Source organism: Rhinolophus sinicus, chromosome 5 (assembly GCF_057876585.1).
Source record: "Rhinolophus sinicus isolate RSI-liver-muscle chromosome 5, RSI-T2T, whole genome shotgun sequence".
In the NCBI taxonomy this organism is placed as follows: domain Eukaryota; kingdom Metazoa; phylum Chordata; class Mammalia; order Chiroptera; family Rhinolophidae; genus Rhinolophus; species Rhinolophus sinicus.
Window position 1 is genome coordinate 96,765,767 of NC_142505.1, and position 121,157 is coordinate 96,886,923.

At 42.3% G+C, this 121,157-nt stretch overlaps 2 protein-coding genes and 1 long non-coding RNA gene across 7 annotated transcripts; 1 reads left to right on the plus strand and 2 right to left on the minus strand.

The window, feature by feature from the left end:
* The first annotated feature begins 420 nt into the window (after nucleotides 1-420).
* TTC1 (tetratricopeptide repeat domain 1) lies at nucleotides 421-34,237 on the plus strand. The gene is made up of 8 exons (XM_019740594.3): nucleotides 421-576; nucleotides 1,620-1,979; nucleotides 16,854-16,914; nucleotides 18,063-18,175; nucleotides 21,320-21,356; nucleotides 24,434-24,582; nucleotides 27,499-27,553; nucleotides 33,626-34,237. The coding sequence occupies exons 2-8, from the start codon at nucleotides 1,650-1,652 to the stop codon at nucleotides 33,757-33,759; spliced, it is 879 nt and encodes a 292-aa protein (XP_019596153.2). The 5' UTR covers nucleotides 421-576; nucleotides 1,620-1,649; the 3' UTR covers nucleotides 33,760-34,237.
* Nucleotides 30,025-33,626, minus strand: LOC141567300 (uncharacterized). Its single transcript, XR_012489861.2, has 2 exons — nucleotides 33,090-33,626; nucleotides 30,025-32,851 (listed from the first exon to the last, which is right to left on the minus strand). It is a non-coding gene; the product is annotated as an uncharacterized LOC141567300 (long non-coding RNA).
* Nucleotides 34,238-36,831: 2,594 nt separating the features above from the next.
* On the minus strand, nucleotides 36,832-75,487 carry PWWP2A (PWWP domain containing 2A). Of its 5 annotated transcripts, none has more exons than XR_012489856.2 (4): nucleotides 74,776-75,487; nucleotides 56,205-57,896; nucleotides 44,504-44,699; nucleotides 36,832-41,351 (listed from the first exon to the last, which is right to left on the minus strand). XR_012489856.2 is itself a non-coding variant. In XM_074313862.2 (4 exons), exon 3 carries the CDS (start codon nucleotides 57,827-57,829, stop codon nucleotides 56,219-56,221), a length of 1,611 nt encoding a protein of 536 aa, XP_074169963.1. In that variant the 5' UTR covers nucleotides 57,830-57,896; nucleotides 69,728-69,797; nucleotides 73,430-73,810; the 3' UTR covers nucleotides 42,470-44,699; nucleotides 56,205-56,218. The 5 variants fall into 5 exon arrangements, 4 of the variants coding, with proteins under 4 accessions (XP_074169963.1, XP_074169961.1, XP_088654887.1 ...); XM_074313862.2 differs by lacking the exons at nucleotides 36,832-41,351; nucleotides 74,776-75,487 and adding exons at nucleotides 69,728-69,797; nucleotides 73,430-73,810 and having other exon boundaries at nucleotides 42,470-44,699; XM_074313860.2 differs by lacking the exon at nucleotides 36,832-41,351 and having other exon boundaries at nucleotides 42,470-44,699.
* Nucleotides 75,488-121,157: the final 45,670 nt, after the last annotated feature.

Below are 121,157 nucleotides of genomic sequence, written 5' to 3' on the forward strand. Positions count from 1 at the left end.
TGCATATCTCTTGCTTAATAGAAGACAGCTGAATTCTCATAGCACCTTCTGCATTCAATCTATTACGTTATCACATTGATACATAGCCTCTGGAAAACTCCACTGTACATTCATGAGAAAAGGAGTATGGAAAAGGCAAATAACTGAGTATTATAAAAACTGTTTTGATCTAGTGGTGGATCCTTGAAAGTCACACTTTGAGAACCATTAGAGGGAAAACTTGATTTTTGGACAAGGTTTATGCTTCAAGATTCGTCTATACCAGCATGAGAGAGGGCAGAGAGAAGGAGTAAAAGGAATACCACAGAGACAGCGTTTCTGTTTTCCCTTTTTCTCCTATATGTTAACGTGGAGTCTTGCCGTAACCCAAGATGGCAACCGTCAATCTTATTTCAGGCCGTACGATGACGTCACACAGCGCCAGCTCCGCCCTCTCTCCGAGGCTTCAACTACATTTCCCAAGATGCCTTGCCAACCGTGATGCCATTGGTCGGCGCCGACGGAAGTGCATTTGACGGAGCGGAAGTAGAGGATCTCAGAGGCTAGGAAGGTGAAGAAGCGAGGAGCGGCGAAACCGTGAGTAACTCTCTGCGTTTGTCTAGTTGGCGGTGAGCGTCGAGGCCAAGGGACGAACTGTTGGGAAGCGAGGCGTAGCCCCTTCTTAATCCTGGGGCCTTCAATTCTTGCCGTTTCCCAGTAGACTTGGGAGCGGGGCGAAAGAAAACATTGCTGTGGAGGTGAAGTCTCCGTATTAAGATCTTGCTGTGTTAAGTTTTCTTGGGAAGAGCTGGGTGAATTCGGGCTCTTGTCTTGACACAAGGGTCCTTGGCTTGATTTTGCTGCGACCAGAAGAGTGGGGCTGCTGACGGTCTGACTCAGCCTCTACCGCAGTGGCTCTCAGTTAGCTACACATTAGAGTCACCTGGGGGTCTCTTTAAAAATATAGATACCTTAGCCCTACGCCAGACCAAGCAATGAGAATCTGTGAGGGATAAGATCTGAACAGCAATACTTGCTAACGCATCCCAAGTGTTCTGTTGTGCAGCCAGGGTTGAGAACCACTCTTTTCGTGCCTGATCCTGACGCCCACAGGGAGCCTGGTTAGGGGCGTCCGCACCGGGCTCGCCTTCAACCTGCGTGCGATCTGGCATAGGATTTGGGTGGATTTGGGTGAAGTTGATGGTCGCTGTTTGGGCAGGGATTGCATTTTGAGCTCCACCAGAAACTTATTCTTGACTTTTCGTGTGGTGCTTCTGGAAAGACAGGCCATAGTTGCTTGTTTACGACTTGGCTGTTCATGCTGAATAAAGATTAGGGCCGCTTCATTTATCTTGCCATCCTTTTAGCTTCTGCCTGTTTTTTTTTTGCTATCCCAATAAAATTCGAGAAATGGAAAGTGGAAGAGTCATATTACAATCGATCTCTTTTGTTGCTTATAAGAAGTCTGTAAGGGGTATCAAGTTAAAATGATGTTTGGCGTTGTTTATGATGGCATATATGTTATTAATGAAAGGAAGTGAGGGTGTGTTTTGGGCTTTGGTGCAGAAATCTGTTTACACGTGATGGGTAGGATTGTTTTCTAGTATAAGCACCACTACCTGACATGTCTCTTTTCCCAGAGCCAGCTTCGCCTCCCTCACTGAGTTAGCATGGGGGAGAAGTCAGAAAACGGGAGGGTTCCAGAGGATCTGTTCAGTGGTTCCCAAGTGACGGATGCGCGGGAAGCAGAGTGTGCTCGCCCTCCAGTTTCTAGTTCCAAAGATCACCAGTCCCAGAGCGAGCTGCTCAGGGATGCTGCGGCGCATGGCCAGGAGGACCAGGGAGAAGACGAGCGCTTTCACGACTGCAGCGCCTCGTTTGAGGAGGAATCAGGAGTGGACAGGGTGGAGAACAAGCCTGCTGATGATGTGAATTCCTCTGAACTAGATGAAGACTACCTAATAGAACTGGAGAAAGACATGCCAGATGAAGAGAAACAGGTAAACGTTTTATTTATTGTGCACGATCTGCCACAGGAACTGCTTTTTAAAGTGAATGCATGTGGCTGACACTGTTATAGACCGCTTCATTTGTGGTAAAGAGTAACTTGCCTTTCTGTGTCCGTGTTGCTTTAGTAGTGATGGATCTGAGATAAATCGGTAGCATGACAGGGAAGCATTGAGTGTCTCTGCTTAGCAAAGAAATTTGTTTTTTTCTGAGTTCGTATGTGCATCTTGTAATTATTTTCTAATGTGTGTATACATTATAGCTTCTTTTATGACTTTACCTATGGTTGGCTGATGAAATTCTCGTAATGGACATTTTTTAGTCAGACTTTAGAGTCATGGAATGCTGCCTGTTTATGTTAATCCTTTGTTAACAAAGAATGCCTGACTATCCTGGTGGTGGTTTGGTTACAGAAGTCAATAACTAGCGCCTGTAGAGCATTCTCAAGGAACAGAATTGGATATGATAGTAGCTGTAATTTGTTGAGTATCTATAATATGCCAGCCACTGAGCTTAAAATGTTACTTGTGTTTTCATTGAATCTTTACAACATGCCTTATAAGACATGCACTGTTAGCATTTACCATAAGAGAACAGATCTCTAGTAAAGTAACTTGCCCAGTATCACACATCTGAAAAATAGCAGAACTGATTCTCAAACCCAGATCTGTTTGATTCCAAAACCAAAGAAAGTATAATGTAGAATTTAAGAACAAAAACAGCTGTCTTCCTACAAAGCACATAACACAATGTATACCTTCCTGCTTCTTGGCCTCTGGGCCACCACCTTACCTGGGCAAGTCTTCATTTTTGGACACGAGTCTTGGTGTCCTCCACATATCCTTCCTTCTGATCTCATAAGCAAGGTCGACTGAAGTTACCGTAATAACTGAGCTTGTCGGCAAAGAACTTGAATGAGATTTGTAGCTTAGCCTCTGAAGAGCTCACTCGCCGAACAGGTTGTGATAGATTGGTAATGGCCTGAGATAATAAATGTGCAGTGACAGAGGAGTGGGGAGGTAGCATGAGATGGCGAGGACAAACACCTTTGTCTCTCCCCTTCGGCACTTTTCATTATTCAATCTGTTGCTTTTAACATGCCTGGGTTAGCTTCTGTGCTAGTGCGTGCTGCCTGGAGAGGAGGATGAAGGGCAGAAATGAACCCAGTTCATCAACTACTTCAGCAGAAATGGCTCAGAAAATTAAATCAGGTGCTGTTCGATAACGTTAGGGAAATGATTTTCCAGAAAGTGAGTTTATACGTATTTAAAATTATTTTTATTGCCTATAAATGTAATATTCTAAGCAGCATTATACTTTTTAAACTTTTTCCTGCCTTTTAAAAATTGAGATATAATTTACATATAGTGAAACTCTTTAAGTTCTATTGTGTACAAGTCAGTGAGATTTGACAGCTGTATGTACCTGTGTAACTCACACCTGTATCAAGAAAACATTTCCATCATGCCAGAACCTCCTTTCATGCGCGTCACCATTCATTCCTTCTTCCCAGGGAACCAGTCTTCTGATTCCTATCCCACAGGTTGGTTTTTCCTGTTCCAGACTTCCATATAAATATAATCACTTTTAAAATACAAGTATTTTCTATATCAAACCATATGTTTTCATAGCTTAATTTGAAAACTTAGGGGGGCAGCTGGTTAGCTCAGTTGGTTAGAGCGCGGTGCTCTTTACAAGGTTGCAGGGTCAATCCCCACATGAGCACTGTGAGCTGCGCCTTCCACAGTTATATTGAAACAACTGCTTGACTTGGAGCTGATGGGTCCTGGAAAAACACACTTAAATAAAGTTTAAAAAGAAAATTTATAACAATATCTCAGAAATAGCATGCTACAGTGGTAGCCTTTGTTAGATTAGAAATGTAAACCATTAACTCCACTGTGAGGAAACAGCCTATGAGTGTGTAGACTGCCTTTAGCTAACTGTGGTACTATTCTGTTAGCCATTTGTTTGCTGTTTTGGTAAATATCTGTGTCAAATTATTAGGAAACCAGCAAAACAGATGAAGAAATGTCTCTTTGTTGCACATAGGGTTTGGTTTTATAAGGTCTTTGGGAACAGAATATCTTTAAACTTGATTCTTTTAAAATAGACAAAGTTCAGATAATTCAACAACAAAAAAAAGCCCCACAAATAGCCAAAAAAAAAATATGAAAAGACTTCCAGCCTCCCTAATAATTTAAATGCAAATTAAAACATTGTCTCATTTATCTGATCAGAAAATTGATCTAATGTTGACAAGAACACATATCGGAACTCATGTTGGGAGTTTGCATTGCTGCATCATTTCTATAGGATACAGGTATCAAGTTTTTACATGAATTTTTCTTTAGACCAGGGCTATCAATAGAACCTGCAATGATAGGAATGTTCTATGTCTACACTGTTCGATACGGTAGCCACTGGCCATTGGCTACCACACGTAACAGTCATCTGGCTGTTGAGCACTTGGAATGTGGCTAGTATAGCTGAGGAACAGAATTTTTAAATTTCAAGTTTTAGTTAATTTAAATAGTCACATGAGGCTAGTGAGTACCATATTGAAAGGTATGGCTTTAAACCTCTGACTCTCTTCTACAATGTTTCCCCAAAAATAAGACCTAGCTGGACAATCAGCTCTAATGCATCTTTTGAAGCAAAAATTAACATAAGAAGACCCGTTCTTATTTTACTATAAGACCCGGTCTTATATAATATAACATAACATAATATAATACCAGGGATAATATAACATAATACCAGGTCTTATATTAATTTTTGCTCCAAAAGACATTAGAGCTGATTGTCCAGCTAGGTCTTATTTTCGGGGAAACACAGTAGTCATTTATATTAAGAAAGTTATGAGATGTGCATAGATATATATATAGATAAATATATATGTGTGTATATAAATATATAAATATTTTTGTATATTTATAAAAATATATAAAATATATGAAATATTTTATATATATAAAATAAAAAATATATAAAAATATATGTGTATGTATATGTACACATATATACATGTACATACATGAAGATGTCTTGCAGCATCATTCATAATTTTGGAAATGATATTGAACATTTCTGGCATATTTTTGCAATAATGTACAATGCAGTCATTAAAAACAGATAAATCTTAGCATTGATATGGAAAAATGCCTGTAATGTAACAGTTAAGCAAATTTGATAATATGATTTGTAATAAGAAATATATATTTGTTGTTCGTCCAGTTCCTGGCAAAGAGTTCCTGAAATCTTAGAATTTCCTACGTAGTAAGAGGTAAAGCTGTATTTTGTTACTCTTAACAAGTCCCTTTCAATGACACCTGAGTTAATGAGGTGACTTTTGGAAAGCTCCTAAGATGAGGTCTGGTTGTCAGTGTTTGGAGCTTTCGGTCTCACCCCACCGTCCCACCTCTAGGAAGGGGAAAAGGCTGGAGGTTGAGTTAATCACTAAAGGCCAGTGATTTAATCAATCATGCTTACATGATGAAGCCTCCATAAAAACCCAAAAGGATGTGGTTCAGAGAGCTTCCGAGTTGGTGAACAAGTGAAGGTGTTAGGAAGGTGACACATCCAGAGGCATGGAAGCGCTGTGTCCCTTCCCAAATACCTTGCCCTATGCTTCTCTTCCATCTGGCTGTTCCTGAGTTATATCCTTTATAATAAACTGGTAATCTAGTAAGTAAACTGTTTTCCTGAGTTCTGTGAGCCGCTCCAGCAAATTAAGTGAACCTGACAAGGAGGTCATGGGGACTTCCAATTTATAGCCAGTGAGTCAAAAGCAGAGGTGACAGCCAGAGCTGGACTTAGAGTTGGCATCTGAAGTAGAGGTAGGGTGCGGCCGGTCATGTGGGACTGACCCCTGACCCTATGGGATCTGATGCCATCTCCAGGCTGATAGTGGCAGAACTGAGGTACGTTGTAGGACACCAGCCGGTGTCTTCTGTGGGGCTGGAGGTACTTGGTATGGAGAAACTCCTACATCCGGGCACAGAAGTGATCAGGGTGAGTGTTGAGAGTAGAGGAGACACACATGAGGTGTTAGATTATAGAACAAGTCAGTGATGATTCATTTTACATTGAAAACTTAAAACGTGAAAATATGTTTATGCATAGAAGTTTTGAAGGTGATACACCAAATTATGAAAGTGAGCAGTTTTGAGGAGTGTGATTAGTGGGGAATTTTCATTTATATTTAGTACAATTTTGTAATAGTTGCTATTTTTGTAGCAAGCATGTGTTACATTTATAATCAACAAAAAAGCTATTCCATTTTGAGAATATAAATAAATAAAAACTTCGTTCTTTACAACCAGGGTGGACTTTTCACCAAAAAAAAAAAAAACGCAGGAGGATTTGGGAAAGAAGTGCTATCATAGGACCTCTGTATTACGCAATGTTTCTCTTCTGGCAGAATCGAGTATCAACAGCTGAAGGCTGTTATTAGGGCTGACTTGACTTGCGCTGAGGCTGAGAAGGTAATCCAGGCTCAAGTGGAGTGCCAGTTCTCAGCAGAATTCAGAAATCAAGAATAATGGGGGAAGAGGGTAGTTAAGATTTGGTAAAAAACAGGCAAAACTTCTTAAGGAAAGCAGTGTGTGTGGGGCTGGGTCTATTTCTGCAGCAAATCTTAACTATTTGTGAAAACTTACGTGGACGTGACTCACCAGATGAATGGGAGTTTAGCTGACATTGGAGGTAACTAGATCTGCAGAGCAAACGTGTTGTTCTCAAAGGCGTGGCTGAGGTGAAGGACAGAGCTGGTAGGAGACGAGAATGCCTGCTCTGATGATATGATGCAAAGATGCTTAGTATTGGGACTATGGAATGTACTGCATTGTAGTGGTTTCGATCTTGTATAATAAGAATCACCTTACAAGCATGGGGTACTTGTCACAAGGGAGTTCCTAGGCCTCATGTATAAGTACCCCGGGGAATTCTTTTGCGCACACTGAAGTTTGAAGACCCCTGTCATGCGTCCTTGTACATGGTCTTCATTAAATAGTTTACAGATACAGAGATTTTATCTCATTCATTTATTCAAGGAATATTTGCAATTCTTCTACATGTCAGGCATTGTTTGGGGCCCTTAGGGATACCATGGTGAACAAAACAGAGGGTTTCTTTTCTCTCGTAGGTATATTCTAGTTGGGAGGTATAAAAATAATAAGATGAAATGATGAAGGGGTGGCGGTTGGAAAGATGGGGAGGAATACTCTAGATTGGCCGGTTAGGAAAGGCCTCTCTGGAGAGGTGGCATTTTCAGCAAATGGTTGGAAGGGAAAAGGAGTCAAATGTGTGATGCTCTGAGAGGGAAATGGGCAGTTCTTGTAAAGCCTCGAAGGTAGCTACAGGCTTGGTGGATTCCTGGCGTGCAGGGGATGGGAGGGCCAGAGTGGAGCGCAGTGATTCAGGAAAAGTGTGGGTGATGGAGAGAGAGCCTGACTGTGGGACACGTGGGGAGCCATGGGAAGGAATTAGACGTTTATTCCAAGTGCAATAGGAACTAGGTGGGTACTTTTAAGCCAGAGCAGAGACGGACGTTACTTATGTTTTATTAAGAGTCTTCTGGTGGTTGTGCAGAGAATAAAGGATGTGGGGAGGGGAAAGGGCACAAGTAGAACATGGAGACCGTTTAGGGCCTGATGCAGGAGCCTGGGCAAGATGACAGTAGCGTGAACTGTGGATCAAGTGAAGGAAGTGAAAGATTTAGGGTACATTTTGAGGCAGAGTTGACAAGACTGGTGGATTCATTTGGGAGGGCTGGAGTGCGAAGTTAGCGTGACTCCTTGGCTTCAGCTCCTGAGTGGCTGGTGACGCCCTTTCAGATAACAGAGGAGAGAGAGGGGCTTGGAGCTCCTCGGGGCTCTGGGACTGAATTCTTGCCTGCGAATGAAAAAGATGGGTTTTTTGTTTAATCTATGAACCAAAATGCGTATTTCGTGTTTTAATGGGTTTGCTCCCTGATGCCCGTTATTTACACACGGTATTTATTTACACATGGTCGATACACACATAGAACCATTTGAGTAAGGGATACAAGTCTGCTTGGTGAACATGGACTCAGCCATGGTTTCTGGGATGTTAAAACATCTTCCTTACGCTCTGAAAAAGGGAAGGATTGTTCTTGAAGGCTGTTTTATCTTTAACCATAACCAGGAAGCATTACTGAAGTGCTGGTTTAGAACAGAAGTTTCTATCAGTCCTTTTACTCTTATTTTTCCTAAATCCCACGTTACTTAATCCTTTCAATTTCCATGTTTCTGCTACCTCATTGCATTATTTTTATAATCTTATCAATGTTGTAAGAGTGGGCATGTTTCTAGGAAACATTCTCTTGATTGCTTCTAGAAAGTTTTCATTCACTTTTCTATAGTGGCCCACATGTTTTGTTAGCCTCGTAAGGAGATCCTTTCTGATTTGTTGTTTCCCTTGTATTTCATTTCTAATGGGCATCGTTTTGAACTAAGGTTGTCATATTTATTAATTTCTTAGAGTTCACCAGTATTGGGTTCAATGAATGCTATTGACAAGTAATTAAATGAAATCCTAGAATTTAAGAATTGGAAGGGACCTTGTATTTCTGATCCTGAGTTTAAACAAGGGAAATTAAGGGTTATTTACTCCAAAACATTTGGAAGTCAGTAGGCTACCGTTAGATGATCTGCTTTAACAAGCACCCCCAGGTCGATTTGATATTGGTAGAACTGTGGCCACACTTGGAAGACGAAAGCCAGATTGACACAGATAACTAAGCGTCCGGATGATGTATCGACCTACCCGTGTATTGACTACAACCAGTATCCGAAGAAGAGTTTACTAATAGGATGGTTTCCTCTGCGCTTACGGTCTAAAAAAGACTAATAAGGATATTTGTTTCTATTAAATTGAATTTTAAGAAAAAGAATTTTCTGAGTGAAGAAATGAGGAAATACTTCCAAGAATAATTCCTCATAGATCCCGTTATCTTTCCTCAGAAGGATAAGACTTAATGAGAATCAGATTCCAACTACAGCTTAAATCCAGGGATCCTCCCTCTGGACTCCCTAGGAGGCTTCTAAAAGTGACTTGTGGAAAGAACAGACGTGTCTGTATGTGTAAAGCAAATTACATCTGATTTCAAAGAAAGCAAAACAAGCTTTGTTTATTTTGTAATGGTAAGGGATTCCCTTCCGACTGGTGTCCCTCACCCGTTCAGTGTGTAGTTTTCACATCCCACCTACATAGCACTTAAGCAGAAAGTTTTGTAGAATGCCTCCATTTTCCAGCAAGTATGTACCTTTTTTTTTTACCCTCCTTTTTACCCAAATGTGATTGATCTCTGGGTACTATGCTTGACTTAAGTTTATGCTGTTTTATTTTGTAGCAATTACTTTATAAAGCTGCAGGGGGAGGCAGAGAGCTGCAGATAGATTTACAGTATGGAAATTAACTTGCTGATGTGAACCTCTGGCTTTCTCCCTGTCTATTACACACAGGCTCACTGCAGGATGATTTAATAGAATATTTTTAAATGTATTTAATGCAAGTTTTTATCATCTAATAATGGTTGAAGGAATATACATTTGTAAGTTCAAGTGTGTCTTTATTGTATCACTCATCTATAATATAGGGACTGTTCCTAGCCAGCCACTGCATTGAGAGGGTCTCTAGTAAAAAGTGGTGGTTTGGCGTGGCCGGTTAGCTCAGTTGGTTGGAGCGTGGTGCTGGTAGCACCAAGGTTGCCGGTTCGATTCCCTCATGGGCCACTGTGAGCTGCGCCCTCGTTTAAAAAAAAAAAAGAGTGGTGGTTTTATGATTGATTAGGTTATGCCAAGATTTAAAGTTTTTAGTTGAAGTTCGCTAAGATTTTTGAGTCACAGTTAGAAAGCCATTCCCGACACTGAGATTTCAGAGGAATTCACCTATTTATTTTTTCTAGTATTTGTATGGTTTCTCTTTTTATACTCTGAGCTCCAATCCACCTGGAATTTATTCTTGTATATGATGTGACATATAGATCTAATTTTCTTTTTCCAAATAACCAAGTTGTCACAGCACCATTTTTAAAAGTCATCTTTGCCTCAGTGCTCTAGCTAAATTTTAGTATCAACTAAGACCAAGTGTGTATCCTTTTCCAAATGCTCACCTCTACCTAGTCATCAGAATATCACTGAAAACCTAGCTTAGTTTATAGTGGCATCATTTATCAAAACAAGGAACCCCATTTAGACTCAGATTGGCTCACCATTCAGAGATTCGAGTGGTGACAAAATTTAACTGGAGAATTGGTTAGTTTAAAAAATAGAGAAACGTGCTATTGAATGGTTTTCTGCAGTATATTTCAAAGTTGTTTCGTCTTTAAGAAAAAGCAGTTCTCCATGTTATATGAAATTCTTTTACCTTGTGATCCAAGAAAATCATTCCCTGGAAAATAAATGACCTTTTCTTTAGGACTGTGGAAGCATGTAACTCTGTGCTTACCTTTTTACAGCAATTTTTATGCCTTATGCAGTTATTTCTTCCTGCAAACAATTTTATTTCTACACCTGGGGAAGACAATATAGTCTTGTAGTTAAGAACATGAAAGATTGCACCGATCTGTCCTCGCTCCATCATTTAACTTGTGTGAGTGGGATAATAATAGTACCTATCTCGAAAGCTCTTATAAGGATTAAGTGACTAGCACATAAAAGCAACCAGAAGGGGTTAGTTATAGCTATTAAGTCAAAATTCAACATGAGTGTAGACTGCAAAATACTTCGGGGTTTGGTACCTCTAAGTTTTCTTAACAGTCATTTTCCCCAAAGAGGCAAGCATAAGTGGATTTTGCAGTTTTTTAGTAGTATGCTAACCCCAGTCAATTATCCATAAATTATCCTCCAAGTTCATTTATGAAGAACGAATTGAGTGTTCAGCTGGGGCTGTGGGGTTGTGGGTGAGAGAGGGGGCTTATGAATTTGGATGGGCATGTGGGAAGCTTCTGGCAACTTGTTCTTTTCTGAATAATTATGTGGGTGTATAATATTACAACTGTATGTTAAGCTGTGCGTTGCTTTTGTGTCTATTTCTCCATGTGTATTTCTAATTCTATCAATTTCTGCTAGTGGGGTATTGAAATCTCTTACAATGTTGAATTATCTTTTTCTCTTAAATTCAGTCATTTTTTCTCTTTACGTACTTTATAACTGCTGTAAGATACATATACATTTATAACTATTAGATTTTCCTTTTTTATTGACCCCTTCATCATCATGAAATATTCCTTTTTGCCTCTAGTAATATTTATTGTTATAAAGCCTGTTTTGTCTGATATTACCATAGGCACTGCTATAGACTGAATGCTTTTATTCCCGCCACCCCCTAAAAAAAATGTATATGTTGAAAACTGACTCCCGATGTGATGGTATCAGGAGATGGAGCCTTTGGGAAGTGAGTGGGTCAGGAGGGTGGAGCCCACATGATTGGGGTTAGTGCCCTAATAACAGACTGAAAAGCGCTCTCTTGACTATTCTGCCCTGTGAGGTTATAGCGAGAACACCCTTGTGGACCAGGAAGCAGGCCCTCACCAGACACCAAATCTTCCAGCATCTTGATCTGGGACTTCCCAGGCTCCAGAACTGTGAGAAATAAATGTCTGTTGGTTATAAGCCACCTAGTGTGTGGTAATTATGAGATAGCAGCCGGAACTGACTAAGACACAGCTTGCCCCTCTTGTGGTTACTATTTGCATGTTATGTTTTTCCCATCCTTTCACTTTCAGTCTATTTGTGTCTTTGAATCTAAAGTGTGTCATTTAGACAGCATATGACTGGATCTTCTTAAATGCAACCAGGCAGTCTCTGCCATTTGGGTGTTTAGTCCATTGATATTTAATACATTTATTAATATGGTTGAATTTACATCAGCCATTTTTGTCTTCTGCATGTCTCATGTCTTTTTTATTCCTGTTTCTAACTTTCACTGCCTTCTTTTGTGTTAGATAATTAACTGTTTCTTAGCTAAATTTTCTTACTGGGTGCTATATGGATTACATTATGAATTTTACTATAGTCTAGTTTAATACTATGTAATTCCAGTAAAATATAGAAACTTTGCTTCAGTATAACTGCATTTCCTACCCCTTCCTTTGTGCTACCATTATCATATACATTATATCAATATATGTTGTAAACCCAACTATATAGTGTCATAATTACTATCTCATATAATCTTTTTATCATTTAGTGACATTAAAAGAAAAAATAATACATTTATAGAGCCTTTTACGTATTTAGCGTTTCTCATGCTCTTCATTTCTTCATGTAGATTTGTGTTACCATCTGGTATCATTTCCTTTCAGTCCAAAGGACTTCCTTAGCACGTCTTTTTAGGCAGGTTTGGTAGCAACAAATTCTGTCTTTATCTATGAACGCCTTTATTTGTGCTTTCATTTTGTGGCATGGTTTTGCTAAATATCTAATTCTTGGTTGACAGTTTTGTTTTTTCTTTCACCATTTTCAATATGTCATCACACTGCCTCTGGCTTCCATTGTTTCTGGTGAGAAATCAGAAAATAATAGTTTTGTTGTTTCCTATACCTGGTAAGTTTTTTTTTCTTAATGCCTTCAGATTTTCTCTTTGTCTTTCAAGAGTTTGACTCTGGTGTCTCTATATATAGAGACTTAGGTTCACTGAGCTTCTTGGACCTTTAGAGTAACATTTTTAATCAAATTTTAAGTTTTCAGTCATTATTTCTTCAAATATTCTGTCCCTTTCTCTCTCCTCTTCCTCTGGGACTCCCATCACATATATTGTAAGGGCTTTGTTCGTTTTCCCATCTTTTTTCTGCTCTCAGTTCTTTAGATTGGATGTCTATTGCCCTAACTTGACTTATTTCTCATGCCAGTTCAAATCTGCAGTTGAACCCGTCTGTGAGTTTTTCATTCTAGTTATTGAACTTTTTAGCTTTGTTTTTTGTTGCTGTTCTTTTTAAACAATCCTTAACCCTTTATCATGGGTCTTTTTTTTTTTAATCATTGTCATCATGCTCTCAAGTAAATCTTTGAACACAAGTTCCTTTAGTTCTTTGAACATATTTGTAGGTGCTTTCAAGTCTTTGCTAGATCTAATGTCTGTGGCTGCTCAAATGTTTCTATTGACTGCTTTTTCCCCCGGATTATGGGTCAAACTTCCATGTCTTTTGGCATATGTTACAATTTTTTGTTGAAACTGGATATTTTAAGTAATATTGTAGCAACTCTGGATTACGAGGACCACCACCACCACCACCCCACTCCCACCCACCCCCACCCCCCAGCCAGTTAATTTTGTTGTTGCTCTTTTGTCTACTTGTTTGTTTAGTAATTTACCCGGATTTAAGGTGGACAATCCCATATCCCCTGAGGTATGTGGCCACTGATGGCTCTGCTCAGTTGGGTTTTGTCAAGTGTGAGGTCGCTCCTGTTTCTGCACAGCTTAGTGGTCAGCCGTAACTGGTCAGAGATTATGATCAAACACCTCAAACCAGTAAGGCCCCCACCTACTGTCAGGAGATCTGTGTGTACATTTGGAAGTCCATTCCAAGGTCGGGGAGTTTTCAGGTCTGCCTCAGCTGGGCCCTCCTGTGCCTCCGCCGCATGCGCACAGGCCCCCTGACCACGCAGAGTCAAGTCAGTATTTCCTTGGCGTTTTCTGTGATGGGGAGGAGTACAAAGTAAACAGTCTTGTGAAGTGTCTTTGGTTCCCATTGTTATGGAACCAGAATTCTGGAACAGACGTTTCCCTGTGAGGCCTCTCCGGAACGTGTTAAAAGCACTGTAGAGGCCTAGGAAAGGGCTCCTAACCGCCTTAGGCCAGAATCGGGACAGACTTGCACCTGATAATACTGCAGAGTCTCAGCGCTCATTTATGTGTGAGGCCCCGGGCACTGAGCGCGCTGAGTGAGAATTACACCGCGGCAAGTCCGTCCTGGGATTCCAGCAACGCTACCGCAGTGCCTGCCACACACTGGAGAGAGGAGATGTTCCAGCCGCGGACGAAACCCTCGTCTTTGTGCTAGGATCAAGTTATCTCTTGGCACAGTGTGGGGGGATAATGCAGCTTTTTTCCCCTCAAAGTGCTATTTTTGCTGTTTCCAAGGAGATGTTCAGCATGGTATTGATAATTGCATTAATCCTCAATTTACACAATCTGGAAGCAGCAGCTCCTTTCAGTGTTTACAGCCCCATGGATCACAAAGTAATGACTGACCGGCTGAAAAACTAAAATGCCTTCCTTAGAATAATTGGCCTTAGAAATATGTTCTGGAGCCCTTCTCTTTGCCACAGGCTGGCTGCTCAGGTTGGCCCTTAATCATTAATCCTTCTTGGGCGGACCTTGGATCTAGGCTTTGCCTATGGGGATCTTAATGTTCTAAATTTACTAAAGAATGATTAGAGCACTTGCGCATGTGCGCACACCCACACGCACGCACTCTTACTTCTCAAGAGCCTGATCTGGCCGTCTGAGGGATTCATCTGTGTTCATAGAGCATTCCTGATGACACTGGAGGAGACGTAGAATAAAAAGTGGCTTGAAATTAGAGTTAAAGCAGAGGAGACTGAAATTTCTTAAGGAATGAACAGTAAATAAACTCTGGTAACTTGGTGAGTCGCCCTTCTCTAAAGAATTTTTGTCTTTTTAATACATTAAAGACCTTTAAGACCTGTGATGCATTTATTCATTAGATCATATAATTTAACTTATTAACATGTTACTTTGCATTAATATTTTCTAATGTGAAACCAACTTTTCCTTTCACTGTGTATGTGTTAGAACATCAGACAATGATGCAGTGTGTGTTTGTGTGTGTGAATTTAAAATTGAATTCATTCACTGATATTTATAGGGTTTTATTTTTACCTCAATTGAAATTGTTTTATAATTTTTAAACTAAATTTATTGGGGTAACAATGGTTAATAACATTATATAAATTTCAGGTGTACAACATTATAATTCAGCAACTGTATACCCTATTACGTGCTTACCACTCGAAGTCTGGTTTCCTTCCGTTACCATATTTGACCCCCTTTACCCACTTTGCTCTCTCCTCATAACCCCCTTCCCCTCTGGTAACCATCATTCTGTTGTCTGTATTCAACCCTCCCCCTTTCCTATTTGGAGGAATTTTCCTGTGTTGTAATCTTGTTGAGTTGGCAGTACCCCACATCCCTCACTCCATTCTCTGACAGCCAAGGTACGTGACCCTCACTTGGCTCATTGGATGTTTTTGATCAAAACTTTCAATCTTGATGGGGCAAAGGGAATGGTTAGGATTCATTTGCTACTGTTACAGCCCTGTCTTGGACTGACTCTTCCACTGAAAGACACTTAATGCTTTCTTGCTTCTTGGCTTAACAGAGCTGCCTTGAGTCCTGCCTGTTTTCTAAGCCTATATTTTAGGCCCCCTATTGATTCTGTTAGCCCCCAGTATCTTTCCAGTAAATCTAACTCTTTAAATTTTTTTGCCTGAGATAGTCTTCTTGCTTGCATCCCAAAATCCTAGCCAGTGTAGTAGAGAACATTACAATCCAGGCACCTCCCTCCTGGGTCGCACTAGGGAAATGTTACCACATTCTTGCATTTGAGTCCCATCACCACCACCCATTTTATTTTTTCTGTTCTCTCTTAGAATAGCCCTTCTTCAGATACGTTACATCTTAAAATGAATTACGGTCTCAGCTGTACATCTGGTACATAGTAAATACCATAAAAATTGGATTCAGTTTATACTTACCTTTTAGTTTCTTTATTGAGACCCATCAAGTCTCAATAATAATAAGGCATTTGGGAAGCATCCTGGTCTCAACAACATATTTACAAATCTCTGGGGACATAATGTTTTTACTTTGGGTCCTAATCTTAGGAGTACAGTTGTTTAGTCTCCAGGCTTCTCCTGTGCATGAAGTACTCCGCTAACTGTATTTCCTCCCTTTGACATTTCTATTTAGTCAAAAGCTTCAAAATAAAGGAAGAGATTTTTGGAGGTTCTGTTAAAACAAAACACAGCAGCACTGTCCCAGGGCGGCAGGCAGGCAGCCACTTCCTCAGTTCTGCTTGTGCTGCCCGACCACATTGCTGAGACGTCCAGGGCTGACAACATGTGGCTCGTGTCATCTGTGTTCCGCAGAAGAACATTCCCTTTGCCTTCGATTTTGACGGGTGCTTTGCCATCTGTGTGCATTTCTGAGTTGTTAGAAGAAGCTAAGAAAAGAGATTTATTTATCCGGGTTTCTTCAGTATGCTGACGGCAGAGGCTCGTCCCCCATGAAGCGCTCTGCCCGCATACCAGTGTCTCCTTCATGACACAAACCACGTCGTAGCCAAATAAGTATTACTTACTTTACAGAAAACCCCCAGCTCATATGTATTGAGTCTTTATATGCTAGTCACTGTATTGGGAGCTTTACATACATTATCACAGTAATCCATAAGACTATTAGAGCCTCATTTTTTAGCTGAAGAAATTAAGGTTCAGAAAGATCTAGAACTTGTCCCAGATCATACAATTAATAAGTAGCAGACCCAGAATTTGATTTTACAGTGTTATGCATACCAGTGGGAATGTTTCGGTTTGAGTGAATAGAAATTAAATAATGCCTGAATTAATCATTCCATGTAAAACATAGAAACATAGAAAACTTAGGTTTTGTGTTTTAAACATCAAGAATGTGATTGATGATTAGCCAGATTGTTATGTATTTTTCTCTAAATCTGTTGGAGATTTGGGTAAAAGTGATCCATTTCTCAAAAGTCAAGTCTCTGCCTATTGAATAGCCTAATGTGTCAAGAAAGCTGACCATCTTGTTCACTGATAGTAATACTATGACAACATATGTAATTATCTGGTCTCTTTTAGAAAAGAAGAGAGGAGAGCACTAGACTGAAGGAGGAGGGAAATGAACAGTTTAAGAAGGGAGGTAAGAACTATTTCAGTGCTGATGTCTGGTCGTCGTGACTCCTCATTCCTTTGTAGAGCCTGTGGAGAAACCCCAGAGAACATTTGGAAACAACTAGCAAGCCTGAACTGCTAACAGTGCAGCCTTGTCACCTGGCACCTTGGGATTTTGTTTCTTAACCATGTCCAAATCATTCTCAGCTGACAGTGACCAGTTACCATGTGTCTCTTGGCACAGGCATAATTTTTCTTTTCTGTAACCCACTATCGGTAAATCCAGAAATTAGAAGGAAAAACTCCTCAGCTGTTGCTTTGGAAAACTCTAGCCTGGAATGTTAAAAGGCTCTTTGCTGCATTGCTGTAAAAACAGGGCCCCATTCCTCTCTTTGCAGTAAGGCTATAAAAATTGACCCGATGGTCCCAGCAGAGCCTGCAGAAGAATTTTGCTTATACTTTGGGGGTTTTCGTGGGCCTTCTTCTTTGGATGCCTTAAATAGAGAGATGTTCTTCGTGTCTTTCTGGATTTCCTACATATGCTTAGGAATAAGTCAGGTTCATTCTGATAATTTGAGGGAACTATTTGATCCTATAATAGCCTTCGTCACATATCAGTGTATATGCTTTAGAAATCTAGGAGTAGTAACATTTTCCCCTAGTTACTTTTAGGTTTAAAATTTTTTTTCTTATATCCTAGTTAAGCAATCATCACTTCTTTTTTCCCTAAGAAAACCAGTGGTTCTAATTTTGACAACATATCTCTTTGTACTTTAGTAGTAAACATTTCAATCCTAAAAAAGGTGTAAATAGGCAATTTTTCTTTATACCCTGACTATAATTTTGTGTGTGGCAATGCATGTGTACATTTATCACTGTTTTCTCTTTTAAGGTCTTTAGTCAGCTACTGATCTTTACATTGTTGAGTTTAGCTCCGTAAAATGTCTCTCCAAACATTTCATGGAAGCAGTTTTAGCCAGGAAATATGTACACAGAATTTTTTTCTTCATCCCAGGCCATTAACCCCGGACTTCAGTCTCTTTCATCTGTCCACTTTCCAAATCCCCTTTCAAACTCCTTTCTAAATTGGAAAGCCATGCATTCTGAGAACCTGAGAAATACCGTAATGTCAGGAATAAAATCGTGATAACCTTTGCCCTTTTACCTCATCTTCAGATTATATAGAAGCCGAAAGTTCTTATAGTCAAGCCCTTCAGATGTGCCCATCCTGCTTCCAGAAAGACAGATCTATTCTGTTTTCAAATAGAGCTGCTGCAAGGATGAAACAGGTATGTATCTGTTAGCTTTTTTTAAAAGAAGCGCACGGACTTGCAGTGTTCTCGTAGGGCAGCTTCTTGGCACAAACTAGCAGAGGGGCTTCAAGTTGCCGCCTCCCTTTTCCTGCCCATGTATTTCCCTGATATAAAGGGCACAGGGAAGAGATAAAAATATTTTGGAAAACTTGAGTCAGGTTACCGTTAGCCTCCCTCATTCAAGTGGCTGAGTGACCACTTTCATGGAAGGAGGGCTGGCAAAGTTTCCACCAAACTAGGGCCAGTTAATGAAGCAAAGACCCAAGGAGTGTGTGTCCTGGAGTAGCTGTGGTGGCTTATTTTAGGCCTGGAATCCCAAAGGCTCAAAGGGAAACACTGAGGAAAACTCTGGACTTCAAGAAGCTTATCCCTAAGATTCTGATTTTTCTGTTGAAAGTATGGGCATGGGGAGAAATGTCCAAAAGCTGGGATGAGAGGAGCCCTCAAGTGCAAATTAGGTGTTGGGGAAAGTTCAGAAACATGTTGTGTCTCCGAAGGACTGAGAACCTGGCACAGCAAGGTGAGTGTAGAGTAGGGAAGAGTCAGTTGTATTTGTTTTGTACTGTGTTGGTGTTAAAAGTTAGATTTGTTGATTTGTCTGATTCCTATATAGTAACTTAGTAAATTTTGCTGGATTAAAATGATGAGTTTTGAAAAAACAATACAACCGTTTAACTGTGGCTACTTATATCCAAGGCGCAAAGGGTTGGTTGTTTAACATACCTTTATGCAGCCGCGCAGCAGGCTCCGGTTGGGTGAGTCGGGTTCTTGTTGTTAAGTTTAGATCAGGTATTGACATCACTTTCTCTCTGATGTTGCCTGAAATTCCCTAGTGCCTCTATCAAAGTCACTTTAGATGACCAGGTTTGGGGGAGTGGGGGTGAGGTTGGTGCTTGAATGGTTGGACATGCAGAAAGGTTTCGGGTTTTCTTGTTTTGTTTTTTAAAAACCCTGAACTTGTATGTTTTATTGGATTCAGTCTCCAAAGTGAAGTATTTTTTTTAGTGATTTATGTGATATGGAAGAAGAAATAATTCTAGCGTATACAAACACATTTTGTATTAGGGGAAAGAAAGCAATTAAGTTTATCTAAATCGATGTTCATTGATATATGCATATTCTACCAGCAATCAGAATTCACACCTAACAGTTTTTGCACTTAGCTTGGAAAATTCTGATCTTTCACTTTTGCTTCTCGGAGACATCTCGCCACATTCTCATACTGGAAACTGTCATTGTGAAATAGAGTCAAGGGCACCTTCAGTGTCAGAGACGATGCAGCATACTCGTCTGGCTCCTGGGATTTGGGATTCTTCGTTTCCATAGTTATTGATGCTGCTAGGGTTGGGCTAGCGTCATCCACTGGTTCTTGAGTTAGGGTGATGTAGGGTCTTGTCTGTCTGTCACGCCTGAGGAGAATGCAGAGGAGAGTTGCTCTGTGACTGTTTCCTTTCCAAAGGATAGGTTTGTTAGTGGGGTGGGTCATTTGTTTTGTTCTTTTAAGTTGTACCCTTAATATTTTAAGAAGATTCTAAAAGAAGAGACTCGAAAACTTCCAGGATTAATGCACTGAAACAATTTAAGGACCGTATTCCGAATTTTTCAAGGAGGTGATGGGTTAACCGCTTTCAGAAGAATTTCTGAAAGCCACGTTTGCAGGCTCCGTGTCCCTGACTGCGAGTCCCTGGCCCAGCTTCACATTTCATACGTAGAAAGAGAAAAGGCAAACTAGGGTCAGACTTCAATAAGTTATGAAAAGATGGTAAATAAGTTCTGATACTCCCCCCACACACCCCACCCTTTTGGAGACTACCACTCTAAGCCGCAAGCAACACCGGGGTCCCCTGGGGTGTTAGTGGATGATGAGCCTCGGACAAACGATTCTGCAGTAAAATGCCGTAATTCCTTGATCTGTAAGGGCCAGTTATTGCTGAGATGCACTGCAACTTAATAGTAGTTTCTTAGGGGCACAAAGAATACCACCACAGCACATATACACATAAGTTGTAAAGTTTCCTATTTCAGAAACTTTAGAACATGACATTGTCTTATAGACATGAGTTGGGGAAATACTTAATCTGAAGTCACACAGGTTTCCTCTCTGCAGGACTTCTTGTGTTTATTGTGGGCAAAATACACATGACATGAAATTGACCGTTTTAACCATTTTAAAGCCTACAGTTCAGTGCCACTAAATACATTCATCAGTGATGTGCGGCCCTCACCACCTGGTTCTGGAACTTTTTCACGACCCCAGAAGGACACCCTGTCTCCATTCAGCATTCACTCCCCATCCTGGAACTGTTTTTGACTGAATCCTAAAATTCATTTTGGTAGACATTGCTCTAAAGTATTCTGCAAAATATTTAGTATTTGCTACAGTAGCCATTAATGGAAGTGTGGAATATTTATTTGAACTAACACTTCTGTAATGTTGTAGAAAACTTGTAATTTGGGGAAAATACACATTTTAGACCTTGAAGAGTTAAATAGCAGGTTAGTGTTGGAGCTGGAACTAGAATCTAGTTCTTTTGTCACCTAGTGTTCTTTCCACTGTGCCATGCTTCTAGATTCAGCAAATTAGTTAGATCTCTTATTTGATGAATTGTTTTGTATTTTGGTTTCATCAGTGGATAAGTTAAGGCTTATAACTGAGACTGTATGACAAGCAACATGGTGTATCTATAGATGGACCATCTGTATACTTTCTGGAAGGTACCACATTGGATATGATAGTGTAACACCCAGTCAAAGAAGAGGGCTGTTAATTCAGTTACTTAAATATCAGTCATTTGCCCTGTTTATTGATCACAAAGTTTTCTCAGTGTCAGCATTCTAACGTAACGTGCCTTGCAAATGTAATAGGTCAATGACAACAGTCTTTAAAGATACTTTAGGAAAGAGCTACTTGACTAATTTGTTGGCAGAATACTTTCAAGTCAGAGCTGTCAACTACATTTTGAATTTTAGCTTGGAAGTAACTTGCATGACTGTGTGATTTCTTTGAAGAACATTACATATCTCCATAAGCAGTTATTCATGATCAGCTTATGTCATTGAGCCTTTGGGCCATTAAGCTAGAACTAGGGTGACACATATTAATGTTATATTTCCTTTTAGGACAAGAAAGAGATGGCCATCAGTGACTGCAGCAAAGGTACAACTTTTTGGTCTTGTTACATGTTAACATACAAGAGCATTACCTCAGCTAGACAGAGCCAGGCTCTCAGCCAAGTGTGTACTTGTACATGTGTGCCCTTCCTGAGGCCTTCAGAGAAGAAGCCTTCTGCTTCCCCCTCCTTAGAGGTATTGTATCGTGCTCATCTTAGTGTAAGCATGCTTTTGAATGGGTGGTTCAGTCACCTTATCTATCCTGTGTTAGTATTTATCTTCCTGTGAAGAAAAATTCAAAGCTACCGTGGCGGCAGAATCTTGTGGAGTAGAATTTACTTCCGGTAGTGTCCAAATCACTTTCCTTTGGGTTTCAAATTGAAGATCTTAGCTGCTATTAGTGTATCTGGACCTATCTGTTTGGGCGAGGGGGTGGTGAGGGGCAGTTTCTGTTAGGGAATTGGTATCCCCTTCAGATGTAATAATTCTTCCAAACCGTCTTGCCATCGTTTTAATTACTTTTTCAGGTTCCACATACTGAATCGAGCCTTTGCTATTATCTGAGATCCATTAGGGTCTTTTCATCCCACCAACTTATAGAGATACCGCCCAAACTTAAGATCACTATTGTTTCGTTTCTTTTGTGTGTTGGGTTTTTTTCCAAAAACTCCTTGATAGTCGTCTTGCCTTTTTAACCATCTTGGTGTGGAGAACGTGTATAATCACTTTTATTTGCATCTTACAACTCCCATGAGTTTTTCTGTTAACTTTTTTGTAATTTCTCTGAGAAAATCATACGGTTACAAAGAACCTCGTATGTTATCTAGTTCAACTCTCATACTAAGCATGAATTCCCTTTTCTACTTTTTTCTTTACATTAATTTGTCACCCTCTCTACTGGGGCATTCTTTCCTTTATACTTGGTATTTTTTTTTATAGTATCTGAATGAAAAACTTACTACATTAGAAATCAAACTATGTCTGATCTATTACTGTCTTAGGCTGGAATTAATTCTGAATGTACTGTTTCGTTTCGAAGAAGATGTTAAACCTTAATCTGTGTGGGATGTGTGGGTTTGAAGAGTTTAAGTTAGGAATAAGCTGCTGATTTTCAGAGCTCCTTTATCAACAACTAAATGATGAAAAAGTGCCTTGCAAGCTTGTTTAGCAGGGTTTACACTAGGAAACCGAGTTTTCATACCCAGGTATAGCCCTAAGTAGAGGAGCCTTGTCAGAGAATGAGAGGAAGGGAAGAAAGTGTTTTCCAGATGGTGTTTGGCTTTTGTGAAACCAATATTTGTATGCTTATCCATAGCTGTTATGGGCCACGTGCATTGTACCCATAGGGAGACATTGCACTACAATGTAGTGTCTACATTGACACTAGAATGGTGTTTTTGTGGTAAGGACAACACACACACACTCCCGCTCAGTTCATAAACCTTGACAAAGGATTTAACAGCTTATTTCTGGGGTCATATTGGAGCTCATTATTGCTAGTCATGTGGAATAATATCTGATTCTTCTGACCTTAGGATTTTCAGCCTGGGCATAAATAAAGGTTAAGTTAGTTTTCTTTATATGGATTTAGGAAAGAAAATCACATGTTAGAGTAATATGTTGATTTTAGAGATTTTTCTAAAGTAATTGTGGGGAAAGTTCCTTCTCTTCAATACATACTTGCATTAGAAACTATTCACCAGTTGAGAAGGGGGCAGTATCTGGGTTAAAATGTAAATGAGGGGGTTCTGTTTTTTCAAAAGCTATAGTAGAGGTCATTGGAGTGTTTTCCTGTGGATGATACTATGAAATTGTAATTGGGAGTATTCTAAAAGCATATGATGTCCTGGGCTCAGGGGAGGTTGACAGCATATCAAGTTGAAATGTTACGGAAGATGGGTTTCTCAGAAAACTTCTCCCGAACCAGTGCCCTTCCAACCACTGTGCCATTTCTCTGACCCTCTTCATTGAAAGGATTGTCTGTACTTGCTCTCTACTTTGCCTTCTCCTCTTCTCTTCTCACCCCACACCCGTTGGGCTTCTGTGTCCTCCGTGCCACTGAAACCCATCTTGTGAAGATCACCAACTTCGTCTTGCTCAATTCAATAGCTGCTTCTCTGTCATCACCCTACTTGACCTCAAAGGTGTTTAATACAGTGGCTCATCCCTCCTTTCTTCCCTGCTTCATTGGCTGGTCCTTATTCTCTTCTGCTGGCTTCTCTGTCAACCTCAGCATTTTGGAAGTCCCTAGATCTCAGCCCTGCGTAGGGCCTGCCCCCTTCTTTATTTTCTCTCTTTGTGATGTCATCCAGTCCAGAAATTTTAAATACCATCTATATGCTACACTTCATATTCTCAGCTCTCCCCTGTGGTCTGGAGCCCATTGCAAAGCTGACATCTCTTCTTAGACGTCTGGTAGGCATTGTGGATTTCAGGTGTCCAGAACAGGCTCTGTTGCCCCTCCATGTACGCACACGCACATACACGCACACGCATAGAAAAAGTGAATAATAACAGAGCCTGCCACTAAACTGTTTAACCTCAACTCTTTGTGCCTTCTGGTTTTCTCTTTTACACTGTGCATTTGAGCTCTGTGTTCTGGGCTGTTCTGAACTGGGCGAAGGGCAAGTGGGTAAAAACCAGGGCTCGGGGTGTAGACCAGAGTTTGAGAAACTACAGCTACAAACCGAATCCAGCCTACCCGCTGCTTTTGGACAGCCTGTGAGCTTAAGAACGGTTTCATTTTTCAATGGTTGGAAATAAAATCAAAAGAGAAATAATATTTTGTGACACATGAAAATTATGTGAAATTCCGATTTCAGCATCCATAAATAAAGGTTTATTGGAGCACATTCACGTTTGTTTGGGCATTGTCTGTGGGTGCTTTCGTGCTACAATAGCAGAGTTGAGTAGTTGTGACAGATGGTCTGTCCTGCAAAGGCTAAAATCTTTACAGTCTTGCCCTTTACCGAAAACGTTTGTCAACCTCTGGTATAGGCTTTTTGACAAATAACTCTTCCTTTTAGACCCTGGAGGATGATAGTTAATAAAGAAACTTGATACAGTTGAGGATGTATAGGCCCTTTTTCTTCATGGCAACAATTATTTCTTCTCTTTTTACAGCCATTCAGTTAAACCCCACCTATATCAGGGCCATATTGAGGAGAGCAGAGTTGTACGAGAAAACTGACAAGCTCGATGAAGCCCTGGAAGACTATAAATCCATATTAGAAAAAGATCCATCAGTACACCAAGCAAGAGAAGCTTGTATGGTAAACTAATTGTTTTCCGTCTTTTCCTTGTGTTGCTACTCAATGCATCTTAAATAATCCTTTGGTACACAACTGCATTCCGTTTCTATGCTTTTGAGGAGCTTACCAAAATGCGAGTATACAGGCGGGAGAACTTTGCATAGTGGCCACACCCACTGCGACCATGTACTATTTTATCTCCATTCTCAGTGTTGTCTGTGCAAACCTTTAGTCCGTAGGGTTGATAAGAACTTTATTTCATTGTTGGACAGGAAAATCTTGTCCATGTAGTTGTACAGTTCAGACCAGAGTCCCAGAGTCTTACTGTTACAGGTAATAAACTTCTGGCTTTCTCTCCATCCTTTTTCTTACTCAGTCACCAAATTTCTGTTTGTGTCATATGCCCAACACATTTCCCATTGACTATATCCTAAACTAATCTTTTCTTTCTGAAAATGACGTTTATTCTTGTCCCTGACTACAAATCCTTTTGCTTCTAAACGTCATAATGTGTTTATGTCCATTGTAAATTGGCCAAATGTTATTGGTTTTCTTTCCCCCATTTAGAAATCACTCCAGCTGTGTACGTTGACCTTTAGCACATCTCTTGATTGTCCCTCGTGCACAGAACAACATATGCTCTAAAGCAGCGGTGTCCAAACTTTTTTCAACGTTTTTTACCAAGGGCCATATGCGGTAAAATACACAAACAGCCGGGCCACTCACTCGAGGTGAAGTACGTATTGCCTCACCTGGTTTATTTAAGTAAACTAAATATATTTTTGAAATTTGCTGCGAGCCAATTAAAAATGGATTGCAGGCTGCAGTTGGCCCGTGGGCCGCAGTTTTGACACCCCTTGCTCTAAAGGATCTACTACCAAATTGGATGTTCATGCGTTACTGCCCCTAAATGATGGATATTCAGATAAGTGTAAGAAACACTGGCTTTGGGGCCAGCCTGGTGGCTCAGGCGGTTAGAGCTCCTAGCTCCGAAGGCTGCCGGTTCGATTCCCACATGGACCAGTGGGCTCTCAACCACAAGGTTGCCAGTTCAATTCCTCGAGTCCCGCAAGGGATGGTGGGCTCTGCCCCCTGCAACTAAGATTGAACATGGCACCTTGAGCTGAGCTGCCGCTGAGCTCCCGGATGGCTCAGTTGGTTGGAGCCTGTCCTCTCAACCACAAGGTTGCCGGTTCGACTCCCGCAAGGGATGGTGGGCTGCGCCCCCTGCAACTAGAAAACGGCAACTGGATCTGGAGCTGAGCTGCGCCCTCCACAACTAAGACTGAAAGAACAACAACTTGAAGCTGAACGGCACCCTCCACAACTAAGATTGAAAGAACAACAACTTGACTTGGAGAAAAAGTCCTGAAAGTACACACTGTTCCCCAATAAAGTCCTGTTCTCCTTAAAAAAAAAAAAAAAAAAAGAAACAGTGGCTTTAACTACACAGGTGTCTTCCCTGCCAGACTTCTCAGAGAGCCGTTATCCGGGAGAGGCCTGTTTTTGAACCCCTTTATGCAGCAGAGAGATTACAGGCTGGCAGACAGGAGCCAACTTTTTGTTTTTATGTTGAGGCCACTTGCCAACATTTAAAAATGGGAAGATTCTACTAGATAAAAATCTAAGTCAGACTCCTCATGAAAATTGGAAGATGTGGACATAACGGGTTCTTGCACTCCTGCACGGCGGCGTTCGGCTGCAGCTCTGCGGTTTCCCTCCTGGCCACACCACGCACCATCACCTCCCGCCCACTTCTTTCATTGTTGCTACTTCCTGTCTGGCCTCTGCTCTACAGGGTTTCCCACTTGTTTAATGGGACCGTCATTCTACCGAGCAGACCCCAGAAATGTTGCTAATCTTTCTGCATTAATATCCTAGGTGTTTTGGATTTTGTTTTGCTTTGTTTTCACACGTACTTGAGGTGAATTCCTTCCATAATAACAGAGCTTTTATTTATCTAGAAATGGAGTAATGGGAGGCAGGCTGGTTAGGATAATTAAAATACATAAGCAATTTGAAACCAGTTTTAACCATTTAGCTGACTTTTAACACATCTCGGAGTGGTGGTGAGATTGACTAAATTTGACAGGAGGAAAGGGAATACTTAAAAATCTTAGCTAAATTTTTGGTAGCGTCCATCTCTGTCAAGTTAGTTTTAAGGCTTCTATGAAAGGAAGCCTTTTATGCTAGTTGCTATATGCATAATTTATTTATTTTGAATTATTATAATGCAGTTATTACTGGAATTCTGGAGTACTTGGGGGCAATTACAGAGCTAAAAGTGGCCATAGGAGACTAATCTAGATCAGTGGTTCTCAGCTGGGGATGGTTAGGTTCCCTGGGACATTTGGCAGTGTCTGGTGACACTATCATGACCAGGAGGGTACTATTGACATCTAGCGGGTAGAGGCTGGGGATGCTCTAAACATCTTACATTGTACAAGGCAGCCCCCAACAGAATTCCGTGGTCCAAAATATCAGCAGTGCCAAGGCTGCAAAACACTGAGCTAGATTAGGAACATCCAGTATTGATCTGACCCTTTCTCAATACATTAAGTTACATAAAGAAGCTCAGAAATACAAGTGAGCAAAAAGATTAAAAATATGAATACCACCCATAATCCTACCACCTAAATATATCACTGTAAACATCTGATCGATATCGTTTCAGACTTTTTTGTGTATATATTTATTTACCAAATTTTTATTGAGGTCCTCCTTGGGCCTCTGTTGCCAAGAACTGGGAATAAGCAGTAAACCAGACAAAATTTTTATCTCCGTGTAGCTTACCCACAAACAAACGTTTTTTTCCTTTAATATCACATATCTGTACTTAACCGATCCCACTTTCACATTAGGTTTTTAATGTTTCTCAAATTCAAAATAAAGCTGAGGGGTTTTTACAAACCATTGGTTTTCCTCTTTCTCCCTCAGAGATTGCCGAAGCAAATTGAAGAACGTAATGAGAGACTAAAGGAAGAGATGTTAGGTAAGTTTGCTTCCCTTACTTTCTGTTGACCCCCGGCTGGCGTGGGCGCATCAGTATTTTTATTCACTAGAAGAAAACACAACAGTTGGCAACAGCTTCTGGTCCCTTCATTTGTTGTGGCAGCAATACCGTGGGGCTCCTGAGTCCTCAGCTGTTTTTACTCCAGAAGGAGCAGTGTTATTTACAGAGGGTATCAGCTTTTCAAAAACCAAACTTGCATTTTATTTTTCTTGGACACTTCCCTGCCTTCGAGAATGCAAACACAGTTCACCTCCCAGCCGGGGATACCACCAACCTCTTAGGTCATGAATTTCATAAAAACAGTTGTTTCTTCATTGAATAAACAGCTTAAGGTTTTCAGTTCATTAGGATGCAGTCACTACAAGCCGACACCGTGCCAGAAGCAAGGAAATTGTTGTTTAATAAAGGCTTTAGTGTTTGAGAAGATGTGAGAGGGCAGGAATTAGGAGTAAATAACAAGGGGGGGAAAGACTATAGGTGGAGGGGAAGGCAAATGGATCAATTTGATCCGTGTTTTAGTTACTTATTTGCAAAAGCATTTATAATTGGAATCAGAGAACCCCTCTCGTGAACAGTCTGCTCGACGAAGGGGCGGAAAGATTCCTGGACAGAGACCTGTCCAGTGTATTCTGCTGAGAATTTGTTTGCTAATTGCCTGCTCTAGATCTGCTATATGTTCTTCCTTATGATTATTTTCTGTCATGTGAATTGCATTTAATATATTGCAATCACATGGATCTAAGGTAAAAATCATTTACAGTAAATTAAGCCTGGCCATTTATGACCTTTAGGCATCGGTATGCAGAGAATGAGAACCAATTTCCCAGAGTCTCACCTTGGTGGCAGAGTTGATTAAGGAGAGGCCATTACCCTGGACATCCATAAGCCCTGCAGGGTGGGCTCCAACTCCAAGGAGAGCTGCTTCAGACTTCCGGAGCCTTCCCCCACTTTTTCCCAAAAAGGCTCTTTCCCTGATTTAATTAAACTTGATGCCATGTTTGAGCAGAAAAATTATTTTAAAGGTACTCTTTCTTCAAAGAGGGAAAAGAGCATTTTCTCACCTATTCTAATAATGGTGCTTGCTTTTAGCCAAAAAAAAATAATGATATTTGCATTTAGCTGAGCTGGGTTTCCTGCTTAAAGAGATGCCTTTGAGGGGCCATAGTGGACATGGAAAGACGCTTCGGCACTGGTCTCCAGTCCATATTTGTGAGCCCATACAAAACCATAGAGCGCTGGGTGCAAACCGAATCTTACTGTGTTGTCAGTTTCAGACGGAATCAAAACTGTCATGTGTCCTTGTCTCTAAATTCTCCTGAGGCAGTTTCCTGTCTCCATGGCGTTCGGATTTATTTACGTTGTTCCCTCACGTGAAATATTCAAGTTGAACTCATTCCTTCAGTTGCTTCTGTATGAAATCTCCTCCCATCAGACTTAACTTAAGTTGTTGGTCAATAACACGTCCGTTTGTTGTTACACGTTGATAGTTTAAATGTTTTCTTAATGAATCTAAGGATCATGAATAAAATATCGCTTCTGGGTGTTACCGACCAAAGGAGAGCCTAGAGGAGAGCAATCTCTATGTGGAACCTCAGCCCCACGGGAGCTTTCTGGTGTTCTTCCCTCCTTGGTGCAGATGATGTGACTGTGGTTCACGTACTGTATGAGATCTAAGCAGGGTAGTCACTCTGAGTGTAAAATAATGTCTCCTCTTTAGACGGTGAACAAGCTTTTTGTAGCACACTGCACGATTTTTAGTGCTAGTTTCCCTGGGGATGATGGTTTCTGCTGGAGAACTGGCAGTTACAGATTTGAAATGCTGCTCAATACTCTTTGTTATTGGCATTTACGAAATTATGTGATTACTCAACAAAATTAGCTTTGATTTAGATTTGTTCATTAATCTTTGACTTGCTTTTTCCTTTCTCTCTCTAACTTCCTTTTTGTTAAGACAGAAGAGCTATGTACCCCCTCCATGGGAGAAAAAATCCTGATTGGAATTAGGAGTGGGTAAAACATACTTGCTTCTCTCTTCCTAGCCTGTCATTTATAAATGTCATCAGAACAGGAGTGGAGACCAGGGGACATCAGTCCTAGTGCCATAGTCCTTGCTGATCACAGGACACTCAGAGTGGCTTCAGGTTTGAGGAAAGGGGTCAGCAACCAGCGTGTTTGTTTCCTTTTGTCCTTTTCTCTAGGAACATTAGCCTCATGGCCACGAAAGCCAGGGCATGTAAGGTTTGAAAGGACCTAAGGGATATGGTCGATGGTGTGATGAGGTGGGAACACATGCCCTGCACAGAGCACCCCAAAACACTCAGAGCCTTTTTTGAGCCCTGTTACTGGCTTTGCCCTAATCTAGTAATTTTCATGGTTTTTAAAATAGTAGAACCTGTTTTTTAAAATAGTAGAACCTCTTTTTTTAAAACACAATTTATGTGAAACGACAATTAGAAAAAAAGTGTTTTATTTGTATAAATTGAAATGTATATCAATTATAATTTGAATAATCAGGCAAGTTTGAGGAACAAAAAGTTGAAATCGGGTTTAGATGGCAGGCACAGCCTTATGAGTACCTATATATCTCATTTATTTCTTTGTTTTGATTGCATAATATTAAATATTTTTGCTCACATAGATAGGTAAATAGTTAAAAAAATGTTCAAAGAAAAACCAATGAGATATTTTCAGAATCCCTGAAGCTCCTGCTCAGCTATGAGATGCTGAGCACAAGTCCTTCGTGTATTGGTCTGCATTCAGGAGTGTCTCAAGAGGTGCGGCTGTTGAACCTGGTGTGGGGGAAAGGAGTGCCCTCCTGGGGTGAGGCTCCGTGATAGAGGTGGTGAAATGAGCCATCCATCTGGGCAGCTCCGCTGGGAGGGCAAGAGGGATGCACTTGGCGGCCAGGTGATGATGCTAACATAGGTCTCTGAACAAGCTTTGATTACAAATAGAAAATTTGTAATGTCTTCCTTGAAAAGGTGTCTAGTCACGTGAAATATTCAAGTTGCCCAGTTTTTAATCAGGTTGTTTTTTGTTGTTGAGTTGTATGAGTTCTTTATGTATTTTGGGTGTTATTCCCTTATTGGAAGTATCATTTGCAAATAATCTTTCCCATTTGGTTGGTTGCCTTTTTGTTTTCTTGATGGTTTCTTTTGCTGTGCAGAAGGTTTTTAGTTTGATGTAGTCCCATTCATTTATTTTTATTTCCCTTGCCTTTGGAATCAAGTTCACAAAAACTTCAATGAAACCAAGGTTCTTAAGTTTAGTGTCTATGCTTTCTTCTACGCAATTTATTGTTACAGGTATTATTTTTAGGTCTTTGATTCATTCTGAGTTAATTTTGGTATATGGTGATAGACAGCGTCTAGTTTCCTCCTCTTGCACATGGCTTTCTTGCTTTCCCAGAACCATTTATTGAAGAGCTTTCCTTTCTCCGTTGTATGTTTTTGGCTCCTTCATCAAAAATTAGTTGACCATATATGTGTGGGTTTATTTCTGGCTTCTTAATTCTGGTTCCTTAGTCTATGTGTTTTTCTGCCACTACCATACTGTTTTGATTATTGTTGCTTTGTAATATAGTTTGAAGTCAAGGAGTGTGATGCCTCTAGCTTTGTTCTTTTTTTCTCAAAATTGCTTTGGCTGTTTGGGGTCTTTTGTGGTTTTGAGGATTTTTTGTTGTTGTTCTACTTCTGTGAAAAATGCCATTGGAATTTTGATGAGGATTGCATTAAATCTGTATATTGCTTTAGGTGATAAGACCATTTAACAACGTTAATTCTTCCCATCCATGAACATGGAGTATCTTTCCATTGCTGTGTCTTCTTCAGTTTCTTTCAACAATATCTTATAATTTTCATTGTACAGGTCCTTCACTTTCTTTGTTAAGTTTACTCCTAAGTATTTTATCCTTTTTGCTGCAATTGTAAACGGGTTTGTTTTCTTCTTTTTTTCCCCAATATTTCATGTTAGTATATAGGAACACAGTGGATTTTTGTATGTTGATTTGTATCCTGCAAATTTACTGTATTTATTTATTGTTTCTAATAGTCTTTTGGTGGGGTCTCTAGGGTTTTCTATATATATAGAATCATGTCATCTGCAAATAGTGACAGTTTTACTTTTTCATTACCATTTGGATGCCTTTTCTTTCTTTCTCTTTCTTACCCCATTGTTCTGGCGAGGACCTCCAGTTCTATGTTAAATAACAGTGGCCAGAGTGGACATCCTTGTCTTGTTCCGAGCTCCCTGTGACGGGCAGGTCCTTCAGGCACTTAGGCAAAGGCCCCAGTTCTCCCTCTCCATCTGCAGATGGAACACTCGTACCCTCACTTTGCCACCATCTCTAGGACACAGTGGCATGCCGTCAGCCTGTGACTGCTCACCGTCCTTCAGAGCACTGTCTCCTGAAACGCCACCTTCTTCACACCCCTGCGCGTCCTGAGAGCTGCACCTCTGCACACCTCAGTCAGTCTGTCTCCCCACTAGACTGTGAGCATCTCAGACGCTGAGAACTTTTATTCTTTAGATCCCAGTTCCTCACATCATAGATGCTGAATACGATGTACAGTGGCCCTTTCAGTTGTTCTGGCAACGGAGACGGGCTGGGAGAGATCCCTCCACCCAGCTACTGGCCCTGGAGCAGAGGCTTCTGGGAGTGCGACGGGAGCCACTCGAGAGTCCTGCTCACTCAGTCTGTGTCAGAAGGGCCAAGGACTATGCCAGCAGTGACATTTGCTCAGGCTTCTTAATGTTCGTTTCCTCCCTGTCCTTCTTCCTCAACCCCGAGACATACTGCCACAGTGGTGGGTAACACCCTTCCTGGGGTTGCCCTCTCATTTCTCCGCCTGTTGCGGTCCCCTCCCCACGCATCCCTCTCCCTGAGGCCGTGCTCTGGGCCCCTGTGCTGCCAGGTCTGTGCTGTCAGGTCTGTGTCAGTGATTCTCCGTAAACAGCATCACTGAGCATGTGTTCCAGGTGTATTTTGGGAAGCCTGCCTGGAGCATGGTCACCCCGAGTTGCAGGAGCTTTTCTCAGAATATGGTGAGCTCGGGGGCCTAAATCTCAGAGTGAGACCAAACGTTCTGCTTGAGTTACTAGAACAGGCCTGGGCGTTTAAAGGCTGTGCGTCTTCAAGTTCTTTACGTGGGCTTTACTTCCAGGTGGGAGGCCTCAGAGGAAGAAAGCTGCTCACAAGGGTAAGGTGGGAGGGCCTGTACCTCTGATGATTGGGGGGTTCTTGCCCTTTACCCCCATTTTCCTCCATTGGAAGCAGAGCTGCAAGGAAAATTAGAACAGTTTAGAAAAAGTCGAAACTGTATTCACCCATCCTTGCCAGTATTTTCCAGAATGCCTAGTTTCAAGTATTCCATCCTATTGTCCCATAAATCGGTATAAATCTCTCCAATAGCCTAGAAACTCCAACTTTTGACATACAAATTCCCTAACCCTCTCGTATGTAGGGCCTTGGTTATATACCATGTGTCTCAGTTCTGGTTTTAGGACATGATCTCACCTGGTGATTGATGAGGGAAGTCTGAAAAGTGGGGAATAGAAGATTTAACTTTTAAGGTTGATGGTGTTGATGAGCAAGAAATGATGGGCTTGGTGTGGAAGCTGAGGCTTTACTTAGAAAAGGAGGCTGTTGAGTTTGAATCCAGGTTCAATAGAAACAAGTGGAATTAGATTCAGCGGCGTGGCGGGATGTCTTCATTCCCCTGGGAGCAGCAGGTGATTTGGCCACCACTCTTCCCGGAGCCTGTGTCCTCTGGTGGCTCTGGCCAGCTTGGACAGGAAGCTTTGTTCTCTCAGGAGCCAGCCGGGCTCTGTCATGTCATTTCCACAAGCTCGGGCTCAGGCGGATGGCACTGAAGTGACTGCACTCCTGAGGAAGACATGGGAACTGAGGCTTCATCATTGTAAAAGCAGAGTTTCTTCAACTGCCAAGAGACACGAAATTTTGTAATCAGATAGTAAGGCAAGCTCAGTTTGGGGTCTTCCTGCTTCTGTTCATTCCTCGCATTTATTTGAGTTTTTGCTTTTACATTGCAGGTAAACTAAAAGATCTTGGGAACTTGGTTCTCCGACCTTTTGGACTCTCCACAGAAAATTTCCAGATCAAACAGGATTCCTCTACTGGCTCCTACTCCATCAATTTTGTTCAAAACCCGAATAATAACAGATAACAAAGATAACAGTAGCCTTTAAAGCTGGCTAGTAAATTGTGTGCTGCTTGCTGTTAGCAAGGGGCAAGGCCCTGCCAACGTTTAACTTTAACAGCATCTTATCTCCAAGCCAGGCTGTTCAGCAGAGCCCAGCATTCCCTTTTCCCTCGTGTTTTACGATCAGGGTGAAATGCGCTTCCGGATGTAATGAGCCTAATTTAATTTCCATTTTAAGGTGGTGTCTGTGCAGTTGCTGCCTCTGGCTCTGGCTGTCCTTTATTTTGTCCAGGAGGAAGCCTGCTTGCTAAGGCTGACCTCCCTGAGCCTCACAAGCACACAAGCCCAGAGTCTCTCCTGGACCCAGCCAACCTGCCGGTCGGAGACTGCCCAGACACGATTGATGGGGTTCCCGCCTGTTGTCCCCTCTCCCTGATCACACTGCTGTGCGTGGGCTCCAGCGTCTCGATTTCCTCTGTGGTAATAAATGCTTTCTGTGACATGTCTGAGCTGGGTTGTGAATTTTGTCCCCATTACGACAGCTAAAGCAGGCCTCTCTGGCTCTGGGAGCAGTGTTGGTTTCAAGCAGTGTTACTGAGTGTTAGTGGATTCTACAACTATGTCCAAAGTCTTAGTTGCACCTTGAAGATGATCTTCAAGCGATGCCCACTCTCCCATCTACTAGAATTCAGGAACCAGCTCACAAGCTGTGGGCCGCTCCATGTTTGCGCAGATCACTATGAAATCAATGTTTCTGACCAAGCATCTATCTTAATAATTTCAACTTAACACTTTGTAAGCGGGCATTTTCCCGCCAAATCGCGTCATAACGCGGGGCTTTTTTGACATTTTCTCGCCAAAATTAGACTTTCTGTAAAATATTCATATCTTTCGATCTATTTGATATTTTTCTATGAAACTTTCAGTGTTTTAGTTTAAAAAGAGGTCTCTATTTACTTTGCAAAATATGTGTTATTCTATTTTTTATGTACACAAAATTACTACATTCTAGGTAAACTTAGAAAAAAACACTCTTTCACAATCAAAATAATTTTATGTATACAAAATTACAATATTTTTTCGAAATTTTCAACGGATCTTATAAAAAAAAACTATAACCTAATAGTGCTTCACTGTGTGGTAGCGTTCGAAACACTTTCCTTTGTGCAGGGGTACATTACAAAACTTGCACATGTACCGCGTTTCACTGCGGTACCCTTTCACTTTGGCAGGAATAATTAGATAAATTGTCAGCAAACAATTCATCGTCACTCTCGTATGTATCTTGATTCATGTCCAGGGATAATAAAATTATCACTTTCAAAAATAATATTTATCAGAAAAGAAACTAGAGGCAGTTCAAAAAAAACTATGATTTTGCACCAATCACAACAGTAGTTAGGTATTTTGTACGAAATTTCAGTAATTTAAAACAAAAAATGTTTTATAAAAGCAGAATGACAAAGAAACACGAAAGGAAGACGTCCGAACGAAAGCAGTATAATGGAGTCACTGGAGACACGAACAAAAATGCAAAAACTAAATCCTTTGTTGGAATCATTGTGTCTTTTTTTTGTAAATATTACCGCTATTTATTTTTATGGCTATTGTTTTTGTTCGGTCCCAAATTTATTGTATCGGCAGGTAGACGCATAGGGCACCGCTGACAATAGATAATGCGTAGTCCGTCACCCGTTTGGCGCCCTTGTTTACAGGTTTCCTGCGCCCCACCGCTTAGCGGAACAAAACGAGTTAACTCCTCTCCCGTGCTTTGGTATAAAAAGCGATATGACGAGTTTACTCGTTTCCCGCAAAAAATGTGTTAAAATAGCTTCATTCAGGCGTGGTGGTATGTGAATCGCAGAACAAAACCATGTTCCTTTCGACTTTGAACCGAGATTTCAAAGGTAGTTGGGTTTTTTTTGTTTTCTCTAGTCATTAATTGATGCTGGTGAAAGCTTTCAATAGTTCGGGTGAGTGTCAAAGGCAGTGACATGCAAGTTTCATCGCAGAAATGAAGCGCACACATAACTGAGTGATGTGCAGTCCTGCTCGTGTGAAGGATTGTTCTGGGTCTGTGATCTGCTCGGAGCCGCTCAGTGTGTTGGTTTGGTAGATAGTGGAATGACGCGCAGTATTAACTCTTATCGGCCGAGCTTGTCTCCCAGATTGAAGTGAAAGTGTTTGTGGAATTTACTAGAGGGCGAGGGAGAAAGAGTGGGGTTAGTTTTGCTTTACTATCTTTATGGTAAATCTGGCCTCTTAATTTTCCCAGAAAGGTGTGGATGAGAAATCCTACAAGTTATACAGAAGCCTTGGCTGGCAGCTGTGAGGTCCACGCGTCTGTGCAGCCAGTGTTGTGCTGGAGTCCTCAAACCTTGTGATCTCAGGACCCCTTCACTCAAAAAAAAGAGCATTTTAGTTTATGTGGATTATATCTATTGCTATTTACCATATTATAAATTAAAACAGAAATTTCTTAAATATTTAGTTAGTTCCTTTAAGAATAAATGTATTTCATGTTAATATAAAAATATTTTTAGAAAAATATCTTCCAAAACAAGCACGTTTTAATAAGAGTGACATCATTTTAGATTTTTGCAAGTCTCTTTATTTAATGTGTCCCTTGATAGAAGATAGCAAGATTCTCATATCTGCTTCTGTACTGTTTGTCACAATATCACGTGTAGTCTGGAAAATTCTGCATACTCATGACAGAATGACAGTGAAAAAAACAAATAACCCCTTAGCGTTACTGTGAAAATAGTATTACTATGAAATGGTGGGGTGTTAGGAGCACCTGGAAACCACTTTGGCAGATTATGACTTGACCTCAGTTGCTGAGACTAAGCAAAGGACCGGGGCTGCGATTCCTGAAGGACTAGCTGAGCTCCAAGGAGGAAACAGACGTGTTTGCCTAGAAACAGCCTTCCTGAAGACACCACCATTGCTGCAGGTGTAAAGGTTTTGCTTCTTAGGCCTCCCCCTTCCTTTCCTGCTTTCCTTTCCCCCACCCCTCCTCCACCAACACCACCCTGAAATCTTACAGGATGCCAAGTAAGGCCCACATTAAATGTGTCTAGTGAGTGGGCCAAGTAATGCATCTGGAAAGGAAAGGAAGGGAATCTAAGTAGGTGTGAGTTTGTTGCTTAAGCCAAGGTGTTTTTATCTACTGCTGTTATTTCTCTGCTTCCAAAATCTTCGAGAAAAGAAAGATTCAAACCTTTTGAAAACGTTTGACAATAGAAAAATCTTGAAAGGGTTGAAAAGTAGGAGGTGTGTTAAGTGCAAGGGACGAAGGTGGCATGTATTTGCCTACTGTTGCTAAGATGTATGATTTAAAGTTCTGTGATGCCTTCCTCCTCCCAAAACAATGTATGCCAGAATTTACTGTTAAGGTAATCACACTGTGACATTGTATATATTCCTAGTCCAATGATACTGCAATGGGTCAAAATAATTTTGAATCTCCTTCTAGAATATTTTTGAAGACTCACAGACATGTATTTTTTTTTTAATGCTATGATCTGTTCCCCATCTGCCTCCATGAGAGACCATGATCTTCGAGAAAGTAAGGGCCACATTCATATCTGTAGTATCACCAGCCCTGCTGCAGTACTAGAAACAGTAAATTGGCATTCAGGGACACTCCTCAGGGGTGGTCTCAATGTGAACAACCATCACTACCCAAGTCTTCAGATTCGGTGCTCTTTATTTAGTCCTGTTTTAAAATGTCTCCTTTGCTACCACCCATTATCTGCTTTCTCAGGATAAGTACAAACTAGTCACCTTCCTCAAATTGTAAGATGTAACAAGTGATTCAAATATCAAATAGTTTGGAAGGTTTATGTGCTGTTCTTTCACCTTCCCAAGAATGTTCTTTCACCTTCCCACAGCTTGGTGTCACCTAGTCAGGGCGGGTAGACTGATCGGGGACTTCTCTGGGCACTGCCCGAGCGGCCTCGACACCTGCAGTTAACGTTCTGCAGTAGTGTTTCTATTCCAGTAGGTGTGCGCTCTGGCCACTTGGGAGGGCACAGCTAGGATTTCTGAACCATGGAGCCTATAAATAGCACCCGTGAAACACAAAGACATTTTGTAAAGAGTCACTTAAAGCCAAGCGAGCCCATCTTGTGTGGCCATGTAGAATGTCCTCAGATATTGACATTCAACCTGGCCTGAATGTCAAGCATATCTTCTGGTTTTCAAATTTTCATTTTTGCATCTTGGATATTTGTAAGGATTTGTCTTGAGACTCTCAAAAATCCCTAACTTGTCTTCTAGTTTCACCTTCTCCCAGATCACATTTCCATTGAGTCTTGTGTTCTCTGTATTTATTTCCACACTGTCTTAACCACCTTTCCAACTTTCACATGAGCAGCTTTTCCATTCACTGGCGCCTCTGCAGGCTTACCCAGAAATTGGGACTCTTACTACAAATGCATACCCGGCTGGTGGTTCTTCTCTGCAGTGTACTGTGGATTTGTTCATTTTGCTCACATCATGGATCCAAGCTATGGTTAAATGTTCTTAAAATCCAACCTCTTTTGCTAAGAACTCTGACTTTCCACATCTTCCCCATCTATCACAAGCACTGCAGCTGGGTTTTCTCCTATCCTCTCGCTCTGCGTCCCACCCCCCAAAATGCCACCTCTTATCACTTGACAAGTTATTGTGCCTATAGGAATAGAGACTATTACACTCTGCCAAGATGTGGAGGCTGGGAGTGCTGAGCCTGCTGGGCCTACACTTGAGCTTCAGTAAAATGACAAGACCTCACACACTGGACCTTCAGAGTTGCTCAGGTACAGTCAAAGCACAAATGTTTGTTTAGTCTATAAGTGACAAGTCCTATTTCCGACAGTATTTTGTGTAGTTGAAGGAACTGCTTTCTGCTGTCCCAGGTCTGAGCTGGCCTCTGGGACCATTGCTGAGTTACAGTTCACACAGCTTTCAAGCTGGAATCCAGACTGATTAAGGAAGAGCAGACGACTTTCTGGAGGCATTTTACTGTCTGAATAGACGCATGAGCTGGCAGGTATTAGATGTGTTCCTGATTGGAAGGTGTATTTGCAAGGATTGTCTGTTCCCCAGAGCTAAGCAGCCTTGCAAGCCTGTCTTTTACAACTGCTTTAGCAAAACTTGGAGTCCAAGGGAAGCCTATGATAGGAGACCAAGGAGGGTGGGAACGGCTGTGTAAGTTAATGGCTGCTTTAATCTTGAGAAAGATCTTTACAGGGAAGGGTCCAAAAACCCTCCAAGACAAGAGTGCAAATTTAAGATACACAGGACTGGAAACACGTGACTTTTCCTCTTATCTGTGCTTTCCCTGAAGCTTGGCCTTGGCATTAAGGGAAGGCGTAGAGCTGCTGGAGCTCGGGCCGCTGGTGAAGCCTGTGAGCCTGCAGCCTGGCTGTGGTGCGCGTTGCTTTCTGTGATCACTTCCCCCTTTGATCCTACCTTTCACTGCCCTAGCTCATCCCTCCATTATCTCGTAAGACATTGAACTCTTTCTCTAATCTTCCTATTGGTGTGTGTTGTGTACGGTAACACCCTCACACACCCTAGTAAAATCTCCTGGCAGCCATTTCAGTGAGGTCTTTATGTCCTTTTCAGCCTGCCCCCTGCACTGCAATAGTAACCAGCTTAGTCCTCCCATCACCTAGAGTTCCTTTAAAAAGGCAATGTGGGCATATTCTACCAGAAGTGGCTGGAGAATCAATTCCTTCAGGGAACTGCACGATCAAAAGCTCTACAGAGAAAGGAGGTGATCATTTCCAGTCACCTCCTACTCTTGTGTGGAAAGCTACTGAGCCCACACGAAACCAAGTCCTTTCATGCTCTTGGGAATGACAAATGCATTCTTTGCTACCAGCCACAAGAGGTAGGGCTAAAATAACCAGAGGGTGACTGCTTAAAACCCTTCAAGGGCAATCAAAGAAAGTAATGATAAAATTCGTTTACGAAAACTAGTGAGGATGCCCTCAAATTTCAAAGCATCAAAAATGTCAGTCTTCCTGGCTGTAAGTTGGTAATTATTGAAGCTAGGGATGGGTACTTAGGGTTTGTAATACTAGTCTGCCTTTACAAATGTTTGAAATGTTCTACAAATACTCAATTTTCTCCTAACTTTCCAACAGCCCTCTGAGGTCGCCAGGTAGGAATAAGTAACTCAGCTAACTCCGTCATACAGGAGTTGTTCCGTCAGCTGGAACCAGAAATAGGACTCCATGCCTTCTTTTTCCTTTCACTCAAGGGGAAACTTTGGAAGCTCACATTCCCACCTTAGCTAAAACAGGGCTTGCTGCCCCACTACCAAGGAGGCCCACAGCTAGCAACTCATGGCTATGACTCAGCCCCAGCTGTTAGTTTCTGGCTTGCTGAAAAATATGTCCTAGATGGGAACTACCAGGAACTGGGGCTCCTAAGCCATCAGGCATCATGACAGCTATGAAGGAACCAACCCAAAGGCTCTCCAGATGTGAGGCACTAGATATGGGGATACTGTAACCTCATTGTCTCTCTGTGGGGTTCTATGCCATCCTGATTCTACATCAGACGCCCCACTTGGGCTCCCCAGGCAGCCGCCACATGCTGCCTGAGCAAGTCTTTGAGCAAACTGAAGACAAATGTCCTCAGCGAGGCCAGGGCAGGGAGCAGGGGGATGGAATGGAGTGGGGCGGGGAGAACGGTGTGCATCTGAAAGGATGTAGGCTGTGGTGGGCTCTCGGTGGTACTCGGTCTCAAGTACACAAGACTGTTTTGTTGGGATGGTTTGACAGCCCCAGAATAGCATATACTGTTTGCAACTTTGTCTCATGAAGTTAGTTAACTGGGAGGAAAGGTCTGATAATTTCCTAGGGCTGTGCCACACTTTGGTTGGATTCTGCCATTGGTGGAGTTCGCATCAGAGGCCAGGGGTTGTAGCTTCCTCTTGTGCTGCAAAAGCTTTTCCAGTCTGCCTCATTTTTTCTGCAGAAGTTCAGGCAGCTGCATTTAAGCCTGTGACGGATCGCCCCCATCACTGTCTTCTGTACGGTTGCTTTGTCTTTCTGACACCCCAGCTGTGCTTTTCTGGGGCCAGGACACAACAGGCTCCCGCTCTGTACCGCTTCACATCGCTGACATAGTTTACCTTCTGTAATCACAGGCTTGAGCTTTCTACTCAGGATCTGCAGGAGGTAGGCCCTGAGCTTAGCAGAATTCAGAAGCAGAAGAGTACAGAATATTTCACTTAAGGAAGATTCTCTGATGTCTCCCATGTTCTGGGCCTTGGCTGAGTAGGACTTTAAGAGCTGGTTGGGTGAGACTCCTTTTCCACACCATTTTGGCCAGTGCAGCCACTGCACGGTTTTCTATCAGGAAGGTCACTGACAACTAAGATCAGAATCCATGTCTCTTAGGCTAGTGCAGTTATTTGCAGAGAAGCATCTTCCTCTAATATCAGCAACTCATGTTCCTTTACTCAGTGGGCCTCATGAGGGAATGATGAAAGGGGCTAAGTAAAGTATCCGTAATTCTTAAGGACAGTGACACAGCCGCTGTGTGGCCAGCTCTTCTTCCTCTGACACAGTATTCTTCAGTTGTATTCTCTTTCATCCCAGGTTCATTACCTCCTGATATCAAAGCAAAGGAGTTGTTAGGCCATGAAATTTCATTGTAAGCAAAAATTTGGCAGGACACTCATCACTAGGGAGAAGTATGCTTAAGAAACACAATATGCTCTATTCAAAGCACTGATGGCAGCATCATTACTTGAAAAGAGGACAAGTGAGCTACCGGTATACAAGCAGGCAGACAGCTTACTTTGATCTACAGTGTGAATGTGGTGACACAGCCAGTACTAGTACATAGTCCGTGCATGATTCCAGGGCATGAATCTGAACTTGTTATGTTTCCTCACATCCGTGGGTTTCATCTCTCATTCCCTGTATCTTGTAGGAGGAATTGTTTATAAACATACTGATAGGTGTACACAACACGATCTGAAATGGTACTGGGGGGAGGGGATCTCGTGTAAGCCTTCCAGAGAATGAGCATGGGACTTGTATACTTTCCCTGGTTCTCTCTAGTTCCCTTATCATTAGTAGGAAACGAGGGAAAAAAGATATTAACAGAGCCAGATTCCAGTGGCCTGCATTTTACACTCATTTAGATAAACTGATATGGCAGAATGTTTGTGATTAAAGACTTCACATATATTCTGGAATAAGAGGCAGCCTCATAAAGGACTGGTTTACAAAAAAATGGAAAGAAAAAAAAATACAGTGACCTAAGTTTCTGGGTCAGTCCTAAAAAATCTCAACTGTGGCAGGTTTTAAGAGGTTAATTTTTTCCTGACAACTGAGTGTTTCTGGTCAAACACTTGACCTCACCTTCACATTGGATAGGCTGGGCTTTTAAGGAAGCAGCCATTTATCCTAAGGGCAGGACTCTTTAAAACTAAAACAAATATAAAACCCACCTGTAGACATTTAATTACATCCAACTCTGAAGGATGGGTTTGTTTTCCATCAGAAAACAGTAATGTTTGTGCACAGAGTCCTAATGATTCATCCATCCTTGGTCATTAAAAAATCCCTTAAAATCTCCCAGTGATTAAAACCTACAGGTTGTTCTCCTAAGGAAGCAATGCTACTTTAAACAGCTTTGACAACTCGTGGTTGAATTTTAATAGTTAAAAAAAATAACCTTTAAAACTTAACTCCTAAAAAGTAAACAGTTTTTAAATAACTAAATTTTTAAAAATATCGAGACTTTATTGGATAATGTTACACAACATTCTTTAACATTTGTCTCAGCATACTTTAAATGAGAAACAATTTTTGTCATTCAAGTCTACAAAATGAAATAGGCTTCTGAAAATCTGAAATACAAAGGTAGCATGAAGCAAAGCTTAAATATTAAGCAACTAAAGCAATGAAAGTGAAATAACATGGTATGTGTCTAGATTTTAACTTACTACCGAGTTCCTTTTTTTTTTTTTTTTTTAAAGAAAATCAGGTTTACAACAAAACACTTTTGAGAATTTGTCATGAGAAAAAAATAGACACTTAAAACCTGATCTCTCTCAATTCTCTTGCCTCTGTATTACTTCTTGATCATTTCCATCATTCTGTACCAACAGGAATTCTAAAGCTTCATTAGAAACCTTGCTTATACATTCCACCATGGTTTGGGAGTTACCTGGTTCTTGAAGTGAGCCTGAAAGGTAATGCTGGTGTGATACATCGAAAGAACAGGCTGGACCCAAGCCTAAGCCCTAGAGCTCCAAAAATCAGGGTGCCGCAGGAGGACCTGAAATCTTTAGAACTCCCTGCTGGAACTGTTCTGAGTGGACTTTTTCAGATTTGATCACATGTATGACTTCATGGTAAATACTTTTCCAAAACGACAATTTTAGAATGCAGTCAAAATTTTAATTACAGTATAATTAGGATTTGCATTAAACTCACAGAAGCAAGACCTTTTCTTCTAGAGTTGTAAAACAAATTCTAGTCAGGTATATTAAATGTTCTAAAACTCTCAACCAGAACCTTTTGTTAATCCTGAGTATGGGGTCAATTAAGTAATTCCATACCTATACAATTAAGATTATGAGTTTGAACACTTGAGCCAAATGCTCAGTTATCTGTTATGTTGCTTCAAATGAAATTTTTCTGGCATTTTTTTTCCTTTTTTTGTATTAAATAATCAATGTGGATTATCTTGTTTAAAAAAATCAGTATTGCCACTAAAAAACTTCAGTTTTATTATTAAAAGTACGGCACCATCAAATATAAAATGCCTTAAAAATGTACTAACAAGTCAATCTGGTTTTCTCATTAATGTTTTCTCTACTCATTTAAAAAAAAAAAAAAAAAGTTGTTTTTTAATATGTATATTCCAAAGACAAAAAAAACATTACGGTCTCCATTAATAAGAATTCATGCTCCATGTATGAAAAGTTCGACACCATATTTATGGGTCTGTTCCTGCTGCTCATTCCCTAGGGTCAAGTACACCTGACACCTGTGAGACTTTCTTGCACTTAAACAGGAGGGAGGGGCTCTCCGTGGAGAGAAGTCCACATCAAAATTCAGATACTGTCACCTTTTCTGAACTAGATAAAATCAGTAAGGATAGGAATAATAAGCCTCTCCAGCTCAGTAGAATGAAGAACTAGCTCTTAGAGTATACATTTTCACTCCAAGACCAACACTAACCTATCCACGGAGTTAGAATTTGAAAGATAAGAATGTTATGAAAATGTGCACAAAATATTAAATACTGGTGGCAAATAAATACATCTTAGTATGTTCTAACAAGCAAATGTATAGTCAAGATAATACAGCCCTGCTTTATTTTTTTTTTAAATCAAATTTTCAGGGTGGGGTGGGGTACCTTGCCATCCTTTTAGTACAATGTTAAATCTTTTCTGCCGTTTCCACTGGCACCCTGAAGATGAAATGCTGGCCTCAAAATTTGTGATGACTGCAGTTTCATAGGAGAGCCATTTTAGAAATACCTTTGCTCATATCTGAACTGAGTAACATAAACCTCGGAGAAAGCACAAAGTTTTCATATGAAAAATAAGTCAACATTTCTGCCATCATCATCCCATGCCTTCTAGGCCTGTCCAAACTGTACTGCTAAGAACTTCACGGTCGAAAGAAGTTACAGTGATTCTTCATACATAAAATTCAAGAGTTCTTTGTATGCGAATAGTATTTGACATCACTTTTCTCCTCATCTCATGCATAATTTATTGCAATAGTTTATGTTTTACCTTTTCTTCGGTTTACTACAGCACAGTTTGCAAGTGCCCCTGTATAAACTTGGTTTTAACCACTGCCCTTAACATTCACTTCTTAGCGCAGCTTTAAAAATCTGAGTCTCCAATTTCATTCAGTCCTGATGCTCTGCTGTTCTCTGTCACTGTGGTTACAGGTCCATGGAACCAGCAGCCTGCTAATGTCTTTGTGCTGAAATATAGTAAAGAAAAGAAAATGCAGTTAAACACAAGTTATTATATGAGAAAAGTGATGTCCATGTTGTTTAAATTAAGCCCTATATAGACTGTGGGATCACAACTGATTTTTTTCTTTTAAAATTAAACTTGACCAATATTTTTGGAGAACACAACTTACTGCCACTGTAAACCAGCAGAAGCACTCACGTCATTTCTGAAGTATATCTGGACAAATTCGAACACAAATAAAATGGTTGTCATCTTTACATAATCTGCACTTGAGTATATTTTTAAAAATGCTTATTTATGAATATTTGCCTAATGAAGGGAGTTTCAGTTTTGTCCTTTGTCCTGCCATTCCACAGGTAACAATACTAAACGTTGCGAGTCAGCTTAGCTGCAGTGGACTTCTATGAAGTACCAGCAGCCTTCCTCTAGCACAGGCTATCTACAAGCTTAAGCAAACTTATATACGAAACCTGGCTACGAAAAATCAGCTGCAGATCCTACTGTCTACATATACGCAAAGAGAAAGAAAAAAAAAAGAGGGTGGCGGGTGGCTCCCCAGAGGCAGACATAGCACACGAGAAGGCGTCAGGAGCACCATTTTGCTGCTTGAAGACAGTTTCTGAACACTGGTTAGACTGGCCAGTGTCTCCCTTGTTACGTCAGCAAACCAGGCACTCTGCGCCAGCAAAAGCAGGACTCTGAGCAGAATATTTATATGGGACAAGGCTTTTCAAATTACTGTCAAGTAGCATGACCAAAATGCCTAACAATACTGACCTCCCTTTCATACCAAGAAGTGGTAAGAACCCCATTGAAACCCTCTACAATCCTAGGTTTTGCCTCTCAAACCTGGGAACCTAAGTAACAGTAGGAGTCTGAATTCCAAAAGAGGTGATCAGTGGAGAAAAACAATGATTTTTTAGGTCTAGTGTATTTTTCAACCAAAGATACGGTATTTTCAGTGGAATAACAGACAAAACAAATATAGAATACAAAACAATAAAGAAAACCCCCATTCTTCCCAATGTTTAGCTTCCAAACATTTCAAAGTAAGGCATCTTTCCCATTCTTTGATACAACTCTATCTTATGGTAACTTCCAGCTGTCGCCATGCTTCACTTACTGGATCAAGGCCTATAAAATAAATTTCACAGGGCATTCTATCATGTTTCTTCTCAAGCAATGAGATTACTTATAGCCATAAATACTGCACACATCAGAGTGGAAGGTGAATGTAGCCTTTGCTTCAGAAGAACCAGAATGATTAACACCATTTTAAAATTCGACATTCAGCTAAGAAAAGTTTTTCTTTTCTAAAACCGAGATATAGCATTAATACGAATAAATTTAGACTCAGAACTCTTCATTTTATAAACTGTTGGAGAAAAAAAGTAAATAGCCAATCCCATGTACATTTCCATTCCTTTTATTTATGACTCTCAAATGTAGCCTGAGCCTTAGTGAGGCCTATTCAAGTTGGCAGGAAAGTTAACAATTGAAGCAGATCTTACTTTTCCTATGAGGTGCCGAAAACTAAAAACGCCGTTCCCGGAAGAATTCATGATACGGATAGCTACCACTCCCATACAGGTTAAGAGTCTAAAATATCCCAGCCTCAACCTCTGATCCAAAATGCCATTCTGACCCAGCTTGCAGATTACAGCTCATATACAATGATACAACCCAATTACAGCTCTTCACTAGCTGCAAACACCAGAGGGTTCAACCGCCTTAATTCAAGGGAGCAGAGATCACATATTCAAAAGCAGCACAATAGAAATCCCTAAACGTTTCCTACTGTATAGGAGCCCAATATAAGCCTTTCAGGCATTATCCAAGGAGGTTTTAATAAGTGTACTTAAATAATTACAACTACATTTCAGCATTCTCTTATGCTACCCTCGGTTTTGACTTGCCTTATGTAAATGACAAATGGTTCTGAGGTTAATTCACTAAGAATATATGTTCATTATGAATATATATTCTTATGTATACATTAATAACTAAGAAGTTAAAGTATGGATATAAAAGTGTCAAAGACTGAGATAGTAAAAAGATAAAGAAATCCACTATTTGACTGTCCAGGGAGGCTCAGGTACTATTTGACATAATTCTGCAATCCCAACTTCTACCACCATAGGAGAAATTCCTCTCAACTCATGGAAGCTCAAAGGACGCTGGCTCTACCTTTTTAGCACAGCAGGTAACATCAAATGAAAAGTCCGTTTCACTCATTAAAACTATCACTCACACAAGGTATATATGCAGCTACCAAGGTCAATGAAAACTAAGGAAAAAGAACTGGTGGATTATTGTACATCTAGCCTAATCTATTTTGGGAATGATCAAGTGATGACATGATGCCCTCTTCACTTTGTGGCAGGGCTTAACACAGACAGACCTGCCCGTTTCACTGTTAACTTCAATGCTCCCAGTCTGAATCCACAGTGGTCTGTCAGACACTGTAAGGGAGCAGCAGGATTCGTCACTGTCTGATGTAATAGCTGCCATTTGTTGAGACCTATGGTAGAAAAAACCAAGTTAACAAAAATAGAGCAGTCATTTGAGTTTTTTTAATCCATTTTACCAAAAAAAAAATTTAAAAATAAGACCAAAATTCAATTGAATTTTCCTAATGAATTTATTTAGTCTGGATAATTTGCTGGCTTCACAGAATATGAAGCTTTAGTACTAAACTGAAGGAAAAGACTTGAGGTGTGTACACACCAGCCATGGCCAGGAGAGGGCACTCTCTGGCCCAAGTCAATTCAGCAGCAAAATGCCTTCAGGCACATGCCAAGGTGCTGCCCCTCCAATGCTTAACTCACTCACAAGTAATGTTCCTGACAAAAGATGGCTAGACTAACACTCGCCTATCGTTGAAGTAATCCTGATCTCAGTATTCAACAAGGGCTGAAGTCATCATCCCTATCTGTATTACATTAACGAGACCCTGTTTTGCAGAATGACCAAACATGCCTGAATCCCTTTCTCCTCTAAGGCCAGTGAGCACCTGTGCATACTATTCAGGACCTATTCAGTTAATGCATGAGTTAGTACCTGCTTGAAATAAGTCTGACAAGATAAGCTTTCTCAGTGAGGCTTTCAGAACAGACTACAAATACTAAGCATAATTCAAAAAAAGCCTGCTATTTTAAGCCTTAATTTTAAACGTGTTTGCTTGTGTGCTTAATTCCCTGCTTTAAGTACAAATAAACAATTTATCCCATCAGTGTAGTTAACTCTGGGGTCACTGATTTAGATGATATTCAGTCCTTACAATAGTTCTTTTTAAAATGCTAAAAGCAATAGCATATAATCAAAACAACAAAAAAAAGGTTTTCCTGACATTGAAAAGGAGCAAGTTTATACACCTGATCTATAAACATACTTTTTGTTTTGGTTTTTTTTTCCACCCGCTCCCCGCCTTTTAATTTTAACTCAAAGAATAATTTTCTTAAATGAGGTTATATACCCTTTTGTTCATGGGAAAACTTAAATATACTATTATACCCCAACAGCAATCACCAAGAAGAAAAGGAATTTGCAGGAGAAAATTTCTTTTGAACCTCTCCCTCTGTTAAGTAAAACCTGTTAGGTTTCAACAATCATTCTAAAGAATCTCCTTCCCCATTCTAGGCAAGAATCAAGAAGCTGCATTGAAGAATGATCTTTCCCTGTGCGTTCCCCTCCAGCCCCTGAAATACCATGTAAAATATTAACTAACATACCAGTCCCTGGGCCACAGAGCTTGGCTCATGAGTCTTTTGTGTTAATGTTTAAGATGAGCTTCCCCTCCCTCAATGCTTTTAGGGCCTCAAGATCTTTCTTTGAAATTGACCACACATACAGGATCCATTGAGAAAAGCTGGAAGGCGATGGTGATGCCATAAATGTAGGGACATGCTCGTGAAAGGCAGTGATTTCATTGGAAATTACTTATTTTGCCCATTAAGAGAAAGCTTATGTGCAACAATGGCAACTATTCCTGAGAGGCAGCAGACACATGAGGGCAAATCAGAACAAGGTAAGTTAACACTCAATCTCCCTTTCGGAGTACATGAAAAAGCAGAGGAGGTCACACTCTTAAAGCAAAGCCCAGAATTAAAAACTAAAGAATTAAGATTATACTGGGCGGCCAGATGGTTCAGTTTGTTAGAGCGCAGCGCTCATAACACCAAGGTTGCCAGTTCGATTCCCACATGGGCCAGTGAGCTGCGCCCTCCACAACTAGATTGAAGACGAGCTGCCGCTGAGCTTCCAGAGGGGCGGCCTGAGCTTCCAGAGGGGTGGCCGGATGGCTCAGTTGGTTACAGCACGAGCTCTCAACAAGGTTGCCGGTTCAATTCCCGCGTGGGATGGTGGGCTGTGCCCCCTGCAACTAAAGATTGAAAACGGTAACTGGACTTGGAGCTGAGCTGCGCCCTCCGTAACTAGATTGAAGGACAACTACTTAGATCTGATGGGCCCTAGAGAAGCACACTGTTCCCCAATATTCCCCAATTTAAAAAAAAATGTTCGAAAAAAAAATGTTCGTACCAGTTTAAAAAAAATGAAGATTATATACATGTACCTATTATCTTGCTGAATACTCAATATAACTTTTTTCTTTATACAATGTAGTATGATGCAACCTGAACAAGCAGGAAAAAGCATAGACAGTACCTTGTTTTACAACAGACATTCTGGTTTCTAGCCTCAGTACTATTTTTCTAACCAGTTATTTTTCTAGGGTTTTAGGCCGACACACCAAGCTGTGACACTCCCAGCCAACGCCCTGCTAAGAGCCAAACTGGAGGGAAATCACAGCTTTATAATCAGCATCTCAAAAGTGAGCCATGGGTAAAAATGACGCCCCTCTGGGAAATACGGCCACAACGCACACACATCAAGACCTTGGAATATGAGGTATTTCCTTCCTAGAAAGGAGAAACAGTCTCCTACTTAATCATACCAACAGCAATAAAAAAAATGTTCAAATTAAAGTCCACTTTCTCACCATTTGGCAAAGTATTGAAATAAAATGCCAGGGTCCCAGGCAAACACAGCATCTGTGCAAGTCAGCTCCTTTCCACTACTTAAAAGCTAACACGTGTAGCTGTGTGGTTCTAATACTTGGAAAACTCTCCTAAGAGGACCTCGACTCCACTGCGCCCCACCAGCTCAGACACTTCTCATGCCTGTCTGAAAGGGTCTGGGATGTCGGAATTGTGAACTGGTGACTGACTGGTCATTAGTACATCATGTCTGGACCAGAATCACTCTTCCTCATTCATTCACAAGTAAACTATCATTTCTGCCATGTCAGGCCCTGTACTTGGCATAAGAGCAGAAATCAGTGAGTAATAGACTCCTAGAATTTAAGTGATACCTAAATGAATGGGGCACGAGTTGAAATGTTAATGCAGTTCAACCTTCACCTCCAAACCAGCTGCCCTCCACAAATGCCTCGCTCATACCTACTTCTAGGTATTTATGGACCATCATCTTGTGATTATTGTAATTTTCAGGCAAGAATAACATTGCTATAACATTTTTTTCATTTATACTGAATGTATATTGCAAAGATATCAAAAGCTACCAGAATGAAATTTCTATGCCATACATGGAAAGTGGTGGCTATGATAATGATATTTATAAGTCTTGTGCCAGGCACTTTATTGCTTTAAATATTTAAATGAGAAATTACCTTATGAGTAAGTGCTATTATTTTCCTCACTTCACAGATGATGACATTGAGTAACCTGCCTAAGATCACACAGCTTGTCAGGACAGATCCAAGTCAGCCTCTGAATCTAGGAAATCTGGCTCAAGAGCCTGTACTTTCAACCATGCACCTGAAAAGTGGAAGAGAATGATTCTTTGCTCAATAGAAGCTTGAGATGGAGCGCTACTGGTGCCAAAAGGTTAATGAATGCCCCTACTCACCGGCCTCACTGGCAGGTTATAGACCCACAACTATCCAATTCATATCTTTTACACTGAACAGGACGATCCTCACATCTCTACAAAACACTCTCCCCAAGCCAAAAACAAATTGTTACATTTTATGGGGATGGGGGGATTATATTCCTTCTAAGCTTTTTCTACAGCTTCGAAGTGAATCTTTGTGTTGGACAGAACTGAAGACACTGAGAATTACAAAATTACCTTAATTTTTACCTTTTTTAAAAAGTTCTTGATAAAACTTGATCTGCATTATAATTACAAGTTTTTTAGTGTGAGAAAGCTTAATTCTTTAGTTATAGAGTACCTGATTTTCCTTCTAGATACTGACACTAAGAAAAAAAATAGAAGTTTTAAATCATAATTTCTGGTTAACTTTCAGATTTCTAAGGCAATAAAAGGTGTACTGTCACATTCTATGACACAAGGAAGGCTGAAAAAATAATTCGTTTTTAAACTAAGTGTTAAAGACATGGTATTTTAAATTGGCCTGTTTTCAACATCAAAGTTTTAAAAAATTATTTTACAAACTAAAGTGTCCAACAGAAGAAAGCCCGTAAGCTAGACAACGTCTACTACAAACATCTAATTTATTCAGTTGGAAAATGAGAATTTGACTCACAAATTCACTATTTTGATAAATCTTGATAATTTTTGAGTCTACAGTTTCTTCTTTTCCTTTTACACCTCCCCGCCACCAATCTTTAATTTGTGCCAGAATAACAGGAATCTATAAGAAAAAATTCAAGTTTGGCAATTAGTTTTTTCAGAGATTAATTAGATGCATTAAAATTTTATTCAGTTCATCACAAGATGGATTTAAAGACATAATATAAAGACTCAGTATTTCCTACCAAAGGGTGGTACACAAGACGATCTCAGAATTATATTTTAATAGTTACCTAGGTGTGTGAAGGCACATTTGTTTACATTAATTGTAGTGACATAAAAAGCGTAAAAACAGTACACAAATTTGAAAATATAGCAAAAGTGTGTGACAGTATATAAATAATTTAAGTTTTGAAAACTAATTCTATGACTAACATAATTTTAATGGTTTCCATATTCATAAAATTGTCCAAAACAATTGTTTTTGTCAATGAGAGGGGAGTTTTAACCTAAAACCTACTCTTAAGAGTATTTAATGGGTAAATGCAGTTACACTAATTCACCTAAAAATTTTACCAAGAGGCAGGCAGTTATAGTTCTTAAAAATGAGGGCACCATTAGCATTGTGCAGGACTGTAGGTAGATTAGGAAGGAATTCTGGAAGCCAATGCCTGACCAAGAAAAATACTCCTGTGACTTAATTTCTAAACACCTTGTAGAACAATAATGGTATCCCCAACTTAAAAGATTTCTATCAAAAGCCAAATTACAGATGGATGGTGGTAATGAATACACAATGTGAATGTAGAACTGTGCACTCTAAAAAATGGTTAAAATGGTAAATTTGATATTAGGCATATTTAATGACAATTATTTTTAAAATACAAAAAAAAAAAAAAAAAGACCCAACAAATTACAGCGTTCTATTAATATGACAAGGAGAAAATTATTTCCACCTAAAATCACAAGGGGGGAAAAATTCCTTGAATCTATAAATGTTGTCTCGAGTAAAGATTTAAAAAAAAAAAGTTGAATTGTTTCTCTTCTGATCAGTGTCAACTATCTGTGGTAAAGACACCGAAACATCCTGGAAAACTAAAAATATATAGACTATATCACTATGACTTTAAACTTCCTATCCCTTTATTCAAAATATACCGTGTTTCCCCGAAAATAAGACCTAGCTGGACCATCAGCTCTAATGCGCCTTTTGGAGCAAAAATATAATACCCGGTATTATATATATTATATTATACCGGGTCTTATATTAATTTTTGCTCCAAAAGGCGCATTAGAGCTGATGGTCCAGCTAGGTCTTATTTTCGGGGAAGCACGGTAATAGCATAACATTGCTAAAGCTTTCATGTTTTAATTCTATTCACTCTCTGTTGAATGAATACAGTAAGTGTATACAAACTGTAAATACAGAATATGAAGAGCCTATTAACTAGGTCAGAACCAGGTAAAAGTAATTAATGCAGCTTGTTTTATTTTCTCCTGGCAATAGGCATGGCACTAGCCTCTTGTTCTATTTCTGAATTGCTCATACCAGGCATTTCAATGAGATTGTTTCAACAACAACCATCTTAATACAATCCTAAAGCAAACCCTAAATTTGCCGCAACTTAGAAATAAGGTCTTCATTCTCCCTGCAAATTCCCTATGGAGGGCATCACTGGGCCCAAATCAAAACAATATCCTGAATCAAAACATTACCAACTTTTCTAGACATTTGCCACTCTCTTCTCTGCTATAAGTACTTAACAAAAGTGAACAAAGCCGCACAAACCATAGAAAAATTTACAATTTAAAAGGGGAAAGCTAATTTTAAATTCAAATTATAGATTTCCTAAGGTATTTCCAAATCCCAATTGTTATTCTATTTGACGTGTATCTTTCTTCAATATAAACAATATTAAGTACAACTTGCTCAAAAAGGGGTCAACTCAGTATGTTGTAAAATTAGAAACTCAGACCCACTAATGCAGGTTGATTTTAGCAATAGTTCCAAATTCTTTGCCTGCAGTCCTTCATATCTATATTCCTGTCTATTCTACTTAGAACTAATCTAAAATTACTATTTATAGATTTTCCCATCAAATCACGTATATGTTAGCTGTATTTTAAAAACTTTACAAACCCATACAAACACACCATCAAGTCAGGCAACTGGACTTCAGAGTAGGATTCTTTTACCTCATCTGTTAGGTCTCCGGTTCCCTAACTGTGAGTTGCACAGATATTCCTTCCAAATGAACAGTCAGCTTTCTGTCCTATATATTCTAGGAAACTAAAAGGGCGAAGTACTCTACCACTTCTAACTCCTGAGAATTCTAGGAATAAGGACATCTTTGGCTTTTACAACTCCACTTGGTTTCTCCCCTTGCTAATCCTTTGCTTTAGCCACTTTTCTTAGACCACTGGAGATTTGGCCCAAGCCTAGTTTTCTCTCTGCATGGGGAAAAACATGACCCATTTGATTATCTCCATAAAACAAGAAAATGCCTCATTTCACCTTTTTAAAGAGAAATGTAAAGAAAAGGATACAATTACCCAGTTCTCTATCTCCATCCACAAATGTATCTAGCTGCTTAAGAAATTTCTTTTTGAATAGAACACTAATACGCAGCTATTGGATTTGTGTTTAGTTCTTTAAAACTTGTTTCCCTATTGAAACTGCAGATGGAATATGCCAGACTGCCAGCTTAAAATGGAGGGAATTTTTGGCTTAAGTGGAGATCACGCACATTTGTGATTGTTTCAAACCCTTTCCTCAAAGGAATGGACTACATAAAATCATGACTATTTTCTTTTTCTTTCCAATGGCTTCTGAAACAGATTTGGTTTATGCCACAAGAGCACATTTGCCAAAGCACTTAACTATATTAGCAAAACCACTGTTAAAACTCACCTGATCATTACACGGAGCCTTGAAATTACGTATTTTAGACCTGTTGCTCTGCCTTGTTTAAATCTTTCTGAACCTTATATATCAAACTTTCAAAAATATCTGAACAAGTTCATTAATCTGAAACAAATACTTGGAAAATCTTTTAAGCTACTTCCTTAAAACCCCTCAATCACGATGTGAACTTCTTCCAACCTGTTATAATCAGAGAATTTTAAAAATAGTATAGTTGTTTCTGTTTGCAGGAAAGAATATGTTCCATTCAAGTGAAATATCTTGGTTTTTTTTTCAATTGTGTGTTTATTATAATCAAAAAGCATTGACTGAGTTCACCAGAAGATATTCTATTTTCTTTTGCAGAAATCGGTACATAAATCATAGAAGTTCATAACCTTATGGAAGCTGACAGAAGTCTATTGATTTTCAATCTCCATTAATCTTTTCATCATTATTAATCTCATAGCAACTAAGATATTTCAAATTGGATTACTTAGAAATCCACAAAAAGTTGCTCTTTAAAAGTTTCAAGTTTCCAAAAGTGTCAAATGACATTATTATCAAATTTAAGTTAGATACAAAAAGCATGAAAGCAACTTAAAAAATCTTGGGATAAACTTGCCTCCATGGGAAATCTGATATATTTTTCACTAATACAAAGCTAAAAATGAAAAGAAATCAATTCTTAGGGACACATGGACCATGTAGAAAAATGAGCTAAGTTACTAGTCCCAAAAGCAGTGATACCTGAGGCAGAAGACCAAAGAGAAAAGAGACTGGTTGTAATTACCCAAATATAAAAAATGAAGCATGTGATGAAATATTAAAGCTAAAAGTAAAAAAATTAAAACCCACACATTTATGAGAAACTGGCGGGAGAAGGGTCTCAAATCTAGAAGCAGCATCAGACCTCTATACTACAAAACCTCATTAATATACTGATCAATCACTATTTGAATTTTATCTATATTCAGATATATTGATAGGGCAAATAAGTTTTTCACCTCCTCTATACACTGATAAAAGAATAACTTTCTACCACCTTGAAATTTTTCAAAGCTTTTTGAGAAACACACACAAATAATTTGGATTTAGTCGATTTTATTTACAGCTTGTTTTTTTACATTTCAGAGCATTACACAATTACATTTTCTCATTTTCTGACCTGCAAACAGATACCTTAAACGGAAATTTTTTTTTTTAATTATCAAATTAGGTACATCCAAAATGCAACAATTACACATATGACAATTAATTCACAAAGTGTAATTTACCAGGACGTATCCTAAGAATTTAGGAACCACCAGTCAGGAGAAATCTGACCAAATTTAGTAATCAACTATTTACATATCCAAAGACAAACCTATCTAAACTCCCAAACCAGAAGTTTGAAAGTTTTTGTTAAATCCCCATTGGATGAAGGAGAGAGACAGATGACCTAGCCAGCCTTGACAGTCTTAATCCCAAATACTGGGCTATTTCCCCAGTCTGCAACTGAATAGCAAGCATCTCACTTTGTCAAACACTTAAGTATCATATCAAGCTCGTGCGCCATTCTGCACATGGAAAGGCTATGTGTTCATTAATTAAAATACAAGTAATCATTAAATATCCATACTATTCCCCCCAGCTCACCAGCCCTTACTGCAATCCAATATGCAACCTTTGTCACATAGTGACAGGCTGTGTTAGATATATAGTATGTACGTATATACACACACATATGTACATGTGTGTATATACACACACACAGTACTAGGTACAAATGGCAATTAACAGTCCCTGCAAAAATTCATTTTCAGTGGAGGCTATGGTACCTATGCCTTGGGATGGTTTTAGACTTCAAAACTGAAAAATACTGCTAAAATCTCACTTTTTAAAACAAAACTTGATTGCTTGTTCAGTTTAGCTTCAGTCTAAAAATGGTTATAAGTATTAAAAAGCAGCCAACAGAGTACAATTTTTCTCTCTAATTTGGCCAAGCTATTCGGTAGAAGTTACTCCTAACTAGACTAGACAATCTGGCGCCTTCCAATGGCTCTTGCCTACCTTGCTGTCCATGTTCACGTTTCAAACTGTGTCAACAGAGCCCGTACTTCTGGGGTCAGCTGCTTGGCAGCCTTAGCTGCCTCTGTGATAGCCTTTCGATACAGGCCCTTTCTCTTCTTATTAAAGCGTGACTGGAAGTTTTCTAAAAAGGGGGACAGTTGTGAAAGAGCAAGGAAAGATGTTGTTGGAGACCCGAACCATGAAATACGGGCCTCCTGTCGAACTAGAAGGCCGTTATCTTTCCGGCTCACAGTTATAGTAAGAATACGGGCTGGCCACCAAGGGAAGCCATATATCTTGGCCCAAACAATGTCCCCTACACATATGGTCCTGCCATCTGGTGTGACGCATTTAGAGACGTTTTTGGAAAAGACTTTCATTTTCAAGGAATTAGTGAGCTTTTTCTCTTCCTTTGAAGAGGGTGTGGAGGAGGTGGAAGGTGCGTGCATACTGCCTGGAGGAAAATCAAAGCTTTCAGAACTACACTCGGAGATAGAGGACTTCAGATCATCCATGCTATCAAGGCTACACACTGAAGCACTGGATGAGTCAGATTTCTTTTGATTTAGGGTCATGTAAACAGAGATATTGTTTTTGCTGCCCTTTTTGCCCAATGTCTGTGGTTCATCCTGCTCACCAGTCACAAGCACTTCATTTGTGTCCTGAACCTCACTGCTGGCCTCTTCAGGGCCTTCTGAGGGACCCTGATTTTCTGAAGGGGCCTCACCTGCTGCGCGGGTAGAGGTGCAACGAGACTGGGGCTTGGGAGCCATCTTGCCACTCCGAATTTTCTCAAGTCCTGTCTTCAGAGAAGAGTCATTTTCTTCATTTCTGTACCTTTGTGGTTTTAAACGAACCCGGGGTGGAAGGGAACCTGAGCTAGGATTTTGATATCGACGTGTAAAATGGACTTTTGAATGTGCATTTTTGGACGTAGAGGTTTCACTTTGCTTCTTTTGTGCCTTTTCTTTGGCAATTTTCAACACTTCCCGAGCTTTTGCATGATCCATGTTCTTACTCTGGAGCACTTTTTTAGTACTTAACTGAGCTTTTGATGTATTTGCCTGAGCAGAAACTTTGACTACTCTGCCTCTGCTGTGAGCAATATTTGAAACCTTAACCACAGCATTTCTTTTCTGGCTTTCATTTTGGTTTTTCCCATCTACTTTATGGTCAGTTTTCAGTTTTTTGTTCACAGTAGTTACACTTTCATTTCTCCGTTTTTTATCTTCATATTTAGAAGAGTCACTTGCACTACTACCTTTCCTAATTTCCTTTTTTTCAGCAACAACACTGTTTTTACATTTGTCACACAGGACTTGCCTGGGTCGTAGTTTAATAGCATTCATTATTGAAGTAGGTTCTTCCCTGTACATTTTTCGTTTGGGTCGCTTAATTTTCCGAGGAGGTGGCTGAGGTATTGATTGGTTATATGTGTCCCTGATAAACAAAGGGGGAGGATAAGGTGCTCCTTCATGGAAGAGAGGTGGTGGTTTGGAAGTCCACAGGCTTTCAGCCAAGCTCAGCTCAGGAGGCGGGACTGGAGAAGGGTCATTGGGAACAGCACCATTCACTTCACACTTGACTTCTGTCCCTTCTTGGAATGTAGTACTTTGGAGCTGCATGGCTTCAGGTTTATCCTTATATTCCCTTTTGGGAAATACTGTCACAGGGATCCCATGGGGCCCAAACCTTAGAAAGAAATGAAAAAAAAAAATAGAAGTCATTAAGTTAATGTCTATAATTCACTTCCTTAAACAATACCTAATGTTTATTTATTTGCATGACTTTTCCTGAACACTACTTCATATTAAAGAGCAAAAACAAAAAATTATTTCATATTAAAGAGCAACACCTGCTGACCACCTCCCCCCCAAAATCCCAAAGCCCTCCATATCTTATTGGTCCCACATTTTAGTTTAAAACAGTAATACTCAAATGGCTGCTCTAAGCAATGTTAGAATAGCTGAACTTATTTAAAGTAGACCTTTCCAGTCTTGAATCAGAAAGGATACCAGATACCTTAATATTAAACAACATTTGATATTATGTTTGCTGAACTATACACAACACGTCCAATAAATGTAATTATAAATTTGTAACATATGTAATCTTCCTCTGGTTGTAAGTTTTTCAAAAGCTTCACAAAATAAATTCAGCCTTAACTACCCAAAAATATTGGGTAGTTAATATTGGGTAATATTAATTAATTGCTAAAGTTTCAAAGATTTTTGCTCCTTCACTCTTGCATCCTAACTCTTAACCCATTCATCCACACCACCTCCCCCACACACATATATGTATATATTTATATATATATAACTAGAAATTCAGATATTCAAATTACCTCAAAAGCAGACAGATAGACTTGTGGCTTTCTAACTTTTTAAAATCACATCACACGTTAAGAAATACTTTCACATTGCAATGCAATAAAAATGCTTATATACATGCATGCATCTACACATATATTAAATACACACACTTAACCAAGTTTCACTAAATACTTAAACCTTATAGTATGTGTACATAATGATAATTTTTTTCTATTCTGGTCGATTTGTTTTAATCCTATACACATAAAATGGATTTCAAAAACACTAGGTCTAGACCCAGTTTGCAAAGTACTGATATAGAACACAAATCTTTATAGAACACAAAACTTCCTCAAAGGACCAATTCTCAGTCTCTAAAACAGGGGTCAATAGCTTTGTTTCTTACGTAGACTCAGAAGTAACTGTGGCTTAATCTGCCTGCGTTAAACATTAAGAATCCTTACACCAAACTCACTAAACTCAGATTCCTACACATAAAAATAAAATCACACTAGCACATAATTTCATCATATACATGTTAATTTTAAATACTGAGTCAAACAGCATCAAACACAATATAATTATAATGCCAGTCCTTTAAGGCAGAGGTGCTTAGAACCCAGGATCAGCATCAGGTAGTCAGGCAGAACCCCTGACATCAGGTGCAAATGTTTTGCATGTCTGTTTCCCTGGAGAACTTGGTTCTCAGATTCTCTAAAATGTCCTTATGCCCCCAAAAGGTTCAGGATACTTTTCTTGAGAAGAAATCTTGAGATTAGGTAATTTATGGCGGTAGGTGCATCTAAAATCAGGCAAGGATAGAGGAAGAGCCAACACCACCAGGATATCTGGATCTAACACCTAAATAGTTTTCTCCCTAAAGCCTTGTTAGCTTGGCTACTACAAACCAACAACTTATAACAAATACTTAGAAATCACAAAGGAAGAGGAAAGTCTTTTTTTTTTTTTTTTTTAACCTAGGGTGGCATAAGTTTGGGTCTGGGAAAGACACCCTCCCATTAGACTTTACAAAACGTGGCTTTTTATTCTAGCATAGCATTAACTACTCAATTGCAAGGCACTTTGACATTTAGCCTTTTCTTATATATAGGTGCTCAATAAATACTTTTTCAAGATGACAGGACAAAGAAGAGGTGTATTCTGTGTTTTAATCTAGAGCTATATAAAACAATACAACTTATTTGAGGTAAGACTATTTGTATTAACAATAAAATTTCCTGATTCATAAGAAGCCATCATTTTGTCCCCATTACACTTTCACATTTCCATATCTGAACAAACAACAAATTTCCTTCCCTTTTTTAGAAATAACTAAAACATAATCATCTTAACATTTGAGATAAAGTTTCACAGCTGTTTCTTATCAACCTTGTATCCTTGGGCATTACTAATACTCTCTGAATTCCCTTTCACACACATAAAATGGATTAACACTATCTTAAAGGATCCAGGTCAATACATGCTAGCCATTTTATTTCATTTAATATACTTCATTCAAGTAATTTGATCTTATTTTCAACTAATAATTAACTAGAGTTGGGGATCTTTTCTCTATCTTTAACATATAATCTCAATGTGAGGATGACCCAGCCAATTATTAAAGTTGTTTATATCAAATAAGCTGCGGAATCTAATGTTTATCCTCATGGAATTTCGCTAACATTAATTTCACATTTGGTTTTTTATTCCTTGCCTTTCCCTCTTAAGCAGATAAAATACAAGTATTAAATGTTTTTAGTAAAACAGGGAGGCGCTTAATTGTGTAATGATCAATGGAAAATGCAGGCATCAAAAGAAATAGGGGAAAAACGTACAAACTGGTAATTCTGGGTGGGGGATGATTGGCAAAAGCAGAAAAAGTTTTAAATAATAAAGCTTCCTCAAAGGACCAAAAGATACATCACTTTAAGAAGAAAAGGGAATCAATGTCCTACTCCATCTCAGTAATCATGCTGTCACTCTCATGGACAACACTTAATACCATGGGAGTGTTTCACACTGAGGGTGGAGATGTTGGTTGTAAAATCAGTTTCGAGGGTTGCAACTCTGATTAAAATTTTAAAAGAAATCAGTGTAAATACAGGTAACTAAAATGAATGTTTCATATATATATATATATATATATATATATATATATATATATGGATTCACATGCAAAATATATTTGTAACCATGCTCAAATTTGTGAAAGCTACTTAACCTATGAAGCTGTAACCTTAAGAATATACAGTAGGGCAGCCAGATGGCTCAGTTGGTTAGACCGCAAGCTCTGAACAACAGGGTTGCCAGTTTGATTCCCAGATGGGCCGGTGAGCTGTGCCCTCCACAAGTAGACTGAAGACAATGAGCTGTCATGGCCGGATGGCTCAGTTGGTTAGAGTGAGGGCTCTCAAAAAGGTTGCCGGTTCACTTGGAGCTGAGCTGCACACTCCACAACTACAGTGGTACCTCGGTTTTCTAATGTAATCCATTCTGGAAGACCGTTCGAGTTCTGAAACATTCGAAAACCGAGGCACGGTTTCCCCATAGAAAGTAATGCAAAATGGATTCATCCGTTCCAGACCTTTAAAATCAACCCCTAAAACTGCAAACTTAACATGAATTTTACTATCTAATGGTACCATAGATCCGTAAAATTTACAGCATTCGTAAACTGAAATGTTCGTCAACGGAGACATTCGAAAACCGAGGTACTACTGTAGATTGAAGGACAACAACTTGGAGCTGATGGGCCCTGGAGAAACACAGTTTCCCAATATTACCCAATAAAAATCAAAAAACAAAAGAATATAAAGTAGCCACAAAACTATAGCGTCTTAAAAATCCTCAAATCTGATTTCTCAAGTGGTCTGTGGAAATCTTCAGCACAATACTGGTGTTTGAAAATGGAGATTCCTAAGCCCTGCCCCAAGGCTGACTGACAAGACAACCCCCTCCCCCCCCTTCTCCCCTATGATAAAACCCAGGATCTGAATTTTTGGCCAGCACTTTTGCTTTAGCTTTTTCTAAGATGAAGGTATTTTTATGTTCCATGTGAATGCTCACTAAAGGATGACCTCAGCAGAGGAAGATTTTAATGATTGGTGGGGAAGTAGAAGGCTAATTAGAACCGTTGAGAGCTTTTTCTAAAAGAACTTTTTACAAATACTCCAGGAATTGAGTAATAAGACACAAAGTATGTCTCCTCTTTTCCCCACCCCTTCTTTGTACAGCATGAAGATATTTACTAACATATTAGTGACTCATTCTAACCCTTACCCATTTCAGTCATTTCAGTCTTCTTTAACCACTACCCCAAAATTCTAAAGGAAAAATATTCAGGAATTATGGTTTAAATAAAAACAGCTTCTGGGGAAAACCATACGAATTGTACACAAGACCTTTCTGTACAATCTATGCAACTTCCTGGGAACCTGTAAAGTTTTTAAGGAGAGCAATCTTCTTAACAATTTAGGAGTACTGAGTGCAAAAATTTTGAGGGAGAATACTTGGGCTTAATAGTTATTTTGTGTAAAGGCAAGAGAAAATCATTATAAAAAGAATCCTCAGCTAATATAAAGATAAAACAAATGTAGAGTATTTAAAGCCAAATTCAAAATGTGACTATTATAGGAAGTAGGAGAACATTTTCTATTATTTGGGTTCCACTTTAGCTATCTGAATTTTATTGATGATTCTAGCTGATTAAATGAAGCCTTTATTTGCCCACTAATAAGCTTTACAAAACTAAGGTATTCGCTCAAGATTTCTAGCATTATCAATCCTATACCTAAATATGCACCACTTCTTGGAATGAAGCTCATAACCATCACCCAAATTCCTTTTCCAAAGGAATACCTCAAACAAAACTAAAAATGTTTACCAACAACTATTCAACTTTTTAAAATGTCAGATATATTGGTAATTCTTACCTCTTATTCTTATAGTGTTTCCTAAATGCTGATATAGTGTTCATCAGCATTAATTTCACAGCAACCTCAATCAACTCATCTCTGACCTAGGAGTATATTCTTTTCCTTCCTTTTTACAACCATTTAATAGTGCACAACTGATTCTCAATTCTGGTTGTTGCCAAGCTGCAACTGCAGGAGATTCTTTTTAAAATATTATACACTAAAAATAAAGAAACTAACAGCTAAGGCATTACAAACCTTAGGCATGCCAACAGAGGTCCTGAGGAATTCAACACTCAGGAAAAAAAGTTCAGGAAGGTTAACTGAGACAGGCCCCTGGCTGGACCAAACCTCCTCCAATAAATGGATCAACAGAGACAAAAAGAACACATTCCCTCCCAGAATTCTTTTCCCATAAAGAATCTACAATAGGAAAAATTTATGTTCAATTAGCCACTTAAAAATAATACTCAGATTAATTTGATTTCAAGGAAAGGTTTTCAGAAAATACCTCTCCTTAAATTAGCAAGAGATTAAATCATAAAGGAGGGAAAACTGTGAAGCAAGCTTATTTTGGTTTACATTTCATCTGTGAGATAGGTTATGTCAAAGTTTAAGCACAAATGAAATTAGTTCAACACTCAGCTATATGAAATAGAAAATTTACAAAACAAAAACGTACACTATGCTTCAAAAAACTAAAAATACAAGCCACTTCTGGGTATATATCCAAAGTAATTGAAAACACCATCTCAGAGGGATATTTGCAACCCCATTTTCACAGCAGCATTCCTTACAATAGCCAAAAAGGTAGAAACAACCCAAGTGCCCATCAAGGGACAAATGGGTAAATCAAGTGTGTTATATACATACAATGCAATATCATTCAACTTTAAAAAGGAAATCCTGTCACATGTTACAACACGGATGAACCTTGAGAACATTATGCTAAGTGAAATAAGTCTGTCACACACAAAAAAAAGATACTATGATTCCACTTATATAAAATATCTAACATAGTCAAATTCATAGACTGAAGGGAGGGAAAAAGGGGGAATTGTTTAATGGGTATAGCTTTAGTAATGCAAGATGAAAAAGTTCTGGAGATCTATTTCACAATGTGAATGTACTGAACTATACACTTAAAAATAATTAAGATAAGTTGGCCCATTTTACGTGCTACCTATGTAGAGTGGAAAGTTTGATGAGAAGTAGTATATTTTCATGGTGCTAAAGGAATTATTAATGCAAGAGAAATAACATTAACTACACAGGGGAATAACAGGAAAACACCCTGACCTGAGGGAGAATCCAAGTGAACATCACCAATGATGAGGGCAAATGACGATCATGAGCCTACAGATGAGCACCGAGAACACGCTGCCCGTATAACCTGAACCTCTCATGAGCAAATGTCAGACAACCCCAAATTGAGGAATAGTCTCTATTACATATGTTGTATTTTATATTGCAACGAAATGCAATATATGATCATTTACTGGAGGAGGGAGAAAGTTTTAAAGGACACTATTGGAAAAATTGACAAAATAATGAAATATGGGCTGCAAATTAGATAAAAGTACTCTGTCAACGTTTCCTGAATTTGAAAACTATATTGTGGTTATGTACAAGAATATTTTTGATCTTAGGAAATGCTCAAGTATTAAGGAGTAAAGGAACCTACTCTCAAATAATTCAAGGAAAAAAATGTTTACATAAAGAATGACAATCAATAATGTTGTAAAGATTTTGTAGGATATCCGATGGACACTTATCTCGTTAGGGAGACCACCTCAGGGATGATGTGGATGCCTGATCACTGCACTGTACACCTGAAGCTGAAGCTGAACAATAATGAATGTCAACTACAAGTTTATATATATATATATATACACATATATATAGTTATACATATAACTATATATAACTATATACATATAGTTATATATATATAACTATATATATCTGTATATCTATATAGTTACAAGAAGTGGAGTACAGCATTAGGAATAGAGACAGTGGAAATGTAATGGCTGTGCAATGTCAGAGGGGTAGTAGACTGGGGGAGAGGGATTGTCACTGTGTGAGGGATATAAATGATAAATGTCTATTACATTGTTTTGTGCACCTGAAAGTAATAAAAAAAAAAAGAACGACAAAGCAAATGTAGCAAAATGTTAAAAATTAGTGAATCCAGATAGAGTGCATGAGTTCTCTGCTATGTCTGAAATTATTTCAAAATAAAAAACTAAACTAGTTTTTAAAAGTATGGTCTTAAATTTAGTTTACCTCAGTTCCACCAAAAATTTTAAGGTATATAAAAAAAGAAAATGTCCTATTTAAGCATAAATGCCAGCAAACTCACCGCAAGTACCAGTAAGCACAAAAATCTATATTCAAATACAAGTATGCTCATTATAGTCAAATAGTATAAAATTAGGTCCTAGGCCTAGGACCCAACTTCAGTATGTGAGACTAGAATGCAAGAGTCATTGGCAAGAGACTACAGACTGGAGAGAAAGAAATCACTATGGATTAGTGATCAGGCAATGGGCTTCGCATAAAATGGGACAACACTTAGAAGGGCCCGAGCTGATTAAATGAAGACTGAAATGAGGAGTGGTGAAGTAAGAGTGATTACCCATTTTTGAAAGGTGGTAACCAAGAGGTTGCTTTTAAACAAGTAAAACGCTGAGCAGGTGTGATAGAAGTCAACAGATAACCAGATGCAGCATAGGAGTCACCAGTCAGCAACATGAGTCCCTCCTTCACAGGAGACAGGTCAGGATTCAGAGGCTTAAACAAGCAATAAAAGTAATCCATCTGGCAGAAAGAGGACGCTGTTGTTATGAGGGTTAGGTAAGTGTGGTGGACAGAGAACACTAGTTTCTTAACAAGACAGCCAATGAAGGCTTGATTACAGTGATGAAATTGAAAGTGGCTAAATCATTTTGTTAAAAACTTAAGCTCAGCTATAGTCCGGTCCCACCATTTAATAAGAGGTGAGCACACAAAAAAATCGCCCTTTCCCTAACTTTGAAATGGGCCACTCAAATGTGAGCCCTTTTCTATTAGGTTTTAAAAGCATATAGGAAGCAGAAAGGACCATAAGGACTAAATTCACTAATGAGACATAACTTTCTCTTCATGACAAAGCCAATCATTTCCTTACAAAGCCATCTGCCGCAGGGTAGATGAGATCTACCCTCCATTTGTGAACAACTCCTAGTTATCTCATTCCCTAGTAAAATATAAATGTCATCCTTCCTTATTAATTAAAAGGGCAAAGTTATACTCCACCAGCATTACCTGAAGCTTCTACAAATTCTTTCAAGGTATTTTAAAGATGTAGAGTATACTGTAGGCCACAATACAACAGGATTTAGGTTGACTGGCTATTCAAGTAAACCCATATTAAGTGACTATACTAGTTGTTGTCACATTCATCCTAGTTCTGCCACTTAGAAGCTACTTCATAAAATAAGTTACTACTTCCATAGCACTTACTGTGTGGCATGCATTTACATTAATTGATATAATCACCACAACAACCCTATTAAAGTGCTATACTATCGCTGTTTTGTAGCTGAGGAAACTAAAGAGCAGAGGGTAAATGGTCTTCCCATGATTCCACAGCTACGTAGAAGCAGGAGAGCCAGGATTCGGATCCAAGCAGTCAGCCCAAAGTCAGGCTCTTACCTACTGCCTCCCTCACCCCACGTTCCTGAACCCCTCTCCTCCCCGACTTCCCACTACAGGAGCGGAGCCCTTAACAGGTCCACATGCTCGTTTCTGAATCCCATGGACATGGACAGGCTTCAGAATTCGTAATTTTTCTGGTTTGCAAAAGATAATAAGCACCCTATTATCAAGCATATTAATATTTCAGAAGTGAAATGAAAAAACATTCACACTAAGTAGGATAAATAGATCTAATAGCCTCACACAATTTAAGGTCATTGGTTTTGCCATCAAAAAAGTAACAAAGTTGTTTTCAGTTTCTAGATTTTGAAATTGCAGTTAAGTAACTTGATAGAATTGTCAAGATTAAATAAGAATATACTTAATTGCTTACCATTGGGCCTAGTACACAATACTAAGTAGGCATAATACATAGTAACTATTACATTAAAATTAAAATGTATTAGGTTTTATTAATTGTAAGTGAATGAATGATGTTTCTAATTAAAAGCTCCAAGTATTACAAGGGCAATCTGCAGGGACCATAGGTACCCAAATAGGTGACATGGGAGGATGATCTTAGCACCATAAAAATAGAACACCAATTATGAACAACACTACTACGAAATAACTAGGAAATATCCTTTTAAATTAACGGATGGTGAAGGGGGCTACATAAGTCTTAAAAGAATGTCTCTCTAATCATAAGAATTTACTCAATCTTCTAAAGTCTATTCAATCCTCTTAGAAAATCAGATAGCTTTTACAAGTAGGAAAAAAAGAGGTTAAACACTAATACTTTAGATTTCAAGCTCCCAAACATGTACCGTCAAACAATCCTCTAAAAAACTTACCTGGATAACTAGGTTTGAATATACGGTAAAAACAACTATAGAGAAAACACTTATCCTTAGTAATAACATCTGTATTCAAATTATTTAACTCCCTAATAGTAAATTGTTCTTATAAAATAACTATCCAAAAAAAAATGGTAATGGCCACAAAGTGGCAAACTACTTTTAAGAACAGACACATCTTGACTTCACTTTGTCACTTAGGGCAACATACGTGACATCTCCCCAAGAAAATGAACACTGCTATAAAAGGATCTTTTAATTATTAATGTAAATACTCATCACATTTTCAAACACTTGAACAGAATTCCCTTAGTCCTGGCTCTAAGATACCAGTAAGCAGTTTTAAGTATACTATGTTTTCATTGATTTCTATGTACTTTTAATATTTCTTTTGTATTATGTCTAGTAGAGTTCATCAGAAGTCTAAGTATGTCTTAACGGATGGACTTTTTTAAAAAGGCAATGTGGGGGCGGCTGGATAGCACCCCCTGTTAAGAGCGCGGTGCTCATAACACCAAGGTTGCCGATTCGCTCCCTAAATGGGCCACTGTGAGCTGCGCCCTCCACAACTACCTGACTTGGAGCTGATGGGTCCTGGAAAAACACACTTAAACAAATAAAAGTTTAAAAAAAAAAAGAAAGGCAATGGGGAGACAAAAATTAATTAACTAATTAAAAAAGCAATATATTCAATTTATTTCACTATTTTTGTTTTACCATAAACAGTTTGTCCAATTTACTGCATTTTAGTCTTTAAACCCTTTTCTAAAAAAAATTTAAAAAGAGGAAAAATTTTAATAAATAAATAAATAAATAAATCCTTTTCCAGTCCAATCATCCAGCACTTAATAAATGCTAAGTTCGTGCTCAAGGAGCTCCTCTCATGAACAAGTAGACTCCACTATTGCGAGAGCCAGGCCAGCCAAGGCAAAACAAATGATACCTAATTTAAGACCCAGGACCATACATGAAAAAAAGAAATCCTATTTCCAAAATGCCCAGAGTTCACTACATTGAACTGGAGAGCAATTCATATTTTAAAAGCAGCAGCTATTGACTGGTTGAGTGAGGAACTGAGAGCTTCTCTACCTACCAGAGTAACTCCCCACCAAAATCACAAACTAAATGGTAATGATGAAATATAGTTAAGTGTATTAAAACAGAGTTGTTTCCAAATCTTAGAGAATTGTCTATCATTCAGAAAGGCATTTTCAATATACCTATTAACAACTGCCACTTATAATTTTAGGCAATTTACTTAATCTTTCTGAGCCTCAGTGTCTTTTATCTGTGAAACAGGGATTAGTAGAATTTACTTCATTGGACTTTCCAGAGTAAAATGAAACACTGTATACAAAGTGCTTACCACAGTCTGCATAAGCGTGGGAAATACATAGTAGCTATTATTAATCAAGAAAGTAAAGTTTGGCAACATTCTTAGATGTTGGGAATATGCAGAAAAGTTCAATGAAATTAAGTGTTATTGGAGGTGTGAGTTTTAAAAGGCTAAAAACCACTATTCTGTAGTAAAGTGACTAATATAAAATTGGCCCAAAAGGAGATAAAAATTATGGTCTAAACGTCTAGTGGGCAACCAGATTTAAGAAACTATTTGCAAGTTTAATTTCTGGTTCTATAATGAGGATTTATATCTGCCATCCAAGTCGCCCATCCCCTTATGTATTGCTTACTTTGTAATTACATCCATTTGAAATTAACCAGTAACTTTTAAAACAGGCTTAACAAATTTATCATTCTATTTTGGCAAAACTACCCCTCATCCCCTAAAAATCAATTATCTCTAAATATGATCAGAGAATAATTTCCTTCAGAATCACCTTGTTAAAAACACAAAGTGGTGGAAAGGAGCTCAGAAATCTTAAGCAAATTTGTTTTGAGGACCATTGTCCAAAGTGTTTCACAAAAACATTCTGTATTAAATCCACTTAACCTCCACTTACTTTCATACAAGATTTGCCACTAGACTAGCAAGCTGTATTCTTCTGTTAATGTGTGTCTAAATTAATTCGGGAATTTAGGAAGAACAGCACCAATAAATATCAAGAAATAAGGATGCACTTCATAGGCACAAATAACCACTAAGAACATCTTTCATTTTTTAATCAGTGTCAAATTAATAGCCATAACAGAGATAAGCAAATAATATACAACCTCTTTAATAGCCCCCCCACCAAAAAAAAAATGATCTCAGGAAGATTAAACCTATAGTTGCATCAAGACCTTTGCTTTAAAACAGTACATAGTGATGACGTATGGTCTTATTTACACAAAAGGCTGAAAATTAACCTCATTAGAAATCTAAGTCCAATAAAACATGCCTTGTGTATATCTAGTTATCTAGTTTATAAAATTTAGTTATAAAATTTACTTTTAATACCATGATGTTACAGGTTCTTTACTCAGATTCAAACTAGGTTTTTAATGTCCAACTAATCACTTCCAAAGAAAAATCATTGAAGTCCAACATGCACTGGAAGAACTCACTCTCCATACTGTACATATACTGGTCCGGTAGTGAGTGTCCTACAGCTGTCTGGATCAGAAAGTGATTGGCACTTCCCTGTCATTTTACTGTGGGAACCCTTTAGCAACACCGTAGGCTCTAAGAATCACCACCAAAAAATATTTAAGTGTTTTAAATATGTACAACTCAATGCAATCATTCAAACATACAACTTGAGGACCTAAATTCTCCACCTGGATGCTTAGTATAAGCTACTGATACCACTACTCACTGCTTCACCAGAATGGCTGTATATTTTTCCCACCAAAAGTAGGGCTATTGCACCATACGTTTCATGGTCTCTGTAAAGAAAAAAAATCATTGTCTTGGTTTATATTTCCTTAAAAGAAACAAGTAAATTTTCTACAAATTTCTTTAAGAACTTAGTGAAATCTGAGGTTTTCTAAAGAAATCACCTCAATTCTTTTTAATGCAACAGTATCCCACATACATACACAAAAAGTCAACAGTTATAAAAGATCAATTCTGAAATACAACTAACTACAACCTTTAATAAGCATGTACCACAAAATTAAAATGCACAAGGGTTTAAGCATAAGCATGTACTTCATGATTCCTTAATTCATATCAAGTCCAAAAAAACAGAATTCAGAAAGACTTTTCAACATTTCAAAGTAGCTTTATAACTATTTTTTTAAGATATGGAGAATAGTACTAAACAGTTTAAACCCTTTCTGTGTAGAAAAGAAACCATAGGTCCCAGTACTTTCCCTTCAGGTACGGATTGAAAAGGCTGAGAAACTGTTTGCCTTTACAGATGTTCTTGACTGGTTAAATTTTTCTGTTTGAAATTATTCAAGTTGGAGGTGTATTCAAGAGATAGGTCTAAAAGTTTGCAGGCAGGCAGGCGATATCCCTATCATTTCTACTAACCCGAAACAAGGCTTTCAAAAGAGGCCCTCACAGGACTGCAGTTGCTGTCCCTTCGGTTTGTTCCTGAGGGAAAAGAACTATTTTTAAAAAGTTAAGGAAATGCATCCAAGTGGATGCAATGGGAAAAAACTCCAGAATGTGGAAAATTCTACCAAACAAAGACTGTGGGTTTAACAAATAAACTGCAAGGGAATAAAAGTAATGGCAGAACGACAGATGAAAAACTTATGAAACTTACCAACCATTTACAATGTAAACTTTACTTAGATTTTAATTTGAACAAAATAGATTTTAATTGCAATGTTAATTTAGAGCCGATCTGTGAAATTTTAACACTGACTGGATATATGATAATAACATAAAGGAGTTGCCATTATTTTAGGTGCGGTAATAGCAGTACGGTTACGGTTTTTAAAGTCCTTATCTTTTTCAGAGATCTATACTGAAATATTTATGGTAAGGTGATTATGTTTAGGATGTGCTTCAAAATAATCCAGTGGAGATGGGCAAACCATGAAACAAGTTTGGCTAATGGTTGATAAATGTTGAAGCAAGGGCAATAAATACATAGAAGTTCACTTCCCATAATAAAAAATAAATTATGGTACAATCACTGATTTATTATTCTGTCTAAAGTAATCATTAAGGCAGTTTAGCAACTTGAAGGAATACTTATTATATAATGCTATATGAAGAAACAAATGTACCTATGTCAAAATTACAAAAGCATTAATGGAAAAAAGGGAATAAGAAAACAAAACTGAATTTGTGGGTTAGTTGATTATTTTTATCTGCTAGTATTACACTATTATCATTAGACATTGATGATGAATTCAGGAATAGGGAGGTAATTTAAACTACCTAAGAAGGTTGGGTATAAAATAGTGGAGTTGCTGAGAATAAACCAGACAATGTATGACTCACTTTAAAGGTATTTAGTTTCAAATACTATGTGCAAGTATGCTACATAAAATGTTTTTAACCAGATATTCAAATATCTTCATTTTTAGGATGCCTATGTCATTGATAGGCTAAAGCAACCTACTTTGAAGAAAGGAGGAAGTAACAGTCAAACCAGGATGACACAGGAAAACCAGACCACCTGGTCACCCTGTTCACTTTACACATATAAACTGAGGCTTGGAGTTGTTTACTTGTTTGTGCTTAAGTGAACTATCTAAAGTCAAAATGAATTAGCCTCATAAGAACCTCCCAGAGAGACTGCAGCCCAGAGAGGCACAGAGTCAGTGCTAACTGGAGAGGCCAGTACTACAAGTCAGAATCCAAGTACCCTGACACTGTCCAGGTCAATCTATTTAGTACCACATTCAGGTTTTTTTTTAATTACAGGTGTCCTGCTCCTTTTTTCCACAAAAAGATTCTCCTCAGCAATGAGTTCTTCAATCAAATAACTCTAAAAATAAGGCAAAAAAAAAAAAAATACAATGATAGGAAGGGGGGGAGAATGTCAAGTGCTTATAAAAAAAGCAGCAGACTCTTGGTCAATCCACATATATATGAAATCCTGTACTCTAGGGTCAAACACTGTTTCTACACAGTGAAAAACTCTTCCACTTTAAAAGACATTTTTGAACCATGCATAATGTCAGAATAAAATAATTAATAAAAGCAATTACTGGCCCTTTTGAAGAAAAGCACTCAGTAGTTTCCCAAATGTTAATTCTTTCCTGACTATCTCACCAAACAGGCAAGAACCAAGACTTCAGAGTCTACTGCGTGTTCCCCAATATACAGCTCAGGAAATGGGTAATCTCCAGAGCAGGTGCCGTGGTTATGAGCTGACTAAGGAATCTGCTTGGCTCTAGCACCCATAGCATTTGTATCAGCCCATACTGCTACTGAAATCAAGATAAACACTAAATTTCAAAAATCTGCCAATTCTTTAGTTAGTGCTTAAAAGAAAACTTGCCAGCCCAATTAACTTTTTAATATGAAAGTCCAAGAAGCACAGGCTTTTTAGATTCAGATCAACCTATATCTGAATTCTCACCTTGCCATTTATAAGCTAAATGACTGGCCAAATTAAATGAACCTCAGTTTCCTCCTATATAAATGAAAATACCACCAGTTATAAAGACTAAAGCATGTGGTATAATGCCTGGTGCATAACAGGCACTCAATAGGAAGCTATTTTTACTGAAAGGTTTAAGTCAAATAGGATACAAACTATTCTTAAAGCAACTGAGGACTACACTCATGGTCCTGATTAGTCTATAAAGGGTATCTCCTGGAGCATCAGTTAACCCCAAATAGTACGTAATCAAGATGTAATAGTATGTAATCAAGATATACACAGATTTTGTAATATACTGGCAGATCCATTTTTCGAAATTATATTATGAAAAAGGAATACCCAACTGGTCAAGCATTGGTCCAATAATTCCTTGAAGTGCTAAATTTTAAAAACCACGTGTTTTATTTCTTTACCACTTCTACAATGGATGCCTCCCACGTAAGTTAATAATAGAAGGCAGGAACTGTGTCTCATACATATACGTGCATGCCTCAGATACTGCGGGTTCGGTTCCAGACCATCATAATAAAGCAAGTGTCACAATAAAATGAGTTGTACTTTTTACTGGTGGAGGGTCTTGCCTCCAGTTTATTTAAAAAAAAAAAAAAAAAAAAAGTAACACCTGTGAAGCACAATAAAGCCAAGTGCAATCAATAAATGAGGTATGCCTCATTTTGGAATCCCTAGGAGGGGCCCTTACACTCAGATATGCTCAATAAATATTAGTTGAATGAAAGTTGATAGTTCCCTTAATGACTTTTTAAAAAACACTTTAATGACAGGATCCTTTCACTTCAAAACATTAAAATGTAGAAGGTTAATAATAGCTTCCCCAACAAAAGAAATTGCTGTTGATAAGCACTGTTAGAAAAATAGACCAAAACTCTAAAAATTAACTGCAATCCTCTAACAATTAAAAAAAGAAAAAGAAAAAAAAAACCAAAAACAAAATGAGCACCTCAAAACAGGAAAGAACTATCCATTCCATTTCCAGACACAACTTACCTTTTTGCACCTTCCTTTTGCAGATTTGAAATCCAGATACTCACACAATCACCAGCCTTCACTTCTGTTTGATTCAATAGCATACACACTACTGGTTCTCTTTTGCTACAAATACATCAGTAGAAAGCACACTGGTCTTATTCTGCTTTCTAACTATGAAAACAAAAGTGCCAAAGTCCTAACTCAAAATTCTTTTTAAAAAGACTTTCAAAAAATGAGATTAAATAACATGCAGAAATGATTGTAAAGGCTCCCATCTTCTCCCTCCCCCCACAAACATCATACTTTGAAACATTAATTTTAAATGGCTTTTTTTTCCCCCAAATGGGAAAGGATTCTTGTACCTTGCTGGGAGGGCAAGGAGGTAAAACATACTAAAATAAGCCATTTCCAAACAGGTGAAATACCATCAGAGTGTGTGCTGTTGCAGGAAACAGAATGGAGAGCCGTGAATGGGAGTCTGCACTTCATATCTGCAAAAGAAGAGTAAAAAGGTTAACTTAACTGTAGGCTTAGATTCTCTTCTTTACCTGTTTAAAGCGATGCCCAAAAACATTTTAAATCGAAAGATGAAAATGTGCTGGCTGAGACAGGTTTGTAGGTGAACTCAACCTTCTTGTTCTCAATACATAAATTTAAACTAGATCTACAGTAGTAGAAGTCAGTATTTGAACACTTTTAAATACCACACCATCTTGATACTCAAAGTTAAAAAGAAAATCCGATCTCTTCTTCAGACTTTGCTTAAAACTGTCTTAGTAATTAGATAAATGTGTTTCCTGTTGAACAATTGTCTAAGGAGAATTGGTTCTAACAGTCAGAATACCCGTCCAAAGGCTCGTTTTAAATACATGCTCTTCCCCCTATAAGGAGTGACAGTTAACCTTTTGGGAACCCCCGTGCGCACACCCCCTTCTCCAACCTCATTAAAATTAAAGGTTAATTGGAGAATAGAACTGCCTCACAAGCAGCCTCCCCAGACCAAGACCCTGTCCTCAGAGAAAATCCTCCGCATGTTGCATTAACCCTCCCGCCCCAGTGTGAGCGCGCCAGGGCCGGGTCTCTCAGAGGCCGGGGGGTGGGGGTGACATCCGCGAGCCCGTCGCGCACCCGCGCCCTCTACCCGGTGGCACACCTGCCCTTGCAGACGCTCACCTGGAGCAGGGACCGCCCTCTCTCGGCCTCGCGCGCCTGCCCTACTCGGAGAAGCGCCACGCGGGACCCGAGGGCGGCGCGGGCGCCGGGGAGGCGGGAGCCGGGGGTGAAAGGGCGGCCCTGGTTCCCTCCCTCCCCGGGGACCGAGCGGAGCGGGGCGGCCAGGGGCGCACTGGGGGTGGGCGCGGTACCTTTTGGACAGATCCATGAGCACCCCGGAGAAGAGCTTCTCCCCAAGGCGGAACGACACGACGAGCGCGTCCTCAATGATGTGGTCCAGCGTGACCCGCACCTCCGAGCCGGGGATGAGTTGCGACACCGCAGAGTCCCCGCCCGCCGGCGGCACGAGCGCCGGGGCTGCGGGCTGGGGCAGCTGCGGCTCCTGGCGCTCCTCGGGAGTCGGGGGCTGCTCCGGCGGCGGTGCAGGGGAAGGTGGGAGGTCGGGCCCTTCCCGAAGCGCGGCTGCCGCCGGCTCCACCACCCGGGCGGGCAGCTTCTCCTCAGCCTCTAGCTCCAGCCCCGCCGCCTCTGGGCTGCGAGCGAGCTCCCCCGGCGGCGGCGGTGGAGGCGGGAGCGGCGGCTCGTCGGCCTGAGGAGAGGACTGCTGCCCGTCGGCCTCGCCGTCCGGCACAGATGCTTCGGTGGCGGTGACCGGGAGCGGGTCAGTGCCGGCCTCGCTGCCGGGGATGGGCTCCATCTCCGGCTCGGCCTCGCCGGCGCCCCCCTCCCCGGGGGACGCTGCAGTCGCTGCCGCCTCTGCAGCTACGGCCGCCATTTTCTTCCTGGCTTCACCCTCCTCCAACTCCCGCTGCAGCGGCGCTAGCGGCAGCGCTGCTTGGTTCCCTGGGCCTTGCCCTCCCTCCCGCGAACAGTTTTGTCCCGCCCTTTCCCTGAAGCTTATTATTGGCACCGCGCCATTGGTTCCGTCCTACACCCCTCCCGCACTTCTGATGTAGCATTGGCAATATGTGGACGTCTATCATCCAGTCATTCCACCCTCCCATGCAGAGTAGGAACTTCTCATTGGCCGGATGAGTTGTCAAATGTCGAATCTTGAGGAGGGGGCGGGCTCAAAGTAGGCGGGGGAAGTCAAAAGCGGAGCCATAGACTTACCGACTCTTGCTATTGGCTGGAAGAGGAAACAAAATTTTATGGTTGGCCTATGTTCCTGCCCATTATCAGGCAGTCTTTCAGAGGCGGCAGAAAGGAGGGAATCACGTGGCGTGCCAGTTCTTTCAAAGGAGACCGAGGGGAGGAGTAACAGGAGAATGTGAGAGGGGAACTGCTTCCCAAGAATCCCTGCGCGGAGGTCCTTAGAATAAATGTTATTTCTAGGCGTGCGGCCGCTTGTGGGCACGACAAGTTTCTTTCGGAAGGTCAACTAAAGTTTGAAAATAATTCTACAAGTTCTTGGAGTTCCTCCTATGCTAGACACTGTGCTAGGTACAGGGGATAAAATGTTATGCGAGACGTTCTCCATAACCTCATGGCAGCCTCTCTAGCCTCCACACAATGTGTGTGTTCCTTGACTTCTCTCCATTTGCTAGGAACAACGCACCTATTTATTTCAAAGTAGGACAACGCTAGTGAAAAGAGAAGGGACACTAATGCACACTGGATTCAGCTGATGAAAGTTCCAAGGAGCAGTCGTGAGGCATCGCTGGGCTCCTATGTAAACACTGCTTGTTCCCTCCACATTCACTGGAAAATGAGCACACCTGTTTCCTTGCTTAAGCTTTTCTTTTCCTGGCCTCTCCTATGCCACAGGTTCAAAAACTTCCTCTTTTTAGTGTCCTAATGCCCCTACTTCTCTATCCTACTGTAAGTCTCTTGGTTTGTATGTTTGGAAGACTCTACTAAATCCATTTCTCTCAAATTGTGCCTCAGAGTCAGCCTTCTCTCCAGAAGAGATTATAGGCTCTGAGAATACCTACAGGAGGGAGGGGAGAGAAGTTGCCAGCATTAAAGGGAGTAAAAAAATAAAATTCTGAAGAATAATTACAGTTAAGATTTACTGAATACCCACTGTGTACAGGCACTCATACAAACACTTAAGATACCATTTCATTTAATTATTACAATATCCATATGAGGCAGATACTATTATTACTATTATTATACCCATTTTATAGATAAAGAAACTGAAGCACAAAAAGGGTGCCCAGGGTCACTCAGCTAGTAAGTTGCAGAGTCAGAATTCCAACTTTACATTGGAAGAACTGAAAATGGCAAAAAGTAAATATCGCTATTTGCTCAAGCCACAGGGCTCTTGAGAAAAGGCCAATAGAAAATCCCTGTCAGGCAGGTTCAGCATCTCCAAAGTAACAGAAGGAAATGAATTTACTGACTGTCCACTCTGTGCCAGAGATTTCCCCTTAAGCTCTCATTTAAAATCCTGTGAGTTAAGTCTCCTTCTTTTACAGATGAGGAAACTGACCTTAGCCATATTCAAAATCTTCAAGGTCACACAGATGGCTAGCAGCAGATCCTTCCAAGGTCTTTCCAAGTGCATGCCCATTTCACTCACTCATTTATCGAACAAATAATTTATCTCCTGCAGAACAAATAATTTATCTCCTGCATGCCTACAATAAACAGACATGGATCCCACCTTACAGAGTTTTCACCATGATCACTTTGTCTGTATAGTTCACCATAATCAATTAATTAAACTAACATAGAGTTCTATGAAACCCCTAGACCTACACTGAGCTCCCACATTGTATAATCTCCCACAGGGAAAAAAATACAGTTCAGGTTCTGGGACCTGATTACTTCTTGCAGTAATTCATTGCAAGACACTGCAGTGAATTACTTAAACTAAGGATTTATAGCAGATTGTGGCATCCCAAGTCACCCTTCTAAATCATTTTTCATCCTGCAACTCAAGAGCTTCTACTAGCTCCTATGTTTACATCAAGTGTACACTCTTCTGCTTGTCTTTCTTGTGTGCCCTCTCTGTTCCTATTCTATCTCTCAAGGTCGTTTTCTACTACTCTTCAAACTTCCTATACTGGAAAGATCTGGTCATGACGTTTTCATCCATTTATTCAACAAATAAATGTTGAAGGCCTACTATGTGTCAGTTACTGGGCTAGGGAGGCAGAAGTCGTGCAGAAAACACATGAAAGACTTAGTACCTGGTCTCCTGGGGTTTATTTTTCTGGTTAGGAAGCTAGAAAATAAGTAATGAATACACAAGATGATTATAGATTGTGAGCAATGCCTTAAAAGAAATAAGCAAGGTGAGGTGATAGGGAGTAGCTGGGGGAGGGGCAGAGAGTGTCTCTGTTAGATAAGGTGATCAGAAAAGGCCTTTCTAAGGACAAGATGTTTTAGCTAAGATGAAAAGATAAGGAGCCAGCTATTGACATTATTGGATGGACATGTGGCTCAAAAGGAACAGCAATTGCTAACATCCTAAGGTAAAAGAGCTCTCAGCTTATTCCAGAAACAGAAAGACCAGTGTAATTCAAAAGGAACAGCAAGATAAGTGGGTGAGGTAAAATTGGAAAGGAAGACGGGAGCCAAATCATACTCGTATTTTATGCACTACAGATACGAAAACAAAAGATTCTGCCCTCAGGGAGTTCTTACTCCAGTGGGAAGCCAGCTATTACTCTCAGCCGTGTCCTGGTCACTTCTGTATTCAGCCTCCTCCTGGCATAGAATCAGCATAGAGAAGGTACTTGTGGAGTGGATAGCCACATGGTATTTGTGTCTGGATGGATGATTGGCTAAATGGATGGAGGGTGGCATCGATGGTTGGAAGGTTGGGTGGTGCCTTAGTCCATTCAGGCTGCTAGAACTAAATACCACAGACTTGGTGGCAAATAAACAACAGAAATGCATCTCTTATAGTTCTGGGTGCTGGAAGTACAAGATCAAGGTGCCAGTATGGTCAGATGAGGCCCCTCTTCCAGGTTGCAGACTTCTCGCTGTATACTCACATGGTGGAAAGGGGCAAGGGAACTTTCTTGGGTCTCTTTTATAAGGGCATTCATGAGGACCCCTCCCTCATGAACTAATCACCTCCCAAAGGTCCCATGTCCTAATACCATCACCGTGGGAGTTAGGATTTCAACATATAAATTTTGGAGGGGCACAAACATTCCGACCATAATAGATGGATAATTGGTTGATTGGACAGATCACTGAAGGGATGGATGGGTGGATGGGTAGGTGGGTGGATGGGTGGGTAGATGAATGGCAGGGATAAGGAATCCAGCTGACTACTCAAGTGTATCTTCACTGTCACAAGCAGACTTTGATCAAAAGCTCTGTGGATGGTACCATAGTTTGGTGGCTAAAAACTCAGAGAGTAGAAATGAATGAACCTGTATATGACTCCCAATTGAACTCTGATTTGCTGTACAGTATGGCACAACTTAGGCAAATTACTTAACCTCTGTTTCCTCACTTATAAATTACCTTAATAATAACTGATGTTCTATAGGGTTGATTTATTCGTTTTTAAATCATCAAACATATCTAAAGTGCTTAACATAGACCCTAAGCCATAGTAAGCATAGCTCAATAATTATTAGCAACTAGATGAAGAAATTCAGTCTTATCGTTGCATCCGGGGTTGATCATACTGCAGAACTCTGACTCTCAATAATCAAACTTGTGAAAGACTAAGTAAAAACCTCAACACTGGGGTGTTGTTTCATAGCGAGGGATAAATATACCTAATTATGGCTTCGTGGTAGTTTTTTTCCTGGGCATGTTCTTTCAGGAAATCAAATTATAGACAGATGATAACATAGGGAACAGAGACTCAAGACAGAAAGAACTGACTCACAGCACATGGCTGCGAAGACATGGTATCTGAACGAATTGCTTGTCCTAGTCTAGGCCTATTTCTGTCCAGGTAACCAATATTTCTCTTCTAAAATCAGATTGTCTCTTCCCAGACCCAGACTGTGATGGATAGCCACTGATAAACATGTCAATCACATGTGTCTCAGCGGTTCTCAATGTATCAAGGGATCTCTCTGAGAATCTGCTGAAAAGCTATTTTTTACATAGTGTGTGACTCCATTTATATACAGTACAAAAACAGGCAAAACAAACTTATGCTGTTGGAAGTCAGGCTAGCGGTTATTCTTAGCAGCAGAGAGGAGACAGTATAGCTAGTGACTAAAAGGGAATATAAATGGATTTACTGGGATTCTCATAATTTTCTATTTCTTCATCTACATACTGATTGCTCAGGTATGTTCAGCTTATAAAAATGCATCAAACTGTGCACTTACATGTGCTTTTCTGTATATATATTTGTGTTAGCTGTCTGTTACTGGTAGTGTTTTATCACAGTGTCTGTGGGCAGACACTGGTTTAAAGGAGTCCTCTGTTTAGGGTCTCTCCCAAGGCTATAATCAAGATGTCAACAGGGGCTGCATTCTCATGTGAAAGCTTGACTACAGAAGGACCTACTTCTAAACTCACTCACATGATTCTTCGCAGGATTTAGTCCCTCACTGGCTGTTGGCCAGAGGCTGCCCTAAGCTCCTTGCTACATGGACCTCTACCTAGAGCAGTTCATTACTTACAGCTTGCTTCATCAGAGCAAGAGGAGAAGAGCCAGAGAGAAATGCTTCAAGCAAGAGAGAAGCCACAGTCTTTTATAGCCTAATTTCGGAAGAGGCATCCCTTGTGCTATATTCTGTTCAGAAGAGTCACTAGATCCAGCCCAAACACAAGGGGAGAAGATTATGTAATGGCATGAGTACCAAGAGGTGGGGATCATTCGGAGCTGATCATCACACAATCGAAAGATTAAAAAACATAGTTCAGATGTTTCCCCACACTTCCCCTCACCCTCACATCCTCATCCACAGACTCTTGTTCTGTGTGGATGCCTTTATACCCCATCCCACCTGCCCACTGGTAACAGATCCTCACCTCAGACCAACAAGTAGAAAAGGCCATCATATTTCAAAGGTAAATCCCAATATTGAAGACAATCCCTATAAGGAGAGCTATCATTGATCCAACCATTTAGTGAGCCCCTACTATGTGCCAGGCAGAGACAGCAGCCAGATGAGCTTGGAGAGATCAAGCACATCAGACGTGGGCACTGTCCTGAGACACCTTCCTTTATAGTCTCAGGTATTCTGTCACATGCTCCTCCTCCCTTCTTTGTATATTCTCAACACATGCCATGTCAATATAGATCCTTGAAAATGGACCCCATGAGCACAACTTTGCAGGGAGTAGTTTTAGGTTGACCATCTTGGGTTGCCCAAGACGGAGGGGTTTCCTGGGATGCAGGATGTTTGGTGTTAAAAGTGGGGCAGTCCTGGGGAAACCATGTTAGTTCGCCAGGCTTCATGCTGTGTGTGTTGCAGAAATGAACACTGATTCTTGCTACCACCCAGCAAGGAAAGGGAGCCTCAGAGAGGTCAGAGAAAGCTTCCAAAGCTGGAGATCCGGATTAGGATGGGAACTGGGCCTGTCAGTCTCCAAAGAATGTACTCTTGGCAACTTTGATTTTTTTGGCTGTTTCTTATATTTCCTTAGCCATCCCTTGGGACAGGATCCTTGGGTAAATGGCATATCAGTGTGCATTTTTGTCCAGACTTCTAGTTCCAAGCCCACAGGTTAAACCTGATCTTAGATTCTAAACACCCCTGATAGAACTCACCCTCACAAAAAAAATTCTAAGAATGTTTATTTACTTGACATTCCTCTCAGTTGGGTTCTCCCATCATTTCAAATGTGGTAGCTATTAGATTATTAGACCCAAAGTAAGGATATTATTTCATAGTTTCCTTAGCATAGTGCTGGGCTGAGTAGTATTAGGTTGGTGCAAAAGTAATTGCAGTTTAAAAGGTTAAAAAGAATTGCAAAAACCGCAATTACTTTTGCATCAACCTAATAATACCTAATATTGATCAAGTGCTTACTTCATATCAGGCATTAAATCAATTAAGCTTTATTATATCCCTGTGAGTTACATCCCATAATTATCACCATTACAGATTGGGAAACGGAGGCACAGAGATGTTGAGTGAGCTGCCCATGGTCACACAGCAAGTATAGGTACCAGAAAGTAAGACCTATTTGCTCATTGATTACAAAGACTATCATTTGCTCTGACAGCCATACTGAAGCTTTCTGGAAAATGGGTGGAAACTTCAGCTAAAGAAGTATGTGTGATACGAGAGCCACAAACCCAAGATCATTTTGACAGAACTGTTTTCTGTGTCATCACATTTTCCCTCTGTCTCAGTGTCCTCATCTGTAATATGGAAATGATAAGAATCATCTCTACCTCAAATAGTTGCTGTGAAGGTTACGTTAAATTGGACCGTGTCTGCAATGCAGTGATGGTCTTATCCCTCCCAAAGTTCTGGTGGCCTGGGCAGGAGCGTGGAAGTCATTTGGTTCACCCCATGTCAATTCTGAGCCAGAAGGTGGGGGCCAGGCACTGGTCATAGCATTTACTTCATGACGATTCACTTCTAAGCAGCTATTTCAGTGTTTACCCCCAGTTAGTCAGTCCCCTGACTGCATAGTTACTATGTATGCAAATAGAAAATATTACCTAAATATTCAGTTCTAAGTTGCTTTGCTTTTAACCAAATTCCTATTCTCTGTTCTAGTTGTTTTTGTTTTAAAAACAGCAGGGAATTTTTTTAAAGGAAAGAATGTGTGTATAGCTATACGTAGAAAAAAGTCCCTTGTTTTGTCTTTTTCATTGTTACACCTCTCTGTGCCTGGCATACAGTAGGCCTTCAAAAAATGTAGAATTCATAAAGGACTTAATAAGTGAGTAGCTATTTCTAAGGATTTGGATCACTGTGACTTTTTTCTTTTAGCCCATCCACATGTTCCACTTGTTCTAATTTTCTCATTTTTCTACAATGAACATGTATGTATTTCTAATGGGAAATGTTAAAATTCTTACTTCAGCAAATAAATACATAAACAAGTGAATAAAACAGGGCCTGGATAGTCTTGCAATAGGAGGATTTGCAAACATGGGTGGGAGTGCTGAGCCCCAGGCGGGACTGGGTTGCTGGGAGATCTGATGGGGAAAGGGGAACAGGAGGGTCCGCATCCTAGAACCCAGAGGCTCCACCAGCCTGCAATTTCCATTATCCTTTCAGTCACAACACATCATTTTTTGCTCTGGTGTGTTTGCTGGATGAAAGCGAGCAGCAAGTCCCAGAAGAGTTTTTCAAGGACTCTACATGATTCATAGGGGAGAGCTCTCCTGCCGCAGAGGCCGGGGTCTTGGCTGTCTCCTTGGCGCCGCATTGAGGGTAGCGCCGCTCCCGCCCCAGCCCAACCTGAGCCACTGGAAGCGACCCCCTTCTCTGAGTTGGCTCCTGTATCCAAATCCGAATTCCATCCAGACTCAGCCCACTCCACCCAGGTCCGTGGAGGCTGACGAAGAAGGGTATAGACAAGCCAATTTAGTTGCCGTCCTCTCTTTGTTCTCTTGACCTTGAGCCACTTAACTCAGCAGAGCTCGCAGTGCGGGGAGCCCGGCAGAGAGTTGTGGAATAAAAAGGCAAGAGACCTTGGAGGGCTCTTGGAGCCCGCACTCGTCCTCCCAGCTTTGGTCACCATAGTGACTTCTCACTGAAGCCTCACCCCTGTGGTTTTTGCTCGATATTCATTCATAATAAGGCCACCTCTGCGTTTTCCGCCCACTGGGGAACAGAGCACAGCGGGTATTCGCGGTCACATGGCTAATACACTGGGTCTTTAAAGTGTGTGTGTGTGTGTGTGTGTGTGTGTGTGTGTGGCGCGGGAGGGTGGGATTGTCCTCTGTTGTGCAGAGGGAAGAGTCAGATATGGGAAGGAATTCAGATCCCCTCTGGTTCTGTCCCCTCAGTTGACAGAGAAAAGGGGACTTGACCAAGGTTTGCCAGCGCTTCCAAGGGATAGCCCCGACTGGAACACCAGTGCTCTGACTCCTGGCTCGATGCTCACTGCACTCCGTCACACAGCCATGCAGGGGCCACTGGTCTCTTCCCAGATTTTCTAACTTATTGGCCTTTTGTGCCAAGCACGGGGGTCACACTTCCTGGGATAGTCACTAAAGGTTACCAAAATTTATGGTAATCAGACTGTGAGCTCCAAGTGAAAGGCCAGAACTAGAGCTCCTGTAGTGAGACAAAACACTTCCATTTCCTGTACAGATTTGCAAGTAAATTAGCTCAATTAATTCTCAAAATTACTCTGCAAAGTGACTATTATTATTCTCTTTTAAATTGAGAAACCTGCAGCTTCACAGAGTGGTTGACTACATCAACTGGGAGTCAGGTGAATTTGAGACCTAACTCCGCAATTTACTACTGGTAAAGAATGGCGCATTCGCTCATTCATATCGCCTCTGACTTCAGATTCAGTGAGATCTACTCCTGCCGGTTTCCCTGCTGTGTGACTTTGGGCAAGTTACTTAACTTCTCTGAGCCTCCATTTGTAAAAACAGCATAATAATAAAACCTATTTCATAGGGTCATTGTGAAGATTAAGGAAAGTAATGCATGTAAAGCACTTGGCACTGTGCCTGACACTTAATAAGTGGTTTCTATTATTAAAAAAATTAGAAAATATTCTCCTGCTAGAACTACAGAATCATAGACAAAAAGAGAGTATTTACATCCCACTTCCAGGCACACCCAGAGCCCAAGGCCTTCCTTTGTGTAAGCCTAGAAATTGAGTACTTGGGGAAGAAAGACATTCCAAAGAAAGGAATATGAATTTGAAAGATGCTTTTCGTAGCTTGATTTTGCATTTTTAAAAGATTCAAACAAGGGAAGGAAGGGAAGTGTTGTAATCGATGTCTTTCTATAGCTTTGCTGTCATACCCTCCAGACATATGCTGCCCCACATGGTAGTTACTGAACAAATGAAATGTACCTGGTCCAAATTGAGACATATTGTAAGTATAAAGCACATGCTAGATCTTAAAGACTTAGTGGGAGAAAAATATAAACTATCTCATTGATAATTTTTATGCTGATTACGTGTTGGAATATTTTAAATAAAATACATATTCAATTAATTTTATCCATTTGTTTTGATGTTTTTAATATGTCTACCAGAAATTTTTCAGTTATATATGTGGCTCACATTATATACTCGAGACTGAACTGGTACAGAAAAATCTAATTCCAGCTCAGCTCACCTGTATAGGGCATCTCCTCATGTTTCTCTTCTTTAATTCTATATTGCCTGGAAGGTATATTGTCTGGACTATATTGTCTAGAAAGTATTATTGATATCTACATTTTACTCCTGGAAGACAAGTTAATAAATGCCAACCCTTCATTTTGCCACGTAAATTCACCAGAAACCACTATTATTATGTACTATCATCATTTTGTAAAAGATTGTTTTTAATACCAACAAAATTCAACTAAGTAAAATAGTATGTTGTCTCCCCTCCCCACCCCCCACCCCCAGCTGGTTCCCAATAAAAGCAGCTGGTATTTCTTAAAAGCTTATTACTTTGCAGGCACTGGGCTAATATATGCTTTATCTCATTCAGTTCTGTAAAACCTATAAGGTTGGTACTATTATCCCACTTAACTGATGAGACTGAGGCTCTGAGGGCCACTTGGCTAATAAGTGGGTGCTGTAGGATTTGCCCCATATCTCATAAGTTCAAAAGCCTGTTCTCCATCACATCTGCCTCTCCATTATTGTCCCAGAAAGTTATTACAGTTTGCATTTGGCTATAAATTTGATGAGTTGTTTTCTTTTTTTTTTTTTATTAGCTCATTATAGATTCATATCCTTTCCCATCCCAGTCTGTACTTGAATTTGGGAAAAGGTAAACCATAGTTGAAATGACAGGAGTGCTTAAAAGGAAATCAATACATTTGCCTTCATCCTGCATAAACATGGAAGAGGGGTTTGTATTTAACCAGCCCTTCTGCTTTTTCCTTCTGATGGGAAATGTCAGGAACCTCTGGCGACCAAGTGGAGCCCACCGAGAAGGCCCCTGTGCCCCCCATCCAGGGAAAGCCAGGCTGTAGTTGGGCTGCCTGCCTCCCCTCCCCTGCCAAGGCTTCATCTGCATCCTTCCAGGCAGTGCCTGAGGCCCTGGGGGCCAGGGCTGCCAGGGGGATACCGCTCTACTTCAGCCCACTTCCCACATGACAGGATTTGGAACGAAGCTCCCCATACCTGAGTTACAATTGATTTCTGACTTGTCCACCTCCTGGCTTTGGGCTTTCAGAGCTCAGCCCTCAGGGAGATCACGCCTGATTTCTAAAGCTGAGGGGAAACCTGCGCAGCATTCATCTTCTCCAACTCTAAATTCCAATCCCGAAATTACAAGTTTGTAGGCATTAGGGAAGCTGGAATTTTAAAGCCACAAGTATAAGAGGAAGCCATCATAATCACGTATTTTAGTCATATTGGGCTTTGTGACTATAATGACTATTACTTGCTAGGTGCTTTGCAAACCTGGTATCATTTAGTCCTCACAGCAACCTAGGAGATCAGTCTTGTTCATCATACATGAGCAAACTGAGGCTAAGAGAAGTGAAGTGACTTGCCCAAGGTCACCCGGCTGGTAATGGATGAGCCAAAACCCCATACCTGGTCTGTCAGACTCCAAAACTGAGCCCTGTGAGCTAGTTTGTTCAAGGTCACATCATAGCTACTTAGTAATGGAGCCAAAACTCCAATCAATTAAAACAAAAATAAGAGGCCATGCCTTCCCCAGCAAACCTAGAGAGATTAAAAAAATGATAATACCAAATATGAGTCAAGGTGAAATGAGATGAACACTGTTTCTGGAACTCAAGCCTCGGCAACTTGATATTTCCCTTTTGAAACGCAATTTGTAATATATACAAGGACCCTAATATTTGAATTCCATTTCTAGGAAGTAATTTTTTTAAATTTTATGTATAAAGAAGTTTATCACTACATAATTAAAAGGGGGGAGGAACAACCTAAATTTCACCAACAAAGATTGGTAAATAAATTATAGTATGGCCACTCAAAGGTATAGTCTGCAACTTTAAAAGTTGTATTAAACTTTTGCTAAAGATTGTGTTAAAGATTTTCATTAACGTGAAAAATGTTTATGACATAAGTCGAAAAGGATACAAAGTATTACAACCATGTTTAAATGCATAAAAAAATCCTAGAATAAATAGTCTAAAATATCAATAATGGTCATGTTTGAGTATTAGAAATAGAAGCCATTGTAATTTTTCTTCTTTCTATTTTTCTACATGATTACAATTTTCCATAAGGATATTTTTCACCTTAATGGATGAATATTGGCCACTCTAAAGAGTATTCAAAAATATGTGCTCTGGCCTCTGAAAAGCTATTCCAAGAAAAGGAAAATCATAATGAACTCTTGTCTTTGGAATAAGAGTAAAGCAGCTCAAAGTGACTAATTTGAAGGGAACATGATAACCTATCCAGACACGGCACCTTCCCCTCTCCTTTCTATCCCTTTACCTCTTTCATTTTCTTTTCATCACCGATCACTATATGAAATGATAGATCTTATTTACTTCTGTACTTAAGTACTTAATTGTTTTCCTTTGATACCCCTCCCCCACTGCTCTCACCCCTGTGCCTAGAACAGTCTCTGGCAGTCAGTAGGCCTCGATAAAGATTTCTAAAAGGAATGAATTCATTCTTCCCCTGACATTCCCTGAAGGCCAAAGTGCTGTTATGTTCCCTGAAAATCAGTAGTTCAAAGAAGAGAAACTGAGAAGAGAAGGACAGGAACTTAATTTGAAAATATCTCTGATCTACCTGGCAGCTGATATAAGAACCATTGGCAGCCTGCAATGGGTCAGGATTCCCATAATAAATCATTCCCATTTCCACCCTTACCAAAAGCATATTTCATTGTTAGCCAAAAATGCTTATAAAAATAACTACCATATTTGGAATGTTTACTACGTGCCAAGGACTCGTGTATTAATATCATTTCATCTTTATGATACCCCTTTGGGTAGATGTTATTCTCATTGACGACACTGAGTCTCAGAGAGGTGAAAAAACTTGCCCAAGGTGACCCAGATGGTAGGTGGTGGAGCCAGGATTCGAAGTGAAAACTCTACGGTTTTTCATTCCTGGCGACGTATGAGAAAATGGGGATTACCAGATCGCACCTAAAGTCACTCAGTCAAGACTTCCTAGAGTGTCGCTCTGGGATGTATTGAAAAGTCTCCACAAGTGACCTGAAACCCATCAAAAGCTGAAGACTTAGGTCCAGTTTGGTCTTAACCCCAAACTCACTTTTTTAACCACTCATTCACCTTGGACCCAGTACTAATCATATTAGTTACTGCCCCAGAAGAATCCTTGTTGGGTAGAACCACTAATGGTCTTTGTGAAGACTTTGGTCCAATGACCAACTTTTAAAATTTGACTTTGTCCTTGGAGTAATGGAAACCAGCACATAGGCTCAGAGGATTCTAACAGAAAAGGTCTCAAAGCCCTGATGAGCTAGTATCTTCCAAGCCCAGGGAACATGCCTTTCACTCAGTCTGGAGCCCAGCACCCTCCTCCTTGCCTCTTTAGCATCTACCCATCCATCCTTCAGATCACAGTTTCCTACCTACTCATCGAAACCTTTTATTTGTGTGATTATTTACTTGTTGTTTCCCCTTGCACTAGACCAAGAGAGCAGGCCTTGTTTTGCTCATCTCCAAATCCTAGCCCCTGTCCTAGCACATAGTGGATACTTAGTAGGTGATACCTAACCTTTATACACCTTACCTATGGGCCAGGGACTGTGATGAGCATGTCATATACACTGACTCACACCATCCTTACAATCACCTTAATCCCCATTTCACAGATGAGCAAAATGAGGCATAGTAAAGGTTAAGTGGTTGTTACGCTCAAAGGGCTAGTCAATGGCAAAGCCCAAATTCAAATCCAGGCAGTGGGACTCCAAAGTCGAAAGTCTTCAATGATGGTTTAATTAACGGCTGTGGAGCAGCCACACCCACAATTCACCTGATGGAGACTAGAGCTAATGCCTGACCTGCCCTGACCCAGTAGGATAGATCAGTGTATCCAGGCAACATGGCCAGAGCACCAGCCCTCAGAGAGATGCAGGGCACCCTGGGCAAAAACGAGCCTTGGAAACAGCCTTGAGATTACTTTCTGGTTCCTTCACTTACCCCTCTGGACCCCAGATCTTCTATCTGCTATGGTTAATAAGTCCCACCCTCAAGAATATTATGAAGACTGGATGACCTAATGTACATGAAACAGCCTGCCCTGATGCAGCATACGTGACAGCAGGTATTCAACACATTTGTTCCCTTTCTTTCACCAATCTCTTGCTGTCACCTCAGTCTGAAGACAATTCTAATAAGGCTCTAGCTTTTTCCAACAAACATCCTCCAGCTGAGCGACAAAGGCAGCTGTGGCCTCCACTCATGTCTGCCTACACCCTCGTGGAACACTTCCCCTGCTATTTCTAGCTCATCTCTCATCAAGGTCCTGTCCCTTTCTCCAAGGCAGCTAGGATACAGAGTTGGTAGGTCTGGCTCTCAATTTCCTGAGGTGGCCAAAGCAGGGCCCTGACCAGGTAGATACCTGGGGAAGCTGAAGAGAACAGAACCAATAGGAAAAAAATTGTCCTGAGAGTGGGGGCAGAGCCTCTGCTTCCAAAGTTTCCACTTCTCATGAGTCCAAAATTTGAAGATTGATTGTAATTGCCAAAATCATTGTAGTATCCACCATCTCCAAAATTGCTCTCATGATTACCAAATCCTTGATAGTCATTCCTACTGCCACCATATCCATTTCTTTTTTGGATAATGAAAATATTCTACAATTGATTTTGGTGATGGTTCCTCAGCTCTCTGAATAGACTAAAAAGCATTGAACCATATACATGAATGACTGCTATTTGAATGATTACCTCAAAGCGGTTATAAAAAACAATAATAAGCTTGTGTTACCACACGGCTTCTCAGGGATGCAGTTCCTCATTCAGTCAGTCATTTAACAAATATTTATTAAATACCTACCATGTGCCAGGCACCATTCTGGTCACTGAGGACACAGTAGTTTGCAGACCAGACAAGGGCCTTGCCCTCACGAGGCTTACAACTAACCAAGGGAGCCAGAATATAAACAAATAAAGTTTAGAGGCATCATTTCAGATGGTGGTACATGCAGTAGAGAAATGAAATGGGGGTTTTAAGATAGAAAGTGACAGGGTTGAAGGGGGAAGTGAGCTACTTTAAATAGGGTTGCCAAGCAAAGCTTTGAGGAGGTGGCCTTTGAGTCATTCATCCATTCAGCACACATCCTCTGACCTCCTACAGACACTGTGATAGGAACTCATTCCATTGCCAATTCAGCTTTAACCCATGCTTTTTCTGATTGACTAACCTGCTTCCTTGCTCAAGTCGGTACCTATCTGATTTGTTTAATACCTTTATGGCATCTTTCTCTTTCTCCGTCTGTGGGAGGGAGGAGCTAGCAAAAATTGCTTCCCCTTGAGACAGTGAAATAAAAATCATTCAGCAGTTACAGAGAAAAACCACAATATAAAACAAACATTTTCTCAATGTCAGCGTCGCGGACTAAACACATTTGTTTTGTTCAAGCCCCTGGGAATTTCCCCATATCTTACATAAACCTAGTTGACAAATGAGAAATGGAGCCCCAGAGGGTGAGACTGCTAGTTGGTCAGGGCATGGCCTGAGCTGAACAATCCCAGCGGGCCCTGGGCTCCAGACTCAGGCATAGAACCGGTCTTTGAGTTTGTTTGCGAGCTCATGGCTTTCCCTGTCAGGTCTCTAATCCCAGTCCAATGACCAGGTAGCAGCACTAGGTGACTGGGAGACACCTGACTCCTGAGGGCTCACCCCCCAAAGCACGTATTTCTGAGCTTGAGAGCAGCAGGCAGCCCCTTCGCCAGGATCTGAGGCAGAAGGCACAAGAAGCAGAATAACCTCAGGAGACAATGGGAAGAATCAGTCGCCCCAACTCTCGTCCTGGTTCTGCCACCGACTAAATCTGTACCTTATTTAAGTTTCGTTGCTTTTGGGGACCTTAGTTTCTCCATTTGTGAAGCAAAGGAGTCAGACCAGTTCTCAGATGACTAAGACCAGACCTCCATCCCGCCACACATACATACTCCTGCACGGCAGATGTCCCTAACTGACCAGGATACTCTTGGGAATCAGCCTCAGAATCATTTTACATGAAATGTCTGGAATAGGCAAATCTAGAGACAGAATCCTTCTCAATACAGTGTCCTAATCAGCTACCACCAATGAATCAGAGTTGGCACACAGCTTAGAACCTACGAACCATGTGCCCGAACTGGGCCCTTTCTAAGGGCCCTGTCAGCTCTGATATTCTGATGAATTTGAGCCCCTAGGTTTGCAATCACAACAGGAATTAGGTATGGGAGATGGGAGTCATAGGAGAGGAACGTAGGCATCAGAAAGTCCAGAGTTTGAATCCCAGAAGTGCCACTTACTGGTTATGCAATCTTGAGTTAGTTCTCCTTGAGTCTTTAAAACAGGATCAGAGTTTCTGACACAGAAGGGATTGTACAAATTAAATTAGATAATGCATAGAAGGCACCTTTTGCTTGCACATGGGACATAAACAGACACATCCAGCAAATGTGTACACCAAGAGACTTGTCTTCTACCCTGCTAGTGCACCTCTCTCCGTCCCACACAGCAGAGAGGCCCTGACAAGTAGCTTCTGACTCATGCTGCCTTGAGTCCCCTTCTGCACAGACTGTCTCTTCTGTCAATGTCAGATTGTTCTCTGCCCTTCCAAAGCTCCCTGGGGCCTGCCGGCATGCCAGGGATCTCAGAACAGCCTTGCAATCTTCTGAGCAAGGCACAAGCGCCAGAGAACCATCAGAGATTCATGAACTGTAGGCTTTCCCCCTGGCTTTCACGCTTGGCCTCTGCTTAATGACAGCAGCAGCAGATGCTGGGTGCAGGTGGGAATGTAGTTTCCTAGAAGAAAGGCTATAGCTGTGCTGTTGTTTATATAGATACCAGGGGCCACTGGGGGGAATGTTGGTTTATAATTTCACTGGGCCCTAGATGGCAGATTCATGGCCCAAGTATCACTGATCTACACCCTGCCCCCCCCAATCACCATGCTGTCTAAGCCTCGTTCTTTGGGACATAAACAATGAGATTTGCATGCAGGAAATTTACAGGGGATGCTTTCAGAACCAAAAGCTGTGGGAAAGGAGGCGAAGTAGGATGGGGCAGGGGAAAAATTAAATTATGATGTAGGTGCATCCTATTGGGAGCTCAGGAGCTGGAATGACCTGTGCAGAGTTGCTTCCTATTGTGGGCCCCTCCATTGCCCAGTGGGGTGGCATTTTTCAGCCCAGGGCAAGACTCAGAAAGGGGCCCAGCTGAGTTGGCCCCTAGCAGCTTGGGCGAATGAACGACGCAGTCCTGGAGCCATAAGCCTGCAGTACCTGGCAGGATCCACCACACTATTCATGTAGATGTGGCAATCTTCCTCCCAACCAAGACGGGGCTTCAGAATTCTCCCGACTGTGCTGCAGGCAGCCATCAGCAATCCACGAGGGCTGGCATGCCAGAGGAAATATATTTTTCATCCCTATTCTAATCTTACTGCCTCATTTTACAGAGCCAGAAACTGAGGCTCAGAGAAGGAAAGTCACTTGCCCAAGGCCACACAGAACAGTTAAAGTCAGAGGCAAGACTAGACTCCAAGCTTTTTGGCTTAAAAACTGGTGCTCTAGACCTGTCCAGATTTAGATTTAAATTAATAAAAGTTAAATAAAACAAAAGGCTTAGTTCCTCATTTGTACTTGCCACGTTTGAAGTGTTGAAAACAGGTTTTTAGAACAGTTCCATCACTGGAGTAAGTTCTACTGGACAGCACTGCCCTGGGCCCATTACCCCATGCTGCCCCCTTTATCCTCAACTTCAAAAGTTAGGGCATCCCCCAAACACCTGTGTTTCCCTTAGCAACCCATCTGTCAATGGGTGGTGATGGTGAGCTAAGATAAGGGATATGCAAAAGTGGATGCTAACAGAAATATTTACCAACTGCAAGCCCTTCTGGGCTAACAGGGTCCCAGAGATGGATTGTTTCCCTCAAAAGGAAGAGCGTATTTGTGAGGAGAGAGATACAGTTCATACCTCATTTGCTCATTCATTCATCCAACAAATTTTTATTGGGTTCGGTCTAGAGCCAGGCACCGAGCTGGATGCTGGGATATCAAGATGAATGAGACATGGGCCTTGTCCTCGGGACGTTCACAGTCCAGCGGGGGAAACACACTGTACAGCTTGATGGGCGTATCCAGGAGGGACCTGAAAAATGTGTATGATTTCACCAGGTGACTAAATGTTCCTGCAACGACAAAGGACAAAGGAGTGAGCAGGTGTAGGGTGACTTTGGCCCCCAAGGGACCTTTGACAATGTCTGGAGACACTTCGGGTTATCAAAACTAAGGGAAGGGAATGCCACTGGCATCGAGTGCGTAGAGACCAGGGATACTATTCAACATCCTATAAGACACAGGACAGCTCCCACAGCAAAGAGTGACCCCGCCCCAAATGTCGATAGTGTCCAGGTGAGGAGACCCTGGGCAGGGGCTGCACTGAAAATCTGCAGGCCTCGATCTACAGTCCCACAGTCATGGACAGGACAAGATGAGCAGAAACACACAGGAATTTTTAGGCCGGTTTAGAGGATCTCGGGAATACACTGAAGAATCTCATTGGATTCGGTGATAGGATGAAATCTGCACTTTAGGAAGTGGTTACTGGGTGAGAAATGGACAGGAGGGTGCAGAAGCTAGGAGACCACTGGGAGGAGGAGGATGGACATGCAGCAAAGAAAGTGGCCCTGAGAGGTACGGAGCAGCTCTGGGGCTCGGGGATCAGCTGCGGTGGGAGAAGACCGAGCCCTTGTCACCACTGTGATGGAGTAACTTTGTGTAATTACTGCCTAATGTCTTTCTTCTCTCCCACTAGACTGTAAAATCCAAGAAGCTAGGGACGGCATATCTTTTGATTCACTTCCTGGCCTTGGGTAAATTAATTCTTTTGAGCTTTGGATTCCCCATCTGTAACATGCGGATGATACTGAGAACCTTTACTAAACATAAGATTAAATGAATGATCCAGCAATTCCACTCGGGGTATCGTTTAAAAAACAAACTTCATCTGAGCAAATTTAAAGATCTTATTGGCTTTATTCAATGATTCATGAATCAGGTTATATCCAATCTAGCAGATAGAAAGGAACTCCAAGGAGTTGTACAAAATGAAAAATTTTTATAGGCAGAAGGGAGTGGGAACAAGGAGGCAAAAAGTAGATTGGTTGTGACAGGGTCACATTCCTTTAGGGGGTGGCAGGGGCCTATAAGGCAGATTACTCAACAAGTGCTGCTCAGGTGATTCCTAATTGACTGGTTTAAGTTTCCACTTCTGGGAGAGCTGAAACTGAAATGCAGTTAAGTCTTAGTTTGGTGACATGGAGCTTAATATAAGTGACTCACTCCATTTTAGGCCTCTTGTCTTATTTTTAACAATAAATACCCAAAGTAATTGAAAGTAGGGAACTGAACAGATATTTGTACACCCTTGTTCACAGCAGCATTATTCACAATAGCAAAAAAGTGGAAACAACCCAAATGTCCATCAGTGGATGAATGGATAAACAACATGTGGTATATTCACAAATAGAATGTTATTCAACCTTAAAGGGGAAGGAAATTTTCCTGCATCCTGCAACATGGATGAACCTTGAAAACATCATGCGAAGTGAAATACAAATATTTCACTATTGTCAAAAAATGACAAATATTCTGTGATTCTACTCATATAAGATCCTGAGAATAGGCAAATTCATAGAGACAGTAAGAGGAAGGGTGGTTACCCGCAGCTATTTGCCCAACAATCTGACCGTACCTAATGTCACTAATTTGAACATTTAAAAATGATTAAAATGGTAAATTCTATACCACAACAACCACCAAAAAAAATTAAAGATCATTGTAGAAGGCCTCTTAGCACAGGGCCAAATATTCATTATTATCACTTTTTTCCTGGAAGTGTTCTAAGAAAGGGAGGAATCAAGAAGTAGGGGAGCAGAAGCATGCAAGTTGGCTAATTGTGTGTGGCCTGGGTCAGGGACGGTTTGTTTCACAGCTGAGGTGACAGTGGTTGAGACTTTGCTGCAGCGTTGGATGTTTGGGGAGGCCAAAACGGCCGCTCTAGTGAGCCTGAAACCACCGGGCTGTAAATCTCTAGAAAGCAGCTCCACACCCTTAGGTGAGCTTGAGCTTGGTGTGGTCCCAGTGGGTGAACCCCGCCCTGTGACTGCCTGAGGTCCTGTCCTTTGTTCTCACAATTTCTGGGCCTGAGGCATTTCAGTTTGGTATCTTGACTGCTGACCTGTTCCAGCAGCTGCTAAACCACTGACAGGCTTTCTCTGAAACCCCAGGGGGCAGGCAGAAAATAAGTTAGCCGGTCCTCCCAGCTATTGTCTAGAGACAAAAGAGCCAGAGTACCTGCTTTCAGGGATGTCAGTTGCCACCAGATCTCCTTTGTGTGTTCGTTGGCTGTATATATGATTTTAGAGGAAAGACCTTTAGGAGTCTCCTTAGCCTAACCCACTCATTTTCCAGTGAAGCCAGCACAATGCCAGGGAAGTGAACAGACTTGGAATGCAACGGCCATGGACCTAATCCCAGCCGGCCACTCCCACGCTTTGCAACTGGGGCGCATTATTTAGCTTCTGGAAGCCACATTCTTCCTCAGTTAAATAAGGATAATAATACCGTCCTCTTGGAGATGTGAGGAATAAAGGCCATGGTGGAATTGAAACTCTCTGACAACTGGCCTGAGGGATGCCCAGTGGCACCTCCTCTGAGAGCACTTTCTACACCAGCCACATCTTGCCGTGCTCCATCAATCGCCTGGTGTCACTGTCTCCTGACAGTTATCCTTACCTGAAATTATTTATGTGTGTACCTGTTAGTTTCATTCTCCCCGCTTCTACCACTAGAGAGTAACTCTGACCCACTCTGGCCCAGCAGCGAGGGCTATGTCTAGCACATCACTGGCATTTAATAAACGTTTGTGGAATAAGTGTCACTCTAGAGTCACTGGGATTAGATCAAGACTTGTCTATTCGAATGCCACACAACAAAGGGTCATTTTAGCTAAATTATCTCCGTAACTATTGAGAAGCCATCCGCCTACAGACATATTTAGCTGTGTGGACCAGAGGTGGTTCATCTCTCCAGGGCCTAGAAAAGAAGAGTAAATGAATTGAAGGCTTTTTGTACTAGTACTTCCTTTGCTGGAACCCAGATAACACAGGAGAAGTACTGGAGTTCTGAGGGTAGAGGTAGGAAGAAGATGGATGTGAGGTAGGTAAGACAGAGAGACAGAGTGGGGGGAATAAAACCATGCAGAGCTAGATAGGCTTTTCTAGGATTTTGACTCTCAGCTGTATAGGACATTGAGTCCTTAGAAGTCATTGTGTCGAATCAGGGCAGCTTAGTGATGAAATATGTAGGCTCTGGGTTCCAAACCAGATTCATCCCTACCACCTGGGTGATCTGGAGTTAGGTTTGTTTTCTCTCTGGGCCTCAGTTTCCTCATCTGTAAAATGGGATGATGATAATACAAGGTGTTTTATAAAGTTATCCCGTTCTTAAATGAGAATAGTCACGTAAAGGTCGGCATAGTGCACTGTTGAAGTAAATTTCTAGGCCCAAGATGGAGCCACTCCTGTAGGGGGTGCCAAGCCAGCAAACCGAAACTTAGATAACTTTTTTATCTCTGTAAATGCTCTGCCTGACCAGAAATTCAGTATATGAAGTCAGCTAATCCCCAAACACCAAGCTACCTCTGGGCTCTGTACTTATTTCCTTGTTCCTTATTCATTTTCTAGTTTTCTCTTCCTTGTTCCTTATTCTTTATTCTATACCAACTTCCTGTCTTCTGCCCCATTTTACTGTTCTCTGGATCCTTGGGAACAGAGACGGCCCGCTTCGTGAAGTATTAAATAAAGTTCATATCACCTACATTGTCTTCTTTAATGATTTTTAACAGTGCTCAGCACAGGGGAGTGCCTGAGTACTTCTTAGCTACGTTTTCACCCAAAGGAAATGTTGAGACCCAGAGTTAGGGACATGACTGCCGGTTGGTATCAGAGCCTAGGCTACAACTCATTGTTCCCGTTTCATGCTCTTTCCATCTGCGTGGCTTTCATTTTTGGTCCCCAAAGGCATTAGAATCTAAGAGGGGAGCCCGAGTGTGTAAAAAAGAAATATCAGGAACACACAAGGGTGACCGCTGAGGCTTAGTATGTGCAGCACAGTAGGCCTGGACCTTGAGATTTTAGGATCTTCAGAAAGAAGCCCCTCGCCCAGAATGATGGTGATGAATATAGTGTATTGAGTGCCCTGGTTGGATGCTTTAAACGAATTATGTTATTCAATCTTCAAATCAACCCTTGGAAGTAGGAGCTGTTTCGATTCCCACTTTATAAATATGGAAACTAAGGCCATAAGAAGTTATACTAGTTCAAGGTCATGTTAAGAAAGTTCTAAGCAGAGCTATGCAGCTTCCCTTCCTTTCCCCACCACAAATTGAAGTTCCACTATTAACATTTTTTGCGGGAAATGAGTAAACTCGTCATATCGCTTTTTATACCAAAGCGCGGGAGATGAGAATAACACATATTTTGCACCTCTTTTTAAACTAAAACACTGAAAGTTTCGTAGAAAAATATCAAATAGATCGAAAGATATGAATATTTTACGGAAAGTCTAATTTTGGCGAGAAAATGTCAAAAAAGCCCTGCGTTACGACGCGATTTGGCGGGAAAATGCCCGCTTACAAAGTGTTATTAAAAAGTCCTGCCTATGGATCACAGCATCGCACCCTGTAAAAATGCAAAAGTATCTGTTAGGTTGATGCAAAAGTAATTGCGGTTTAAAACGTTAAAAAATAATTGCAAAAACCGCAATTACTTTTGCACCAACCTAGTACTAAGACTCGCCGGTTACACACACATTCACAATGTGTGAACCTGTTCACAGTAGACTCTCAGAGTTGAAAGAAACATTAGCAATGATTATAGCTGATACTATTGTTGTAAGTTCAGTTTACCTTTAAAAACAAGACTACGAAGTAGGTACCATTATTATTCTTGTCTTACAGATGCAGAAACAGAAGCAGAGAGAGGTTAAGTCAGTGGTCCCTGGAATGGCATGGCTGATGGCTGGTAAATGGAACAGGGCATGGAACCTGGGCCACAGGCAATCTTGTGTCCCTCACTTTGCAATGTCCTGCCTCGTGGTTGATTACCCACCCAGTTGCTTAATACCTTTTAATAGGCTCAGCTGACCCTTAGTGAATCTGAAAAGAAGCCATCAGTACTCTCTCAGACACAAAACTCTTTGTGATTTTAGGGGTTCCAAAAGCCTCTGATGTTTACGAGAACTTCCAAAAGGTCATCTCCACTCACCCCAGACTCTCTACCTCTTATCTTCCTATAACGACCCGTCAGTGGCCTTCAGCCTTGCTGGAACGTCTCTAAGAGTTGGAGATTCCTCCACTCCCAGGCAGCTCACTCTTCGAGCAGAAAGATTCAATAGAAACTTCTTCCCTCTAGTGAGATGATGTCTCCCCCAGAGGTCCGGCACAGAGCCTGCACCTCACAGAACTTGTCAGCTCCCAGCTCTCAGACAGCTCTTCAGATGACATTCCTTGGTCCACCCCATGCCACCCCACCTTGCTGGGAGGCTTTTGATGGGAGGAGTGGGGAAAGCGCGGCAAATCTCTCATTTTGCTGCTTTCTCCTCTGCAAAGCCTGTTTCTTAAAGCAAGAGATGCTGAGAGGAGGGCTGTGCTGCTTCAGAAAGGATGTCCTCATCCCTGCTGAGGGCAGGTGTGGCTAGACGGAGCCTAAGGCCTCCTCCCCATCTAAGAAGGGCAGGTGCAGTTACCTTTCCACTGGCTCCCTATGCATCTTTGGTCAGGAAACAGGACTGTACCTTTCTGGAGCCAGATCAGTCCTTCTGCAAAATTAGGGGGGTTGATTAGATTGGGGTTGGAAACCCAAATGCTCACTGGAGCCAAGCGAATTATAGAAATATCTAGGAATATTCACTTCCTCTACAAAGAGGTAGGTTCTTTTCTGATTTCCTTAAAACATGTCGCCCTCTCAGTCTCTCAGTTCCTATTTCTAATGGCATCATAGAGGCAATCTAAAGTAATAAAAACAAAAATGCCAAGGGTGAAGGAAAATGGTAATTGGCACTTGGTCTCAGTGGAGGGGACAAAAGGAGACTGTGACCCACTCCCTGTCCACAGGGGCAGCTATCGGATGCCTATTCTTTGTCTACCTGGGCAGCTGACACTCCGCATCGTCCTTCGGTGGACAAGCAGGCCCAGTATGCACAGATCTTATGAGCTTTCTAAAGAAGTTAGACACATGCATTTGTATGCGAAATCTCCCAATTTTTAATATGTTGGCTCAGATTTTTCTTAAACAATGGGAAGGCCAACTACAACATATTCTGAACTGTGAGCCGCCAATCTGAAATCTCTGGAGTATGTGTCTATAAAGCTCCCTTTCTGCTAGAACATTCTGTGGAGAGAGAAGTGAAGAGGGAAAGAGGACAGGAAGGAATGAAGAATGGCAGGAACCAAAGGGAAATGTCTCTGAGTCCTGGTTCAGCCTCTGCTCAGCCTCTGAACCTCTGCTGGTTCAGCAGAAGTGTGTGGGGGGGGGGGGGGGGAGGAAAGGTGGAGAGCGACGCCTGGCCTTGCCGAGCTGTAAGGCTTTGTTTAGGTTAACTGTCCTTTCCTCTTGCTTCCAGCTCACACTTGGGAGAAATGCAATGGCCCCAGGCCTCAGGAGTGTCTGAGTGGGTCTGAACAGCAGGCTTTGGTTTGTGGTTAGAGAGGAGGGGCCCTTGCTCCAGGGCTGGTGGACTGAGGGGAGGGGAGGAGACATCACTCAGCAGCCTAGGCCAGAGCAGGGCTCTGGGCCCCTGCCTCAGGCTGAACTGCTCCCTGTTCCCAGGCTTGCGTCTAGCTCCCGAGCAAGCCCGTATGTGTTTCCAACTGGGCCTCTGTGTCAACGAAGGAGTGTATATAGCCCATGGTTGTCATGGCTGACTGCCAGCCTGGCAGATGGCCAGAGCCCAGAACTCACTGGGAAGGGGCATAAATGAGGCCCCTGGTGGGCAGCTGTGACCCAGAATCTTCTAGGGGAAGAGCAGTGAGGAGAAAGGGGGAATACGGGGTGTGTGGGGGGGGAGAACCTTCCCTGATCCCCTAGGCTGCTCAGGACTCAGGCATCAGTCAGAGACAGGATGGGGCGTTCTGAGGCACCGGACATGCAGCGGTCACATAAAGGGCTACATGAGCCCACTTTCACAGAGTCTTTCAGCTCCAGCTCTCTGAGACTATAATTCCACGACTCTCTGATTCAGCTTTTCTCACATTGTAGGCGTCTCTCTGTACAAAGGACATCTGCGGTTTTCCCTTGCCTGGAATCCACTCTGCTGCTTCTGTTAGCAGTACCCTAGTTATCCTCAGGAAACCGCCCCTCCTCCACTCTCAGTCCACACGGGTGAGGCTGACCTGGCTTTTCTACTTTCCTGGCTCCAGGGTGGGCACACGTGCCAGGCCTGGTCTGGGTGATCAGCCGATTTCTTCCCCTGCTGTGTCCAGTGAGACCCAAACCAAGGAATTTTGCTGCAACTCTTGGGAAAAGAGAAATTGCCAGCAATTGGCTTGGTGCACATCTGGAGAGGCTGGAGACCATCTGGCCATGCCATGGGAGGAGCTTGTTTGAGAATGAAGCCATCACAGAAGACAGCACGGAAAAGGAGGGGGAGAAGTAAAAACAGAGGGAGGGAGAGGGGAACAGATTGATCCATTAATTGATGTGTATAAGAGAGAGATAGAGACCTGAGACTTGACGAAATGGTTTGACCCCCTGGATCCAGCATTCACTGATGAAGTTTTGAATCCCTGGTGGACTTCTCACTGAAGGGATCCAGAATATGCCACTGTGGCACAAAAATTATTTGAGCACAAGGCATTTGAGTTCCTGGTATCTCTTATCTGCCTAAAAGCATAAACTCCCAGAAGAACTCAATTGTCATAAATGCCCTCCCGGGGGAGTACCCAGGGAAGATTGTCTAGAGACTAGAATCCCCAGGCCAAAGCACACATTGTCCTAGAAATATCATATCTCCCATCTATTCTCCTAAGGGCCCATTTGTCTTTCATAAAAGTCATTTGTTTTCCTGTAACTGCCCTTCTCCCTCCTCCCCTCCCCTGTGAAGATGGTATATAAACCCCCAATTCTAACCACCTCATTGAGTTCCATTTTCCTGTAAACTCCTGTGTATATGTGATTAAATCTGTCTTTTTTTCTTGCTAATCTGTGTTATTAGTTTAATTTGCAGGCCCCCAATTACAGAACCTAAGAGAGGTAGAGGAAACTTCCCCCCCCCAACATCATTAGGTATATAAGCAAAAAAAAAAAAAAAAAAAATCCCCCTCTGAGATTGGCTTCCATGACTCCAATATTCCACACAAGTCTATGATTTACTGTATAATACACATGCCCTGGACAGCACTGGTCAGTGCCTTGACCTGCAAAAGAGAATGTTTCAGGTCCCAGTGGTGCCCTTTATTCATTCATTTTTTAATTCCACACACATTTATGGGGCACCAATGGTGTTGTCCTCAGAAATCTTAAGATTTGGGTGAGGAAAAGAGACCAGTGAAAAGGATTTCACCAGAATGTGATTAGTGCTATGCTAGAAACAAGCACAGAGAAGGGGAGAGTGGCAGGCATGGCCTAGGAGCTTCCTGAAGGAAGTGACTCTGAGCTGGATGTCAAGGGATATCAGGCCAATAGTGGGTAGAGAAAACGCTTTCCAGGCAGGCAAAAGGAGCAGCATGAGATACAAACTCCAGGGCATGAGAGAGGCTACGGCCTGTCAGAGGAACTGTGGGAGTGGGGAGAAGTGCAGGGATTCCTACCAGGGGGCTGGGCCACTGTTTGACAAGCTGGCTTTGGTGAGGATCACTTCCTGAATGTCCAAAAACACAGACAGCAAGCAACCCAGCTCAGTCCCAAACCTGAGGCCAGGGCAGAGCCTGACTCATGCCCACAGAGGAGAAAACCAGCTGGAGAAGCCACAGCCAGGGTTCTCAGTCAAGGGGGTACAACGGAGCACTTGAGCACAAGTACTGGTGAGCTCCTTGCCCTCAGGGAAAGCTTAGTCTTCTGCTCCGTCCCCACCATATCTTCCCTCCCAGAAACCACTCTCACCCCTTTCCTTCCAGCTCAGGAGCAGGCTGCTGGTTGTGTTGGCTTCCCCTTTGCAAGGATGGGGTGGGGGGAGGGATATGGTGACAGGCAGGCCAAAGCTACCAGTGTCCATCAGTCAGCATGGGGTCTGCAGCTGCCCCACCAACGTGCCCAGCCTGCCCACCAAACGTGATTTGGGTCGGCTGCATGGCAGAGACGGCATAAACTGAGTCCTCCTGACTGAGTCACAATCCCATTCCTACAGCTGTGTGACCTCAGTCACTTTATCTTTCTGGGTTTCTGTGTCCTTGTCTTTAAAACCAGAATAACAGTCCCGGTTTCTCAGAGAAGCTGTGAAGATTAAATGGGGGGAAAAAAATTAAACCTAATATTAATATTGTGCTTAGAAGGCTCCAGGCATTGTTCTAAGCACTTTACAAACTATTAGTCTAATTACCGTTCCCAATAAGCCAAAGAGGTAGATGCCATTATTCCCATTTTACAGAGGAATGAATTGAGATACAGAGTGGTTAGTGACTTGCCCAGGGTCTTACAACTAGTAAGTGGTAGTACTGGGATTTACATCCAGGCATTCTCATCCATATTGGTATGGTCCAGGCAGGAACTCAAAATCTATGCCAGAGAGTTCAACGAGCTAGAGAAGGGCTAGAAGAGATGAAAACCAAGGAAAGGTGGGGCAACCTAGAGATTAACAACTATAGGAAATCACTACTTCCCCAGAGCTGGAGAAACAAAGTGAGGGGTGGATGTCACTGCAGCCCAAGAGCCATGGTGGGAGCTAGGACATTGGAGGAAGAGGCCATCCTCTGGAGTCACTGCCAGAGATGCAGAAGTGTTGGCATGGGGAAGATACATCTTGACTGCTCCCCACCCCCTGTTCTCTAATCTGTCAGTACCTCCCATTAATAGGAAGCCAGTGGGTAGGGGAACCTGGGAAATGTAGTTCAGCTCCCTAGATGCTGAGCTCAGCAGGAGAGAGGCAGGGCATGGGTCTCAGGGCAAACAATAAATGACCTGCTTAACCCACCGGGCCATACTGCCTCCTCACCAAAATGCAGGGCACGTGGGAATTAAAGACACACACTGTGGGGGCAAGAATTTAGGTCCCTGACTCCTCATTCAATGTTGTGTCCGGCATAGGAGGAGAACCCAGCCGTTATGGGCATCCTGTGATACCCGAAAGCAAAGCGAAGAAGGCGACTGGGGCTCCTGACGATGCCTCCTCCTCTTGGCTTTGGCACATTTGGAAGCTACCACAGACGGCTCTGCCCAGCTTGGAGCAGATCTGCCACAAGAAGCAAGCTGTTTTTCTCTTAAAGGGAATGAAAACAGCCTGAATCTCCCCAGCAACTGCTTTGGGGTCTGAGAGAAACAGATGCAACTGCTGCTAAAAATCAGGAGGCAAATAAGCTCCCCACATCCTCCTTTTACAAAAGCCATCACCTCTGTCCCTGCGGAGTCTGCTCACTCTCCCTCAATCCACTCCCCTCCCCCAGGCCCTATACGACCTTGATGAGTAACTTGGAAGCAGCTGCCACCTGCTGCCCTGGAAGCAGGCAGGGTCCTACAGGTGACAGCAGGAGCAAGGGCCAGATCCAGCACAAGAGAAGATGTGGATTCTGAGCCTGTCCTGCCAGGATGTAGTAGAGATGATCTCAGGTACCCTTCCCTTTGACCCAGAATTCTGCCCCTAGGAATTTATCACACAGATAATCTTATACAAGTGCATAAAGACTTCCAGACAAGGTTATTCACTGCAGTATGGATTGCAATTAGCAGAAAACTGGAAAAGACAAAACAAGTGGCCCAAAGGAGGTGATTTGACTAAGCAAATTATGGTGCATTTGAACAATGGAATGCTCTGTGCTCTTACAGGAACAAGACCCATCTGTATGTGCTGAAACAGGAAGCTCTTCAATGTAAATTGTTAAGTGAAACATGCAAGGGACAAAAAAAGTGTGTACCGTATGCTCACATTTTTTTTGGGGGGGTAGGGGGTTTCATGTATATTTACACAAGCATCTCTTGCTATCCAAATCTATTTGGTTTCTGAGTCCATAGAGTGAAGGTTCAGAAAGCAAGGGGTGCTACATTTATCGGAATCTTTGACTCCTGCATTTCATTTCAGAGAGCAAATAGCAAGAGTTCAGTAGCAAATAGTTCATTCATCCAAGAGGTTTTCAGAATCCATTTTGTTCCTGAGTTGGAATACTGTTGGGATAACCAGAGTAGATGGTAGGGATATGGTCTGTGTGGGCTCCCGCTAGGAAGATACACAGGAAATTGGTTAGTAGTGGCAGCTGCCAGAAGGGTAATTCAGCCCTGGAGGAATGAGGTGGAAGGGAGACTTATTTTTTAGTTTACATAGATGTTGTGGTGGTTTTAAAACATGGCCCCCAAATTATTTGAGAGGTGTGGTCTACGTTCCCTCTCCCCACCCCCCATTTGATCTGAGCGGGTCTGCATCTGCTTAGACCAATAAAGAATTGGTACAAGTGACACGATGTGAATTTTAAGGCTAGATCATAAAAGATCTCGCAGCTACATCTGGTTTCTTGGATTGCTTGCTCTGGGACATGCTCTCTCATACCCCACCCACTGTGCTGGGAGAAGCCCACGCCACACGGAGTGGTCCTAGGTAGACACACAGTTTTCAGTCCCATCTGAGCTCCACGGGAGCGAGACATTTTTGGAAGTTCAACCCCAGTCAAGCATTCAAATGACTGCACCCTCAGCTACCATGCGACCACAACAATGCCAGTGGCCCCAGGTGAGAACCACCCATATGAACCAAGTCAACACCCAGAACTGCAAGAGACACTAAGACATTGTTGTTTTAAGCCACCAAGTTGTGTGTGTGAAAACGGAACCTTTGAGGGGTTCTTTAGTTACTTGCCCAAGAGCACACAGCTCTTAGGAGGCAGCCCTAGCATATGAAACCAGGAGGCCTCTCAATCCCAGGCGAACTGTCACTCCTGGGACCCACTCTCATTTCTTGCCCACGGTGGGCCTCAGTTTCCCCAGTGAGGAGTTTGGAACAGGTGAGGATGGAAAACGCAAAGCCCACGAGGGCCTGAGCCGTGTCAGAAAGGGCTGAGGCAGGTGTGGTGGGCTCCCTCTGGAACAGCCTCAACTCAGCTCTGGGGAAGCCAGATCTTCGCATTTCTGTAAAGCCAGAAATCAGATGTTTATGTGCAATCTAGTCCTGTTTTAACGCTGGAAACTAATTCTTTTTTTGGTTTTTCAGACTGAAAAACAAAACAAAAACAAAAGTGGCCGATGTGCCTCTCTGGACTAGATCTCTAAGGAGGCTTAGGCTCAGATGTCTTGACTTCCAGTGGAACCTCTGGGGAGACAGCTCCAATTCCACTCCCAAGAGGCTCAGATCTGAGAAAGGAGAGGAAGTGTAAAGATGGAGATGCCACAGCCTCTCCAGCACCCCCCTCTGCTGCCCTCCTCGCAGTGTTGGGAGGCAGGGGGTGTCGGGAAGCCAGGCCACAGGGAGCCCAGCAGTGTGGGAGGGCAGCTGAGCCTGCAATGAATCAGCTGCCACAAGCCGTTTGCCTTCCCAGAGCTGTCAGGCTGCTCCCTGGAGCTGCGGGAGCAGCCAGGGCACCAGGGGAGACTGAATTTCCTTTGCAATGGGAAACCACCCACGCCCACACCAGCCATGCACTCCACTCTCCTCCTCACTCCACTGCTTTTCCAATGGAAACCCTGCCCCTGACTCCTAATCAACCCTCCTTCGCAGAGAGGGGATCGATTCAGTCCACAGCTGTCTTTCTGGGTCTTCCCCGTCCCCCCACCCCCACCCCAGTGTCTTCAATTCCCTCCTGAGTCTGGGCCCATTCCATCTTCAGCTGACATCTTCCTCTGAGACACAGCCTGGCAGAGCGCAACGGTGTGATTGATGAGCTAAGAAGCTCTGGCTGGCAGGCGGGTGGGCAGCAAGCCAGAGAACAGGCTCTCACAAGATAGCAGAGCCCCCTGGGGGAGAGCCCACAGCTACAGGATGCTCCCTGCCCCCTCTCCCCACTGCCCAGGCTAACGTGGTGGCTGCTCTGGGCAGAGCAGATAACCACAAGGGCCACTGGTACAGCACCTGGCAACCAATGGTCTCTCAGTCAATGAAAATGCTCCCTTCGTTCCCCACTTGGAAACAGAGACCCAAGGAGACGAAGACGGTGAAACTCTTAATCAGTTAGGCCACTCAGTCCAGGTGTTTATAATCTGTTCATTCATTCATTCATGCATCCATGCATTTCTGCATGCATACAACATGCTATGGGGGGCAACACGTCGTTATAACTGTTAGTGCCATCTTCGGGCGAGGGGGTGGGGGGTAGGGGGTGCGTAAGGCTGGTTTGAATCCAGGCTCCATAGCTTCCTAGCTGGGAGACCTTGGGCAGGTCACGTCACCTTTCTATGCTGCAGCTTCTCTCTCAGGGTTGCCACTGTGACATCCAGTCAGATAATACACAGAAGTCCTTAGAACAGATCCCGGCATATAAAAGCGATCAGTAAATTTTTCACTGAGCAACCAATAACTGATGGCCTGTGATGTGTCAGGTTCTGGAGCTACAGCTATGAACAAGGCAGGCGAAATTCCTGCTCCCCATCAGCTCCCCTTTGAGGGAGGGAAAGCTGACAATAAACAGCTGAATGAGCAAACAGGGAAATACCAGCTAGCGCTAACAGGGCATAGGATGGCAAGTAATGGCATCGCCATGGGGAGGGTGGATGGGCATGAAGGTCCCTCCAAGAAGGGGCACCAGAATTGAGTTTGGACAAGGAGGACACAGCCAGGTGAAACTCGGGAAAAAGAGCATTCTAGGCAGAGGGAACAGCACATAGAATGATCCCGAGGCAGCAATAAACCTTGGAACATGTAAAAGTCAGGAAAAGGAGGGAGAAAAAGAGAGAGAGACCTGCCAATGTGGCTGGGAGAGCAAAGGGGCGAGTGTATGAGACGAGCTTGGAGACCTAGACAAGGCCAGACCAGCAAGGGCTTGCAGGCCCAGAAAAATATTTTATTTCAAGCACACTGTGCTTGTGTTTTTGTTTTGCTTCTCAGGCTGCACAGTTAAAAAAAAGAAAAGAATTAGTTGTCAGGATCTCATGCAGGCGAGTGGTCTGATGGGGGAGCAGTAGGAGCAGCAGAGCAGCTCCCATGACAGCTCGGGCCAGGCCGGTGGCCATGGCAGACGGCAGGTGGTTTGGAGGTAGAGGGGACAGGTCTTTTTCTGGATACCCGGGAGGAAGGAAATCGAAATCAAGGTGGCCACAATGATGCCTGCGTTTTCCGTCCGAGTAGCTGGATGAATGGGGGTGCTGTTTTCTAAGATGGGGAAGCCTGGAGAGCCGGTGGGAGGCGGCTCTTAGGAATGACAGGATTTTGCTTCATGCAGTGAGTCAAGAATAGAGGGCACGACACTCACAGGAGGGGGTGTCTGTCCTTAGGAACTCACAGTCTGGCTGAGGAGTCCGAGAAATGAGCAGGCAGTGACAACCCAGTGTGACAAGTGTTATCATAGGGAAGGAAAAGGAGGTGCACCTCCCCAAACTTGGGGGGACGGGCCCTGGCTTCCTGAGGAAGGGCCTCTACGCTGATCTGCTCCAGCCCCTGTCTCCAGCACAGAACAAACCCCGCGCCCCACTCGGCACCAGCCAGCCTGGTCTGTCCACTCTTCTAACAACCCCCTTTCTCTCCTGCCTCTGGGCTGTATACATGCTGTTGCCTCTTCCAGAAGTGCCCCATCCCACCTTCTGTTTCAGCCCTTCTTTCTGGCCCGCCTATGTTCATCTAAACTTAAATTATTAATGTGTGTGTGTGTGTGTGTGTGTGTGTGTGTGTGTGTGACTATTTACTTGACTAACTCCTCCATAAAATTCTGGAAGCTCCAAGCGACAGGGACAGAGTGTGTCTCACTCACGTCTGGATCCCAAATTCTTGGCACCGCCTGGACATGGTAAATGCTCTGTAAGTGTGGGTTGAATGAAGAAATGAAGGCATGAACAAACGAATGACGTCAAGGCCTAAAATTTACATTGATCTACGCAGGCAAAGAGCAGAGGAAGTAAGACTATTCCAGGCTTAGGGAACGGCTTGTGCAGAAACCAGGAAGCGAGAGCTCATGGTGCAGTCAGAAAACCATAAGCACTGCAGAGCGGCAGCCCTCTGTGTTCTGTCTGTGCCCTCAGCCTGCCCGGTACCCAGGAGGCACACAGGACGTCCTCAGGAAGCATGGAGGCCTCCTGCTCTCCTCCATGTCGTGAGCAGAAACACTGTGGCTCCTCGGGAGGGACCGTGCTCATTCACACACCTGGCACAGACTGGCACACCCGAGGCACTCAATAGTTTGGGGACGTTGAAGGATGTTGAAAGGACATTTACCTTGTAGCTGTAAAGTGACAGGATTTGATAACTCCAGAATGTTAGCTCCAGCAAGGTCTGTACCGCCCAACCTGCTTCATGTTACAATGAGAACACTCAGGCCCAGAGGGCAATGGATGTGTGCGGCTCGCAGAGCGAGTCAGTGGCAGAGCTGGGATGAGAGCCCAGATGTCCTGCCTGCTGGTTCAGAGCTTCTCCCACCCAGTCCCCACTTGTGTTGATCCATCTCCCTCCCCCTCCAGCCTTCTGCCTTTGAGGACGTCAGAAACCAGCAGATTGGGGCCAGCAGGAAATCCCCATGCCTCTTACCAGGATGAAGGCATTGAGTTACAGGGGGACAGAGGGGATGACCCATTAGTGAGCTAGCACCAAGTTCCTGTTGGCTCCATTAATGTCTCTAATGAACCCATTAGCACCCACTGGAAGCAGGAAACACGGGGTCCCAGGAGGGGGATGAGTCACAGAGTTAGCTTTGATGAGGCCGAGGAAGCAGAGTTGGAGAGGGAAAAGAAGTCTCTCCTCTTTCCTTGGAAAGTGGACTTCCTTAGAGAAGGTGTCAGGTAGGTCAGGAATGACAAAGCCTGGACAGGACTCAGAATCACGGCATCTCAGAGCTCAGAGGAGCCCACTGAACTGACCCTTTGTACAGAGGTGAAAACTGAACAGCAGAGAAAAGAAACTTCTCTCTGAGTCACTCACAGAACCCAGGGTCCCTGCCCACCATACCACTTTCCAGGACTCAAGTGTGTTATAGGAACTACAGCCAACCATGATCAGAGCACTGCTCACTGCTTTAAATACATTATCTGATTTTATTCTCAAGGCAACCCTGGGAGGTAGGTACTATTACCACAATTTACACGGCAAAACTGAGACTCAGAGTGGCCAAGATTTAGAACCAGGCAGTCCCCTCGCCAAATCCTTCTTTGTCGTCCTGCCATCCTGCTGAGCAGCTAAAGTAGAACCACCATTTGATAACACAGGTCATGCTTTTTATTTTAACCACTTGAAGACAATATATTATCATCCTATTTTACAGGTGGAAAATCCAAGGCCCACTGAGGTCAAGTAACCGACCTAATGTCACACAAATATTGTCAGAAACAGGATGCAAACCCCTGTTGCTCTCACTCCAAAGCCAAGGCTCTCAGCCACTCCAGCGTGCGTGTGACGGTCCCCATGCTATGACAATTGTGTGACGAGCCTACCTCCGTGCTTGGCATCCAGAGTGATCCTTTGACTTGTCCACCTAGTCATTCACTCATTCAACGAACATAAATTGAGTGACTGCTGTGTGTCTGCGAGACCCTTACTGATAGGATCGCAGTATCCCTGCAGCCTACATTCTACTTGGAGGACAGGACAAGCAATTCCCAATAGGGTAGGGATGAACACTGGGTGTCATGGCAGGACCTACTTTTTGGGGACACAGAGGGCCACACTGAGCCTTAGAGGCCAATTAAGCATTGTCCAGGCAAAGACAGGAGCTGGGACCAGCCCTCCTTGCAGAGGCCCAGAGGTATTGCGAAAGTTCCAACTCCAGAGTGGGGGAGGGACAAACTTTCCTCTATCCTTAAGGTTCTTTTGGTTGGTCTAATAATCAAATCGACATGAGACAGATTAGCAAAAGAAAATAACCAGATTTAATACATACATATGCGTGGGAGCCCTGCATACCTGAGAGACCTTACCTGCAGGAGAGGTGCAGAGATAGAAAGGGAACGTGAATACAGAAGACATTCTGAGCCAGGGATGAGGTAAGGTGCCTTGGGGGCTTCAAAGGGTCATTGCTGGATAAGAAGAGCAGGTGTTTAGTAAATAGAAGTTTGCCCTGCCCTATAGGTGGGTCAAAAAGGTTATTCCTGATAATCTCTTATTATGGAAAGGCCCCTAATTCAAGTTCTTCTAGGTAGTTAAAGGAGGGGCAGAAGTTTCTCTACAGCCTGAAGCTAAAATTGACCTTAGCCCAAAACAATCTGCATCCCACAGAAGCACATCTTTAGGTGACTAGCTCCCCCCACCCCCCACAGCAACAGCTGCAAGAAGGTCCAGAAGTGGAACTGGAGGTTCCAGAAGTGGTTGGAGTAGGGACTTTATCTCTGAGATGAGGCAATGGGGAATGACTGCAGGCAAAGAAGATTTGCATTTAGAAAGCTTGGGGTCTGCAGGAGGGAGGAAGTGCATGGGGGTTAAATGCCTGGGGGCTGGCTTGGTGGTGTTTCCAAAGATAAGGAGGGCCTTGGTGATTGATTAGATCTGGGAGTGCAGGGGTGGTGGTGTGGGGACAGGGGGAGGGCTGAGGCCTGGCATCTGGCTGGAATGACAGGAAAGTTGAGGGTGGGGGTCGGGAGGATGAGGACCAAGGAAGACAAGCATGAGGAGGAGAGTCAGTTCTGTAGACCAGCTGAGTGTGAGATGGCTGAGGAGCACCCTGGGGGTTCGCCCAGCGTGTGGCTGGACTTCCTGGCCTGGATTTCAGGCCTTCCTGGTCTTAAGGTTCTGCAGAGAACAGCCTGTAAACCTTCCTTCCCTGTGCCTCCGTTTCCTCTCCTGGAAACTGAGGGATAACATCACCTCATAAAGTTGTTGTAAAGTTTAAATGGATAGAAAACATAATTAACACATGAAACACTCAACTTAGTTGAATAACTATATGAATGGACAGCTGTGGCTGGTAGAAATTATTTGGGAAGACAGAGTTGCTTTGAAAAACCAAGGATCTTTTCCTCCCTCTTCTATACAAGTATTCAGGGCTGGGTTGGAGGGTAAGGGATAGAAATGCAAATAGAACCTGGAAAGGATTGAGTGGGAAAGGGGATGTTGCCATTTTCTAGTCTCACCCCCACCCTGGAGATACACACACACACACACACACACACACACACACACACACACACACACAGAGGTAAAACCTTGGCTAGATATTGAATAATTATACATCTTACAGACTGAGGGGGCTTTTGGAGGCTTTGGAGGATATTCTAGAGATGTAGCTCTATGCGTATGGGGCTTTGGGACATTGTTTTAGAAAGAGAGGAACGGCCAATGCTTTTCTGTGTTCTTTCTCCATGAGGCTGGGAAGCTTTCTGCAGGAATGCACTTTTGAATCTAGGGAGTAAAGAGCTCTAGGTAGGGCTCAGAATTGAGTTCGTTCATTCATTCATTCATTCATTCATTCACTCATCCATCATCCATTTATTCAATTGATACAGTGGTTCTCAACCAGGGAACATCCGTCAATGCCTGGAGACATTTTTGGGTGTCACAGCTTGAGGGTTGCTATTGATGTTTAGTGGGTAGAGGCCAGGGATGCTGTCAAACATTCCACAATGTACAGGATAGTCCCCATAACTACAGTGTGAAGGTGGAGAAACCATGATCTAGTTAGTATTTACTGAGAACCTATTGTGTTCCCATCAGGAGATACTACAGGGAAAGGACACATTCCACACTAACAATATCAGGTGACGATGAGTATTATCAGGGAAATGTGAGAGGAGCTGGGGGCTGCAGCACGAGGAAGGGGCACAAGTGACCCTCAGCTGCAAAGAGCTGGGGCATGAACTGCTAGGGCAAAGGCCCTAAGGACGGTGGGAAATTTGGTTTCGTCTATTCTGAAAATACTTCCGAAGTGCATCCTGTGTGCCAGGCACTGTTCTTTCCAGGTGCAGAGTATACAGCAGAGGGCAATCTGGACACAAATTCCTGCCCTTGTCGGCAGTGTGGCCTCTGACCTCTAAGGAGACTTTATGATAATCAGGAAAAGTGTCTTCTCTGGTCACTGAGGTGACACTGAAATAAATGTGGGAGATGAGGGAGTGAGCATCCCAGGCAGAGGGGACCACCAGTGCAAGGGCGCTGGGGCAGGAACGGGAAGGCCAGTGTGGCTGAGTCAACTAGCAGGAGATGAGTCAGACAGGTGTTATGGACTCAATGTTTGTGTCCCCCAAATTCATATGTTGAAATCCTAACCCTCAAGGTGAAAGTATTTTAGGAGGTGGAGCCTTTTGGAGGTGATTAGGTAGAGGCCTACTGTGTGCCCTCCTGAATGGGATTAGTGCCCTAATAAAGGAGGCTCCTGAGAGAGCGCCAGCTTCCTTCCACTATGTGAGGATACAGGAAGTCTGTGACCCTGAGGAAGGCCTTCCCCCGACCAGGCTGGCACCGTGATCTCAGACTCCCAGTCTGCAGAACTGTGAGAAATAAATGTCTGTTGTTTATAAGCCACCTAGTCTGTGGTATTTTGTTACAGAAGCCCTAACAGACTAAGATAAGAGGTCATGGGGCTCAGATCATTGGGCCTTGCAGGCCACTGTAGGGACCTTGTCTCAAGGGGAATGGGCGCCATAGCAGAGTTTTGAGTAGAGTCACGACTAGACCTGACAGGTCTCTCTGGCTGCTGTGTGGAGAACAGACGTCAGGGGCTCGAGGAAGAAGCAGGGAGACCGGTGTGAAATAACAAAAATTCAACCAAGTAAACTTGAAAATCTAATTGGCTTGATGGAACTATTCATGAACTAGGCAGTTTCCCATCTAGCAATTGAAGGGAGCTCTGAGGAGCTGTACAAAAGGGAAGGCTTTTATAGACAGCGGGGGTGGGGGGAGGGTAAGGAAAGAGCGATTGCCTCATCCTCCTTTGGGGGACAGGAAGAGCCTATGTGGCAGATGACCTCATTGGTGCTGACCAGAAAACTCCAGACTGACTGGTTACAATTACATTTGGGGGGGAGGCTGAAACTGCAATTAGGTCAGGGATTAGTCTCTGGTTTGGTGGTGTGGACTTAGCACAAGTGACTGTCTGGGACCTAGCGTGTTGTTAGGTAGACAGGGAGGTCCCTGGTGGAGGAAACAAAAGGCAGCCAAGCATATCCTGAAACTCCGTGTTCTGGAATGGCTCCTTCACTCCAGGACAAAGATATAAGAATGTGCCTTGAGGTTAATAAGTTATCTCATAAATCCCTTTTGGCTGGACAAAAGGAACAGATCTGATAGATAGGAATGGGTTCTTAATCCCTTTAGGGTGGGCAAACAGGACAAACCTGATAAACAAATTCCATTAAAAGGTCTCAGCTCCCTTTTCCAAACAGACAAGGGAAGGTATAAAAGTAAGAGCTTTTGCCTCAGTCTGGGGGCATCCCATTCGGGAGCCCCCTCCAGCTCAGGAGCTGTAACCCTTCATTTTTAATCTATCCTCTTCTACAACGCCTCACCTCTCCTTGGTCCATGCGTCAATGCATTCTTCAGTCTCACGAGACACGACCCTGGCACTCACAGAAATATTCCTACGTGACTGAGAAGTTGGTTGTGATCATAGCAGGGAGGAGAGGAATCAAAGACGGCACCTTGTCTGGGCTTCAGCACGTGCAGTTGGAAGGCCACTTATTGCAATGGGAAGCATCAGGGAAACGGGATCAGGAAGACGGAGAGCAAATCCCGTCAATGCGAAAATAGCAGACAGTCACTACAATGAATGCATCTTAGCTTTTTGATAATGTTGCAGAATCCAAGACAGGAAAGAACCCAGCGGCACTCAGAGTTAGGAGAGTCAGCTTTATTACGCCGGTGGGCTCAGCGGGATCCTTCCCAAAAGACTGAGCCCCTAGGAAGGTTTTGAGCAGGCTTTTATGGGTTGGGGACTTCCTTGAGTTGGGGAAAGGGTAGGTGTCATCTGGTGATTGGCTTGGGGTGTGGCTTGTGGGGGAGGGCTATGCAGAAGTGGGCTGGGGCTTAGGCTGCGGACTTCTCTCTCCGCTCAGGCCACCATTTTAAGTCAGTTCCACGTGGCAGGGAACCATTTTAAGGTCAGTTTCCCCATCAATAATTACTAGACATCCATAGGGGGATGTCATTAGTGGCTGGACAGGGGAGAAGTCAGAACTGAAGAAAGAAATGTGGGTGTGACTGGCTGATGTGTGCCGTCTAAAGTTGCAGCATAGGAAGACATCACGGAGGAGCAGAGCACTGACATGAAAAAGGGGGTCCAAAGACTGTACCTGGGGGAGGTGCATTACGTTTTGATGCCAAGTAGAAGAGCAACCTGTTTAGGAGACCAGAAGGAGTAGCCAGTGAGGGAGGAAGAAAACCAGGACAATTTGGGGGGAGCCACGAAAACTTCAAGAAAGCATTCCAAGCAAGAGGAAGTAATTAATACACAAAGCTTAGTAATGGGTAAGCTCGGGAAAGGGAACTGGGTGTCTGGGGACAGGGCTGGAAGGAAGGGGGAGAGTGACTAATAGGGACAATGGGTTTTAGGTCCGGATGCTTTTGAGGAGATGCTGGAAGGAAGAGTCAGTGAATAGGAAGGACAGGAGGTGCTAGTCAAAGAGCAAGGACCCCGGAAATTCAGATTTCGGAGGAGGTGTGATGCTGGTGAGAGGGGGCAAGGATGTGACTGAATACGTTTAGAGCAGGTCTCCCCAAGATGTGCTGCACTGGCATGTGGATGATTTTGAGCTGAGACCCTAATTTAATACCTGATCTAATTGCAGTTTCAAGCTCTCCCAGAAATGTAATCTTAATCAAACAGTCTGGGATTTTCTGGTCCAGCACCAGTAAGGCAATCTGTCACATGGGTCCTCTCCATCCCCTCCCCTCAAAGATAGAAGAGGCCATCTACGTGATAAAAAAGCCTTGCCATTCCCCCTTCCCCCATGAAAAAAAGACATCCTGGTCTAAAAATGATCCTTTTTTTCTTTGATGAATAGCTCCCTTGCCCCACCCTTCTTCCTATAAAAACCTTCCATTTTGTACAAACCCTCAGAGCGCCATTCTAGTTCCTAGTTGAGGCGCCGCCCCATTCATGAATCGGTTAATAAAACCAATTAGATCTCCAAATTTATTCGGTTCAATTTTGTTTTCTAACCGATTGTAATTAAATTCGGTTATTTTTTTCTTGTTGCTCTGTCTCATGTAGATTTCATTAATAGACCAGTGGAAAGAACCTTGAAGGGAAGAGGAAAATTCCTTCCCACAGACTGTGAGAGGAAGTGGCCGAAGTGAATGGAGGGCGTCACAAGGGGGGTTAAGAAACTGGAGTGGCCAAAATGTCAGTGGGCTCCTGCAGGTGACCGGTGAAGTGATGGGGACGGGAATTGAGGAGATGTCTTAGAAGTGAGGGCCACCTCTAGAAGCTGGTGGGAGGCAGTGCCGGGCTGCGAGCTGTCTAGACTGGCAGTGATAAATCCACAGGAACTGATGTGTTTGGAAACGGGGAGGAGAGATGGGACCTTACCCCCAATCCAGATCTCCAGGGGTACGTGGGAAAATTACCAAGAGCTTCCCTCGAGGGGATGGTAAGCGAATTGGGTGCTCTGGAGGGTTTGGGTGGGAAGGCAGGTTTCAGGGCAGGAGGGAAAGGGAAGGTGCAGAGAAAAGGCTGCGGATCCAGAAGTTTTCGGATGAAGATCATGGGCTCCTGAGGGCACCAGGGACGGGTGGTCGTGGGAAGGGGAAACGCCGGTCAGAGGAAGAGTTGTGCCTGAATACGAGGGTCCAGGAGGTGGAGGACGGAGGCAGTGGGAAGCTAGGGCTTCTGGTGGTGAAGGATCTAACAGTTCCACCAACAGTTACCTAAGGCACACCTTTAATAAATGTTTGCTATTACTTGTATTATTTCTCCAGGCCACAGAGAAAGGAGCCTTCTGGATTCCTCCAGGGTGGGGCTGGGATTCCAGCAGGGCAGCTGGAGCCAAGGAGCAAGCACCCCAGGGCTGCCCTCTGGCAGCTCCTCCCAGTTCCTCTTTCCCAGAGCGTCCCAACTCCAAGGGGATCAAGTGCTGCCTTCTGAGCCCCAGGGAGCTGGGTGTGTCTTCCTTGCTTTGCAAAATCGAAAAAAGGTCTGGGTAAATCCCCACCTAGGTAGCTGCTGGCTGAGCGCTGGACTGGGTGCTGTACCCAGCCATGAGTGGGAAAGTGGCGGAGGATGGGACACAGGCACCTCCCCTTTCCCTCTGGGGAAAGGCAGTGCAGCCTGCAGCATTGGTGGTCCCCCCACCAACCTCCAGGCCAAACTGAACTAAAGAGGCTCCTAGGCCTGAGGTGTCAGTGCTGGCCCCCATGTCTCCCCTCGCACAGGTTTCCCACCGGGCTGATAGGCGTGTGCTGGGTGGCCTTGGGCAGGTTGCCTCCAGTCTCTGGGCCTCAGTTTTTCTCATTTAAAAAGAGGGGCTGGACTTGGTTTCTCCAAGGTCCCTCCAGGTTGGAGCACTCCCTGCAATGGCCTGCCTTCTCTTCCCTCCCCATAGCCTTTGGGTGGACCCCAGGTTATCTCTGATGACTTTTATCCGTTCTGCCTCCTTGGGGAAAGAGAAGTGTCACCGTACAGCTGTGCTTTCTAATAGGGGTCTGCACTCTTTCTGTTAAGGGCCAGACCCTCTCTCACAAACACTCAACTCTACCCTTGAGGAAAAGCAGCCATGGATAATATGTAAACAAAGGAGCAGTTTTCAGCAGAATCAGTTCAGTTTGGAGGTCAGACAGGCCCAGATTTCTATCCTTACTTAACCTCTTCAAGCCTTAGTTTTCAATTCTGAAACAATCGGACAAATTGACAACTGCACATACAAGGTGTTAATTCTTGTCCCTTGACCAAAGAGTCCAGAAAAACAAAGTGTTCTAAGATCATGTAGGCAGACTAAACAACTCCAAGTTTCTGCAAACAGGAAAACAAGGAAGCTGTGTAGGGCTTCTGGAAGCTGACCTAACACACAGTTCAAATCTCAGCTGAGCCTGTCTTCTTATCTGTCCAGTGTGAATATGTCATCTCTCTCCTAGATCGGAAATGACTAAATGTGAGCACCTTGCACAGTACCTGCCCCATAGTAAGTACTCAGGAAACGGGGGGAGTGCAGGGCCCAATGAGACCATCCTAACCTCTAAGTCCCCATCTTCTGCTGGGGACACACACCAGCTCCAACAGGAAGCATAGCGTCATTCATACAGTAGCTTCATCTGCTGTCTGACTCATCCCACAACCGTGCCCACTGTTGTCAGTGTTTTGCAGATGAGGAAATAGTAACTGGCAGCATAGGCCCCAAACCTAGGAGCCCTCTAGGACGCCCCCCCTTCCTTTCACCCATGTTCAATATGCTGGCAAGTGGTTTTGATTCATCCTTGAAAATATATCCCAAATTCATCCGTTTAGCGGAGGGAGGAGAGCCATCGCATTCTTTGTTTGGGGCTACTATGATTTTTCAAAAGTGCAAATCAGATCCTGCCACACCCCTGCTTAGAACCTTGGAAGGTTTCCTAGTTGACTTGGAATAAAATCCCAAATCCTCCCTTGCCCACAGGGTGCTGTGCCAGTTAGCTCCTGCCCGTCTCTCTCCCCTGTCCCCTCGCTCATGCCCTCATTTCCTTTGCTCTGCTCTCTGTGGCTTCCTTTCAGTTCCTCTGACTCACCAGGGTGCCATGTTCACTGCCCTCGTCTGACCTCTTGCTCGTCCTGCAGATCTTCATGGGGGACATGGCCCTAGTGACACCTCCCCAGGAGGCTTCCCTGGCCACCCCCACCTCTGCTCGCCCTCAATAACAAGCCCTGCCTCATCCTCTTTCCAGCAGTCATGCTATCTGATATTCTGCACACACTGTGTCTTCCCCCAGTGGAATGTCAACTCCATTCCAGCAGGAACCTTGCTTGCTTGTTTTCTCCCAGATCCCCAGCGCTCAGCCCATGTCTGACACACAGTAAGTGCTGAACAAATATCTGATGAGCTAATGACTCACTGTGCCGGGATCTCTATCCTCTCTGTGGGAGATCATGAATTTGCAACAGAACCGTCCGTTTGGAGGTCAGATTGAACCCTATCATGTGTGGGCCCTATGCCAACCAGCTGGGTAGCCACAGAGACATGACTGGTTCTGGGCTGAGGGATTAAGGTCCCTCCCCGCCCCCCCACCCCCCATGGCAGAGACACGTGCTCACACAGAAAGGCCAGACAAGATAGATGTGCCCAGGTTCTGCTGAAAGCCAACAAGGTTCAAAGGAAGCTGGAGATAACGCCACACGGCTCCTGAGTCTTATAAGAAATCTCTGTAGTCTCTCTGGCCCAGAGCTGGACCTCTCATCCAGGACTCCCTCTGTCTGGGACACCCTCCTCCCCTGCATGGCCAACCCTCCCTGGCTTTGAATCATTCTTCAGACACCAGTTTCCACATCACTGCCTCCATGAACGTTCCCTGAGCCCTCATGGCCCACGTTGATGGTATCTCTTTAGTTGATTCCAGTCCTAGCACTTATTACTCTACATTGTCAGCCGGTTTCCATCTGTACTTTTGCATCCCTGTCTCCCACCCAATAGGGCCATCTGTTCCAGGGAAGCAGAGACCTTGACCAGCACCCAGTGCAGTGCTAAGCACAAAGTAGGAGCTCAAGAAATATTTGTTGGGATGGTTGGATGGCTCAGTTGGTTAGAGCGTGGGCTCTCAACAACAAGGCTGCCGGTTCAATTCCCTCATGGGATGGTGGGCTGTGCCGCCTGCAACTAAGATTGAAAATGGCGACAGGACTTAAAGCTGAGCTGCACCCTCCACAACTAGACTGAAGGACAATGACTTGGAGCTGATGGGCCCTGGAGAAACACACTGTTCCCCAATATTCCCCAATAAAAAAGAAAAAAGAAAAGAAATATTTGTTTTGGTCAGGGAGTTTTGGACTTAGAGAAGGGACATCCCCAGTTTGGCTCGTCTTACCAATTCTAGCTTCAAACCTTCCCCAAGAAAGGTGTGAAGATGGTAAAAAACTCTACAGCCCCTCTCTGCCCAAGTAGTTGAACCCAGGTAACATTAAGTTAGGGCGACGGTTGGGAAGACCCAAAAGGGAACCATGACAGGGCTCAGGGTTCCCTAATTCCAGGAGGCTCTCCTAGGGGACTGGCGCCTTGTTTTTGTTTTTAATGCTGGGTAGACAGCTCCATTTTTGAGTTATGAAGGAGGTACAAAGAATGGGGAGAAGCAAGATATCTCCCAGTCAAATTCAATTCTGTATTTCCCATCTTAGGACAGGGGAGGTATTCTCAGCCATTCCCACACCCCCTTTCTGCTCCAGACTTCATTTATTAATCGTGGTACCGTGTCTACTAAACCATGCATGTTCCTGCTCAAGATGAAACCTATTTGTCACCCATGCCCTACAGGTAGCTCTACCTTAGCCTTACTAACCTCACGAGGTAGCCCACAGGAATTGGTATCCCCTATAGTTTGGCAGTGTGTGGTCCTGCCAGGGTGGAGAGATGGACCTGGAGGCCCCAAGGGGAGGATGGGAGCGAGGCTGAGAGGGACGCGTATCCTCTCACCCTGCTTCAGCCTTCGGCAGTCCTACTTTATCTCTTACACAGTGGACTGACTGCCCAGTAAGACTTTATCTGAAACAAATTGTCCCATTGCTAATGAGGACACACCCCGTGAAATCCCTTCAGTAGAGAGGAAGTGGTGAAGCTGCAGGTTTTAGCGTCTGAATCTCAGCTCTGCCTCTCACTGCCTGTGTGACCTTGGGCAAATAATACTCCCTCCCTCCCAGCGTGGCTTAGAAGACTAACAGAGATAACGTAGGCACAGTGCGGCCACATAACTACTGCACGATAAATGGCAGAGTGATGACAATGGGACTGCAAGAAAGAAGACAGTCTCTTCCAGCTGTGATGTGAAATCTGGGTAGGGGCCTCTCCGCCACAGGACTGTGGACATTTGGGGCCAGATCATTCTTTGATGTGGGGGCTGTGCTGTGCCTCCCAGGGTGTTCAGCAGTATCCCTGGCTTCTGCCCACTAGATGCCCGTCATGCTCCCTCCCCAGTTGTGATAACCAAAAATATCTCCAGATATTACCAAATGCCTCAAGGGGACAAAAGCGCCTCCAGCTGAGAACCGCAGGCCTCGGGGGCAGGGGCTTGGTTCTTACAGCTCCTCTCTCTGCAGGAGCCAAGAGGGTCAAGGCTGCAGGAACAGGAGGACAGAGTGTGGAAGGAAGCAAAGGCTGCCTCACCCCCTGGGAAACTCCACCGTCTGCGCCTCTAGTAGCTCTGTCCCTGGAGACCCCTGTCTTTGCTGGAGGCTTCCTTGTGATAAGGCTGCAGAAAACTGTGTTGGGGGTAGAGGGGCGGGGAAGGAGCCAGAGAAGGAAGGGAGAGAGCAAAAAAAGAGAGAGGGAGAGAGAAGTAGGAGGGCAGAGCATGAGAGGTTGCAGATGGATGGGGAGAGAACTACACGAGGACGAAAGCACCTCTGGCTCCCAGGCCCCAAAATAAAGCCCCGGAGTCTCTGGCAGTGGAGTCTAGGGTTTGGCCTTCCTGTAAGTGACCTGAGGGAGATGACTCAGTGGGCCCCATACCCAGGCTGGAAGGGGTGTGGAGTGGAAGGGGAAGGCACTCAGTCTGGTCTCAGCTCTTCCCGTCCCATCCCAGACAATCCACTGGCAGGTCCTGTCCACCATGTCTCTAAGATGCACCAGAACCGGACTCCAACCCTACCCTGGTTCAGCTACCATCTCTTTGTATCTGGACACTTGCAGTTGCCTCCAGGCTGGCCTCCCTGCTTCCACCCTCCCTCTTCCTATTCTTTACTCTCCATGAAGTAGAGGCATGACCCTTTAAAAATGCAAATCATATCATGCCAGTCTTCTTGCTCAACGCCCTCTAATGACTTCCTTGGCCCCTGGAATAAAAGCCAAACCTTTAGTACAGCTTTCAAGCATACGTGGTCCCTGGCTCCCAATTTTTACTTGAAGTTCCTCTGCCCTCTACCCCCAGTCCTGGGTTCTCAGCATTAAGGTGTCTACACAAATGCTCCTTCATCAGACGGGCTTTCTCTGCCTACCAGTCTGAAAACGACCTCCTCAAACACTGGTACATCTTCCTGTTGTGTGGTCTTCA

What these genes read in the sequence shown, in the direction of transcription:
- TTC1 (XM_019740594.3), top strand. Translation starts at nt 1,650, where the DNA reads ATGGGGGAGAAGTCAGAAAACGGGAGGGTTCCAGAGGATCTGTTCAGT. An exon ending in TGCCAGATGAAGAGAAACAG is followed by an intron (nt 1,980 to 16,853) that starts GTAAACGTTTTA and finishes GGTCTCTTTTAG; the next exon opens with AAAAGAAGAGAGGAGAGCAC. An exon ending in TGAACAGTTTAAGAAGGGAG is followed by an intron (nt 16,915 to 18,062) that starts GTAAGAACTATT and finishes CCTCATCTTCAG; the next exon opens with ATTATATAGAAGCCGAAAGT.
- PWWP2A (XM_074313860.2), bottom strand. Translation starts at nt 75,359, where the DNA reads ATGGCGGCCGTAGCTGCAGAGGCGGCAGCGACTGCAGCGTCCCCCGGG. An exon ending in CTCATGGATCTGTCCAAAAG is followed by an intron (nt 57,897 to 74,775) that starts GTACCGCGCCCA and finishes TTTCTTTCTAAG; the next exon opens with GTTTGGGCCCCATGGGATCC.